Source organism: Conger conger, chromosome 3 (assembly GCF_963514075.1).
Source record: "Conger conger chromosome 3, fConCon1.1, whole genome shotgun sequence".
NCBI classification, from domain to species: Eukaryota; Metazoa; Chordata; class Actinopteri; order Anguilliformes; family Congridae; genus Conger; species Conger conger.
Window position 1 is genome coordinate 27,663,750 of NC_083762.1, and position 144,179 is coordinate 27,807,928.

The window sequence follows — 144,179 nt, forward strand, 5'->3', positions numbered from 1 at the left end:
ATGTATTTGAGAATGATTCATAAGAAAGTCATTAATGTCTGATTTAGCATTTCAGAGCAGGCCAAACAGTTGCTGAGATGACCAGGGGAGTCCACTTGGACTCTCATGGAAACTAATGAACACAGGATAATAGGTACTGTGGATTGCTGGCAGATAAATTATGAAGTCTGCTGTGAGTACAAACATCCCTTGCTGGCATTCTTATTGTCAACAGAATAAGCCCTGTGCGTGACAGATTAAAACAGGCAGGTAGCATTTACATAGTCTGTGCTGCCAGGAGTCACTAGTGACTGAACATTTATAAAATATTCAGCCTTGTATTAAAGTAACCATTCAAAAAGTACATTCCATGTCAGCATTTAAGCATGCACACTGGCTTTGATGATAACCGAACAGTTCATTTGATAGACAAAAAATATTGCCTCAGAGTTAATTTTGTTCTTCATTTTTGTTTAGCTCACTGAACTATACATTTAAAGCTATACCATTAACAAGATCAAATTCAAGCTTAGGTGACAGATACCTGAAAGACCTAAAAATATAACACAAAATAAACAACAGGATATGAGTTCACTACACCCTCAGGCAATACGTTTCTATATCCACTTTTTCATTTAACTGCAAAAAATGACAAGTCTGACAATCTCTTCCCACAAGCACCATAGGGTAACATTTCTAACTATGATGTCCTGACAGAATAAAACAAGCTAGGTCTGAATCGCATGTCTGCAGTTAATCAAAAGGATACCGCATTTGGGAAAATGATTGGAGCTAGAGGTTACTTCCCTTTGGAGAGGATGTGGAACTGGCAAAATTCCTTGGTGTGACTTGGTCCAGATTTTGCAATGGTTATGTTTGTGTTTTCTTCAGGGTGGCCATGCTAATGGAAATGGGTTGTGTTTATCACACATGCTCAGCTAAGCTGCCACTACACCAGGGGTGCACAGCAAGAGCCGAACCATTTCTGGATTTTGTGGCAACTTCTGCTATGAATTATTTCATTAGCTCAATCATACTGCATCTTGGTCATTTGTGTAAGCACCAGCTACAGTCACAGGCTGCAGGTGCATCCTAAAGATTTCACTGTGATCCAGTGGAGTGAACCAGTGTAATCTATAGAGCTGTCACAAAACTGAAATGAAAGTAATTGGTTGGAACAAAAACCAGCACGCAGAACGGCCCTCCAGGAACGGAGTTGTGCACCCCTGCACTACATGGTCTTGTGGCCCAAACAAGAAGTGTTGCACATAATCCTCATCTCTGGTATATATCTGGCAGATATTTTACATATTCTGATTAAATATCCCAAATTCCCAACTAATAAATGTCTGTACATGAGATAGATTTCTGAGATGCAACTATGACTCCAACTGCTGTGACAGGGTTTTCATCTGATAAAATGCAATGGAAGTGAATGAGTGAATGAGAACAAAAAAATATCCAAAAGGCACCTGCAGAGTATTCATAGAAAAAGTAAAAAAATAGTTACAAAAATCACCATACAAATAAAGTTCCAGCATTTAAAGTACATTGTCACAAGAGCAGGTTACAGGCTAAAAAAACTGTTCTTTCACCCTTGTTCAAAAACAATTTCTTAATAAATAAATAGCAGACCATATACAATTTATATGGGTGAAATGTCAATGATAACCATGCATCTGACAACAGATACTGAATTTGTAAACAGATTTGATCAAATTATTTGTTAAATAATACTGAATTTACAGTTCCATTGCGCATCTGCTTTTCAGGGTAGCAACACATTTCCATTCAAATCTACTTCTGCCCCCTTTCTGAACTGTCTCAGGTGTGTCTCTGGAGTGTCACATCTACATCCCTTGTGTTCCCATTAAAAGTTTTCTGGCCTTCAAATGCCTGACTGCCTCCAGACTAGTGATCTTGGTGCTCTCCTCATCTTCAGTTAGTTTGAGTATGCTCTCAGGAAAAATGGTTCCAAAAAGAAACCTTTGATTCCGTAGAAAATACTATCGAGTTCAAGGGTTCTTTGTCAGGCAAAATGGTTCTTTGAGCCTTCACACTTCACACCGATGATAGAGGCTTCCATAATGAACTGAAAAGGGTTCCTTTATGGAGACATGCCAAAGAACCTTTTAGAACAAGGGTTTAAAATAAGGCTGGCTTTGATATGTCAGTCTTCAGTCGCACTGGTTTGACCTCCATCTCAGTCCGTTGTGAGATGGAGCATTTTATAAAATTGATCACATCCCCTTTATTATTTTCCAAGCCTGAAACCTGGTATCAAAGCACAAACATTCACATCTGGCATTTAGTCAATAGGATACTTTTTTAGGTTGTGACAATATAAGAGGCTCGAAAACAGGAAACGCAAGTGAGATTTGATGTCAATTTGCTGATTCCGACAGTATGGTGCAAAAGCAAACTATATTTTACATTATTTAGAGGATAGCATTTTAGCATTGGAAGTCTGTCATCAGATTGGACATTGTAATCTTCAAATCTTGCCTTTTATTTTCTTGGAACATCAGATATAAACCAGTAAAAAATAAGTTGTTCAATATGAACAATAAACTGCTGAGAAATGGGTAGATGGCACCTTTGGCAACTCAATACAATACTTACAAAATTCAGGTCCTATGATAGGTGAAATATAGTCTGTCAGGTCTGTCAATGTATAATATCTAGGAAACAATAACAATAATGGAAGTTGCAAATGGAATGTGCCAAAGCAATAAAGAAGACAACCTTCTGCTCACCTTAACACAGTTACTGACAGTGCAGGAGAAGACAGAGTATGTACACTTCCACAGTTGCCTGTCTTCTCCGGACATTACAGGATAGAGAACGCTTTGCAATATGATCCACATATTGCAATGGGCTTACTGAAAAACCATCCCAGCAGCTGTGCCGTCGTCATTTTCCCCATTCCAGCTTTCTACTGTGCAGACATGTGGTCTCTGAACAGCTTCACAATCAATACTTAATACACATTACAAACTGCTGTACACTAAACAGCTTGAAGGGACTCCGAGGCACTTGATGACTACATTGAGCAACAGTGAATCTTATTTACCTGTGCAATAAATGTTCTTGCATAAGCACTTTGGCTAATAGCCTTGCCTTTCCTCTCCTTAATTTACAGCCTGATAAAAGGAGAATGTGCATGTGTCGTTCTCAATAAGTGTAAATGGTAAATCTGATTTTATTGTCTTATCAGATTTCAGTATATTCTGCAGAACTTAGCAGTTTGAGAATCAAGTTTGGAGCACATGAATTATACAGAGTTGAGTGAGATTAGTAAACAACAGTATTCCTCCCTGCTCTGAGTGAGGCTTGCATTCCCATTACTGATTAAAACCCTCCTCCGCATCATGTTCGTTGATAGCGCCTCACAGATGACTCGTTGTTGCTCAAATGTCACACTCTCTCAGGGCTCACATTCTCATTCCATGGCAGAAAAACATTTTCCTCTAAAATGAGCAAAAGTCCGGCTGGGCGTATACGGATCCCCGTCATCATCAATGCTGAAGGCATTCTGGAGTAGCGTTGAGTAGTTATTCCAGTACATATGGCAGTACCATTCAAAGAGCTATGACAACCATTATGCTTATAACTCTGGAAATGGCGCTGCAATCTGCACCACAGCATGATCCTGGTCCTGCTTCTCATGGGCTCTGCCGCCAGTCTGGTGAACAAGCAACAACCACACAGGAAAATACACAGATGCTGGAAACAAAACAATCATCATCAAAGGAGCTTAGTGTGTGCTGGCCCAGTTCCACTGGAATTGTTGTGTACCTGACTGTATTTTCGACATTTTGATGTTTTTGGTAAAAGTTTACCAAGTAGCATTCCATAGCTCTCACCTAAATCCCAACATAAATACAGTAACTGTTCCTTTTGGGGATACAATACATTTACACATTCCACAGAAAAGCAATTTTCAAAGATATAGGTAAGTAATACGTATGTGGAAGTAATTACTTAATCTAAGGCTGGGAATAATTTAAAGTCCAAGAAGTGGACTACAAATTAGTTACAAATTCGAATTATATTCAGGTCAGGAAAGTAAACACAAAACACACAAATTGTTTTGAATAGGGGCAGGGGGGGCCTCAATTTTAAGTGGTTTGTGCCATCGATTTTCCCATGCTTAATGAAATAGGCTGGCCAAGAAAACAAACAATTACCAAGCCAATTAGATGGCAATTATCTGATCGTGCGGGGTTACCATGGTAGCTGCCAAATACAAGGCCAACGTACAGAATTTATTTTCAAGGTTAGTGCATGCTTCAGGTAGACCAGGGCACTTTACTGGAGCTGGTAGTCTTCAGCTAGATCTTATAGCAACAATGATTGCTGCCTGTAAGTGCAGCTGTCACAAAAACTTGCAGTTGATTATGGGTTTATTAGCCTATATCCTTCCTAGCTCTATAACTGCTGCTGTCAAATACAGCCAGGTCCATAATTACTGGCATCCTTTATAAATATGCACAAAAATACAGTCTGCTAAAAATAATACCATTATTGACATACATTTTATTTTCCAAAAAAATAGTGTAAAGTGTGAAGTAGTGTGCTTTATTAATGATTAGTGGGCAGTCTTACATTTAAAAAGAAAAACAAATATTTCAGAATTCTCGGCACCCCTGGTTTCATACGTTTTCAGCTTGTTAATATCCTTGGGTTTGCGCTTCCGGAGACAGTGTGCATTGAAATAAAATTATATACACTCACTGAGCACTTTATTAGGAACCCAGTTACCGGATCTAAATCCAATAGAACACCTTTGGGATGTGGCAGAACAGGAGATTCGCAGCATGAATGTGCAGCTGACAAATCTGCAGAAATTGTGTGATGCAATCTTGTCAACATGGAACAGAAGGTCAAAGGAATGTTTCTTGTGGAATCCATGCCACAAAGAAGGGCGCCAATAATTCTGGAGCTGTTTATTTATAATATACCACTCTTTATATATCACTCTAGCCTTGTGGTTTTTCTGATATCTGATATCCATTTCACAAACAGGAAAATATTTTTCTCCACTAGCCAGTTGCATAAGGAGCAATAAGAACCATCAAGGGTGACCATTTTCTGAATCATCGTAGGCAGATTGTATTTTAAATATGCATTTGCTTAAAAGCCTGTCATGTCATCTCTAAAACCCTTTCACCTTTTGCCAAACGTCCTCCTACGCACCAATCTGTCTACAGGAGGAGAGAAATATTGTGGCTGCAAAGTTTCCAGGAAGCACATCTGTATTTGTGGGAAACAGACTACAGACTGCTGCGTTTATCTCTCAGAACTCACTGGAGCACTGAGAGAGAGAACGATACAGAGCGAGAGATACAGAGCGAGAGAGAGGGAGCGAGAGAGAGAAGGAGAGAGACAGAGAGAGAAAGGGAGAGACAGAGAGACAGAGAGAGAGATAGATACAGAGAGAGAAAGGGAGAGACAGAGAGAGAGGGAGAGAGAGAGACAGAGAGAGATAGAGAGAGGGCGAGAGAGAGGGAGAGAGAGATACAGAGCGAGAGAGAAGGAGAGACAGAGAGAGAGAGAGAGAGAGACTGAGAGAGAGAGAGAGAGAGAGAGAGAGAAAAGATTACAGGCCCACTTTTATGAGGTGAAGGTAAGCTTCAAGAATTTCAGCCACATTGCAGTGGTGGGCACTTCCTAAAATGACTGGGTCCGTGCTTTAGCGTTGTTACTGCTTTGCTTTTAGGCACTGCTACGTTTGCAGCGCTGAGTAATGTCGAGGCATGCTGTGTGACACTGAACACTGAACCAGCTTCCCGAGGGAGTCAGATGTCACTCTACATTTCACATCTGACGAACCCCGCGTTGAACCGGTATCTCATTCTCTCTTTGTGGCTGCTATTCCTCTCATGTGTCTGCCTAGCCGTGAGAACCTAACATGGCTGGCAGGCAAACATCGCCTCCACTACTCTGCACTCGACTACATCTGTCACGGAAAGAACAAACACGGGAAACAAAACAGCCGAGCACCCGCAGTCTTCACTGAAGCAAGCTCGCTGTCTGTGCAGACTCAATTAAAATGAATGTGATAGTGACAGAACTAAATGCAATATAATATGTGACTATTATCACTTTTATTCTTCACTCTACAATTTTTCACTGGAAATTAAAGCTAGTCAAGCTTGGATTTACATTGACAGAAAATTTAATGTGCATTACATATAATGGGGCTTGGGCATTTATGATTTGTAGATCAAGTAATGCAGTTAATATAAAACCCATTCACTAAAATCCATGCTAAACAAAGTGGTGCTACAATCCATAGAGCAATGATGACAGTGAATGATAATCCTACTGAATACAGCATTATGATAAATGGAGAGTGATGAAAATATTAGATTACATGCTAAACCACACTGATATATGAATGCAACTTGAGCTGTAGGTGTATCTCATTCAAATAATCTGCATATTACCTGAAATTTGAAAAAAATATCCTTTACAATACACACGACTACAGTTACAATGCATAAAAAGACATAGTTTTGTTGCAATGTGCTCCCAAAAACAAAGCTTGCATGCAGCAATTTTACTATTAGGATAAATAACATTTTTTTAGAGTATATGTATGTGTTCAGTGACAACTGGGAGAGTGTAAGGTCCACACTGCCATGTATTGAAATTTTAATAATTTATCAAAATAGGAGAAAAACTATTTACTGCAAGGTAAATATTTATCTGTAAAACCAAGCTTCCTGTCAGGATCTAATGGACCTTTCACTTTGGCCTGCAGAGAGGTATTTGTCATTTGTATTAAAATATTCCCAAACAGTATTTACAGGTGTAAATATGAATTTGTTAAAATTTTATAGGCCTATCCATGTCGGCTAAATCATATTTTTTCCCACGGCCATATTGCGCGAATGAAGGAACAGTCTATTAATTGTATTACATTATACATTCATTATATGTTCATATTTTTTTGTTAAGGCACAGTTCTAGTGTGTGGATGGGCCCCATGTTCTGACTATGCCAGTGCCAAATGTTGGCAGTCCTGCTGGGTGCTGCGGGGAAGGAAGGCTGTCAGCTTCACTCGGTCAAGATTACATTGTCTCACTGCTCATAAGCATATGTTTGTATGTTTTCCTGGGGGGTGGGGGCTGATTTATTCATTCTAAGCAGGCGTGAACCTTTATATCATGACCCTATGCTGTCATGCACATCTTCCCACTGCGGAGTTACCTTGAGGCTCAAATTCCAAGGACAGCAACGCAGCCCTCCCTGACACCCGGTAAATAAATAATAAATAGATCCTACAGGAGGAGATAAAGATCCGGAACGAGTGATGTTTCATTAAGAGTTCAGCACAAAGGCTTACAGGCTTATTTACTTTCTCAAAAGGCAATTCCAGGGGATGTAATGGATAAGAGCCCTGCGATGAAGGAGAACGCAGATATCGTTGAAGATAATGAGTGGCTGACAACTCATAAGTTATATCAAGAAAAGTGTGCAAGAAAAATGCGCTTCATCAAACACAAAACCGAGGATCCACGCACAAGCACACACTCACTCAAATAATAAAACCCGTAGGATTCCACTGAGGCATCTTTAAGGTTGACCTCAATGACGCTAAGCATTTACCGCACGATGAGTCATAGGCCTTCTGCCATTAAATCATGCTAAGCCAACATGGAGTGCTGGAATCAAGTGATAAAAGCAACATGCCATAAATCACTTTGCATGCTTCCACATAATAACTGCAATGATAAGGACCATTTGCAACGTGGTCGTGTCAAAGGAGAGGAGGGAGAACAGAAGAGGGGGGAAGGGGCAAGGAACAGACTCACTTGCAGACTTCTTAGAGAGCACTAAACAGGAACAGGCCTGGTGTTGCAGAACCAGAGCAGGAGTTTGGAGACAGAGGAGCAGCCGCTGGATCAGAGGCAGCAGGAAACAGCAGAGATTCAGAGAGATGGATCGGAAGAGAAGGAAGGGACAGGGAAAGGAACAAGGGAACAGAAATACATTAACATTAATCCAAACACTCAGGACTCGCAAAGCAGGCAACAAACAAGTAACAACTGGAGTTCTTTAACCAGACATATTGCAGTCTGAGATTTATTTTCAACAGCACTGTGTTATTTATTATGAACTAAATCTTCAATTCAACACCATGAAGGTGAAGGTAAAGGTGTTTATACATTAAGTAAATGTCAAAAGGAAGCAAGAGCTGAAGGTTGTGGTCCTTCACTAATATTTTCTGTAGAAAAAATGCCGGTCATTGTTTAGCAGGAACACAGAAATCCACATTTGTGGCATACGTATACTGTAGGTATGGGATATTAGCGGTAGCTAAAGTAATGTGAGTATATCCCAGTGATCACTTACTCCCACACTTGGTTTTGTGTTTGTCTTCCATTAACACTGTGATAAAAACACAAAGCGACCATTCAAGACCCATTGCATCAGAACAAAAGGTGACAGTAAACAGATAGTATCAATGGCGTACATGTGGAATATACTGTAGATTAAAAGGGGACAGAAATAAGCAGTTACTATAAAGAGGCTTTGGCAATGTCTTGGCTCTGAAGAGAGGTATTAAATACGAGAGAATAAACGGTATGAGTCACTTGGTCCCTGTGTATAATCACAGTATTTACCACTCTTTGGCAGCTGCTAAATGTATGAAACTACATAGCCAGCACATATACCCCTCAATTCCTTGTTGTAGACTGCAGAGCCAGGCTTGGAAGGCTGTATGTAATCCACACTGGACAAGATGTAGCTAACTTTCCTCTTCATACACGTAATACAGTGAGCTTCATCAAAGACAGGCCTCATGCGCTGAATAAGCCATCACTGCACACATCATTCACTGTCACGTCTGTGCCCTTTTTTCCTCGTTCCCCATGTTCTGTGTGTTTTTCAGTGTTCCCACTCTGTTCTCATTGTTTTCCCTATTATGTGTCTTTGCCTTCCACTCCTTATATGGACTTCCTTCCTGTCATTTGTCATACCTGTGTCTTGTTATCTCTTCCCCAGCACACCTGTTCATCGTTTAGTTCATTTATCAGTATATATATATCTGTCTGTTTGTTCTGTTATTTGCAAGTTCGTCTGACTTTGTTCCTGCTTTTGCCTGTTCCCTGTTTCTGTTCTGCTTCCCTGTTCCGTTTAGCTGTCAGTTTCTATTCTGTTTGTTTTTTGGAATTCCTGTTTTCAACCTCTGCATGGCTAATGTGGATTCTGATTCCTGGATTGTTGTTTTTGGACTGACTACCCGTTTTCGACTTTTGCCTGCCATATGATTTCACACCTGATATTCCCTGTTAGACCTGTTTGCATTACTTCAACCACTGCCTGACTTTATCAGCCTGTCTTCATTAAAGCTTGCCATTTTTCTATTCATCCCTGAGTCTGTGTATGGTCTTCTGTCCGCATACCTGACAATTTACATCAACTTTATAGAGTGACAACAAGCCATTTTGAATAGCTAAGTACAATTAGTTAAGAACATGCAGTAATGCTATGCCAGACTCTCAGAACAAATGGTTCCCAAAGGCTACTCTGTATCTCCACAGAGGAACCCTAAAGTATCTACTGTAGTTCAAGGTTCTTTGATTGGAAAAAAGAGCTTTCACAATTTTCACACCTACCACAGAGTGTTCCGCAAAGGACTAAAAAAGGTTAAAGAACAATAACAATCCTTTCAAAATAAATGGAATGCATTTTCAAATATATGGAAAATATGCATGTCACATATGTGTGGACATGCACTTATGCACACCTACACACAGATACATATGCCAGTCCTTTTTACTGTAATTACAGCTGGAAAAAGTTATTTACAATTTAGCCCCCACATTATTGCACTAGCTTTAGGGCTTAATATAATAATATAATACAAAACATTTCATATTGTCTATGCAAGACAAGAGCCAGAGGAGACATAGTATACTCATTTTCTGAACACACTCATACACACACATACACATACATTATTATTATTATAGATTAATTATATTCTAGACACTATACGGCAGTGGGAGACTCAGCAGAGTAAACCCTTTTTACGTATCACTAGCTGTGAAATTGCTATTTATAAAGCACATCGATCCCCCGAACACAGGGGAATATTGAATTCTGAGTGGAAAAAAGGACAGAGAAGGAAGTAGAGAAAAGGAGGGGAAGGAGAGGAAAAGACAGCTTGACCAGCAGTGCACCAGAACTGGGAACCTTTCATATTGCTATCGAGATATATTCTCATATTGCTATCGTGGGGCTGAAACAAGATCATTAAGAAGACACTTGACAACCAACAAAAACATTCACCAACCTTCAATAAATGCAAGCCTAACCATGCTCGTCTATTCTGAAATTATTCTAAAAAACATTTTGGCATATTCTTTGTCTAAAAAATAGAAAGTTTAGCTGACAAGGAGCAAAACTGAACATTCAGACACAAGAACACAGCGATGCATGTTGGAAATCCAATAAAGGTTTGCTTAATACTGCGTATAATGCATTTATTTATTGTCCATGGAAGAATTAAGTTATACTATCTATAATACTATCTTCCGTTTACCTCACAATGTTTAGCTCCCCATAGACCCATCATGCACGATTATGTTGGAGTTTTAACCCCAGTTCCCTAACCATTAAACACGACTGCTGCAAAGTACCTCAAAATGGAACCAGCACCATCACTAGGACCACGGCAACCACATATTGCAATCCAATGCACATGTAGAATCAACTTTTATATCTGTAAACCATTTCATACCCATGAGGATGTTTATTCGTTTTGTTGGCAGCATTCCAAGTTCATCCAAAGTCCGACAAACTCACACAATCACAAGGGAAGGCACTCTGCATTTTTACACACTTGGTCGTTTTCAGGCTTTCTACCACCCTGGTACAAACATTGAGCTGCACTTTACCTACAGCATTTCCTGTTTATTTGCCTCATGTTCAGAGGGTTTATTTACCAACCAGTTGTGGGGATGAAATGGAGATTAAAAAGGCTGTGTCAAGGAGGAAAGAAAGCAGGGGCCGCGGGCTAGCCTATCACAAGAAAAGACCCGACACACATGTGCGCAGCATTGTTTCAACAGAACATTCTGGAACCAGACAAAACATTTAGCAATAAGTGAGAGAAGACAGGAATGTCATTAGGAACAGAAATGATTCATTTACATGACTGGGGAGAGTGGACCCGGGCCTGCTGGCAGGAGTGAAGGGCTGTTAAGTAATCAGAAAATAGAGGTCAAGTATCTTGGGAGAGGCACAGCTTCATATGAATTAGTGATAAACTCTATAAATATATGCATTTGCAGATAAACAACCTGATTATTGTTAGCTTTAGACTTTTCAATTTCATAAGAAATATCAGGAAATAATATAACAACATTATCTGAACCTGTTCTTACACTGTCATGAGTAATGCAAAATGTTTGGTAGCAATGGTATGGTAGAATGAATATCTCTGCTGTGATTTGATTCGCCAGGTCATTCTCAGCTGACCTACCTGGTTAAATAAAAATAAACAAAAAAATTGCTGCATCTTGGCCAGGTCACCATTGAAAAGGAGATAATTTACCTCTCTGGGTTCTACCCTAAAATTGAGGATAAACCGGCAATAAAATATAAATGAACATGGTGAAGAGTGGGAGCACATAGGCTAAAATGTTTCCTCCATATTACAGCATGGCTTTCTGTCAGTGGGTGTGACTGTATACGTTCTCACGTGTGTTATAGATTGCCTGAGGATGAGCTCGTCTTAGCTGAGCCACACCTAGGGCCCATCAATCAGAAGTCACAGTGCAGTAGAATTCAGTCTATGTGCCTTCCTTACACTCACATAGCACAGGCTCAAGTCCCCACCTCAGTAATGACAAGGGTACGCAATGCTGAGACATGCTCCATGCCCGTAATAACAGAACAGCACAGACCAGAGCTGAAAATATATCCAAATGCCCATTAAGTCTCAATACAAAATAGCCTGGGGTAAGCATATATACTAGTGCATCAGCTCAACTCAATTACAAGTGATCAAACAGTGGATGGATTTCATTGATGTCTTACATGGGAAAAATATAAGTAAATAAATCAATAATCTTCATCAGTCCCAGCGTTTCGAAAAAGGGTGTCAGGGTAACCCCATACGTTTGGTACAACCCGTGTGTGTTATTGTGAACCTAACCACTGCAGGACTGCAGTTCCACCAGCTCTTATGGACTCGCACCAGTTTGGGTAAAACAGATTGGGAAGATGCCAATCTGTTACCAACGTATCTGGAATTGAAATGAGTGTTACTGTAAATGTGGTGTGAATGCAGAACATCAGACCAACGACTTCTTCACATCTTTTTCCGGGAACCGAAACAACTGCAAAATATTAATTTCTCAGAAGACAGCCAGCATTGATTTTTTTGATTTACACAAAGAAATATGTAAAATGTAGTGTAAAGGCTTAGGAATTGTGTTAATTATGGTATATAACTTCATTTGTGGGGATAAATACATTTTTCAGTACATTTGTGTGACATCATAATGTATTAAATTAGTTAAATGCAAACTCCTGGTTCTCAAGTACAGTTTTAGGTTCAGCTGTTGCACAACTACTTTAAAAACATCTAAACATGGCTGGAGTAACCAGCTGCATTCACTCTCCAAGATAAGTCAAACATTCTGACAATAAAATGGCATCCATGAGCAGAATTTGTAACTCTGCAGAACTTGTCCAAACTCCTGAGACTGCAGATGCGGCTCATAACAGTGTCGTCATGTGACCTAAAGAGGGGTGGGGGCTAAATTCCATAAATGTGTTAGCAGATGTCAGACTTATCTCCTTCAATCATCATTTAATACATTTTGGGCTTTAAATTACCTTTTTGGAAACAAAATGACCCCAGCACAAGCAGTTTCTGAACAGTCTGACATTTCTACTACAGTGGTTTCATGTTTCATGTGGCAGTTTGTTTCTGCGGTAAGAATTTTGCCGGCCGGGAAAAAATAATTGCGAGGTTCCGACAGTAGGGGCAGCCGCGTAGCATTTTGGCCTGTAACAGGCAGAGAAGTCATTTGTAGCCAGATTGCCCATAATCCATAGTGATTTAGGGTTTGCTTTTCACTCAACCACCACCAGGAGACAAATGTTAGGGTAAAGGGTATATCACAGAACTTAACCTCGTTAGCACGGGCATCTCGTATATAACTTTGAAAGATTTAAATCGATCCTATAGTGGGACTTTTGCTCTGTATGGATGCTAAAAAATGGTAAAAAAGTAGAAAAAGTATGTTCTCTGTGAGAAAAGTATTGTTGAGTTCACATGCATACAAGGTGGTCTACATTCTAAAGCTCCATTTTGCCCTCCCTACATGAAGTTAACAAACTTTATAATATATAGCTTGTAACATTACATCCATGTCCGGCTTTAGAAGCGAATGTTAACAACATCCACGTTTCTATAACACTATATAGATTCATTCATTCACGGTGGTTGTGTGAACAACAAGTAATTACTGTAGAAAAAACTAAAAATTTGCAGCTGCCCAGCAGATCTCCAGAGGCAAAAGTGTCAATGAAACAAAAAACGACTGTATATACATTACCTGTCAGCAGATTGATAGATAATTGATAGCAGATTGGTAATTCTTATGAAAGTACAGAAGCAGGTCCAGTTGTCAACGAAGCCATTTAATTAAGTGATTAAAAACCTGAAATAGACTGAATGCATAAACTCCAGCAGGGACTAGAGATGCCCAATGGTGTATCAAGTCTTTGGAAGCGCTATCGTCATCTTTGTCTAACTACATAACTGATGAAATACGAAAAAGGGAAATATGTGCAAGCATTGACACCCCCTACTGCTGCTTCAGACTACATTAACACCTCATTATTACCAAAAATGCATACCATTTCACAGCAAGGAAGGGAGGTAGAAACAGTCCTGCTGCTGAAAATGAATGGTTGATTTTTCGTTGATATCGCAAATAATCATTGCAGCCACACTCATAGCTGCACCTGAGGCTAATGAAAAGCCCCATACACGGAACTGATGCTAGGCTTTGGCTGATTTCTTAAGTATGTGGGCAGACAGGCTCCCAACCGCCATGTCTTCAACATGGGGTAAATGAATTGGTTACTCAGCATATAGAAGAATGCAACTGCTCCTGGTCGAAGCCTCATCATAAAGAACTTGATTCCCTTGAGACTTTCCCTGTTCAAATTGAAAGTGCTCCAATTCTAGCGTTTCCCACTAAATTCATCTAGGCAGAACTAGAGTTAATTAAATTTAATACAACACATAAGTTCTCACAACAGTGACAACAAAGTAAGTGAAAAAGGCCTCCTTAAATCACCCTACATTTCAAAGGTAGTTAAATGCAGTATTTCCCACAGGGAAAGAAAAAGAACATCACCTATCACCCGCTTTAATTTCTCTGAAATATCCTTGTGATGATTATCCTAATGTGTTCATGCAATGCCCAAAAATGGCACTCCAACACAAAACAATTTAAAAAAAGGTTTTTGAAATGTGTTGAAGGAAAGGAAGAAGAAAGAAAGTATATCAGTAGCCAAAAGTCATAAATGATTGAGCTTCCACATTTATGCAAAACCTTAACTTACAAAAGCATAGTATGACAGGAATCATGTGCCCGGACCAACACAAACACCGCTCTCTGCTGGTTCAGACATTACGTTCAACCCAAAGCCTTCCCTGCTTCACTCTGCACAGGCCTGAAATGTGGCTCCCAGGAGATGAGCCCACATGTTTGTCTTACATTATGTGATAAAAATATGAGCCGACAGGTGACAGGGTACTCAAACAGAGGCCTAATATTCTAAGAATAGAATGGTATAAATCATACTTAAGAAGAAATGTAAGTTATACACTCAGTGCTCACTTCATTAGGTAGACCCGTACCAGACCTGTACCTGCACCAGCTTGTTAATGGAAATATTTAGTCAGCCATGTGGCAGCAATTAAATGTATACAAGCCTGCAGACGTGGTCAAGAGGTTCAGCTGTTGTTCAGACCAAATGTCAAAATGGAGAAGAAATGTGATGTAAGTGACCGTGGAATAATTGTTGGTGCCAGACAGGGTGGTTTGAGTATCTCAGAAACGACTAATCTCCTGTGATTTTCACACACAACAGTCTCTATAGTTTACAGAGAATGGTATGAAAAAAAAACATCTAGTGAGCAGAAGTTCTGTGGACAGAAAAACCTTGTTAATGAGAGAGGCCAGAGGAGAAGGGCCAGACTGGCCGAAGGTGAGAGTAAGGCAAAAAACTACACATTACAACAGTGGTATGGACAAGATCTCTGAACACAAAATGCATCAATCCTCTAAGAGGACAGCAGTAGAAGACTTAATACATCAAAAAAATAAGTCTTGATGAATACCTAATATAGTGCTCACTGAGTGTATATTTAAACTGTAATTAAACAGAGTAATACAGCATTCCAACATATACAGTACATTGGGCTATATTTTCCCAAAACTGGTTTCAGCACATGCTCATGACGAATAAAGGTGGCTACAATGAAACCACCACTGGCCACTATCAAATATTAGACTTTCAAATGCTATACTAGCAACAGTGTCAACAAATTTAGGAAACTCATAAATATTCATACAATAAAAGTGTAAATATGTTTAAATAATTAAACCTGTGAAGTTCCGGACACTGGATGGAATTACAAAGTTCAATAATGGATTTGTTACAATGAAGTCACACATGGACAATGGGGTGAAATCTGTACAGGCCACTGAGTGAAATCCAATACCTTCAGTCACAGAAACGTAATCAAATCCACGACAATTGAACCATCCTTTCCAAACATATAAAAAGATAATTGTGTGGTTCCTGAGTATGTCCTTGAATAGATTTTAAAAAGGTTTTTCTCACACTGTGAACATGAAAAGGATAATTGAGGAGTGTAATCCACGGGAAAATGGAAAATGTGAGACTGAGATGAAGTTATTAAATTATAATGATTAATCCCATGGTCAAAAATGGCTACAGGCATCCAGAGACTGCCAACCGTAATAAAAAAAAAAGAGATTCATCAAAAATAAAATACTGGGCCTTATTATGGATGATGCACTCCACCAGAAAACATGGCTATAATGAGGAGGATTACAAGACCTAGAAGAAAATTGTTTGTTTAGTCAAGTGTATACAATGCATTATAGGTTATGTACTGTTGGTTATAACCTTTTGCACCTTTTGCAGTCATTTCCTGCTTTCTGGGGCAATAAAAAGCCTTCAATCAATACTTCAATTTTGTTGTTGTTTTTACTTTTATTTTTCAATGAAGTGCCTGTTCATTAGCTATGTGTGTGTGAATGATACACACACTGAGCACTTTATTCGGTAGACTTGTACATGCAAATATTTAATCAGCCAATCATGTGGCAGCAACTAAATGCATACAAGCATGGAGACATGGTCAAGAGGTTCAGCTGTTTTTCAGATTAAATGTCAGAATGGGGAAGAAATGTGATCTAAGTGACTTTGACCGTGGAATGATTGTTGGTGAATATAATGCATCAGGGTTTATAACATCTTTTTCAAATCAAATGTCAAATGCATAACACTAAAAGAGAAAGAGCTCTATGTTGAACTTTTGCTGAACTACAAAAAGCTACGCTTGGGACACGCTCAGTGGTTAATATTGCATTTTATAGCAACCCGGTTGTCAACAACTCAGATGTTAGGACATCTCCATTCCCCTTCTCCATTCTTCAAGCCCCGTGAGATTAAAAAGATGAATGGATGAAGAAAGATGACTGCCCTCACATGGGCACAGCGGACAAGTGGGATGAACGTCAGGCAGTCAACCAATTTTTACCAGTATCCCAGTCCACACATTACATTTTTTACCAGTATCCCAATCCACACATTTCTACCACATTTCCGCATGTCAGCAAATTTAAGAGAATGTTTAATGGTAGTTTGGGGATCTTTGCCCAAAAGTTGTCAGCTGTTTAGTGCGAAGGACTCTTGCCTGAACTATAATGAAGAAACAAATAAGGCATTTTGTTACAGGCTTGGCGCCAGATGTCTATACCCTACCTGCTGTGCAAGGTAAATAATGCAAATTCTTAACAACCCAGACAGGCTTGATAAGATGGCTCCCGACTGATGAAAGATAGTGTTTTCTCAATATTACATGCTGAGCTCATCATTACAACCTAAAAAGAGCAACATACCTACCCCAGCTCTGTCGGTGCGCATTATTCCAACCGTACCTACAGCCGCTCCCTGTCCGCATGGTATAACATTGAAATTCAAAACAACTGCAGTGTCCTTTCTGCCTTCTGTCATCTGTCTCTCCCTGCCTGTGTCATGGAGTGGTCAGAGGGAAAGGAGAGCGCTTCCCTTGGATATGAGATGAGAAAAAGAAAAACCTGAAAAAGTTATGAAAGCATGCACGACCATCCATGTGTGCATAATTAAGACCCAGCTTCTCTTACCGATGTAAACAAGCTACTTCTGATAAAATTGATAAAATCGTGGCACATGCTCACACTATCCAATCTTTTCCCTTCTTGGGCAAACCACAAAAATGCATTCAACAGAGTGCATGAGTGCATCAGAGCCTGGCATCTGCATGTGTTTGTTAACTCTCAAACCTTCACCTTAACTGTCAAATTACCACCCCAGGCCCACATTTTCTTCCCTTCTTTAAAGCATAAGCAAGCACCGGTTATTCACATAAGAGCCAGGCTGGGACTGAAAATCTGGTGGTTGTGAATGTGCGCTCTCTGTAGGGCCATACGCACACCTTGCCCTGTGACCCTGCCAGTGGGGTACCTGCTCCGGCCAGATGTTTGTTGATACCCCAGCCCATCTGTGTGGCAGTGTACACTCCAGAATGCAGGCGCAGGTGAAACCTGGGCGGGAGTCTGGCACGGAAAGAAACCCTGAGAGCCACCGTGCTGCCAGAAGCTCACCACAGTGGTGGAATCAGGGAGAGACAGGAATGTTTACTCAAGAGGTGCAGGGAAGAGTAATGTCCAAAGAGGCCTATAAATCCACAGAAGGCTCAGGCCTGGCACAGCGCTAATAAACGAACCTCATTTCCAAGAGCAAAGGACAAGGCACCTGGTAACCCTCCAGAAAATACAAAACTTGCAAAAGCAGAACATTGCCATGGACCCATTTTTCTTTTCTGTGTTTGTCCTAAAGGATTTATACTCCATAGCGCTCCTTTTAAAGGTTTTAAACTGCATAATATTCATTTCCAAAGCCTCAAACTTAATGACAGCTTTGAGGAAATGACTATATCATCGGCTCACAGTTTTATCACTTAGTCTCACAAAGCCTTGCGTGTGCATCACATTTTCAACCATTCAACTGCAACTGTGAACACGGGCTGCTATTGTTGTAAGAATGGTGTCTTTACCTTCAGCCTGGTAATTGGCCTTACTACAGTCGTGGTGCAACTTGGGAGCAAACTGGATCAATTTGTACAAGTTGCGCCACAATGTTTATTGTCCTTATCTCTACAATCAGGCCTCAGAAAGGTACAGTAAGCCAATATCTCACCCACCACATCATTCAGTTCAAGCAATGAATGAGACTTCCGGATTATTATCCATCTTCTGCTAGTAGTATGGATAAGACAGCAATTTGGGGTTTAATGGCAACAGTTCCAAACACTGATGAAAATACGCTTTGCTGTACAGCCTTCTTCAAAACTGGCAGCTTGGCCTGCCAAGGCGAATCAATGACTTGTATGCACAGTGGCAGATTAACGGCATGTTACTGCAATCCGGCCAATATCCCCCCGAGACCCAACAGAAAAAAGTATGAAAAACTTTTTGATATAATTCAAGTGTCTTGCCAAAAACACGTTGCAGTGGAAATATTTATTTTCTTTTTCACTGAAAGTCGCTTGCAGTATAGATTTCAGCATAGAAGAGTATATGACTGTTGATATTAACACCAAAGACATGTCCCCAATGTGATCCTGGTATTATCTCACCAGCTATCGCCTCATTAGCAGATTCCTCCTTCATGTGAACCATGTGTCACATCTCTCAACACTGAAGAAAGCATGAAGATGAAATGTTTGTTCTAGCTCTGTCTTGCACTTTTAAATTTGTACTAACAATAAATATATTTCAGCTAAACATTCCAGTCTGCCTATTTATGCAGTGCGTGTCTAGCATTGTTCCCATCTCCCCACAATGGACAAAAATGAATTGCAGGTCTTTGGAGGATATTTGTAAACAGTGTATAATTAAGAAACAGGGAGGCGGAGCTCTGTGTAAACTGTTACAACCTTCGTCCAATCAACAGCTGCCACTCACACTCAGTCTCGCTGAAACCCCCTCTTCAGTGGGTCCCAGCATGCTTCGCGTCTGTGTTTATTAGGCAGATCAACATGCTGACAGTCATGCCATTTGGAAGCAGTTCCAGGGTTTATGTTCATGGAGAGTATTTAGGAACCACAGACACAAAGGAACTATTGGGGGGAGGACGGGGGGGACTGAGACCTTGTCATTCATACATTTCAGTCAGAACTTTTCAACAACTCTTGTTTACAGGACAGCTTCCTGTGGGAGAGACACATCCGAACACACACTAACATACAAATTCATATGCTTTAAATCAAACTATGCAGACTTGACCTTTAAAAAAAAAACCCTTATGTCGCCCTGAGCTTTCACTACCCCCAAACATCTGCCACAGCTGCTAATGACCGCATTGCTGTTCTACAATAAAAGTTAACACTCCTCTTTTAAAACTGCATCTTTATTCTCCACCTACTTCTCCTGCGCACTGGGCTGTGTCTAACAGGTTTGCAAAAGTGTTGAAGTGATGAAGTGTTTATTGCATAATTAAGTTGATAGTTCCTCTTGAGTGTGCTGAATTCTTTTCTTAATTAGTGATCCAATATCAGCAAGTCTCAATTGCCATTTATACGAGTGGTACCAAGCTGGTCCTGTGGATAGTCTTGTGAAACATCCCCTTTGGTGGGATCTTAACAGAGGAACATTTCAGGGCTCGGGTTTGCAAGGGTAGCTGAAGGTAGTCGACAAGTGTAAATTATTATTATCTATTATCAGCTATGCTACCCCTTTTTTGCCATTATTAAAGTATATTCTGGAAAAAGATAGCTGATTCAGTAGATACGCAGAGTAGATTGTTAATTGAGTAACAATACTGGAATACTGTTTATCAAGCAACAAAATGGCAATTATGGAAATAACATTAAGATCCATTTATGAATTTTAGTGCACTATTCAACAATACCCAATATTTGTATCTGCTTCCATGGAGAGGCAATAGAAACATATCAGTATCTCTACATGTTTTTTTTACCTGCTTAATAACCTGAGATTAATCTGACACATATTTTTCCACAATATCGCAGATAGATGTTTTAGACATAGATTTTATATTTAACCACTATATATCAAATTTCCCCTGGAATTATTAATTAATGGTCACACTCTCATTGAAGTACCTATTAGAAAATTGTTGGAGTACATTGTTACCCATGAATTAAACATAACTACTTTATTCAGTGATAATCAAGCGCTTTGGATGCTGTAAATGAAGAACGAATAGTCCCGGTTAGCATGTCAATTTATTTTGAAATGTAATTATTTTTTGCATGTTTTTCAACCGCTCTACTAATTGTAATAAAAATGTCTCACATTTGTAGCAGCAACACATGTATCTTTAATTTCTTTAAATGCACACTTGAGTCCAGTACCATCTATAGTGCCCAAAAGTCCAGAAGAAAAGCTTTATTGAGTATTTCACTGGATCGCACTATTGAAGTTTAAAGGTCCCAAATTGTGCTGTTTCGACTATAAAAAAGATGCTATAAAAACACAGTGAAAGTATCAGTCCCCAAAGAAATCCAAACAATCCCTATTAAGAAACTGCATTTAAATGAGCAGTGTTTGACCTTCTGTAACCTTTTGACGTCACAGCTATATGTCCGCCTTCAGCCCATAGCCCATCTTGTAGTCAGTTGAAAGATGGTGGTCATTTGGTGCAGAGCTAGCCAGTTAGTTAGTCAATCAGAGCACAGTTAATTAATACTGATGAGCCTTAAAGACACAGTCACTAAGCCTGTTCTTGGTGAAGCTAAAACTGGATAGAGATTGTTTTTGGTACTTAAAACAAGCGTCTTCTTATGGATATCAGGAGCTAAAATAAAACACTGGAAAGGTGTAAAATATGGGACGTTTAATTTTTCATTTTAATTAGTTAGATTTTTCTAACAGGAGAATGAACACATTGAAGTTGAAAGTGGCTGTTTTTTCTACCCAATAAAATTGGAGAAAACCTTTTTCAAAATAAGTGTTCCATGGTGTGAATGGGAAAGTGTCCTTCAGCTAGTTTAATTTCCATGCTCCATGAGACAGGAATAAAGTGGTCTGAACGAGCAGAATGAGGCAGCTACATCAGAAAGAAAAAATCATTTGCCCTTGCTACCCGCTCACACAATGCATCTGAGCTAATAATTTGCAAGTCATCGGGGGAAAGACGACTAAAAAGCAGAGTCATTTTTCCAAGCTGGTAATTCTTTGTAAAAAGATCAGTTTCTAAAATAGAATGCCACTGTGCCCCACTGAAATAAAATCAACATTTCAAGGTCAAGACCCCCGAGATATTAGAATTCCCACCCACTGAGAACACTGTGTGCATGTTGTGAGCTACACAAATCACCAGTAACACACAGAAACAGAGCAAATAAAGGAAGGGGGGACTCTATGTAGCACACACAAAAAAGTACTTACATTTCATTCCTTTAAAAATGTTCAGCAAACAAACATTTCTATGCTCCAATAGAAAATCATTGAGCCACTATTTACTGAAGGTATGGAGTACGGCTTGATCTGAGTACAGGAGTGAGAAAGGTCTCCATAACCCAAGTTTCTGCTGTACCTTACAACAAAAACGCTGTACACAGTCCATCCCTTCAATTACCTTAGTATTGTTTGTTGAACAAACAGGGATGATGGGACCATACATCTGGAGTTGCCAGCTAATGGGACAAAATGGTGCACTGGCAAAATGCAACCTCCGCCCTGCAAATGTTTACTGTTGGATAACAGACAAATATGTATTTTAACCAATGTCTACCTCTACTACCCTGCATTTTGCTTTGAACATATGTTCACCATGAACTGGTGCCAGATACTTTTGTCCAATGGAGGTCTGAGAACTGACTTACTGAATTTCCACGATAAACTGCCATTCCTTGTTCAAATTAAGCTACCTTGCACTGTGACATTTGTTCTGTTTGTTCTTACAACCCTAGTATTAGTGCAAACATAAGCATGCCATAAAAGCCTTGAGCAACGTGCTGGGTCATATGAATAAGAATAGAAAGAAAGTCTCAGATAACCATAATGCTTCAAAAACAAATAATGATAGTTCATGCACAATGCAAGCAGTTGATATTTTGACCACAAGTCTTCATTCAAGCCCTGGTTGCTATTCAAACAGATCAATAAAACCGGGCACCCTACAGCCCATAGCTCCATGAGATGCGCTCCTCCCACACAAACTTCCCACACAAATGCAAATTCCACACCTAAAATCAACTCTAGACATTTTGGTAGCTTACTTGTGGATAAACCTGTGCATATTATTATGCAAAGATGCACAGCTGGCCAAGAAACAGGTGAGCAGCCAACTGTCCAATTACTGTTTCTCCCCTAAAATTAAAGGACTATGCATAAACAGGGTGTACTTCCTACATGGACTGTCTGAAATGGATGTAATCACTCTCAAAATATAGCTAACAGTCAGCACTTTAACCTCACATTCCTGTTTTATTTGAAATCCAATTTACTGGAGGCAAATCAACAGAAATGTTGTCACTGTCCAAGTACTTTTGCATTTAAGCATATCCCAAGTCAGCATTGCAGGCAATTATTCATTTTCACAGACATTTTCACAGACAGATTCATTTTCTCTGGGGTTCATATTCCCCAACTGTAATGTCCATCGTCATGACAACACATATCAGTGCATGGCAGACTGAGCTCCAGTAATAACTGACAAGTAAGCTGTCTCTGTTCTCCATAGGTTATGCCAAGCCCAGTTGCCATATTTTATAGCACAAATTATACTGAACTGTCCAGCACAACGCATAGTAAATATTCAAATGAGCCCATCCAACAATAAAATAAAGCATATGATATAAGCTTGTAACAGTATAATGCATAATTGTATATGTTTGGCATAATAAATTGCGTACAGGGTAATTTGTCTTGTGCTCAGCATTAACACAGTCAAGGGTATCCAGGAATAAACTATACACTCTCAGCCAGTCTGCATGCAAAGAGAACATGGCAGGATCCTAACACACTTCTTGGGGTTGGAAAAGGGTCACTCAAAAAAAAAAAAAAAAAAAAAAACACAAAACAAACTACAACTTGGAATTAAAGACCTCATGAAAGGTTTTATGCATTACATATAATCACAGGCTGATAGTAGAAGAGGTGTAAGTCTGATTTATTTTGATTTGAACTCATCTAAATGATGTACGTTCCTCATTTAAAAGGGAACACCACAAAATGTCACCAGCAAGCCATGCATAAACACACATGCTTATACAAAACTCCATCGGATTCTAGTGAATAATTTAGAAAATAAATTCCTCATTTATTAAAAATGAATGAGCTTTTTCCTCCGCAAATAAATACAATAATACAATTCATAAGACTTGCTAATGATGCGTGATTAATTTTTTATTCATGAACACTGTTTACCTCATGCATCAAGGCAAGCAGGATGTCAGCTTACATTTCCTCCAATATATTACACGATTCTTATACATTGTCTGTTCAGGTATTATGAAATGACATTTGCATACTCCCTCATGACAATTGTTTCCTGTGTTTCTCTAGGAAGAACAACACCAACATGCACACACCACATGATGCCTTCTGTACTTTGAGCACTGATGAGGTCTCAACAAGTTACATGGGCTATACAAGCATGCATGCATCACAAGCCAATATGATGGAGCAAGCTGATGCCATATAATGACAATTATTGCAAGCTCCATAAAAGCTTTGAAATTTGAGAACTCAATATTTCACTCAAGCAGCAAATAGTGTTCTGTTCTAAAAACTAAGGCCTGATTACATTATATGGGGCAACATTGGCTTAGGCAGTAAGAGCAGTTGTCTGGCAGTCGGAGGGTTGCTGGTTAGATCCCACCCTGGGTGTGTTGAAGTGTCCCTGAGCAAGACACCTAACCCCCAAATGCTCCTGACGAGCTGTTTGGTGCCCTGCATGGCAGCCAATCGCCGTTGGTGTGTGAGCATGTTTAGGAATGGGTGAATGAGAAGCATCAATTGTACAGTGCTTTGGAAAAAGGTGCTATATAAATACCAGTCTATATTACTTTATTGCCCTGGCTGTTGAGCACCTTGTAGTCCGAGGATAGTTAACTGGATTGAAGCATGTTGGGGCTCTCCGTTATTGCACCAATCACTTTATATTGCATATAACATATTGAGGAGGTGTCAAACCTCAATAATATAAACCTGTATCACAGACATTCATGACATTAAGTTCAATATGTGTTTTCCTCTGTGATTTTTGGTTTATTTGATCTATTTCATTGTATACTGTGCTTGATGTAAGCAGATAAGAGGAATGCGGCAAATTAAAATGCCTATCATTCAAAATGGCAAATGTAAAACAGCTACAATTAGCACAGCACCACAGAGACAAAAATTGTAACTGCCAGTCAAAAAACATCCTCAGAAATAACTTATCATTAATGCTAAGATTAATCACGAAAAAATTAAAACTGTCATGTTATTTCAGATAAATAAAACTACTGATGCTTTAATATGCTTGTTCCCATTTGAGACTCAGTTCAAGGGTGAGTTTACTCAAATCCCATTTTAAGCTCTATCAGAAATAGCATGCTGATCTGCACTATGGACTAATGGCATCTAATGGCCTTGGGAAAAGGAAGCAATAACAAGGGTAGGAACATCCTTCGTCACTGAGTAAGTATGTCTACTCCGTGGCATCTGAGATAAGCCTATGATATTAAAGTTATGCAACAGCAGGTGAAGGGTCAGTCTGTAATAAATATATAGAAAAATGAGTCTGATATGAAGCTAGAAATGGCATACATGTAAGGTATATTCCTCTTAGTAGTCATGCAGTATGTAGTATTCAGAAATTTTATAAGATTTAAAACAACTTCTTTCTGATTACTGCCATTTCCAAAATAGCAAAGCAAAGATTGGTGACACGTCAAAGGTAGTATATAATCAAAATGAGATGCTCAGAAAATGAGCTCAGGAATAACTATAGAAAACACAAAAACAGTACATCGGAGGCATACACATATGGCTGCAGTATATTACACAAACAAAAAACACTTAGCTCCTCCTGAACTGTGTTATCTCTCTCTGAGTCAATCTATTAATCTGATTTAAGGCTGGGGTAGGCGATATTTGGGCACAAGCAGAATCTGGACAGTGTACACTGAAAACCCCACCCCCTCTTCTCCAGTGAGCCTCTCAGGGATGCGCGCCACAATTTTGATAGACAGGTAAGCCCGCCTCCTGGCTGAGAGCTGCCCTCATTGGATGTTAGCCACCAGGAGCAATGAAAAATGGAAGTCCCTGAATATCTGTCCAGTCTGATTTTTTCCCCCCCAGAGGAGTTGGTTTATTGCTAGCTGTTGGAATGTGAAGAGAATCACCAAATATTACCAAAAAAACAACAACAAATTGACAACCTTTAAGAATTGCAATGGAAACACTTTGCACCCTGCTGGCTGTGTCAACAAAGTGAATTTGAATATGAATGCCAAAGACAGGTCTACTTTGTGCAAATACAATACATGCGAGCAGGTCTCTGTGTTGTGAGATGTCAGCTTTTTTATCAGAGCAGATGCTGACACAGAGGATGAATTTCAGTGCTTGTGGAGACAGCAGCTCTCAATTGAAACCAGACAGGTGCAGCTGCTGCCTCTGTAATAGAAGGGCATGAAAAGGTCCTTCTCCCCCAATGCCCCTCATTACTGCAAAGATACCCCAGGGTTCAATCAAAAGTACTTTGCCAGTTCAAAGGCAATTTAACCAAGCCTGATTTCATTTTACATGAATGTGAAAATACAACATGTATTGTCTCTGCTAAATGTTAAATTAATTGTAAGTTACTGAACACAAAATACATTAATATAAATACAACTTTCCCACCTGTAATGGCAGTGATGGTTGAATCAAGTAGGCAGGGTGAGATTTGCAGTTGCATTTGCAGTATAGCTGCACACTGCAGTGATCACAATGATATTGTCTCGCTAGGTATCAGTCACTATCTGTCTCTACTGTTTACATTAGCAGTTGTCCCCTACCCGATTAAATCATTTTAAGCCACTCTGGGAAGGCATAAGCTGTAAAAACTGCTAGGTAGGCAGCTTTTTTAGCTGTTGACCTTTTCGGAACAGTGTTGTGCAATTTTGTCTTACTACTTCAAGTTAATCTGCTGTTTATCCATTAAAAGTTTAACTTAACTGTATTCGTATTACCAATGACCTACACGGTCTCATGGGATATACTGTATGTACCTATTTTCAGAAGCACACTTCTGCTCTCACAGGTACTGCTGCAGTTTTTAAATCAAAAGTCCACTGGGGGTGCTAAAGGGAAGTTCAGACTTGAAATTAATGGAAATGAGGCAGATTTGCTCCGGAGACCTGTCTACACCACAGGGTTTATTATAGCGGTTTAGTCTGGGGGTTAGAACATGAGCTTCTCCCATTTGTGATGTGGATTCACAAACTGCATTTACACAATAATATACCAGACTGCTTGGCATAAATCCAATGAACTGTATTAAATTGAAATTAATCAAGGAGGAGGGTACGGTGGGAATCTTCATTTCTATTTTTCTAATTATTCTTCATGAATTTTCTTCATTAATCTTACGTTCTGTTGTTAAATTCACACAGCCACCACATGACGCTAGTCTACCTAATACGAAAAAAACAGGAAGTGCTAATGTTAATGTGGACACAGTCAGTGAGGAACAAATTGAGGAGCTGTAAATGGAACTAATTGAACTCAGTCTGATTCACAGCTCCAAAACAAGTTCAGAGCTCTTCCCTTACTGAACTTCTGCAGATGTGTTCCAGCAGACAGGTATGCAAAGATCCACAAACACGCGCAGCTAATGCTGTTCCTCTTTGGAAGTACCTACCTTTGTGAGCAGGCTTTCAGTCTGACGAAGCGAAACAAGTGTAAGCTGAGAAACTCACTGTCTGACTCTCACCTCCATGACATCCGCACTCTGTCACTAAGCCAGCTGGAGCCTAATGCTGAAAGACTTTTGAAAAACAAAGACAAGCTTCATGTGGGAGCACTGCTACTGCAAGTGATGAATGACTCTACAAGGCACTGAAGAATGTAATACAAGGTCTGTAATATGAGGGCATTTTGTGATGATGTGTAACTTAAACGTTGCTCAATGTAAACTTAATATCCAATATCGATTCGTTATTCAGTGTTGTCACTATGATGTTTGACTTTATATTTTTGTCAATTTTTCAAGCTGAAGTCAAATTCCCACTCTTGATTACAAAGGTGGACAATACAGCTGTTTCAACTTAATTTTCTAAAGCACCTTGAGTTGCAAGCACTTTCTGTCAGAAATGTGTCTTTCCTTTTAATTACTGTATGGTTATGCTCCCAAAAAAGAAGCAAATGGGTGTGTTATGTTTTTCACAATCATCTCTGCAAATTAATACAATTACTGTTAAGCAGAGTTAAGAGTAGAGTTTTTATTATTTCAAAAAAAAATTTATTTTAGATTTAGAATGTTAATTTTCTATCAAATATAATACTGTAATGTAATTTCGCAAAGCATCAATATTTATTTTTGGCCTGGGCCCTCCATCCAGATTCATTTTTGGCCCTGCATAAGAAAGAATAAGGGCTCCTCTGCTCTATGGAGACAAGCCAAATAACCAGTGTATGATGACTCAGAAACTGATTAGTTTTTTCACATTATTTGCTTTTTTGAGCTGGGAGTCACTCATGCTGTTTCTCTGTATTTCGCCTCTTGCAGCCTGGAGAATGATCTTTTTAAATCAACCTCCCTATGAGTCCTGTATAAATCCAATAAAAATATAAACATTTATAAAATATAAACATTTCTCTTTATAGCTGATCAATAAATCACATTCCTAGGTGTCAATCACAAGACAAAAAAACATATTTTCACTGGCTAGAACCTTTTACTACCTTAAGCAGAGCAGAGTTATTATGGCACCTACGTACGTACATTACATCACTTTCATAGACCCTCTTATCCAGAACAAAATGTAAACAGTCCAAGTGTGTTTGATTAAATTCCTCTTTCTTTTTGCTACCTTAACAAAGGAAATCCACTTTGGTCAAACACGAGAGAACCAGAGGCAACAAATCATGCCAAAGCACAGCACAGTTTTATCCAATCACAGACACAGTACTACAGACATTTCCTGGACCCTGACGTACCACCTGACGCACATAGGATTTTATCTGTCATGCTGAATCATGGGATAACGATGACTCAAAAGAAAACAAACCATATGCCAGAGTTTTATTGCACCCATCGTAAACCCTCAGTCAGAACTGTCATGCTACGTTGGGCTATTGTAAAGATCACAAAGCCTTTCTTTGTGAAAACTCCACAGTCAGAGTGACCATCGTGGCATTTGTTGATAGCTCATCACAGGGTTCTAGGCTAAGAAAATATATTTTGCTTTTTGTTAACCAGACTTCACTTCTCTGTGAAACTGAAACAGACTGGAGAAAACAGCATAAAGTAATAAGGAAAAGTAAAATTCCTCCTCCAGCAGGTAAGCTGTATCATCTGACATTACAAACATTGCAAACAGACACGATTCTGACACCACAGATAGGTAGATATATTGAATGCGCATTACACAATCTACCCATAGACTGTTCGCCCCGTTATTCTGGTGCCATGGAGAATCAGTATCAAACTTTACAATTCCATGGCGATCTGTTATCATTAGGCAGAAAAACTCACACTGCACAGAAGGTTCTAGCTCTGCAGCATCACACAAGCTTACACTATGGAGACTTACTGTACAAAAGCATCTGAAAGAAAATAACTGAACATTTTGCCTGCAATAAAATCTCTGCAGCGGAGCATATAAAGATATGAGTGAAGTAATCATGAAAGCAATAACCTGTATGCACTATGCCGTGAGCAGTAGGCAAACACAAAGGCAGAGCATTCTGTGAAACACCTACAATGCTTTGCACATAAAATATCCAAGACATATGATATCCAACAAAATAAAAGTATTCATAGCTTAAGCCTGATATCATTTCCCATCCAAATTGCTCATCGGTGTCAGTCATGCCTGCATTAATTGTATACTGTACTGTATTATTTGTATTGTTTTTAGCATAATTTTGCGGCAATTAAATTATCAGCATGCAGAAGAGAATGATCGACTTCTCTAAAATGACCACAAACCTATTATATTATATTATATACTCTGTTAAATAACCCTTAACATTTCACAGCTGTGGACAGCAGCAGTTGTGGGTTTGGTGAGCTGAAAAAACCCGAACCGCACCCGATTATTCTAACCGCACCTGCACTCCCCAGTGCGAAGCCGACCAGGCGCAAGGGCACCTACTTGAGCACGTGCGTGGAGCCGTTGATCTGCGTGGCGGTGCACGGGGCCCCGGGGCCCAGGATGGAGGGCCTTCGGTAGCGCTTGTCGCCGCAGCAGAGGATGATGAGGAAAGCACGGCGGAAGGACTTGTTGAGGAAGGCGTAGAGGATGGGGTTGAGCATGGAGTTGATGTAGCCCAGCCACAGGCAGGCAGTCCACAGCTTGTCGGGCACCGTGTAGTCAATGAAGGGGTCCACCACGTTGGTGATGAAGAAGGGGGCCCAGCACAGGCAGAAGCAGCCCATGATGATGCACAGCGTCTTGGCCGCCTTGGTCTCGGTGCGCATGCGGTGGTTGCGCTGGTGGTCAGCGCTGTCGGAGCTGGAGGCCCCAGCCCGCTGCAGGACGCTGATCTGGCGGGCGTGTTCGCGCGCCGTCACGTAGATGCGCTGGTAGGCCAGCACCATCAGGCCCAGCGGGATGTAGAAGGCCACCACCGAGCAGGTCAGGGCGTAGGGCTTGTTGACCATGAAGACGCACTGCGTCACGTTGGGCTCGCCGCTGAACTTCCTCTGCTCTATCTGCCGGGGAATCACACGCGTCCACATGTCACAGATGCACAGGGCACGCGTACAAACACACACACGCGTATACACACACGCGCGCACACACAAATATACACACACACGCATCACATATGCACAGAGCACGTGTACATACACACACACACCCATACACCCACACACACACACAAATATACACACACACGCACGCATACACACACGCATGCATACACACACACGCGCGCACGCATACACACACACACGTCACAGATGCACAGTGCACGCATACAAACACATGCACACACACATACACGTACACACACAAAAATACACACACACACATGCACACACGCACACACACACAAATATATACACACGCATATACACACACAAGCACACACACGCATACACATACACACACAAAAGCATACACACACACATCACAGATGCACACACACACATACATACACACACATATACCCACACACATGCATGCACACACACACACACAGGCCCATACACACACACACACACACACACACACACACACATACATTATTTAATAACACAGGTTCACTGAAATAGCAAGAAAAGATGTAGAAGTTGTGCTCAGAGCTTTGTGCATTCAATCACGGAGACTGACACTTAGTATGTTGCTCGTTGCTATGGTTATAAATAGTCTAAGCAAATGCTTTATGGAATGATTGCTTCCAACATAAAAGCCTAAAACCCTTATAGAGACCGTGGGTCACAGCCATGGTGAGATGGAAGCTGACCTCATTAATTAAAGCCAACTTAAGTTCATATAACAGCGTAAAAGACCTGCGTTCATTTGTAATTATCATCGATCTTCTTTATAGCTCTCAGAAGCCACAGCAGCGCATTCATAAGCCTTCCCGCGGGTTGTGAGCAGTAAAATATGCTATTACCTCGCTGAGTATATATTCATATATTCATATTAGTTATTTCTGTGGAGTCTTTCTTTCTCAGGTTGAATGAAATGAAGGTTGACGCTCTATTGGCAGCTCACCGTCTAGCAGCGCATCACATATCCTGTCAGTCTCTCTCTCTCTCTCTCGCTTGCCCTCTCTCCCACTCTCTCTCTTCCCTTCTCTCATACTCTCTCTCTTCCCTTCTCTCTCACACTCTTTCTCTCTCCTTCTCTCTCTCTCGCCCTCTATCCCACTGTCTCTTCCCTTCTCTCTTTCTCTCTCTCTCTCTGCTGTTTAACTTCGTTTCTTCTTTTCCAATCACACCACACTGCCTGTGTCTGGAAGGCACAATGGTTTGCAAACTGTAATATTTACTCAACAAAATAAACTCCCTCCCAGCACGGGGAAGATAATTGGTTTTATTTTTTTCTATCATGTTATTTGTTTTTTTTATATAGCAATGTAAATACTTATGCATGACTTGGGCATACTTTTTCTTTTCTTAATTGGTTAGTGTTGGCAGATTACCATACAGAGATAATGGCTTGTTTTGGCAACTATCACCCTCTCCAAATAAGCCCCCTTGGATAGGTCTGCCCCATGCAATTAAATATAAGGCAGTGTGTCTCAACTTCAGACTAAAATATTAATATTCATTTTAACAATTTAGAAGGTGGTCCACCAGTCTCAGGCCCTACTGGTGCATGGTGCAGTAAAGATCCTGACTGAACATTTAAACACAGCCAATCTTTTTGTTTCATTGAGCTTTTTTCTTTTAAGTAAAATTGCTTTACATGTCTGTGACAGCATAATTATGATTAATTTATGGAGAATACATTCAATATATATGTCACCCGTTCTATCATAATCAGTCATAATCAGTAAATCAATGTTTATGTGAAATTGTTTATTTTTGGCTTTCATCTTTATTTTGTATAACAATATATTGGCTTTCATAATCTGCATGTCTTAATGCCAAATTCAGGGTACAAACATTTTTAAGTTTTTAAGCTGTTAAACACAAGATATAAAAGTGAAAGTAACACCGGAGTTGTGCGTTTGGAGGCTAGCCAACTTGTCACTGTTCACCAGTCACAAACAACCACATCAGCTGCGTTCGTGGCTACATGTTAAACATTTGCTTTCATGGTCTGCATGTCTTAATGTTAAGACGAAATGTTCAGAGTAAAAATATAAAGGGTTTATACATAAGATGACAAGTTTTGTTCGCCCAATGTCAGTAATCTCCCAGCCTCACCTAACTCTTGCGACAAAACTTTGACCAAAACATGGTTTGGTGGCACTCAAAACAAAACAGGACTTTGATATCTTAGAATTTTGGTTTCATTAGAAAGCTTACATTCTCATCTCTGAAATAGTTTCTAAAACTCAGGGGTTTCGGGGTCAATACGCAAGTCACATATATCAATATATTTTCCATCCATCCATCCATTATCTGAACGCGCTTATCCTGAACAGGGTCGCAGGGGGGCTGGAGCCCATCCCAGCACCCATTGGGCGAAAGGCAGGAATACACCCTGGACAGGTCGCCAGTCCATTGCAGGGCACACACACCACTCACCCACACACTTATACCTACAGGCAATTTAGACTCTCCAATCAACCTAACCTGCATGTCTTTGGACTGTGGGAGGAAACCGGAGTACCCGGAGGAAACCCACGCAAACACGGGGAGAACATGCAAACTCCGCACAGAGAGACCCTGGCCGACGGGGATTTGAACCCAGGACCTCCTTGCTGTGAGGCGGCAGTGCTACCCACTGCACCATCCGTGCTGCCTCAATATATTTTCACTTTGCAAAAATGAAAAAAGTTACCATGTCCCCCCGTTCCATCTTCCTGCCATAAAATGATGGCGTGTCTGTTTCTAAAAAGCTCAAACATTTTTGTACCCTTTTGTTCTTCTGTCCAAAGGATAATCACAATAATCAACTTCCATTTTGTAAGAAGTTTTTAACTGGGATCAACAAAGCATCTGTAATGTAATGTAATCTAATATCACCATTGCCAGTATTATAAAGCTAATTAGCTCCTTTGAGGAGGCCAGTCAGAAAATATGGCCCCTTGCCTGATGCCTCTCACCATCAAATGTGTTGTTTATTTGGCAGTCTGAAATAGAAATTAATTTGCATAATGAGCCTGTGTGCTTTGGATGAAGCATGGCGGAGACAGTTTTAAAGACTTGACCTCTATCTCATCGACCATTATGTGCTGCTTTATAGACTCCCACGTCATCCAGTTCCTTCATGAATTTCAAGTGTATTTCAAGTCGTAGCTGACTGAGCCCTGTTTTACTGAAAACACAAGGTACAGCTAAGAAGTGAACTACACATCTGGTGTGAAGCAGTGCAAAATGGTGTTTTGGTGTTGATTTTTGGGCCAGTTTCCATCATAACAGCGCACTACTTAGCAATCACATGCAGTAAGAGCATATACGCCATTTTAATGAGGATAACAGCCCATACAGATGACCCCTAAAGACTAACAATGAAATACAAATGTGGCAATAAGACAACTTTGAATAATGAAAAAACTAAAAGGATTAATATTATTGTTCAATTACAGTATAGTAGGCCTACAGTATAAAAGGTAAATGATAAATGGCTGGTATTTATATAGCGCCTTTATCCAAAGCGCTGTACAATTAATGCTTCTCATTCACCCATTCATTCATACACACACACACACACACACCAACGGCGATCGGCTGCCACGCAAGGCACCAACCAGCTCGTATAAGGCAGTGTTTCTCAACCCTGGCCCCACTGTGCATGCTGCTTTTTGTCAAAGCCAATCTCTTTATCAATTAAGGTTGTTGAAAATGTGCACTGCCATAGTCAGGCAGTTAAACTTACTTTAACACAATGCAGGTTTGGCTTGTTGTCATTAGCCTTCAGTCAACTGCATTTACACAGATGGCTTCGGCTTTCCATACCCTGAGCAAAGGGGAACCGAGGATTTCACCTGTCAGCTTGTAATCGAATCAATGAAAAATGGAACATCTTTCATAAAGTACACGCAGCACAGTAAATGAAAAAAAGAAAAAGAGTTGGTCTGACCCATTGAAATTCTTGCGGTGTGAATATGGGACATTAATTTGTAAGGGTTATAACTCTGGCTTTAAGAGGTTCACTTATATGTCCTTCAACAGATATAAAAAGTCTAATTAAGAACAATTAGTGTCTAATAAGAACAATTAGCGGCTCATTACAATACAGAGCTTCTTACTGTGCTTGGAACAAAGACCAGCATACAGAGTGGTTGAGAAAACACTGGTATAATGGTTAGCTAATGAATGACTCAAAGGCTGTGGATTTGATTCCTAGTTGTGGGAGCGACCATTGTGTGACTATTTAAATGCAGCAATATATATGCTTTCAGACTCTCTGGATAAGGATGTTTGCTAAATTCTGTAATGCAATGTAGAAATGTATGATCTTGAAAAATCAATTCTCAATGCTCAAAGATGTTATTAAAGATGTTATTAAAGATCTCTAAAATTATATTAAATTCACAAGTTGTTAACCTGGTCGTAAAAAGTAAAACAAACTAATTTAGTTTTAAGTACTATATAGGGTAGCATAACATCCATCCATTATCTTAACCCGCTTATCCTGAACAGGGTCGCAGGGGGGCTGGAGCCTATCCCAGCATACATTGGGCAAAAGGCAGGAATACACCCTTGACAGGTCACCAGTCCATCACAAAGCGCACACACCATTCACTCACACACTCACACCCACGGGCAATTTAGACTCTCCAATCAGCCTGCATGTCTTTGGACTGTGGGAGGAAACCCATGCAAACACGGGGAGAACATGCAAACTCCAAGCAAAATAAACCCAGGACCTCCTTGCTGTGAGGTGGCAGTGCTACACCACTACACCATCCATGCCGCCATGGTAGCATAACAGTAAGAACAAAATAATTTCATTTGTGCAAATTAACTTCCACTTAAAAATCTATTCTGCTGTAAATTAATATGCCTTTAATCAAATAAAGCATGCACTAAAACATACAATAAAAATTAAACAAATGATACTTTTAAAAAACATCCACAACACTTCAAAAAATTCAAATACTCAACATTTTTTTTTTTTGGAGGATAATTAAAAGACAAAAGTGTGCTCATGGCCAGTAACATTCAGAAACCTTAATCTAAAAAAATGTGGTTGAAAATGGTCTTATACAGTACGTTCAGAAACATGTTACTTAGTGTCTAACCCAAATGACTAGCACTCCTTTTTACTTGCAGGAAGTCATTGGATCAGTCACCTATCCAAAGCATGTATTTGTCTCAAACAAAGTAATGGACTAATATTTCACCATTCATTTTGGCAGTTTAATTCCAACAAGGTCATGATTGCTTGACAGTTCATGAAGGGTATACTTAGAAATCAGTTATACTGATTGAGAGTAACAAAAGTCTATTTGATGTGATTGTGTACTGATAACATCAGAATATATGTACTTATTATGTAAAGCACACAGTTGTAAAAGCAAAACCTCAAGGATTACATGAAAGGGTCTGTTATGGAGAGATGCAATTTACAGAAGAAAGGCTAACAAATTGTATAATCTTTGAAACATAGCCTACCTATACTTTCTTGACATTGCTTTTGATGGATTTATTTGTTTATTGAAGAAAAGGAAGAGGGGGAATGTATTGAGTCAACACAGGCATGTTCAACTCACCAGATGGTTTATTCCAATACTGTTCCAGCCTTGCATTATGGGTAGGAAGGATATGAATGTTGGTATTACCCAGCACCCTCCTAACATGAGAGCCACCCTCATGGGTGTCATCTTATTCCTGTAGACCAGGGGCTGGCAGCAGATGGCATAGTACCTGAGAAGAGAAAGCAGGTGGTGTTATGACAGAAAGGTGCGAGGACTTTTTTAGGTTTTGACATTTTTCTTGTTATTGGACTCTCGCTCTCGTTTCTCAAAACCTTTCTGGTGCTTTTTGAGTCATCATTGTAGATTTAATATTCAATGGTTCACTACTAACCACTAACCATCATGTGTGAATCTATAGATCTTTTTCACTAAGCTCTACCAACCCGGAAGCTTATAAACAGTACAAGTTCTGCCAGCTGTTAACAATGATTGACAAAAATGAATCAAAGCTTCTAGTTTGTGTAGTGAACTGCTATGTTCTACTAGAAAATGAAAAGTCATATTTGACATCAGATAAGTGACAAAATTATTGACATTATACTTAACACAGGGAAACATAGCCAAAACTAGCTGGCCTGTTCTGATAATTATGAACAGTGACAAAACTATTATCATCACGTGAGGCAGAAGAAAGTCATTACCTGGCTAGGCTTTTTTTGCCAATTACAGACATTAAAATATAAATTATTCCTCAATTTTTAAAAACAAACTTCATGCAAACAAATAGTGAAAGAAGGAGGAACCTCAGTCATGTGCTGTTTGTTGCAAATGTGCAAGAGACAAACTTATTAACATCATGTTTATCGGAAGGAAAATGTGTTAAAAAAGGTGTGAAATCTCCATGTACGGCTGTTTTAATTTGCTCGCTGAGCAAACGGGTATACAACAAAAACTGGAGGCTTTACTTTGTGCTGTTATTGTCACTCATTATTAACAGCTGGCTGAAGTGTTGCTTCACTACTTTTTGTAAACTTCAGAGTTAGCAGCACTTAACGCTTAACGATCCTAGAAATTTGGGGGGGGGGCATATCTGGCACGTGGACCTGTAGAGTTTGACACGTGATGTATAGGATTATCTTCACGTTACACCTGCAGAATTCAAGCATGCGTAAATATGTCAGTTGAAAATAAAAATGTTTGGTCTTTGAAATATCCTTTTATTTAAATGATTATGGCCAAGCGCTGTGACCTCCAGCCCTTTGAAGGGAAGAGGCCTTATTATCACGCTAGGTCCTCCACACAACATATGACACGGGAATGATGTCTGTCGTTATCTACCCACAGTCTCCTTTGAATGCAGTTCAATCACTGCTGATATATGTCATCGTCACACCTGTGGTCTTGTTAAACACCCCCCTGCTGGCATCCCTCAGGCTCTCGCTACAGAACATTGTCTTTTAACACTTATTCTTAAGATCTTAAACCCGTAATAAATTCTCTCTGATTCATAGTCATACATTAACCTCACCCACATAACCCATACCGCCTATGAAGAAATTGGCTAGGAACACCGTGCACGATTTTTCCAATGCAAATGCCATCAATTAAATTTGGCGTCCAACTGTTAGGCTGGATCTGCCTAGTCTGCACAGTTTTGGCTGTTTATCAAAATGTCTTCTGTATGTCTGTTCGGGGGAATCAAGGTCTTCTGCCTTGTCCAATCAAACTAAGCATCTGAACTGGATTATGGTTTGCCTGCCTCTTATCTACACAGGACACTTCAGAGTTCAGTGAAGCGGGGACTGTTATTCAAGCCAGTAATCCGTAACTGCCATATATGATCCAGCCTCAGCAGTGTATTCTGTTCAGCTCATCAGTGCAAAGGTTCACATTGTCGCTGAGAGAGACTATTTCCCTGAGCACTCAATGTAAAATATACGGGCAAGAATGGGAGATGGTGTTGCCAGACAACATATAAAAGAGTTGTAATGCTCTCAATTTTCCAAAATAGAGAATATCCACACCGCATGAAATTTTAAGAGATTGGCTGTGGTCCTTGTTGTTTTTCACACCAAATGTAATGAATGTAATCTGTTGGATTTTTTTTTTTTAAATTATCAAAAGAAACAAAACATATTACTGAGATTATTCTACTGATTGACTAGCTACAATTTCTGCCTATCGTCTTCTATGCACACATGGGGAACATCTGTTTGGGATTTTCCAGAGTATAAACGGCATATTATTATCACATTATATATAATACAGTAAAAGATTTTTGTTAGCTCTTGGATTTATATGAGAGGATTAAAACAATATTTGCTCTCAGTGTCAATCCAATGCTCAGATTGAAACCAAACACTGTAAATCAGATACCCTGGTATGTCCAAGAAATATACTCATTTTGAATGAGTTATATCTACCTTTATTAATATAAACACCTTTGGAAAAAATGGTAGCTTCAGGCAGCCTTAATTTACCGTGCCCTTAAATAAGCCCAGACCAGTTACCAAATAAGGCCAAATGGCTACGCTAAACAAGCCAGGTGAAAATTCTAATGCTACACATACTTGCTAATACTTCAAGATCTAGAAACAGAGATGTCTCATTTGCCTGTTAAATACTGGGCCTGATTTTCACAAGCCCATATTGTGTAAACTGAAGGGTCTCTGTGGATTTCAATGACCTAAAATCATGGGTTCATACAGAAAAAAAATAAATAAATAGCACTTATACGCCTTTTGGAATGTCAGTAAGAGTGGCAATGGATTGATCACAACCTGGTGGTATTTTATTAAAACTGTTTAGTACAGACAGTATTTTTTATTCTGTATTCCCAATAACCGATAAGTTCCCTATAAACACCCCAATAAAACCATGGTTGTGGCCAGACTGAAAATCAGAGAATACCTTTATTCAACATGATACTGCTAATGTACCACTTTAACTGAAATAAAACATGCACACCCTGCATTATCCAATGCAAGTTTGAATATAATTAGCTAAGCATCCTGCTTAAATCACACATATACACACACACACACACACACACACCCACACACGCACACACACACACATACACACACAGGCTGCAACTGCTCATTTAATGATACGCTAATATCTCTCAAAATGTGTGTTAAAATAACAGTATCATTGAATAAATTGACAACTACAGTAAGTACTCTTGATGTACAGCATACAGTATATTTTGTACCGACAATTTATGTGGCTGATGGCACGGCACAGATGTGTGATAGAAAGACAAGTACATTCTCATACAATGTCTATTTTAGCCCAGCTTTATAAAACCAGAGCCAAAAGCAACAACAAATGTATTATTATCAATGCTTAACCACATACACAGTTGAGCCAGGCATTCAGTGTGGAAGAAGCCATAACTGCAGACCCCATCAGTTGAAAGGTCTGGCACAATGTCAGGAAAAGCATTTGGCTTCTTCACATTCTTCATTAAGCCTGCTGAGAGCAGCTTCCAGTAGACAGTAATCCATGCCCTTAAGAATGCTTTCCATCTTTAAATTTGTTCAGCTTAAACAGCTTTAATTATTTTTAGTTTTAGACCACCACTCATGTGTCCATGTGTGTGTTGAGAGGTGTGACGTGTATAGAAGTGTATAGACAAATAATTGTCATTTCATCTGTGGTAATGGTTGGTTTTTATATCATTCATAGAAATTTCATGGAGAAAGATGTGCCAGCAGCGTTTGTAGTTACTCGGGCTGTAACATGGACTGGCCCTATGGATTGACAAAAATTTACAATTTTTCAAAACCTAGTGTGCTGGCCTGTCCCACACTTCAACAAAAAATGATGCACTTATGCTGTAACTAGTATGCATCAATGTTATTCAGAATTCCACTTCATTTTGTATTTCTTGTTTGCAGTAAAACCTGGGGGCATGGCCTCATTGTTCTCCTACAAGTCTCCAAATATCTCTGGGGACTTTACGTTTCTATGGCAATGTGACTAAGACAACCAGGCAGAGATGGTATTTCATAATGTATTATATAATATTTATCATTATATTTGTGTTGCCATGTTTCTTCAAATACAATTTTGACATCGCAGTTATGAATGATATTTCTTTCATCTTTAATGACTCCACTGTTGTTGCGATCATCCAACCACACAGGTATTAAACTATGTCCAGTCGTGTTGTCACACCATGCATATACTGCAATATTGGATTTTCAGCTGTCAGAAATTCCTCTTGGTACAGTATATCAGGAACAAGGCAAATACAGAAGCAGAAACACCTTTTCTTAAATTCATGCCGGAACACCTCTTTCGAAAAGTCATACAGAAACACATTTATCATACAGTCATCTGAATGGATATCTTGTGAAACTATGCTTTGTTTCAGACACGCTGAACAGGAAGTGGAGGCTAAGGTTTCCTTTTTCCTTTTTCTGTGTAATTTTAATGGGAACCAAACCAAACCAGTCCATCCTGTTCTCTTCTTCCCTTTTCTAAAAATCAAAGCATGCCTACATGTACTGACCCGTTACACTCCCTGTGCCTCATTTATCAAACGTGAGCCAAACAAATTTGACCATAAATCATTGGAAATGCATTTACACAAATATGTTTTCGGGTGCTAGTTTTTATTTTAGTATGATCCGAACGGACTTCACGAGTGCTCTCAGCTGTTCGTATTGCGTGCAGAAATAAAAACGCATGGTGTTTTGTGCTTTAATTACTAAATTCATTCATATTTTGATTTTGATTTAGATATAGCAAAATTATTTTAATAAGCCAACTGAATATTTGAATTATTCATACCATAGAAAAAGGCAACTGGATTCAACATTAAAATGGGTGATGGATTATTGCTTAATAAGAATATAAATTCCATAAAACACGCTATGAATAGGGAGTACAAGTCATAGCTTAGACCTCCTTTGCTAAGGCTGACCTCTCTTTACATTACATTTACATTTATTGCTTTATTTGAATATTTGGCACGTGCCGTACTTGGGGAGAGCGCATCTTCAAAGACCAAGCAGATTTCTTTGATGAGGCTCACAAGTCTGTCCCGACCGTATAAAAATGGTTCTGACTGCCCAGACACCTCCTTCTGAGTTCAACACACTGGAACCAGAACTTAAAAGACTACTTGCCCTTCCCGTCTAATTCCAGACCATGTTCAGGTGCTTTCCGTCCTCATATTCTTGGGGACTGGCACAGGACACATCCTGGCTAATTCCAGACAGCAATGTCTCTTCTATAATTTTATAACTTTGCCTCAAGTTTAATGTAATTTGTTGTTTCACCAGTTCCATAGCACGTGGAGCTGGAGAACCAGGACAATGTGGAACCGGGCTTTAGTCTTTTTACACATCTTACACCTGCTCTGTTCATTTTTATTCCAGTCCTATGTGGCGCATGCATAGTATATGTAGCCTATATAAACAAAAGTAGGATATTTAGCAACAACCAATCTTTAGATATCAGTTCCGCACATCGGCTACTTATCAGAAGCTCCAGCAGTGATGAATATTAGAATATTTTCAATGTTGTCTTGATATGGTTGGCATTTTAGATTATATAGCCGTTTCTGTGGGTCATAGCTTTAGTTCTTTATGTTATGAACAGAATAGACAATTAACAACAATGGCAAAAAATTATTAACACAAAAATATCCATCCATCCATTATCTTAACCCACTTATCCTGGACGGGGTCACAGGGGGGCTGGAGGCTATCCCAGCATACATTGGGCGAAAGGCAGGAATACACCCTGGACAATCGCAGGGCACACACACCATTCACTCACACACTCATACCTACGGGCAATTTAGACTCTCCAATAAGCCTAACCTGCATGTCTTTGGACTGTGGGAGGAAACCGGAGTACCCGGAGGAAACCCAGGACCTACCCACTGCACCATACGTGCCACCCACACCAAAATATGCTTTAATATAATTTTATTCTTTGCAAAGACAAGATGTTACAAAGTAGCTGTAACACACACAATCATATAATGATCATTTGTAGGCTACACAGTATTTTAAAGTAATCTTTTCTCAGCCATCTCTTTAAAATGCCTGAAATTGAATCCCATGGTCCTTATAAGGTATTTTAGGAGTGTTCATTTATGCTAATCATAAGCTCTGTGCACACGCTTTTTGTTTGTGATTGATTGTAAAAACTTACAATTTACACACGCATTCACAAAAATATTCATGAATGAGGCTGTGTTTAAACTGCTGAACCCTCAGGATGTGTGCCACCAATGACAATTGTCTTTATAACACACTTATCTTTCTGCTATGCTTATTTTTTATTTAAAATGATATCAGGCCTATATAGTTCATTAACGCCTAACCTTTGCCGTTTACAGTATAAGTGTCTTTCAGTTCTGCTATCCATTGTAAAAGTACTCGGTTGATGCACCATTTTAGATTACATACAGTATAGAGGTTTGAAAGCTTGAGGGGTAAACATACGAATGCCCTGGTTTTGCCAGTTAGTGCTATGGACACTATTGTTCTGGAGAAACAAGCTGCTAACCGCTCACCCCTACTGTCAGTCTTACCAGACAGAGAGGACTCCATTTTGAACTGACCCAGATCTGTCACACGTGTGTGCCCTGCCACAGCTAATGTTTATCCACACCGCTATAGCCACTCTGTGCGATATTCTGGGCATGCTTTTATCTCCCCGCAGCTCACAGCGACTGGACACTATAGCTGTAACACTATACATTGATTTTACAGTGCCTCCTGTGTTGCTAAAGTGTAGAGTCATCTTTCAATCCATTGATTTGGTTTACAGGCTAATCGCACATCTGTTTGCACCTATGAGGGTGTGGCTGAGAATCAGCTTGCTTAATGCTGCTGTGCTTGTCATAACTGGCTTCAACCATTTGTCTAATTTCACTCACACTTCAACGAAAACGTCTATAATCAGGAAAAAAGGTGCTTTGCTCGTATCTTGGGAGTAAAAACTGCTTGAACAGAAAATATAAACCACACTTTTCAGGTGCCTGTTCCCACTGAACTCTGGAATTGCAAGTTGTTTTCTTATGTTTTTGTGAATAATTATATTTTTTTGTTAGAAGCCATCAGGAGTTGCATCTCCCGGCAGAGCTAAAAGAGCAGCACTGCATCACTCACAGCCTGTAGCGGTCTGAGTCTGTGTGAGCTTTTCATTTTTAAATGTAACCTTTAGGGTAGGTTGACTGAGCACACATGCTCCTTTACAGCACTGCCCTGTCAATTCAACCCCCCTCCTGCCAATGTGCATGTCTTTGGATTGTGGGAACCGGAATAACCAGAGAAGCCCCACACAGGCACGAGGAGAACATGCAAACTCCACACAGAAAGCCCCCAGTCAGGAACCACCACCTCTTGCTGTGAGGCCATTGCACCACTGTGCCCATCATATACAGCATGTAGCCTAGTGGCTAAGGTGCATGACTGGGACCCGGAAGGTTGGTAGTCCAAGCCCCTCTGTAGCCACAATAAGATTAGTGCAGCTGTTGGGCCCTTGAGCAAGGCCCTTCACCCCTGCTTAGTCTAATGCAGGTCTGCTGAGGTTACATTACATTAATGTGGTGAGAGGAGAGGGCTCATCTCTCTGTCTGTTGACCTGGTTGCTATCGGCAAACCATGAGGCTGATTACTCTCAGGCAGATGCATGGTAAGTGGTCCCTTCTTAGTCTAATCAACTACAAGTGTCTTTGGATACAAAGTTGCAGGTAAATAACTGTAATGTAACATAATGCTGCATGCAAGGGAAGTGTTTCAGTGGACAACAGGTGAGTGCTTTCAATACAGTAAAATATGAAATTATGGGTTTAAAAAAAAAAATAATTTTAGCTTCCTGTATGTGCTCCGCAAATTGACTCTTAACAATTAGTTTACTCATCTGGCTGCCACAGTATAAATGTTCTAGTTAATTGCCGTGATCTCTGCATATGCCTGAGACAATATAAACAGCAGGACGATATTGACAGACAAACACAGGATATGGCAGGAATTAGCAACTCAACTCACAGTGCTCAAGTACCGAGAACTGCTGGTTTTCCACCCTCCCGTTACCTGGGAGTCAGGTGTGAACACATTCTGACCAATCAGTTGCACTAATTACCTGGGAGAATGGAAAACCAGGGCCAGAGCCTACGATCCCTGCTACATGGCATGCTATTTGCAAAAGAGCACATTCATTACTTGCATTCCTCTATTCTGGTCTTCTTCCAGAGCTGTGACAAACATTAGATTGTGATTATGTGAATCCCCCACACCCCACCCCCTTCTCCCACACCTCCAGCCCCCATTTCCACCCACCCCTGCGCACTGCATAAACACAGCGATTAACCAAGCAGCTTCTCCTCAGCCCTGTGTAATTCTGCCAGGATACAGGCTGCCTGGAATTAGCCCGTCTTCACTAAAACCAACTGAAAACGTTACCGCCGGTCAGGCCTGCTATTTTTGGCCCTTTTACTTTCATTCTCTCAACGTCTACGAGTGAGTGAATGGCCCATATCCTCGAGCTTTTAAGCTTCCAGTTCCTGTCAAGGCCCGCACTTTGGCCATCATCTGCATCGCTCAAGCAGGAGCCATCAGGATTTGAGTCACAAAGAGTCCGGACCGGCGCCATAAAACATGCCTATAAAAACCGCCACGACGGACCTCTAGGGGGTAAAAGAACACTCAAAGTCTGACTGAATGGGAAAGGCATCTGTCTGCTACAGAGACCCTGAAAATAGGAGCTTTATGCTGGCGGACCGATGCATCACCGTGAACGTGACAAACAAACCCTTCGTCCGAGGTAAATCTCTCCGGCTTGCGTGAGGAGAACCGACGTGCTGAACCACCACAGCGTTGTTAAAGTACCCGGATCCGCTTTCCCCAGGAAACGTAAAGCATCTATATCTAAAGTAATGCACTGCGCAGGTGAGCCCAAGGCTAGCATTCATCTCCTCCTCCGCCTTTAAGGAGCTCAGAGTGCAGACAAGCGCTAAATCATTCGACTTCACAAATTTGATTCCTGCCTTTTTTTCGAGATGCTGTTTCGGGCTGACCAGGGCCAGTCGCTGCGATAGATGACCTTTACATTTCTGATAGCGGGGACCCTTATCGCGACCCGCAGGCCCTGTCTGCGATTCGGCACCGGATAAGACGCGGGCCGGCCCTGACACGGCATGCGCCGATCACACTTGTGATAACACACAAAAGATATTTACTGAAATCAGGTCACTGAAAAGTCCATTTACTTATGGGGGGGGGGGCTTAGAGAAAAGGACCGGCTGAAATCAATGAGGCTCTGAGTAAATTGCTGTTGCTTTGGCCCTTGCTATCAATCACCCCGCAATCGGACTACGTGGCTGAATGCTGTGGGGATCACTCTAAAGCATTCCTCTCAGACGGGGTCAGGAACACAAGGTACGATCCATAATGCGGGATGACAGACTCGCTCTGCGCGGGGGGGGGCTGTGGATGAGAGACAAACTCCATGTGTATTTATGATTGCCCACTGAGAGGCACTTGTTATGCAAAAGACTGATGATTCCATTAGGCCACATGGTGCCTAGAGGGATTAATGGAGACTTGTGTTCTTTTTATTCTGCTGAGTACCCTCACTGCTCTCTGCCTCTACATTTAGAATTATACTGCAGCAGAGTGTCGTGAGGCAGCTTTTTTATAGTATATCTCCTTAAAAGAAACTTGCTGCTTCATAACAAATATCCGGTCACAGAATGATGAAACTTTTCTTTAACCATTGTCTCAGTCTGTTCCTTATATTGTTCGACTATATTGTCATTGTCATATTTGGCGAAGCCGAACAACTTTTAGAGGGGCACTTCATCTTCTCCCAATCTGGAAAAAGACTCCGTCAAGATTTACGAGGCTCAAAAATAACTTGGTAGATGATCGAGATCCCAAGCAATCTGTGAGAAAGGACAACCTGGCATGGAAAAATAGGCAGCCCTCCAAATAAAAGCCCTGTCCTACAGATGCGATTTGAGTATTCAGAGCCTGGAGGAAACCTAGGAGCAGAGAGCTGCTCAGAGACAGGGCCCCTGATGTTTCACACACTTTAAAATGAAATGACACTGCTAATATTGGCTTATAAGTGACAGCCAGCAGAGCTTCCCCCAGCCAGGGTGGCTTGTTCTGCGCTAACCTCCCTCATTGTTAAGCCTCACGGTGACAAATAGGTTGTGAAATAACACAAAAAACATTTGATTGTAAAAGCTGTCTGCCAGGCTGTCAGGAACCCCCATTTACTAGAATACCAACACTAGCCAGCATTAACCTCACAGACCTAATTGTGTAATTTTCAACAGCTGACCGGGGACAGGACAAGGAATTACATGTGCACAGAACAGATTAGAGGGAATATCACACCAATCAATGAAACCAAGTCAGCCCTGTGCAGTAAATAAAACGTTCTTTTATGCCTGTCAAGAGAAGTGAGATGGGTGTGAAAACCACAGTTTTGTTGCCATATAACTGACGAGCTAACCCTGACTGCCGGTAAAATAATGTTGGAAATGCCTCTATTGCTGTTCTCCCACTTCTGACCTTTTGACCCCTGCCACTCCCAGTGAAAGTTTGCCTGATTGGCTACAGGGACCTGGAAGCTTATGTAAACCAGAAAGCAGCTCTGTGCACAGAGGCTCATCTGACGGAAGGCAACCTCCACTGCTGACAGGATCCTGTCCTGCTAATCACAACACACTGAGAACAGATGAATGTACTGTATGAAATGCAGTTAGGTTCTTTAGTGTGGGGCGTTATTGAATTAGTCATTGCTGTGTGACTGTATAATATTTGGCAATACCGTGGCAACTCATCAGCTCCCTTGAAATCAACACTAATCAAAGAGTGATCAGTTCTAGTACCTTTTCCCAATGGTTTTTAAAAGCTGAACCCACTTACACGACACAAATTTCTCTCAAATTAAAGAAAGTAGCAGCTAATAGTTGATCGGTGATTTTCCTTGATCACAGACATTTGGAGACAGCCTCCGAACGCTATTAGGCGGTCTGTGAAAGTTAAACAATGTGGGTTGTGTTCCTTGTGATGCATAATACAAAAATAACAAGAAATGTATTGCTCAATCCCCATGTCTCAACAGTAAATGGTTATAAATTGGTGGTAATGCGTGTACCCTGTGCTCCCTGGCTGGATAATTGAATGAAACTATAATTTCCACTCCTGCAGACAGTCACGACTCATGTTCCGGGGTGGGCTGGAACACCGCCAGCCTTCCCATGTACACACCAATCAAAGTGGGCCAGGGGCCCCATTACAGCTCAGTCTCATGGCATATACATACATCTTAGCACTTATTTACAGAACCACCAGCTCCGTCCGTTACGTTCTCACAGGTACACTTTACTGCAGTTCTAAAAACAAAATGTCCAGTCGGGGTGATAATTTAAGTAATGTAACATTTCAAACATTCCAAACTCGGTCCTGGGGCCCCCCTGTGTATCCAACCACAATTGCAATCTCAGAATTTGAACAAGCAGTTGATTTGGCTTAATTAGGTGCTTCATGTTTCGAGGGATTGCGTAAGCCACATCATGTCAGAAATAGCTATGCGTGCCATGAAGTATAACATTCCCAAGTTCCCGAGAATTTAACAACAGAACATAAGATTAATGACGAAAATCTTTCTGTCTGTAAAAAAGTGCTCAGGGGTATGTATTTGCCCTGAGACTGGGTAGCTCATTACACAACATTACAGGCAAAAACAGTGGGAGCTGAGGGAGAGACACCTGGCTTAGTGCACTGCACTGATAAAACCACAGACTGCCCCACCTGTCCAGGGATATGCAGCACAGGTGTAAGATGGATGCCGTGGTTAGCAGCACATCCAGGGAGGTCCGGACCAGGCAGAAGGTCTCCCCGTATATCCAGTTCTGGTGGATGAGCTCGATGGCGCCAAAGGGCATGACCAGCACTGACACCAGCAGGTCTGCGAACGCCAGCGACACTATGAAGTAGTTGGTCTTGATTTTCCTGCAGAGGGCAGAGGGACATATGGTTGAATCACTTCTTCAGGAATGTACACCATTTTCTCAAATAAAATACATGAATGATAATTACACAACTTACGGAATCATTAGGTTAGTACAGAGCTCAGCAAATATTCAGTTTGTGTAAGTGAGGAGCAATTCAATTTTAAGTGAGTAATAATTAATAGGCATTTTCAGATTCCTCTTTAAAAAAACAGAAATTATAATTATACGGTATGACTTCGAGAATTATTAGGTTAATATAGATTTATGCAAAGATTCAGTTTTTGAAAGTAAAGACAATTAATTTGTAAGGAAGTAACAATTAATGAGGCATTTTCATGGAAAGTTATTGATCTGTTCACAAAACGGAAATCTATTCATGCTCAATTAAACAAATGTCTTGGGTTGGAAGAAACAAATTGGATTTAATCTAATATAACTGACTGGGTTATATTATATATGACTTTACACCAGGGGAACAGCGTAAAATGTCTATTCTGGCACCTGCCTTTTACTTCACACTTTGGATACATCACAACAATCTGACATACACCATTGGGAACAAGTCACAGAACTGGCTGACAGCAATCCAAGGCATGTATTTGGCATTTTACTTGAACTATACACCATAAGACCTTTAAGACGTCACACGTATGACATACGGTGGGCTCCAGAATCACTGGTACCCTTAATAAAAATAAAGAAAAAAGGCTGCAAATAATCAACATCATGGATAATGATCTCTATGTTACGTATGTTCAAACATATAGAAAACTATCTACTTTCACTTTAATACATTTACTCTTGTGTTTAATTTATTAATCACCTTTTTTTCTGAAAACCACAGGAGGAAAAATGATGGTACTTCCATACCAACAAACAAAGACAAAACAAAACTAAGTATCTGGAGTATGCCAAACCTCATTGGAATTAGGAGAGAGTTATGGTCAGATGAAACCAAAATTGAATGTTTTGGCCATAAACACAATCAACATGTTTGGCAGCAAAAGAAGAATGCATATATGAAATATGGAGGTGGGTCATTGATGTTTTGGAGATGCTTTTGCTGCCAGTGGTCCAGGATCACTATTTAAGATCAATGGCACAATGAATTAAACAAAGTACCAAGTAATCTTGGCAGAAAATCTGGTTGCCTCTGCTAGGAAGTTGAGACTTGGTTGTTGATTTTCCAGTAGGACAATGACTCCAAACATACATCAAAATCCACACATAAATGTCTCCAAACTTAAATCCCATGAAAAACATGTGGTCTGAACTGAAGAGCAAAACCAAGTAAATCAATGATTCTGAAAGTTTCTGCATGGAGAAATGGTCAAATATCCCTCCAAATGTGTTCTCTAAACAGAAAAATCTGAGCCCATTGTATTATCTCACACATTCAGTAATGAAGGTGTATTGCAGTTTACGACAAATCAATTAATGCTGCTATGACGTATGCAGTAGTTATATAAAAAACATTTGTTTAGCATAACACAGACACATCTTACAGCTCGTGATAAATATAATAACACTTTCACAATTAATTTGCTAATTAAAAAAACTGATTACAAAGCATTTTGTACACAAGTTGGCAAATACAGAACTTCAAAAGACTGCACATTTTTACCTGCTGCAGTAATAAAGAAAAATAGCATGGTATTGTTGTCTTCAAAGCGATAAAAAAAATAAAATAAAATAAAAACTATATATGACTGAACAAAAGTGACCAAAACAAGAAAGTGTGAAACTGTGACATGGGCAGGGATTTACCGATGTGTGAAAGCACTGTCCCCTGCATCTTGCATCAGCTGCTAATTCATATTCTCGTCTTAAAACCCCAACTTTACCATTCCTTTGTCTTATCGGCATCAGCAACTTATTGAATTTACCTAGTCTTTTATTTTTAATTCCCTCTTGCAAGTTTTCTAATTTTTCATTTTAATTGGACTGCTTGGCTAACCCTTGAATGTGTTTTCTAATCTCAGCTAGCCATCACTGTGGGTTACTGCAGGCCTACGTTGAAACCAGAATCAGGGAATGGATTTTTCAGCTTCTGAACACAGTAAATCCTTGCCAAACATAAGCTGCAATTGTAGAGTACGCTTTATTGCCTATTTGTGTTCACAGGAAATTCTGTAGTCTACTGTACCCTCAACAAAAGAGCCTGATGTGATTTGAATATGGCAGTGAACGCGAAGCTGCTGCCAAAGTGGATTAAATTACCCCCCAGGGAAAGAGAGATATGCAAGAGGCCATTGTTCAACCTGATACCGAGTTTGAGATGTTTTCCTGATAAATTAGCCCGTAATAATTACAGAAGCACTAATCTGGGGAAGGTATTCTGCAGATAACCTGGTTCTGTTGCCATCCACAGAAGGTGGCTTGATGAGTTACAGAGTCTGGCTCTGATGGAAGATTTCTGTCAGAACTGGGCGCTGGCAGTAAACCTAAAAAAAGACAAAGTAATGATCTTCCAAAAAAACACATGATGTCAAGGCTCCAGTTTTTTCTAGGTAACACCACCCTAGAACCCTAAATTAAACTGACAATCACAGCTTCAGGGAGCTTTACCAAAGCAGCGAGTGTATTAAAAGAAAAGCTTGAAAAGCAATCGCCCATAAACATCACATTTCATAAAATTGATATGCCAATTTTAAATTAGTTTATTTATGTTCTGTGTTATCCAACCCATTTAATTGTATCCAAAAAGTATCCAATAGAGACCGTGGTTGTAGAATTTTGTAGAAACATCCCATTACTGCAGAGAAACAGATATCCCCAAATAATGTAGGGCAAAACCAATATGCAAAAAAGCATTACAATTCTGGATACACTTCAAATCCTGCCTCAAATTTAAGACAATGAAAGCCCAGACTCAATCAGTGGTCCTGATGCTGACTGACCCATTAACACCACTAACACACTACAACATGACCAACCCATTAACACCACTAACACAGCAGTAAAAAAGAAGAGCTTGTGGTCACTGTGAGACAGGAGAGGTAGAGACAGAAACACTTTCTCCTTCATTATGATTACAATGTTCCCAAATAATAAAGAACTTCTCTTCCCAGAAAAAGAATGAAAAACTGCAAATTCAGGAAGGAGAAGGACCGACAGCACCAACTGAGGCAAAATACATATCAGCCGGGCATAACCTGAGGGACATATCATTATTATTATTTATTATTTATTTAACTGTCATTGAAATTGGACACACACAGAGATAAAGTGAGAGAAAGAGGCAGACAGTCTGTAAGACAGAAAAGAAAAAAAGTGAGACATTGTTTAAACAGAAAGAATGAAAATGGATTTGAAATGGACAAATTCAGAGAAAGTGAGATAGAAAGAAAGAAAGAAAGAAAGAGAGAAAGAAAGAAAGAAAGAAAGAAAGAGAGAAAGCACGACAGAAGGATACGTGATGCACTGCTCGAGGGTGAGATGCCAATGGGGAGTCCACCCCCATCTCAGTCAACCTGAGAAAGACCTGAGCCCTAGGCACTCCATTAATGACTAATGCAATGCAGGGAGAGCTACCTGGCTGTGAAAAGCACTTTAAAAAAACAATCCTATATATAGCACACAGGGAAAACTTTGAGCCAAGCTAGAACTGCGCTGTCATTTAACTAGAAGATGTGTTACTGCAGTAGGCCCTTAGAAGCAGAGCTGGTTCTGGGCGTAGGCGACATAGGCAGTCGCCTAGGGCTCCATCAGTCTGGAAGGGGGTGGGGGGGTTGGCCAAACAGGTCCTCAGTCACTACTTCCAGCACAAACCCCAATCTACAATCTCGCCTACGGCAGCGAACAACCTGCATGCTTTGCACGACTGCCTTAAGGCTTTCCACTAACATTAAAACATTTTTAAATAGAAAAGAGACATAATTGCATTTCAGACTGGTGTAATTTTCAAATTATGGCAAACTAACGGATGTGCAAATAGCTGTGTAAATAAACTTTGATATGTATGAACGATTAAATTTGTCAAGAAAAGTTATTCCACCACAATGTTTCCCCTGTAAGACAAAACACTTAACCGCAGTTAATGTCGCAATATGTGCAGAAACCAAAGTATTCAACCAGACAGAACATGGGTAGCAAAATATGACGGAGTGTGTGCAACTAATTGAGTGCACAGAAATGTTCATTATGACAAAGGATCACATTGTTCAGAACAATGGGCTTAACCCATAATCCAAGACACAGACTGATAAAACAACAGCAGAATAAGTGATTTCATTCCTCTGGCTTTGAGTAGGAGAACATTTGAAGTCGAACTATTGCAATCTGAATGGATAAACGCTGTTCTAGAAACAGTTTCATCCACACTGTACAGAACAATCCCACAGTCTACTCTGCTGCTCAGCCTGTGAAGTTAAGTGATCCCTTGATGTGATTTCAAAGCTATTCCTCTCGGGGATCCTATCTTTAGCAATCACAGTTTTCACTCTCTATCTCTGCCTGTCGAGAGCAATAAGTATTCACCTAGAGCTGACTGAGTGGGGAGATAAGTGGATTGTAAATATATGCCAGATAGTTGACCGCCATACACATACAGACTACAGAGGCTCACAGTAAGGACAGCGTGAACTGTTAGGCTGGCAATTAAATCACATACCGCAATGAACTCACCATCCTTCCGGGGCCACGAATAGATCATTAAATAGGTTTAATATATGAACATTGATATTGAATGAGTGTGTGGCTTCTTCCCGCATGCTTAGTGCTGTTTAGCATCTAATTGACATGCAGTACTTTTCCTCCTGTGGGATAGGAATAATTATGATATTAGGTTAATTAATGTTGTAAAGTGCATGGTTGAATTCAGACAACATGGCAGACAGGCACAACGCAAATCCCTCTCTCTGTGGCTTTGCTGTGACGGTGCCGTCTACGGGGCAGTCTTGCTTTAAATGCAGAACCATGGCTGGCGGTACTGATACTTGAGGATCATGGAGGGCCGTAGGCGCCCTTTAATCTGACAATCACTTCAGAACACCCTCGAAGTAGGACAAGGCGGCGCAAAATGGCGGCAGAAAGTGCTAACGTGCTAACGCCCGATCCCCTAAAGCCATGCTGGTTCAGAATGTTGGCTTGGCTCTTGTCAGGGCATTACCCAGCATGCTCAGCTGTGCATTAAAACGGCTGGACTGACCTCAGCTGGCGGTCCTTGCAGACAGCCACCATGACCAGGAGGTTCCCCAGGACGCTCATGAGCATGACCAGGGAGAGGAAGGCCATGAGGGCGATCCTTTCGGGCATGCTGAAGCTGTGGAGGCCATGGGCCACTGGGATACTGTGAGAGAAGGAACACACACACACAAGCCTTCAATCATGTGGCAGCAACTAAATGCATAAAAGCATGCAGACATGGTTAAGAGATTCAGCTGTTTTTCAGACCAAATGCCACAATGGGGAAGAAATGGGACTTTGACTGTGGAATGATTATTGATGACAGACAGGGTGGTTTGACAGCGGTCTCCAGAGTTTGCAGAGAATGATACAAAAACCAAAAAACGTGAGCAGCAGTGCCATTTTGCGTGCCAAAATGCCTTGTTCATAAGAGAGGTCAGGGGAGACTGGTCAAAGCTGACAGAAAAGTGACCTGGAGTGGATAGGCTACAGAAGCAGAAGATCAATAAATAAATAAATAAGTCTAATAAATACCTAATAAAGTGCTCAGTGAGTGCATATTAACTGTAGCTCATACCTTCACTTTAGCTACAAAATATAATGAGGCAAGCAGATACAATCGATAGCACAGTTACGGGTTAAATAATTCCTTATCTCAACACAGCTAACCATGCTTTTAATGAGGTCAAGGTCACTGGTAGATAAGAATGGTTCATTAATTTACAGGGCCAAGAGGAACAGGTTACATTTTGTTTTGGCAGACAAACAAAACAGAGCAAGCAAGCCACTATCTCTTATAAAATCTCTTAAAAAATAAATGCACTTCTGAAATGTTAATTCTCAGTGAAGCTCTAACATGAATTATTATTAGGCTGTGACTACACTTTTTTCATATTCAGGAACCTTGCTCCTCACAAGAAAGTGAACGGCCGCTTGGTGAGACGACCTTCTCTGTACACTGCTATCATTTTGACCATTTACAAAATTATTACTTTCTAGATACAAAACTTGAATTCGAGGCAAATCCCATTAAGGCCTTCCTAGTGTTCTAAAACAGCCCCATCATCTCCTCCATTGGGCACTGCACTCAGTGTGGCACTTTCATTAAACATTTTGGTCTGGTCTGAGGCACAACTGCATTCCTTTTCTAAGTGCATTGCTTTCTGCATGACGTGTTTCAGATAGAACACACCGCTCATCATTTGCAGGTATGCTTCAGAAGTGCTTTTGAAATACAGCTTCTCTTTAAGAAAACAGCAACATGATCATGGTATTGTTATAAAAGCAACTCTGAAAAGCGCTCAGAACTTTTGCTTTGTAAAACTATCACTTTCAGAAAAGTATTTTGAGTAGCCTACCCTCTGGAATAATTTGGAGGCCCATCCAGAGATACTAGTTTGCAGTGACAGTGAAACACAGCATTTAGTCATTCAAATCACGTGTACAGACACACAACACATTCCCATTGTGTGTTCAACATTTTTCCAGATGAGATGAATAGCATTCTATCTGTCATGGGGTTTAAAGCAATGACATTTCTAATATATTGCTATTTTTGTAGAATGACGCACAAGAGCTTTTATAAGCAGCTTTAATTTGGCTAAGACACAACATAGCTGCACAATTAACAGTATATTATACTGTTAACTTTTATTAACTTTTTAATTTATTAAGTTACAGCACAGAAGTCAATATGTTTGGAAGCATACCGATAATATGTTTAATTCACTCATTTCACATGACCATGCATACTAATGGATAATGCACCCAATATATTTTTTCTGTAAATGGCACATTATCATCAAGTTGTCAGTTAAAATAGAACAATATGGAATTGCCTGATGGAAAGCTGATTATTAATATTTTGCTGTTTGGTATACTTGTATGACGACCTACAATAGTCCAGCTCTGAGAATCACTTGACGTGTGTAGCAAGTTTCAGACAGTTATTTAATTCTTATTTTTATGTCACACAGAAGGAAACTAGTTTGATCTCCATTTTTATATCGCGCAATTCATTGTACCCAGATTTTCACAATGGCTGAATATTCTCCTGCATTTTGGGGACAATAACAATTTTCTTTGTTCCATAAAACAAAGGTTTTTAAAAACAATAAATGCAAGCAAGCATATTCTCTCTATTACCAATACCAGCTTAGCCACTGGCACTGTCCCTGCCTGCTTTAAACACGCAGTAGATCAGCTCCTTCTTAAAAAGCCAAACCAATTTAGCAACTTCCGTCCCATCTCTAAATTGTCTTTTCTGTCCAAGATTTTAGAAACAGTAGTTATTTCCAAGTTGTTCACCCTTCCTGACCAAATATGCCATTCTTGAACTGTTTCAGTTTCACGTTTCAGTGATCTTCATAGCACAGAGTCTGCCCTCCTGAAAGTATAAATGACTTGCTCCTTGCTGTTGATGCTGGTGATTATGGTATTTTAATCCTCGTAGATCTGAGTGCCGGTTTCAACACTGTTGACCACAAAATACTCATTCAGCATCTAGAGCACAAGCTTGGGCTTCAGGGTACAGTGTTAGATTGGTTTATCTGCGACCTCAGGCACAGGACTTATTCAGTAAATCTTGGTAATCAGTTCTCCTCCACTACCTCCATCACATGTGAGGTCCCGCAAGGGTCCATTATTGAGCCTATCCTTTTCTCCATCTACAGTGGGGTGCAAAAATTTGGGCCCCTCTGGTTTAAATGTCTATTACAATTAATCAGTACCTGATAGAAAGCAAACCTGAACTCAAAATGGTACATGGAGTTAAACATGAGGACTGTCTGAATTTTTCTTTTACCAATATAAATCATATTTAAAGGGGAAAGGGCCCTGTTTGGGAACCCTTTTGGATTATTCTTTGTTACTATTTAAAAAGATGATTACCAAGGCCCAGACACGGGTGATTTACTCGTTAGGGCTTCAATGAGTCAGGTGAGTATAATTCCAGGGCTGAACTTTATTATGAATTAACATGTCTTCGAAAGTACCCAACTGCAGTGGCTGTTCTCTCTGGTGTTAACAATGATGGGTTCCTCTATGCAGTTGTCCAAGGATGTCAGAATGAAGACTGTTCATTTCCAAGAAGGAGAAGGCTACAAAAACTCTCTCAATGTTTGTCAGACACATTATTAGAAAATAGAAGATACATGAAACAGTTGAAGTCAAAGTTAAACAACAAAGACCTACATGGAGTTGCCAGAAAGAACGACCTTGACACAAAAGCGTCTGAAGTATTCAAAAGAAAACATTGAGAAGCCTTTTCGAACAAAGTGCTTTGGACTGATGAAACCAAAATTGAACTTTTTTCTATTTTTTTCATCACCACCAAAGACGGTATACTTTGAGAAATGTGTCATGTTTAACTTTGCACCATTTAGAGGTCAGGTTTGCCTCTCTTCTCTTAGATATTCATTATAAAAGGCTTTTTGACCAGGGGTGCCCAAATTGTTGCACACCACTGTACATGGACCCCCTGGGACATATTATCCAGAAGTATTATATCTCTTTCCCGTATTATGCGGATGATACCCAACTGACCTCCCCCTGAAACTAGAAATGATCCACATCCCCTGAAGAACCTTAATGATTTCTGGACAGAGATTAAGTGTTGGACGGCCAACAACTTCTTAAATCTATTAACAGCATCCAGGAAAATGTTGGTAAACGCTGCCTATTTGTTAAATCCCATGGCAGGAACCTAGGTCTTTCGTCAGACTCAGAGCTCCAATTTAACAGGCAGGTAAACATGGTTATAAAAGGGAGCTTCTTCCAATTAAGAAGGATAGCCAAACTAAAATCATTACTCTCTTTTAATGATCTAGAAAATATAATACATGCTTTAGTCAATTCTCGTTGCAGCCCACTGCAATTCCCTTTGTGGCGGGGTCAATCAGTCACTCCTCTCATGCTTACAGTTAGTTCAAAATGCTGCTCCGAAACTTCTCACTGATATTAAGAAGAGCGATCACATCACCCCTATCTTAGCCTCCTTACATAGGCTTCCAGGCCATTTTAGAATCAATTTTAAGGTTTTACTTTCTGTTTTTAAAGCACTTAATGGGCTGGCTACCTTGTACACTACCGACCTACGTGACTTTGAGGCCTCCGAGGCCCTCTGATCTACTACTCTTAGCTGTTCCACAGTCCTGGTTGAAGGTAAATGGTGACCAGGCTTTTTCGGTGTCTGCCCCGAGGCTGTGGAAGGGTTTACCATTGCATATTTGGTCTGCCCCATCCATCTCCATTTTTACATTTAAACTGGAACTCACCTCTTTCGCCTAGCGTTTTTTTAAATGCACTGTATAGTATTTTATTGTTTGTCCTGTGTTTTTCATGTTTTTGTATGTATATTTTGCATGTACATATTTTGTATAGCTTGGTGACTTACATACTTGCTAATCTCCATTGACAATAAAAACCCTACTTTTTGAAGTAGTGTAGACGAGACAGGACTATAATATGTGGTTATAACAAAGCCAGGGCTGGAGCATTTATACTGTCCACGTTTGATACTTAATAAAAGTATATATAAGGTTCTTCTTTATTGGGGTTTCATCTTGATGGAAATGGGAAAGGATGAATTAACCTACAATACTGTAAAATTACTAATGTCCTTTTCATGAAATGTGATGCCCATTTTATGCAAATATTGATATGAAATCCTTATCCATTGCCATAATGCCAGCAATTCAATTAAAGTGACCACAATCAAACAGAAGAAAATTGTACCATCTGTTTCTTTGTACTGGCAAAAAGAGAAATTACACAATTACAATTTAGCCATTCAAGCATGGTGTAAAACTAAACTGCACCCTGATTCTGTTCATGAGCTCATGGGCTTCCCAAGTTAACTTCATGCTTCAGCTCTTTCCTTAACTGCATCGTAACTGTTTTGGAGCTTTTCAATGTTCTTCCTTTTCTATGTCTAACCATGCAGGATTTCCAGTTCGCCAAACATTGTTCTCTCGATGACCAGTTTCTGCTAGTTGCAGGACAGAGAAAAGCTTTCAGAAGGGGTCACGAAGCTATTATATCTCGTCTATCAATCCTTCTACAGTTTTATTTAATGTTGCAAAATATGTGCACTATCACAATTATTTGTATTTAGTGGGTCTGCCTGCACGTTGACATGTCTCAAAGTAGTTCAGAAAACACACACATATTATGAAGAGGGCGCCTGCAATTTTGACATTTCACATTATAGATTTTTTTTGGTAAATGTAAAATTAAAGATTGCTCATAGATCATTTCAGTTCAGCAATAAAACGTCATAAAATGCATTACTATTTGTATCTTAATGCACTTACTGTACTGTTATGGCAGCAAATGTTACAGCCACAAAACATTTTTCCTAATTTACTTGCGCATAATTCCAGTTATTAATTTAGCAAAAAATCTGAAGATGGTACCTAAGCATTAATTTAAAAAGAAATCCAATAATACAGATGATGTAGCATATCATTTACAGAGCTCTGCAACAAAATTGGACTTTTGGGATGTAGGGTGACTCACAATGTTATATCGTATATTAGTATATCCAGTAAACTGAGTTGGCTCTCCCACCAATTACAACGGGCTTACAAACTTTAGCAATTAAGATTTGTAACTTCTCTGGTTCTCCCCCTTTACATCTAATGAGAGGCCAGACATATTCTCCCCGCAAGCAAAGACTATAGCAAACACCAATTATGACCACTTTTCCACTCTGTTAAGTTCCACATGTCGTGGTTTCTGAAAAGACTGCAAACAGTGACTTTACATCAGAGATGTATTTAGGTCAGTGAGCTTTTGGCCTCATACTGCTTTGCAGTGCAGCAAGCGGAGATGGTATGAAAGAAGAAAACCCCTAGCAGGCTGTTCTCATGGAGAGGTACACACTGCCCTGTATAGTATTGCCACTGTAGTCTATAATATCCTGGATGAACTAGCCCACTGGACTCTGTCTCTTATTAAGCTGGCCCGAATCCAATGATGTGATAAAACTCCAACTCAATGATGGTCCTGACAAAATAAGCAGCTTTCATTTCTGATGAGGAAAACCCACCAGATCCACTCAAACTCTTGTGTGAGGTGGGTTTACTCATATACGCTCACTTTATTACTTACTTATTAGAGCTATTTTTTTAGACTACTCCTGCTGTAGCTTATCAACTTAAGAGTTATGATGCATTGTGTGTTCAGAGACGCTCTTCCTCATACCACTATTATAATGTGTGGTTACTTGCGTTACTGTCACCTTCCTGTCAGCTTTGACCAGTCTGGCCATTCTCCTCTGACGTCTCTCATTAACAAGGCATTTCTGTCTGTGAAACTGCAGCTCACTCTTTGCTAACTCTAGAGACTAGTGTGCATGAAAATCCAAGGACATCAGCAGTTTCTGAGATACTCAAACCACCCTGTCTGCCACAAATAATCATTCTACGGTCAAAGTCGCTTAGATCAAATTTTTTCCCAATTCTGTTGGTTGATGTGAACATTAACTGAAGCTCCTGACCCGTATCTTGTTTGCTTGATTGTATGCATTGCACTGCTGCCACACAATTGGCTGATTAGATAATCATATGATTAATTAGGTTTAATAAAGTAAAAATGTTCCTAATAAAATGCCCGGTGAGTGTTCTGTGGAAGTGCTGTGGGACCTGAGACTTTAAGAACACTTTCAGAATGTTAAGTTACATGCTTAAGAATCCTTTAGGAAAGACTATCAATCTGGTTCAAGACAAAAATGTGCTGTTGCAATGTGACACAGCACACAGTGCATCATTAGTATGCAGCATGCAGAATGCACTAACTGTGCCGAACCATCCCTTAAATACAAGTGAAGCAAGTGATGCGAGGGAGGAATATAAAATCGATACAGGATGTCAAAGTTAAAAAATTTTACCAACTTGAGAGAGAACTTTTCCTCATTAGCACATGTCCTCAGGCAGGTCATAATTCAAACGCGAATAATCCGCATGTGAATGCTCTCAGCTCTAGCGTACATGTGAAGGAAGTTGCCGATGGAGTGATGTCAAAGGTCAATTGATTCTAACTTTGCCAGACATGCGCGCAGTATTACAGTGGAATCACAGCGATTAATCCATTTCCTTGTAATTGCATGACATTTGTTTTCCTCATCATGTTTTGTAACTTTTAATTAGCGGAAATCTGATATGTAGGAAATTACATACACCTGGAGAGGGAGATGATTGCACCACATGTCAGTCTAGATTCTTCAGAGAAAACCGAGATATTTGATGGTCTTGACAAAGCAGGAAGAGTATTTTAGGGAGAGACTGCATTGTGAATGAGGTATTATAATTGCAGGTAATAATGCAATTTTACCATTTTCACTCTTAGGCTTTCCAAAATTATTATCTGGCATATAGTAAATACTGTTTTCAGCTTAGTATATTTATTTTGTGTTGGACCTGTGAAATTTTGTAGGCAAACAATCTATTTCTACACAAACTTCCCCAGGTATAGTACACAGCCGAGATCTCTCATATTTCTGTATAACATGATTATATTTATTCCATAACAAAATTGTGCAGCCATTATGGAACAGTTGATTTGAACTGATTAATGTACTTGTTGTTCACCATGCCTCCATCGAAGGAATATAACACAGAAGAAAGCATCACATTTCTTAAGTTTGCATGCTATATTTTAGTGCACACTATTCTCAAAATTGACACAATAGGTTCAGAGGTTTAACTCGTTGAAATGATTGAACTGATTTTAATTATTTGAACTCTGTATACTGCAGTGATGGGGCTCCAGACTCGACTTGGACCAAATGGTATCGTGAAAATGATAAAGTGAATAATGTCACAGCCAATTATTATTTTTCAATTATTTATATGAAATAAATTCCTTAGTTAAAAAACACCCAGCGTCGTTTTACACGCCACACCGTGCGCCTTTTAGTTGCAACTATAGCAACACCCTACGCTGTATTTCTTGCATAGCTCGCTAAGGTTACAGTTCCGTCTTTGTGTTTTAATAATTCAGGCTCATCGAGCCAAACAAAATGATTGCAACTAGCAAAATGTGGATAATTAAAATAAAAGATGCTGGAGCAACCACGTCAAATTTCAACAGACATTTAAAAACTCATACGGAAAGGTAAGTCTTCCAGCCCCGGAGCTGATCCCACCGCTGTTCAGTGTTGATTTAACGTAACTTTGATAAACTGTTGTGTTGGCCAAATGACACGTTTCAGACTCAGTATAATGCTCGGGTCACTGTTTAATCAGCGTAACAGAAGCACATTATTTTGTTGACTGCCAAGTTGCAGCGACGTTGGCTTGCAATTCAAATGGTTGATCTTGAAAAGCTATGCTAGCTAGAGAACCACAAGCGTAAGGTACAGTAACGTTAAAACAAACTTCTTCAGGTTGGCTTGAAAAGCCCCGTACATTTTCATTGTCCACGTAGTTCACACAAGCAGCGGCGTTTTCAGTGAAACGGCCATGTAATGGGATTTTGATCTCGAGCCTGATCAAGGCCTTTAATCTGATCATGGTCTTTAAGATCGATATGCAAGCAGGACAGCGAGTGATTTTGAATGTCTTGTTAGGTGACGTTATGTACTAGTTGCATGGACATTGTTTGGTATTCCACTGTCATACAAATATGAACTGTATTTTCGAAAGAGCTTGTTTGTAATTGACGTTAACATTAAAACCTACCGTAGAATCCGAGTTTGCCATGTACTGTAGTTGCAGGCGGTTTTGAAATGATTTATAATTTCACTATGCAAAATGAATGGCATTCCTTAGGATAACCCCCGATTTCTTGCATAAACAATATCTAGCCTCATTAGATTTTTTAAAAATGATTAAAGTAAATGCTTAACAGGTACCTTTCATTTTAAAATGAAAAACTATATAAACCAATACTGCAACGTGATTGAAATTTCAACACTTTGTAAATTCGTTAACAAATGAAGTTATAATTATTATTATTGATTCACAGATACAGATTAAGCCTAGTCCTAGACTAAATTTAATTGGAGATTATCCATACAAAACTGCATTTAGTCCAGGATTAAGCTTAATCTGTAATGTAACTGGCCCCTATTCTGTTATTGACCATCATCTTATATTACAGCCCATGGTAATGCTTACATTATGTCACATGAGTCACACAGAGTTCTTAAAAAATAGAATGGATATTTATTTTATCTTATTTATTGATAGATCAATTACCTACCACACCAGACCTGAGGTTTTGGCAAACCTTTCTCTAGCCATCTTGAGAAAGGCTTTGCCAAAACGTTGGCTCAGGCATGGTAGTTCATTGATATATGAATAAATAAATGAAATAACCACTATCTTTTTTGTGCCTCTGTTACTACTGCTTCTTCAGTTATCAGGCTGCACAGTTCTGGAGACTTGAGACTTGACTTGGGCTCTAGCTCAGAGACTTGAGACTTGACTCGGACTTGCATTTGATGACTTGTGAACATCTCTGGTATACTGTATAGACTTGACCCTCTGAAACAAGAATATAAGGGGAATCTATCAAGTGAGGCAAAAATAGAAGCATTGCCCAACTTGGCAGTGGTGATTATTCAGACAATTGCTAATGTAAATTGTCACAAATTGCTCATTGTTACTTGTTAATGATGTTACTCAAGCTTTGGGACTAGCGATGAGTCTAAACGTATGCAGTTACAGTCATTTTATCTCTTAGTGTTTAGGACACAATTCAAGATGATAATCAGAGTTAATATTGATAATCCTTTGCTCTTGATAAAAAATGCACTGGCAATACAGGTTGCCTAGCAACAATCTATGTTTGATAATGTAAGTGATCATTCACATGCACCCTAGCACAAAAAAAAGGGGGGAGGGCAGGGGTACTCGCTCATCAAACAAGGAGCTTGAGAGACAGATTTTCGGATGTATTTACTGGCATTTTATTCCTAACAAAAGGAAAGCAGGAAGCAGAAACATGTTCACTTTGTTAGAGAATTCAAGCAGAAAAAGGCTGGTTGCCGACCTCCGTGTTTAATTGGAGTATGGGTCTGTGCTTCCTATTGTTCTGAAAATAATGTCACAAAGGCATTTGGCTTAGCACCAAGCAATCAGTTCAGCATACACTCGAGTGGCCGCGTGTGAGAAATCAGCTACTGATTAAAGGGTCTTTCACACACAAGACTCTTCCTTATAGGGAATGCTGCATGTTTTAAGATGACCGCAGTCGTGTGACAGCTCTCCCTTCTGCAAGAACTGCCGATGTGGCAAAATGGATGACCCCACACTTATGTTCTCACAGCCTCTTCCCCTCCCCCACCTCCAAAAACCACCCAAACACTGTCCTTTGCCTCTCCTCCGACTGCAGTTGGCAGGAGCTCAGTTTTCGGGGTCAGACTAGGGGTTACAGCAACATTCTAACTGACCCAATGTCTCAGGTGAGAAGTCATTTAAGGACAATGCAGAAAAGCCATATTCTGTCTCCTGAGATTCTCATCACGTTGGGTTCCAAGCACAAACTGGGAAGAGCTGGAGGTCCCATATCCTCACACAGAAGTGTCCAGGAGTCCAAATATGATACAGCTGGCCTGCCATTTTCCCAGCCACTGAACAGGAAGCCGATGAGACTAGACAAAGCTTAGAAAGCTCTGGCACTTTTGAATAGAAAAGCAGGTACAAATCTATAAACACCCACTACTAAGATCTCAAATCACTCTGACCTACATGTAAAACTGTCAGATGAACGCAAGCTTTTGTCATGGCGCCAGACAGCCCCTTAACCGCGCAAGTTTTTTGGTACGCCATGCTAGGCACAATGGCCACCCTGCTGTCATATTGATGCGCAGTGACAACAAAATTAATGTCAGCGAGAGCACCGTTTACAGGCAGGCGTAAAACATTGCCATTATTTCATAGGAGCGAGCGCTAGTACTTGTCTGAACCTTGAGAGCTAAAGAGCGATGTGAAAATGGAAAAACCCAAGTGCTGTCCTCGCCTTCTAGTTTGCGACTTAGTGCAAAGTGTCAGAAGAACACAGTGCTCACAGAGGATATATATTTATACAAAAAAACCCCTCTAAAATCTCAACTGCAAATATAGTGGGCAATAAAACCAACCCATCCACATACAGTAAATGTTTTTCAGTTCCAAACGATTTCACCAGAGCCTTGTCTATCCTTAATTAGGCCTATATGCATGCACATGCCAGTGATTCGTGCAACTACTATCTCATTAGCTACAAAAAAAATAATATTTTCTGATTATCCAATAATGATAAGTGTTCACTGCATGGAGTCCTGATTGATGCACTTCAGCCGCCAGGCCAATTTTCTCCTGGAAGCCCCCCTCCCACAGCAGGAGCGAATGGAAAGGCAAGGATTTCCTGACAGATTAAGTCTGCCATTATCTGTCATTTCTGTCAGACGGCTGCTCCGGGGGAGACGTGTCAGACGGACGCCGGACGTTTCCGTCGGCATCGCGAGCGGCCTGTCCTTAATTGCACCTGCTCTTTTCCAGCCATTATTCCAGGCCCGGCTCCACGTTCCCACGCCCGGCAGACGGGTGGGAGGGAGGGGAGGACCGGGCGGGAGGCTGACTGGGAATGCTGCCCCATTGTCCCGCTCCTCCGCCGGGAAGCTTCGTCTCTCCGGGGGTCTGTTTACGTAAAGCGTTTGCCTCGCGAGTCTGACCCCGCCGCTCGGAGTAACCTCCTCCGACACCGCCACGGCGGAGGAGAAGGCTAGCCTGGCAGTCTGCGTGACCCCAGGAATGCTGGCCAACTGCTCTATCCATCTCCCGGGGCTCCACTGGAGAGGGATGTGTGGGGCAACAGGACAGAAGGTCTCTGCATCCTGTCACTCTCTCGCTGTCTTACTCTCTCTCTCTCTCTCTCTCTCTTTTTCTGTCTCTTTTTTTTTCGCTTACTTGCTATCTGTCCCTCTGCCTTTTTTCTTTCGCTCTCTCCCTCTCCGTGGCCCTCTCGTCCGTTCACAGCTCATCAAACTTTGGCTGAAGTGAGCTGGTCTCTCTCTCTCCCTCCTCAGGTAATCTCTCCAGCATGGGAAGAGACCTGTGAAGAACGTCACACTTCAGCGGCGACAGTTCAGGCATCAAGGACAATTACCGCTCCCGGAACTCCCTCAAAACACCTCCTGTCCCTCAAAATCTCCCAGTCCTTTTAATTAGTCCCTGGAGGGGCTGTTTTTTGGAGGGCATTGTGCCGGTTGTTTTAATAAGGGTCCAGACAGAGGGGAGCTGGTTCCCCCTCACATACTGTTACTGTCACACTAATTTCTCTGGTTCAGCGCTTTTATTGGGTGGCTCACTGCTCCAAAAAAGCAGTGTGAGCCAAGGCAGCCAGCATGTGCCCATGCTGTCAGTGCCATTCCATACCCTTCCTAGGTGCCATTCCATACTCTTCATCAATGCCATGCCATACTCTACATACTCTTCTTCAGTGCCATGCCATACCCTTCCTCAGCACAATTCCAAACTCTTCCTCAGTGCCATGCCACACTCTTCCTCACTGCCATTTCATACTCTTCCTCAGTGCCATGCCATACCCTTTCTGAGTGCTGTGCCATACTCTTCCACAGTGCCATGGTATGAAAGGGAAATGCATAAAAATCACTGGCTCACAGAGGAGTGACCATGCTTCAGCTGCTGTGTTCAATGATTGTCACAGCAGTAAATTGAGAGGTACTCCTGGTACATCCAAATTGTTGAACTGGAGGGGGCATATGAATAAACCAAAGGAAAAAGCTTTCTGGCAATGAACTTATGGATCCTTTACAGATGAAGGCTCTTGAGCCATGACTGCTTCATTGGTTGAAAATGCAGGTCAAACTGAAATTGAGCAACTGTATAATCTATCAACCACTAAGTCACACCTATAGAAACTCTCGCTTTCTCTCGCTCTCTCTCCACACACACACACACACACACACACACACTCTCTCTCTCTCTCTACCTAACACATGGGAGAGCAAAGTCCCTCAACACTCCTACCTGTACAATCCCTCTTCTTGGCACTTGTTTTTACAGCATTTCCCATAGCTCTGATGTAATCACTGGCAGACTTGGACACAACCCTGGCAGCACACAGGAGAGTAGCACTTCTCGTGCCTCATTTCCACATGTTTGAGAGACTATTCAGAAGCAGTACAACCACTAGACAGCCACTGTCCGACGGCATAATCAGAAATATGCATGGCAGCAGTCATCTGAATTTCCATTGCCCACCTCAACAAGAAATGGTTCCATCACATCCAAAATTCTAAATATGCTGGAACAACATACACTGTGAGCACTTTATTAGGTATTTATTAGACTTATTTTTTAGACTCATTGGTCTGTTGTGGCCTATCCACTTAGAGGTTTGATGCATTTTGTGTTCACATATGCTCTTCTGCAAACCACTGTTGTAATGCGTGGTTGTTTGCATTACTGTCACCTTCCTGTCAGCTTCAACCAGTCTTGCCCTTATCCTCTGACCTCTCTCAGTGTCAACACATTTCTACCCACAGAACTGCTGCTCGCTGGATGTTTTTTGTTGTTTGTACCATTCTCTACAAACTCTAGAGACTGTTGTGCATGAAAATCCCAGGAGATCAACTGTTTCTGAGACTCAAACCACCCTGTCTGGCACCAACAATCATTCCACGGTCAAAGTCACTTAGATCACATGTCTTCCTTATTCTGACATTTGGTCTGAAAAACAGCTGAACCTCTTGACCATGTCTGCATGATTTTATGAATTTGGTTGCTGCAAAATCATTGGCTGATTAAATATTTGCATTAACAAGCTGGTTTACAGGTTTACCTAATAAAGTGGTCAGTGAGTGGAAATATTTGTAAAAATAAGTAAGTATTATTAAGTAATTGGCAGTTTTATCATAATTAGATTTGTTTCCTTATGTTAAAAAATATCATTAATAAATAAACAGAAGAAATTGTGTTTCAAAGCAAGCCAGTAATTTCCTCATGGTAAATCTTTGCAGAACAACTTCTGGAACAGCGGACAAATACAGGGGCTTACTCCATTATTAAGCGAGGGAAGTGAATTTGGGGAGATGAATGACAGAGTGTGAAAAACAGACTCTGGGCTTCTGGGCTCTTGCTCAGTGTGATAATGCTCTGCCAGGATTGGGAGGGCTGTGCTGAATCAGTGGAGGATTTTAACTGCTTTGTTGGATTGTGGTAGATCTCCATTTTGCCATCAACACATGGAGAGTTGCCCACACAATTTTTGTATTTATTTATTTATTTGTATTTTCTACAATAAGTATTAGTAGAGGGACCCCCTTGTCAAAATGGCAGAAATATGTGAATTAATTCATTTTAAAATAGGCACTGAAGATTTGGATCCTCTTTTGAAAGTGATGTCTGCATGAAGGCAGAGAAGAGTAGTCTCAAAAACACTCTGTGACAGTTTCTGACAGCTAACTCATTGACAAATTTGAGGAGCTGATTTTTGTCTGGCAGGCTATGAGTTGATCTCTCCCTCCCTGCCTCGGCTTGAATAAGCCTGGACAGATATGGAATGCTCAAGAATGGGGAAGACGTGGCATGAAGGCTTTCAAAGAGCTTTCGAACATTTGATTTCAGAAGCGATATGAATTTTAGGTATATCCCTGCTGAACAAAACAAGTTTTGAAACAGCTGGTAGCTGGTTGACCAGTTAGACCAGCTCCATACTCAACATGGTTTGACCAGCTGAAGCAATGTTTTGAAACAGCTGGTAGCTGGTTGACCAGTTAGACCAGCTCCATACTCAACATGGTTTGACCAGCTGTAGCAATGTTTTGAAACAGCTGGGAGCTGGTCATTCCGAGCTGGTCATAGCTGGATTTTACACCAGGGATGATGAATGTTCTTCTGACATGCAGTGCACCATTATCAAAATAATAGTAGTTTGCTTCCTAATTAGGATGATTCCTGGTGCAACTCAAGAGGAAATTATGTGGACATCCATTTTATAACCTAGCTAGTTCATATGAAGATCAAAATATGTATTTGCCTTACCTGCAACCCATTAAATTATTATTCCATCAGTAAGTTATTACTGATGAATTACAATCAAATATGGGACACTGTTTATATTGCATAAAAGTCAAAGTACCAAACAAAATTAGTTTGCTACAAAACAAAAGAAAAGACAAGATCCTGAGGTCAGATAAGGTATCCAGGCAGCCCTCTTGTCACTAATAGCCTTTGCCTAAGGTTAAGTTCTTTTAGTTGTAGCCTACAAATAAGAGCACCCCCCAACATCATATCCCTTGACTACGGCATTACATCTTTTCAGTATTTCATTTTTTGTATAAATAGACTAAAAACGACTCAAAGTGTTCTGGTGGCCATTTCAAGCTTGTTTGCCTGTGCAGGGCAGTTTGCACGGCCAATCAGGAAGGAGTGTGACACAAGATACTAGATGAGGTTTCTTGCTATAGGGTAAGAAGATAGAGGGCAGTGAAAGCTGACTCTGGCAGAGGAAGGACATCTTTCCTGGGCCTGACCACACGTTATCTTATTCCAGACCTAACCACATATGTTATCTTATCCTGGGGCGAACCATACATGCTATTTTATTCTGGGGCTAACCATGCATGATATCTTATCCTGAGGCTAGCCACACATGCTAACCTTTCCTGGGACCTCAGCATCCCCTTACATTTCCCTAAGCTCCTTCTCGGCCCTCTCCTGTTTAAGGCCTGGAGCCTTCTCTCATTGCCCGCTCGCTGGTCTACTCTAGTATTATGCACTCTCTTATATGTACTTCTCAGATGAGTAAGCCTCCCATTGCAGAGGCAATTGAAAAATCATGAGCAAAGGAAAGGTGCTGCAGGTCACCCATCTGTGGATTAAACTCTCCCGACCATGCTTTGTATCCAGGAAACCAAACCTCATTGCTCACAATGCTCTCTAATTTACCTTAGTCCTGGTGAGATTTTACCTTCAGTAGTGTGCAAAAAATGTGGGCACTCCTGACCTCTAAATGGTACAACATTAAACATGACACATTTCTTCTCATTTTAAAGCAAGAATACTTTTTATTTACATTTTGTACAGTTTCAAAATAATAAGAAAAAGGCCCCGTGCAATGGTTTGGTAACCCTGTCAGTTAGTACTTTGTACTAACAGCTTGTAAACGCTTCCTGTAGCCAGCTTCCAAGTTACTAAAGACTAAGAGTCTTTCAATTCGCGCTTTTGGAATTTCTACCCATTCTTGCTGGCAGAACACCTCTAGCTCAGAAATATTCTTTGGCCGCCTTGCATGTATGCCGTGTTCGAGATCTCTCCACAGATTTTCACTAATAGTCATTGCTTTATATTATATTGATGGTATTTGGCAGACGCTCCTGTCCAGAGTGACGTACAGTTGATTAGACTACACAGGAAACAATCCCCCTCTGGAGCAATGCAGGGTTAAGGGCCTTGCTCAAGGGCCCAACGGCTGTGTGGATCTTATTGTGGCTAGACCGGGGATCGAGAAACCGACCTTGTGGGTCCCAGTCATGTACCTTAACCACTACGTTACAGGCCACCCTGGGGACTCAAGTCTGGGGACTGTGTTCCCATCAGTCTTTCCTAGAGGTACTTCATGGTTGATTTCAAGGTATGCTTTGGATCATCGCCTTGCTGGAATACCCAACCTCTCTTCAACTTCAATGTCTGACCTCTAGCCTCTAGAATGTATAGATTTTTGGTGGAATCCATTCTCCCTTCCACTTGCACAATATTTCCTGTGCCCCCAGCTGCAACAAAACCCCAAAGCATAATGGATCCATAATGGATTTGGTGGTGGCTGAAAAGTTGAAATGATGATTTCATCAGCCCAAAGCACATTGTTCTTCTCAATGTTTTATTTTGCATACTTCAGACACGTAATTTTGTGTTGAGGTCATTCTTTCTGGCAACTCAGCCATGTAGGTCTTTGTTGTTTACAGTACATTGTATTGTTGTCCTGTGAACAGCTAGACCTATGTCTGCTCCTCTTTCTTGCAGCTCATTTGCAGTGATGTGTGGGTTCCACTGAGCATGTCTCATCAGGTCTCGGGCCATTCTATCTGAAATCTTTCTTGGTCTTCCAGACCTTGCCTTGACTTCAACTGTTCCTTTTATCTTAAATTTTCTAATAATGTTTCTGACAGTGGCAATAGGTTTGAGGCATTGAGAGAGTTTTTGTAGCCTTCTCCTTCTTGGTAGAAATGAACCACATTCATTCTGAAATCCTTGGACAACTGTTTAGAGGAACACATGGCTGTTAACACCGGACAGAACAGCCACTGCAGTTGGATAATTTTGAAGGCATGGAGTTACTTCAGAATAAAAATTTCAGTCCTGGAATTATACTTACCTGAATCATTGAAACCATAGCAAGTAAATCACCTGGGTCTGGGCCTTAGTAATTATCTTTTTAAAAAGTAACAAAGAATAATCCAAAAGGGTTCCCAACCTTTGCACAGGGCCGGTTTCCTTTTTTAAACATTAAAAAATGTCTTGTGTTTAACGTGTTTAAAACCAGAGGTTCCCAAAGCTTTGCACCCCACTGTATATATTCCTGAAATGTCTGATCATACTTCATTTGATTAGGTCATACTTAATTTGAACTGAACCCTGAATGTAACGCCACAAAACACATAACAGTTATGAACCTTTTAAGGAATTTCAAGCACACAATAAAAAACTACTTCTAAATGCAAACCCCCACTACAAACCCATATTTAACCAAATAAGGAGCAGTCTTTCACTGAAAACGTGAGATTCCATTCATAGAGGGCAGTACCCAAAAGACAGGCTTCAATCACTGTTACATAACTTATTTTTTCTTACCTCTTATTGGCATCGTCCATCACAGGCATCTGGCCCCACTGTCTCAGATTCATGTGCCCATAGATATGCAGGCTCCCTGTCAGCCAAGCAGAGGGAAAAGGTTACTGAGAGGGGGGGATTTACTGGATACCGCATATCCTGGCCCATAAACCATGCCGAGTGACTCGTTTTCATCTTAGTATTGCTAAAATCACTCTCAAAGCATCCAGGCCTGCAATTTCAAATCACCAACAGGACTGAAAATGATTTCACATAATGATTTAACTGTTCTATGGGGCACATTAGCCTGATGTAAAACAGTTCGCTGATGCACACAGCTCCCTGTTCTCCCTTGGTAGACACGGACAGCCACTGAGCTTGAACAGGTACCATCAATTATTTACAAAAAAACAATCTGCTGTTTGCAAGGGCAAATACCATTATTCCTGGAAAATGTAGGCTTTTATCATAAATAACACTAAATAAGCGTATGTAATAGCTAAGGAGCACGCATTTTGATGTGAACAGCAACCAAATGTCCATGGACCAGAAACTGCCGTATTTAACCACTTCGTCAAATCTCACGAGCAGCTTCTGGGGACGGCGTGAATTATATATGTTGGCCCTGCTGTTAAATGTCAGCATGGTGTCGTGCCGCCCTTCGCAGCTGGACAGCGACCTTACAGACACGCTTTGTGGTTTGTATTTTTTTTATTTAAAGCGCAGGGCGGCCAACAGCACAAGGGGACAGACGTGCAGATTCAGCTGGGGTCAGGTCAGGTCAGAAAACTCCTGACTGAAAGACCTGAATTATCAGCAAGAGTTCAGTCCAGCTTACAGCGTTACTCCTTGGATATTGGCACCAGGCTGTGGTTTCTGCTGATAAACAGGTCACAATAAGAGGGCACACAACACCAGGGCAGTGTAGCCTGCTGATTGTGCCACACTAGGTTGGTAGCCCAGCCTGTCCCTGCTGCCATGATCTATCAGCACTGAATATATGAAGCAAGATCTCAGAACTACATTAGACAAGTCATGGGTACTGCAGTTCAATTCACATCCCCCCCTAATAATCCCCCCCCCCCAATTTTTTTATTATTATTTTTTTATAATAATAATTTGCACTTATGATGACTGTATGGGGCTGCACGGATGGTGCAGTGGGTAGCACTGCCGCCTCACAGCAAGGAGGTCCTGGGTTCGAATCCCCGTCGGCCGGGCCTCTCTGTGTGGAGTTTGCATGTTCTCCCCGTGTCTGCGTGGGTTTCCTCCGGGTACTCCGGTTTCCTCCCACAGTCCAAAGACATGCAGGTTAGGCCGATTGGAGAGTCTAAATTGCCCGTAGGCATGAGTGTGTGAGTGAATGGTGCGTGTGCCCTGCGATGGACTGGCGACCTGTCCAGGGTGTATTCCTGCCTTTCGCCCAATGTATGCTGGGATAGGCTCCAGCCCCCCTGCGACCCTGATCAGGATAAGCGGGTTCAGATAATGGATGGATGGATGGATGACTGTATGTTTAGAACAGCACTTTGTGTGTATTTTACTAGTTATGGATGTGATGCTTTAACTTGTGGAAGAACCTATGCACTTGTAAGTCGCTTTGGATTAAAAGTGTTTGCCAAATGACTAAAAGGTAAATGTAAATATCAAATGCCAAAGAGTACTATTGACTAATGTATTAGTTGACAAATTGATCATAAGCCTTTCATCAATTTGCTGCAAACAATTTGTTGAGAGTTTAATCACGTTTCGCCAGTATGAATGTGGTAGCTATCAGTAGGTGTAGAATCTCACAGACCTTCATCTGGATCCCTGTTGGCAAGCCAATGAGCTGCTTGTGCCTGAAATGTTTTATGAGTGCATAAGTCTTAAAGCACACTTGAAAATCCTCCCTCTGGTTGCTAAGACATTTAGAGACTTGTAGAATCTTCCACACTCATGGGATCAAACATCAAATCAGTCAAAGGGGAAATTAACTTATCCAATCTGTTTTCATGTCATCTTTCAGAAGGAAGCACAACTTCATTTATAAACAACCTTACTTTTGTTTGTTTGTTTGGCTCTGCACACAACACAGAATTTGGAGCATGGAACTAGCTATATTTGGCAACTTGTTTGGCAACTGAAGAAGTATTAAGCTAATTAGATTATTCTCTGACAACATTCTGTTCCTCTTCATGAAAATTTGGACTGTACCTTACACAATCCATTGCAAACAATTATCAATAAATCATTGACAATATGGTTAAATAATCCTGTATCCTGTACAGGATTTTGTTTTATTGACTAATCCATTTTTCTCTAATTATATGGGTCAAAAAGGCACTCTTAAAAATCAAACAATAGCCAATCTGAAAATAAAATATACTTATTTAAGTGAATATCAGTCTTAGGGAACTGTCCATGGCTTTCAAACATTTTCTGTTGCAATGGGGTATAAAAATGACGTAACTCGCATGTGAAATTTCCTTCTCAATCCATCACCATGGGGAAAGCCAAAGAACGGTCAAATTAAAGGAGATAGATGTATGATGACCTACTTAAATCAGGCAATGAGTACAAAAATATATAAATGCTTAGACAACGCTAAGCACTGTTTGGGCAATCATCCAAAAAATATAACACATCTAACAAACTGGCCAGGAAGATGACGCGAGTGCATGTTGTATATTGAGAGAGATGGTGAGGGAGACAATAATCACAGTTTAAGAACTTCAGAGGTTACCATGTCTCAAAATGAACAACGAGTGCTCCAACCATATTGAGCGTTACAGGAAAAGGCTTAGAGCTGTTTCATGGTTTCTACTCTCTTTATCGTGCATCTTTATCAAGGTCTCTAATAATTGTTGACTGGACTGTTTATGGGAGTAACTTTTCAGTTTTTCTGGTTAAATAGTTAACAAGCCAGATGTTGATGCTGATGAGACATTTCAGTGGCAATCTGAAATACATCCTGAGAACATCATTTCATGTTTTTCCAAAGAAAACTCGAAGAATAAGACTAAGAATGAGAGTTAAATTATTTATTTGTCCAAATCCAAATACAATGCACACAACACTGTTATTTAAGTTAATATATGGCTACATTTTCACAAGTGTGCGTAGGAGATTTTTCCGGTGGGGAATTCCCTGCCATGGCAAGCACCTGCTCACTTTGGTCAGGAGTCCAAACTGCACACTCAATTTCTGCTCATTTTTCAACAGAAAGTTTTGTATTTATAGATGAAGAACAGTTAAACTTTCAGAAAACATGAAACTGAAATGACCTGAAAAATAAAAGCATCGAGCTGTATTGTATTGTCGCCAAGTAAAGAACTAGAAAGGAAGTAGTTTGCCCTTAAACCCATGAATGAGTTCCTGCAACCAATGCCTTGCATGAAAAGACGTGCTTTCTCTGTGCGCCAGTGGGGATACTTCTCAGTCACATACTGAATTCTAGGCTTTGATGTGGTCAATGTCAACAATGTGAATTTAAGTGAATGTAAATTGAAAGTGAAACATACAGGACATACTTAGGAAACACATGATGAAAATGGATCCTGAAATGTGTTGACACTTCAGCACAAAAATGAAACGTGTATGGTCCTGTACCTTTATATTAAGCTCTAAATTAATTGGATATATTTATATTACATTATTGAGAATGAAATCGAAAAGTAGAGATAGAAATGCAAAAGTAAGTATCACTTAGTGTACCATTTATAGTTTGATGGAAATGGAATTAACGATTTACCTCTTGTGACAATAAGACATATTAATTCAAGTGAACATTATTTTAGAAAAATACTTTCTTTAGATTGAAAAATATGGAGTACAGTGTTACATATTAATTCTCTCATATCTTCATTCTGTTTGAATGTTAATTAAAACAACGCTAGTTTCTGTATTGTTTGTCACACATGCCCCTTGTTTACATGCTAGGGAAGGTAAACTAGCATATATTACTTTTCTACCATAATTTACATATTTTTCTCAATTTTGTAATGCTTTCTTGCAAAAATATTGTTCAGTTAGTACTAATTATATTATGTATGTGTTTGGGTCCAATGTTGTGGTTGAAAGTTCTCCCATACATTTTGCAACCCTTATGGTTCCAAGCCCTCAATTACAACCATGTGATCTCCTGCTCTACCTACTGTGTAAACCAGGGGCGTCCTTTTGAAGTTTTTACTGCTCTGAAGTTGTTCCTATAATTGTGCTTTGTAGTTGCGCTAAAAGCCAGAAGCAAGCTAAGAACAAGCTAAAATGTTTCTGTGTTTACCAGTCATGTTCTCATTCAGATGTCTATATGGAGAACCTTTATTTACCTTTATTAGCATACTTAAAATTAGATCAGCTGATCATCCATCCCCCCTCTCTTTAGAAATCATGATACTATCATCCTACTGAATAATGAACAAATTCACTGCTCACTGTCTCATTGAATATTTTGATATATATTTTTAAACCAGAATGAAACACATATGAACTCACACATATGGACACACCATGAACTCATGCCTCAAATGCAAAAAAGAACAAAATGGGATCTTCTGTTACTACTTATGCCTGCTGTAGCAATGTTTTTCAGATTAGATATACTCTAAATGAATGGTGGTCAAACTGGATCTGTGATGACTGTTCCCAGTAATTGCCACTACATGTGCTAGATGACAATGTGTACACTCTCTGACAGAGTCCCCAGTAATAAGTCTGATTCTTTTGATCAGATGATTTTCAACCCATTTGAACCCATTCTAAATGATCTTGCATCAAATTTAAAACATTAGTGTTAGCATACCAGGCAGTAAAGGGACAGCCCCAGCATACATCCAAATGCTAATCACCCTATACACCTGCCCGACCTCTCCGTTCTGCTACCTCTGGACACCTGGCAGCTCCCCCTCGTTGCACCTGCACTTCTCGGTCACGACTGCTGTCTGTTCTGGCCCCACGGTGGTGGAATGACCTTCCTGTGGATGTCAGAGTCCACTTTCAAGCGCAGACTGAAAACTCACCTCTCCAGGCTGCACCTTTCCCTGCCTACCTCACTGCTATAATTAGCCATGTAAGCTATGTGTATGCTATAGGTTATAACTGCACTATCTAAACGAGAGTCAATTCGATAAATTCATTAGTGGCTTATCCTAGGAAACAAACTTGTTTTCCTCTTTTCATCTTAATGTACGGAGTCTCTCCAAAGACTATTACATCTTCTCCATTATTTGTCATCTCTTAATCATGACTTCTCTGTTATTGCCCTCTCAGAAACATGGCTTACTGAAGAAAATTCTATGCCATATGATATTTGTTCCACAAAGCCCGAGAGGGCCTGCACACCTTGGTAGAGTTTTTATCCCACAATATAATGCTATATGATATCCCACAATATAATGCTGTTAATTTTCACAAAGTGATAGATCTGGTGGAGGTGTTTCTATTTATGTTTATACAAACTTTAAATAGATTGAATGAAATGACCTGTATATTCAGAGATCAGATCAATGTTTTCCCCCTTCATATTTCCTCTTGTTCTTTCAAATGGTAAAACTGTCATTATTGTTTTACCATTTGAAGTGAAATGTCTGCTTCTTCCGCTGCTGTAGCCTATCCACTTCGAGGTTTTACGTGTTGTGTGTTCAGAGATATTCTTCTGCATACCACAGTTGTAATGCATGGTTATTTGCATTACTGTCACTTTCCTGTCAGCTTTAACCAGTGTGGCCCTTTTCCCCCTCTCATTAACAGTGCGTTCTTTGCCAGCAGAACTGCTGCTTACTGGATGTCTTATGCATTTAGTTTCTGCCACATGATTGGCTGATTAAATACTTGCATTAGCTAGTTTACCTAATAAATTGCTCACTGACTGTACATAACAAAGAACAATATGTTATGTTGAATGGATGTACATCAACCAAAAACATTTTTACTTATTGAGTTCCCCAGGGTTCTGTCCTCGGACCGTTACTATTTCTCATTTATATAAATGATCTGGCCAATGTTTAAGATACATTCATTTACTTTTTACCGCACATGATAACTTTGAAACACAAATTAGCAAAGCAAATACTAGTCTACTCTGCTGGGTTTTTCAAGGTGGTTCCAAATTTATAAACTATCACTAAATGTAACTTTTTTATTAATGGTATTATTTTTCAATTTATGTATTGGTTTTTGTTTTGTGTTGAACTTTCTTTTTTTGTATTTTTTTTTGTATGTCATTTATGTATTTATTTTATGTATCACGTCTTTCTATTTAGTCTTCGGATGTATCCTTCACTTAAAATTATGTATATATACTTTTTTAGGTGAGGTTCTAGCATGTTCTAGCTTGTTCGGGGTGCAGACACTATCACCTTTTTAGTCTGTCCTATAGTTGAGGACCAGGAGTGGGTGGCCGGCATAAGCTGTAGAGTCTCTGGTGGACTTACTGGTCAGTGCTGTCACTGGATCATACCTCATCTCAGCTTGGACTTAATTCATTTGGATTGGACTTTTTTGTACTACAATTCATCTGTTACAACCATTTTTATAACAAACAACAGGTAGATGGCTTCCTCCACTGAGTCAGGTTCTGCTCAAGGTTCTTCCTATTAGCCGGGGAGTTTTTCCTTCCCAATGTTGCCCTAGGCATACTCTTGGGGGCCAGTTCTCTGTAAATCTGCTTTGTGACAGCTTTGCAATGCTATACAAATAAAAATTGATTGATTGATTGATTAAACGGTCATTCAAGGGATGTCATGCCCCCATCATGCCCTTCTCTTCTAAACCCCACCACACTCTAAAACTTCAAAACAAGTTGGCTGATATGATTTGAAACTGAAAATTAAAAAAATTGTAAGTGAAAGGTGTTGATTTGAAGCAGATAAGATATTTGTTCAAACAAAATTCAAATGCAAATTGCGTAACATCTCCCCCTACATTGCAAGGTCATTATTGACCAAAGCTGGAATCTACAGTTTTCCTTGGGGCGAAGTACAGAACTCTGACATTTATCTCAGTCACAGTGATACAGGGATCACTTCAGAACTGCCTCAAAACAGACCTCTCTGCATGCTGTGCCCTGATAATTCAAACCGCTCCATCAGATACTTCCTTTCTTTACTGTAAAGACACATTTCTCAGTGTGAATACTCCCCTCAATTCAGTCAATTCAGGCATCCGTTTGTTAACTGAGCTCATGGAGTGAACAAGAGTCTCCCTTTCAGGTGTTAGCAAGAGAACATTTATTAAGTGTTTGTGTTTAGTGGTGATTGTGATTCAGTATCTACAGCGAGGTTCTTCAGAATGAGGTGTCTAGAAGCCATTGGAAGTGTGAGGGTGGTCTGGCTGATTGATTTTCACAGGTTTTCTTGCTTCAGCTAGAGGATATGTGGTCTGTATGAGAACGGACAGTGGAAGAAAAAAGCAGTGCATATAAATGAGGGTATATTGTCCAGAATTCAATATTTACAGTTGAAGGTCATTTTCTCAGGTAAGGTTACCCTTAACTTTCATTTAAGTATAATTTAGAACATTTTTAGCATTCTCTCAAATTAAAATTTTCCACATTTTCTGCTGGTAACTGACATCCTTTCCTGTCAACAGGGCTTCTGTATTTGGGTCACAGTTTGTCCTTGTGCCAAGGAAACGTCTGGTACGATGCAATACACTCATTAAAATGCACAGTACCGCACCAAATTTGCCACCCTGTTAATTTCAAAATGTGTTTTTAATTCAAATAAATAAATGGGTTCTCTTCTGCTTTGTAAGCTTCACAATACCCATACGGGCACAAGCCCGGAGCTTTGGAATGATACTGAATAGTGCAACAATGGTGCGGTTTGATGCCCTGCTGTAACCTGGGGAATGAGCCACGGCAGGCTGGGCAGAGGGTCACAGGCGGTTTCCCAGCGCCCGGAGCAGACAGACGGAGTGCACCGTGGCCCCAGAGCGCCGAGCGAGCCCTGTTCATTCACAGCCGCTGCTGCGGGTCAAAGGTGGAGCCTGGTTTATGGCGCACCACTCCCCGTCCCTGGTACACAGTCCAAGCCGCTCTGCCCTTAAAAGCGGTCATAAATTCCAACATGGACAGCGTAGAGTACGTAGTGACAATGCTTTTTCCTGGCTAACCGCCTTCTGAAGGGAGTGCTCGTCCAGGGGTCAGGCAGTGTGAGATGTTTTAAGATGGTCCTGGCGTTTTATTTTTTTATTCCACACGGCAAATGGTAATGATTAGAAGCTGAGGTCCAAAGAGAGCGAGTGAGATGAGGAGTGGGGCTCAGTGATATTTTGCCTCCTCTGGCTTTCACGTAATGCGTGACACAGGGCTCAGTTTAGAAGGGCAATCTACGGCCTTTTAGAAGACAAAACACGACCATGGAGAGATCAGCGTCTGTCTGACACAAATCACTTTGAAATGCCATCACCAGCTAAAATTGCTTTTGCAATTTAAAGGACAGGTCCATTTTTCAGTCCGCAGGGCAGTTCACAAACCTCTACTTTACTTAAGTGTCCTGGGATTCTGGGGAAAGTGGAGGGTGTCTGGAGAATTCTGCATTGAATTACAGCAAAAAGGAAGGGCAGCTGGATTGTAAATTATGTAAAGAAAGTCCCACAGGCTTTTTTCACCATTCATTTCATGCGCAAATACTTGAGCGGCTCCAAAAAGTACTCGCAGATTCATTTCACTTTTGCGTCATCCCAAGTCATTTTTCTTTTCTACATTTAATCTCAGCCGATGTTGTACTATTCGAAGATTCCCTCTCAGTGAAAGTCGTTCAACAGAAGTGCTTTCCATATCATTGAGTAATTTCAGCACTTTCGCAGTTACATAACGTGTAATTAAGTGTTTGACCTTTGATCTGTGGAACAATAAATATATGTACAGGCAGTAAGCATGCTGATTGGAGCTATAAATATGAGCTGGGGCAAGAGAAATGCCGGAATGCAGTAGCCACAACGTTTTCCTTATGGGGAAATTCCTTATGGGCAAAAAAAAATGCATAGCCATCATAGCTGCTGGAGCACTAAAATCGCTCCCCTTTTGGGGCCGAGCAATCAAGACATGATGGTGGAAAGGTACACACCGGCTGTCATTATTCTGACATTGTGTCCATTTTTCTGGGAGGGCGAGTGAGGCTGGATTATGGGAGAGATTTGACTGCTGCAAGCCGATACAGGAAGTGGGAGTAACGTTTCACATTCTTCCACACTATGGCTACAGTTATCTGGGGGGTGGCTACAGGACTATACATCCGGGCGCCATGGGGGATCACCCAGTCACATGATCACTCTGTGGATTGGCGTTTGCTAATCCCAGAATGTAATCAGGACCTTCGCGGAGAGAGAAACTCTCTGGCAGACCCATGCCCGACCATTATTTTCCACATCATCGTCCTGAATGCGACAGAAATTCATTGGGGCAGAATCAGGTGTCCTTATAGTTCTGAACTAGGCTGGGGTTAAATCACCCAGTGACCCTCAGTGCTTCCAGCAATTAACTCATGTTTTCATTCCTCTCTCTGTTGGCAATTCAACTCTTTGCCCACTAATTGGAAGCAAGGCTTTTCACAGCATTAATAGTGCTTATAGTCAAAATGGCCCTTATTTTCCCCAAGGCCAATCTCCTTACACATCACCACATCTCCTTATTCGTTAAACCTAATTTAAATTGAGAAAGCATTTCATTTGAATTAAAGGGGCAGTTCACCCAAAAATGACTCCTGCCTGCCTCATCTACTGTAGGAATTCAGATTTTGTTCAAAGAAGGAGACTTCATTTTCCACAGAAATTACAGAGCACTGAACCCACTGCATCCCAACAATGAAACCAGCCTGGATTTTTTGAGTTGCAGATGTTCCATGCATAGAAATGCATGTACTAAATTCTGCCAAACATGGTACAGTAGGGCCAAGTCCACATGCAGCCCTCGAGGTTGTGTATCAGAATAGCAATCACAATGGAAAACAGTAGTTCAGGGTAAAATGCATAGTTTCAGGAAGTAAGCCCAATGCATTAAAATGTAATTGAACAGGTGCCATGTATTTTCACAGACAACAGCTGCTAGCTCCACATCCAATCATTTTGCTCCAATAATCAGGTTTCAAAGCCACACCAACAGGACAATGCTCTGGACATGCTTGTAATTACTCTTTTACAATGACCTACCTGAAATACCACATGCTAGTGCAGACCAATAAAATGGCATTCTTTAGCCGAGTGCCTCCAGAGGGATAAAGTCAGTCGCAGTACTTTGAATTAGACCCTTTCAAACTCTCGAGCTCCCAGATATATAAATGTCAGTCTGCACTTGCAGCACATCTAGCAACAGGAAGGATGAATTGGGATAGTTGTGTTGAGTGCACCGTTGGTATGAATTCAACATTTGTCAAGCTTGTCTGAGTGCATTGGCACAGTATCACATTTTGGCCTTAAATGGCAACTGAGCCATTTTGAGAGAAAATGCTTGCATGGCACTCCACAATCACACAATTTCTGGCTATTCAGAAAATCTGTTTAACAGGAACCATGGCAATCTGCAATTTGGATTCATTTAAAATAATTTCATGACCGAATCAGTGTAGGGCGCTAATACCTTAATGCTGGAAGTGTTTTGTTTTTTGTTCGTTTCGTTTTTTAACACAAAACTTTATTTCAGTCCGCAGGGCAGAAACTTTAAAAATGATCTAGACCTATGCATGCTAAAGCACACAATACCTGCCAACCAATGTTTATTTCTCTTTATTTTAGAGAAAAGTAAAATTAGGATGATTTTCATTTTCAGAATTTACCAGGGATTATCAAAGTGGGCAGAGAATGCAGCCATGATTACACTGTCTGATCTACAGTGTTGACTTAGTTTTGTTAGACCTCCATTTATCTCATCCAAATGCAGATGTGCACCACACATATTTAAATAAAAAAATGAAAGAAAATAGTCAAATATTTGAGATCTTACAGCTTAACTTTGTGGATTTTGATTGTGGCCTGGTCCTAACCCTTCAATTTAAATTAAAATACAAATAAGAGAAAAAACTTGCAACCTAGAAGAGTAAGCCGGTTGTCAATCTAGTGTGATTGACACTAATTCCTTGAACATTAGCTTAGAGCTGCATAAAGGCAAATAATCATCTGTGCTCAGTGAGGAGCTCACAGCTAAGCATAACAATGAGCAAGCTGTGAGAAATCCGTCAAAATCCATCAAGTTTAAACCTGATAAACCGCACAGTATCCACTGACGTGGAGTTGACTCGTGCTTTCAGTAAAACCATAATGAGGAGGAATTCCCAGAGTAGGTGCATTTTCCACATGTAAAAGGTGGAGGGGGGGGTGGGTCTTTGTCGATAATGAAAAGCAGATTTATGATTTGAAGGCTACTACCATGGGAGGTAACATGTCTTGTCAATGTATTCAGATTTCTCCAAAGAACAATTCTGCCTCTCATGTGTAGTGTCTAATTGACCCAGTGATGTATTATTAAAATGTCATACCCCCAACAATTTTATAATCCATTATCCACTGACTTTGTTTCTGAATTCCAACTCTTCAGGAAGAAGCCAATGACTTCCAGCATTTACTTTTATTTTATATTTGTGGGCTGACAGATACATGTTGGAGAGATGGCACACTGCAGTTTTGTAGATCCGTCAAGCTGAGATTGAAATTCAGTCTATGGGGTAGCCTGTAGCCAAGTGGCCTAAGGTAACAGGGCAAGGCCCTTAACCACGCCTTGCTGCAGGCCTACAGGGCAACAGGGCAATCATCTGAATATTGGCATAATATAGGACTGGCAGCCCCAAAAACAACTTTTTTGTATAAAATGTTTCAGTGTCAGTCTATATTAAACACAACTAACAACACTCAAGTAATCAATAGTCTGAATGCAAATCCCCTGACCTGAGATTAGAGGTAGTGATTTATTTAACTGCCGCTGTGACTCATGGCATCTTAAACGTGTGTTTGTTCAAGGTTTATGGAGAATGCTCCTGTCCTCAAAAGCACGTACCCACAGGAATTTCAGAAAAAGAATAGCACTTGTTTTTTTCCCCATTATCCAGCTGAGCTTCTTAGCACACCGGACAGATGGGACAGATCTTCAATTCCATTCCAGTGCGTCTGCAGTGCAGAAGGTAAAGGTCATGCACCAAACCCATCCTGGATGAAGAACTCTGCTCACTTTGCAACTGCCTGATTTCTTCAGAAAAATCTGACATTAATGAGTCATTGACCATTATGAAGATGAAAAGTATAACCATATAAATACTGTATGTCACGTTCACTCCAACAGTGGCTGAAAACAGCGGCAATAACAACTCCTCACAAATAAAGAAATAAATAAAGACAAATTCATTAATAAAGCCAATCTCCAGATACAGTCAGAAAATATACCTTATAAAACCCAGCTATGGCAGCTTGATCAGCTTGAAAATTGAGCTGTTCAAGCTGGTCATAAAGCTGGGCTAGCTGTGTCAACCAGTACAGTAGCTACCAGCAGTTTCAAAACATAGCTTGTGTTAGTCAAACCATGTCAAGCTGGGAGCTGGTCTGAACTGAGCTCACCCAGCTCCCATGTGTTCAGCAAAAAATATAGATGTTATTTATGTTATAAAAGCCTTTACCATAGCATATTGGTCAGGGGTGAGGCCAAAAGCTACAACTCTTAAGAAGTCTATTTTGTAACTACGCATAGGTGGCACATAGAGTAGCTTGAATTTGATTGGCATATGTTCTTGAATGTAGTCTTTAAAGTTATTCTACAATATTCATTGCCCAGTCTAATAAAGGCTTTCTAAACATACACCTCTTTTGGGAGTGTCATGGAACTCTGCCCACAGGGGTGACCACAGTAATTAAAAACAAACATGAAATGTTTTATTACTTATAGTGCATAAAGTATGTACCAACATAACTCGGTGAAGGGTAGAGAGTCTAACAGTGACATGAAATTGATCAATAGTTTAAACCAGAGCTGAACCAGAAACAGCTGGACAGAACTTGCTTGATGAGCTTTTACCCAGAGAGTTTCTCTGGCATAGGCAGTCAGTAAGATCCTCCAAAGGGGTTCCTGGTGTCTAAGGGGAACTTGCTTGTTTGAGAGCTAAGAAGTTCCAAGCTAAACCAACATCAGGGGTAAGCCTCATACTTCTCAAATCAAAATTGAATGTATCATGAGGAAATGTTTGTTCATTGCATGTACAGTGGGCTCCAGAATTATTGACACCCTTAATAAGAATGGAGAAAAAATGCTGCATATAATGAACGACATGGATAGTGATCAATATTTATATTCAAACATAGACGAAAACTATATACTTTCATTTTAATACATTTATTCTCATGTTTCAATGTTTTTTATTTAGTAATCTGAGAACCACAGATGCCAAAAATGTTTGGCTTCCCTAACAATTATTGTGAATTAAATCAAACAAAGGGAAATTAGCAATACAGTTTTACTTTCATTTTGGTAATCCCAGTCTAAATGAACGTTATTGTGTAATTCCATCACTTCCTGTTTCACTAGAGAATAAAAAGAAAATAACAAGCATGCAAAATCCCATTGTCAGCTATCAGCATGGGAAAAGCCAAAGAATTGTCAATGAAGACACTGATGGTAATTGATCATCACAAGCTGGGTAATGGGTACAAAAACATACATAAACGGTTAAACATATCACTCAGCACTGTAAGTGCAATAATAAAAAGGCGTAAAAAACATATGGAATGGTTGCAAACTTGCCAGGAAGAGGAAGTGCATATTATCCCCACAGACCAAACTTGCAAATCACAATCATGAATCAGCCACTGGTACGGTATTTTACTGCCTTCCTTAAGCATCCTGGCAACAGTCACTAGCAGTCTAATAACCAGGTGTCACCCTATAGGCTCTCCAAAATGAAAAGAGCTGGCAGAAAAACCCAACCACTTTAAAGTTGCATCTGACCCATGCCAAGGACATGTTCACATCATCCAAATCTAGTATCTGACAGAAGAAAACACAAGACACCACTGCCTGGTTTTGTTGTTGTTTCTGTTTTTGTGATTTTTTCTAATTCTGCACACTCCACTGTTCCGCTTAGGCCCAGTGTGCTAATGAGCACACGATGTTGTTATTTGACTCCCTATGCCACGGCTCCAGAGTTCCATTCCAGACACTGTACTGGACAGTTGCTTTGGAGAAAAACAGAGTGATCTTAGATCCTGGGTCTAGTTTTTGCACTTATTAGAAAATGCCTTATTAAGAAGTAAAAGTGAAACACAGTAAAGTTCTGTGCCTGCAGTAACTTTAAATTGCTACATCAAACTAGTTCCTCCAAAGACACGCTTTGACTTTGATGAACAGGTGGATGAGATATACATGTGGCAGACAGAAAATTATCACCCGCTTTAAACCATTTTTGTACAAAACACTCAGACGTTTCTGATAAAATATCTCAATCACTTCAAATTTAAGAAGATTTATAAATCAGATCCCAGCCTCAACACTCCAAAAGGAGATTGTATTATTGTTAAGTATCTTGAAACAAGCAACATTCTCTAATATATTAAAAAATAATACTTATAAATTCACATACTTTCATGTTTCTTCAATATCCAGCTGAGTTAGATTTCCAAGAAATACAAACTGAAGGAATTTCCAAAAAAGGCACACATGTCAACTTCTATGAAGATGGCTATAGCCCGCCGAAAGGTAAACAGAGGATATGTCACTTCATGCTGACTGAATTTTTAAACTCACAAACTTGAAAGTGTTCAATTTGCTATTTTTGTCCTATTTATACATTACATGATGAATTGGGCAGTTGATTTGGGCATATGTTATCTTCAAGGAATAGTAGATAATTGCAAAACTGCAGATGCTACTTAGAGAGGAAGAAAAATACAACCTGGGGTAGCAGATGTTAAGAAATCGTGGAATGTTTATTTTTAATATGGTGAAGAGCTCAGAGATCACCAGGGGTAGACAGGGTGCCATCTCACACAGAGGTAAGGAAGTGCTCGCTAGCCACTGCCAGCACATATTATGATGATTTCTCACTTGCCTTGCTTTAGAGTAAATAGTTCACAGTTTGCTGTCTGGGTTTCATAGACTCTTATGTCTATGTGTTATATTTTGGTCTTTGGCTTTTGCAAGGTCAAAGAATTCTGACTCTGCACCTCCTGCCCTTAACTTACTCAAAGCTTCTAGCCAAGCAGAAAGGAGAAGAGAAGACCATGATGGATTAGACCAGCCTCTGCTGGACTTCATGCATGTAATCCGGTCACTTCCTCGCAGACCAAATAAGTTAAGGTTTGTGGGAAAGCAAATACAGGCAAGATTCATCTCTCCATCACTCTGTTCTAATTCATCATATCAAATCTGCTCTACAAGTGCCCTAAAGCAGCACAGTGGCCACTGCAACCACAGCGCAGCCTTTACAGTGTGTTGACATCCATGTCACTGGCCACAGCCTGATGACATTATACTGTTTTATTTAGATTTTAGTCATTTATCATTTCACAGAGAAGGTGAACAGAGCGAGACGAAGTGAGAAGGGAAGTGAGTGGCAGGCCTAAACCCTGTTTGTTCTGGAAATTACCCAGTCAGGCTGGTTATTGGCTTACACTGCTACCACTTCAGATTACTGCAGTAAAAAGCAGGAGCTGTACAAACAAAGGTAATTCAGGGGAGGGATGGGGGGAGGCAATGAAGGGTACAACGGAAAGTTGATAAGGGCCAGAAGAGCCACTCCTTGGCTCAACTCTTGTTTGCCATAGTAGCTTGCTGATCAACTCTCCTGACACTCTTTCCTTGGTGTATTTCAAATTTACGTATACTTCGTTTTGGAGCCCAGTTAAAAAATCAACATGCTTCATCCGTCCTTCATCAGTCTTATGAATGACAGGTATGGAACAGATCTCGAGGGGTGAAGTCAACCAAGTTTACAGAAGGCAGAGTAAGAGCACAAGCACAGTGAATGGGTGTTATATGGTAGCAAGAACCTGGCTTCCAGAGTACTTATGTAACACAAATGTTAAATGAACCTCCTGCACTTTCCAAATAATCAATATTGTCTACAGATTTCACACTATTGTTTACCATCAAGCCTCGTTGGCAGTAAGTTGTAAAACTCAACAAGACAGCTCTTCTCAAACAACGAGCGATAAATAATGCCCCTGGCAGCCGCTGAGAAATCCATTCCCTGGCACAATCTGCAATTATCTCAAATATTGCTGTTTCCGCATTTCTACATTCTCACATTCTTAGTCTCTCTGGATGAAAGAGCATAGTAATTCTTTCGTCAAACTGGTCTGCCAGTGGGTGATGAATTCCAAGCGAACTTCAATTAGCATCAATTCACCACCTCTGTGGGACTATGAGTAAACCTGTCTCCATTAGATTCCAGATTTTTAATAAAATGAAACACTAGTGCTGGTATATGGACTCTGCATTTTCCATGAGGCTCAGCGAGGGTTACATCTCACAGTAAAGTCTCGGAGAGAGCATTCACTTAATGCCTCCCTCCACTCCATGCCCTGTCTTTATTGCTGCCATGGCCAGAACACCACGCAGTGCTCTCCCAGGGTCGCTGTGATGCAGAAGAAATACAATAAAGATAATGCAGGAGATGTTGCATTGTAGTACCTAAATTGAATTCAGTCAATCTGGGCTTGCTGCCACTCACTGCAAATTGCGTGGAAGGGCCTTTTCTCAGCTCCCCTCAAAGAGATTGGTATCTGTTTTGTGGAGTCATGTACTGTTCCACAGCCATTCATTTACATACTGTGCTCTACATACAGGGAATAAGAGCTCAGGCGGTAAGAGCAGTCGTCTGGTAGTCGGAGGGCTGCCGGGTCGATCCTGCCCTGGGTGTGTCAAAGTGTCCCTGAGCTAGACACCTAACCACCATATGCTCCTAACGAGCAGGTGGGTGCTTTGCGATCACTGTTGGTGTGTAAGTGTGTGTATGAATGGGTGAATGAGAAGTGTCAATTGTACAGTGCTTTGGATAAAGGCGCGAAATAAATGCCAACAGTCTACCATTTAAATATGTTTAATGTACAGTACAAGCCAGGGAAAATTGAGCGGCTATGACTTTCTAAAAGAGCGTCTGAGAACTTGCTTACTGCATGTTATGAAACCGAAAGTGCTCTACATACATGTCTGAAAAAGAAAGTAAATGGTATTTTTCATATAAACACTAAGTGACCACTTTATTTGGTATTATTAGGACTTATTTTTTGGACTTATTTGTCTTCTGGGGCTGTATCCAATCCACTTAAAGGTTTTATGTGTTGTGTATTCACAGATGCTCTTCTGGATAACATCTGTTGTAATGCAGAGTTACTGTCGCCTTCCTGTCAGCTTGAACCAGTCTGGCGATTCTCCTCTTTCATTAACCCACAGTTCTGTTTCACCCACAAAACTGCCGCTCACTGGATGTTTTTCGCACAGTTCTCTGTAAACTCTAGAGACTGTTGTGCGTGAAAATCCTTGGAGATCAGCAGTTTCCGAGATACTCAAACAACCCCATCTGGCATTCCAACAATCATTCCATGGTCAAAGTCACTTACAGTAGATCACATTTCTCCCACATTCTTATGATTGGTTTGAGCAACAACTGAACCTCTTGGCCATTTTTGCATTTAATACATTGAGTTGCTGCCACATGGTCGGCATTAACAAGCTGGTGCACAGGTTTACCTAATAAAGTGGTCACTGAGAGTAAATGCTACGTATACAGTAGGCATATTACACCAGGGGTGTCAATCTCCAGTCCTGGAGGGCAACAGTGTTTGCTGGTTTTTGGTGTGTTTCAGCACAAATAATGAATTTAAGTCATTGGCTAAAGAGTCCACACACCTTAGTCTGAAGGCCTTATTTGGCTGCTGACCATAAGAAAGCCACAAATACCTGCAGATACCGTGGCCCTCTAGGACAGGAGTTTGACACCCCTTATATTACTCTTCACTTCCACACCAAGGTGGGAATTAATTTCAGATAGACAAATCTATTAAATTCAGTTCAGAAAAACAAATCGATATAACACTCAAACAAACCAAAACACACATCTCTGGTTTGATGCCAAATATACCAATGCTGTATCTGAAGATGTTCGCATCTGACCACAGCACCTTTGTTCAATCATACATTAAATTACCAAATGAGACCAAAATGGAAAGTTTTGGTCAGATACAGCATTGGCATGTTTGCCATTTAAACAGAGATGCATAAAAGGAGATGAGTGTCATACCCACGGTGATATATGTTGGCGGGGCAGTGATTTTTTGTGGCAGTTTCCAGAGGTCCAGGGGCACAGGTAAAATCAATGTTATAGTGGATTCCACTAAGTGCCAGGCTATTCTTGCTGACAATTTGGTTGCCTCTACCACCAAGGCTGAGACTTGGCTGTAGGTGGACTCTCCAATAACCCAAAATACACACAAAAAATGGTTTGGTGAGAACAAAATCTATGTTCTGCAGTGGCCATCTCAGGCACCAGGTCTCATTCCAATCAAAAACCTGTGGGCTGAAATGAGGAGGGCAGTTGAAAAATTCAAACCCAAGAATGTCAATGATCTTGCAAGGATCTGCATAGAGGAATGGTCCAAAATCCCACCAAATGTGTTCCTTAACATTTTCAAGCATGCTGGTAAAGACTCCATGCTGTTATCCTTGCCAGAGGTGGATGCACCAAGTAATAACCAGGGGTGACAATAATTATGGAACCTTGATTTTGGTGAAATCTATTTTTTTAAATGTTTTTGGTAGTATTTTTCACATGTTCAGCATTTTTAGTTTATCTCAGTAATCATATTGTTTATTTTTTAAAGTATTTCTGTGCATTGCCAGTCAGGGTTCCAACAATTCTGGAGCCCACTGTGAGTGTAACACATTTCTAAAAATAAATTCAGAAATATATGGTTCGGAAAATATATGCTGTAACATGCTTATGCTTTGTATAAATGGAAGTATTCATAGTAAGCAGCAGAAAATATGCATTCAAAACATTGCATTTGAAATCATCATGCAGGTTGTAATCTGTAAACACCTTGATATTCCAGCATATTAAATCATTTTTCATAACTGAAACAATATAGGCTTATACCCACAACACATTTGGAATATACATGAGATGGAATGATAGCATACTGAATGTGAAAGAATACATTGAGCGGAATATTCTGTGAATAATCCATTTAAATGTAAAAATGTAAACCGAATAGTCTGTCCATTTGGAGTGAATTAGCACTGTGTGTGTATGTGTGTGTCTTTGGTGTGTCTGTGTGTACATTTTTTATTGTGCAACAGGCGAAGAAACATAATGGGTTAAACTTTTCAAAAGTCACTTCAAATTTCTAGAGACAAAAACATCAAAATAAGATGTTTAGACCTACTGATGACAGAAATGTATGACAGAAATGTATGCCTTACATCTTCTGTCAATCTGTGTTTTATTCTTTGTTATTGATGTTCAAATGGAAATCATATGTGCTTCAGTCCACAATCACATTTGGAACAGTTGCCTTCCTTGTAAACATGGTGAACAGGAAAGAATCTAAGAGGTCATTATGTGGGGGGTAAGGTGTCTTGTATGTTTGCGGAAAAACATGACAAACTTACGACTGGAAAAAACAGCTCTGATCCTTCTGAAAATAAAATGGCCTTCAGAAAAAAAAAAACTGAATTCTAGACACTGCTAAATGCCTTGTGGCAGAAATTAATTGGACACTTAGCCACCTCTCAGCAGTGTCTGGATTAGAGCTGACAGGGCAAAGAGGAGAAATCTGGTCTCCTCACATGAAAGCAAGCAAGGCAAAGGTTCGCAGAAGCCGAGAGGCCACTGACAAGCTGAAAGAAGCCTTGGCTGCCTATGGAATTACAAAAAGTATTCATTAGTGCTGCCATCTCTAATGACCACACCGGTAAAAAATAATCTTAATCTTCCTGTTACTTTTGGGCATTGCTGTAGTTTAAAATTTCCATATGCAACTTAACTTTACGGTTATCTATCTGATGCTTTTATTGAAAGTGACTCGCAGTTGATTAGACTAAGCAGGGGACAATCCCCCCCAGGATCAACATGGGGTTATGGGCCTATCATCATATCACATTGTGGCCACACCAAGGCTTAAACGACCAACCATCAGGGTCCCAGTCATGAACCTTAGCCACGACACTACAGGCTGCCCTGGTGGCCTAGGTACATACAGCGCATGACTGGGCACAAACTGCAGATAGGAATAGCTAATTATAGGTCTCAGCTCTTAAGGATAAGCATTTCGTTGCAAAACAAAATAAAGTGAACTGTGCCCTCTGTCTAATAAAATATCTAAAGATAGCATGTGAAAAGTGTCTGGAAAAAAAATTTCCTTTACTAGACTAAAACATGCCCTTGCTCCTCATATGAAACCCTTACCTTTGCTGTATCTATTAATCATGAACTATTAAATTTCGCAAAGACTGGCTTTCATAACATTATTACTGAGTGCCCTTTCCAAACAAAAAAAGGTAACTGGTAAATTTGAACATCGTTCTGGCTGGCCAATGTGCCTTTTTTACTGTACAGTAACATCATTGGAAGTTAAAATAGAGAAATGAACTACTAGAGGCTGAATGTGGGCGATCAATTCACTGCAACCTAGTAACCATAAAATTAATCTGCAGTGGTGTGTGCATATTTAATTCAATATCCTGCAGGTCAGGTGTTCAAGCTCCCTGGTGATCAGTAGTACTGTACCTCATCATGATCAAGAGCATGCAGGCAATGTTTGTATTTCTAACACAGTTCCGAATTCACTGCTTCGTCGAGTGGTTTCAAGCACTTACTATAAACTAAGTATAAACCAGTATGAACCAGTATAAACCAGTCAAAAGACTAGGTGTCCATACTGTAAGAAAACACCTGCTGTAATCATTCTCGTTTAAAAGGTCTGCCCCCACACTGATAAACAAGCTTCTCAGTGATATTTTCACAACTTCAAATCACAAATAATGCTAAACTGGAGATATCTCAAGGATATTATATTGTCACTTCATACATTAATCATTACAAAGGCAGTTCAGATTAGAATTTTGAATATATGAGCATAATTTACACTTCAATCTCCTAATGCAGTTCACGAAAATGGTTCTGCAGAGAATTAAAAATCAAGTTAACTTTACTTTTCTGTTATAATATTACATGTTAACCATTGTGAAATGCAACTCTGTGTGATTACTTCCTTTTAATAACCTTTGATGTTAGAGATCGCGCAACAGATTATGGTTCCAACTGAAGAAAATGTATTATTGACTGCTAGACAAATCATTACTAATAGACACATAAAAAATTATATAGTGTTTGTTTATTCTCCATTATTCCTCCCAACTCTTAACACAGCGTGTGTTATATCTGTCTGAATTGACAGTGCTTGAGCCATAGCTGTGCCACAATGAAAAACGAGTTCCTGAAGACCGGTGAAAGTAATATTTCTCACAATAATCAATTCAGTCGGCCTGAGATTCGTCCTCCAGTATTTCAACATGGCTGTCATACCACACAGCCGCCGTGCAGTGTAATTACGGAAGGTTTTATAAATTTACAGTCCGCTGTCCTATCAGGAGATGAAAGAACACATGTTCCATTCAACTCAACCTTGACCCAGGCGAAGCGAGTTGCTCAAAGTGCAATGAAATGGAAAAGTAAAGGAGCACAGCTGTGCATAGGTTTGATTTTACAAGCAGTTTTTCATATCACATTTGATATTGATATTACAAGTTGGGGGGGAGAGTCTTTTCAAGAGCTTCATTCTCTGAGATCTGGAGGACAAAACAAGCAGAGGTCTCTTTTAGACTATGACAGGAACTGCTCTAATCATCACTTGGTAAATGGTCTGTATTTATATTTCGCCTTTATCCAAAGCGCTTTACAATTGATGTGTCTCATTCACCCATTCGCACACCAACCAGGTTGTCAGGAGCGTTTGGAGGTTAGGTGTCTTGCTCAGGGACACTTCCACACAGCCAGGGCCCGCCGACTGCCAGACAACTGCTCTTACCGCCTGAGCCAATGTCACTTCTTACACATTAAGTAGGCTACCTACTACAAACTGTACACTGATGCACGTATATTTTTAAAAACCTTAGAAGAGAACTTCAGAAAATGTTTGGTGCACTTGTACTGTAACAGTGAAAGGAAAACAAAAAATGCCAGCAGCAATCTATAATTAATTACGAATGCTAATTACGGATCAGGTTGTTATTTACTTTGTGAATCTACCTCTAGGGATTTTATTCTAAGATTTAATTTTAATACTATGACCACAGGTCTTTGGTGAAAAAATAAAGCAACTGCTTCAACCATAATTTACAGCGCCTTCCACAGAATGCATTTGTTGAGACCATCGCAGAATTATTGACACAAAACATCAGAGGGGAAAGACTTTCTCAGCATTTCCAGATATCTCAGACATCTGGTTTTCTGGAGTGTGTTTAATTTGTGAACACGCCACTGCGGACTGTTTCAGGATCTGTGTTTAATTTGTGAACACGCAACTTCACACAGTTTTATGATGTGTGTTGCTTTTTTGCCTTTCCAGACCCGATTAACCTGCATTGCACCATTAAACCCAAAATACTAAATGGCCAGTTTAGAAACAGGTTTGCTTTGTTTCTGGATGCATGCATTTCCATGCGCTATACCAAACAAAAAAAGTTGTGTTAAATTGGTCGGATGCAGAAAATCAATTCATGGAACTGGTGCTTGCATTCTGTGAGTTTTTGTGCAAAACTTTTGTTCTTTGGTGTTTGCTCAGTTCAGACTCCTAATGCTATCTGAAACAGGCTCTATCGATCGGTCCTGTGGAAGCCATGCTACGCCACGCCGCTCCACCCAACAAAAGCATACATCCCAGCTATACCCAGCGCTACAGTATCGAGTGCATCACCATTGCATAAGCTCTCCAACTCAGGCCAGGCCTCACGCAGAAGAGCAGTCACGAATTCTCCAGCTAATTCATCAGCTTAGTGCCTTTCCCCAGCCATTCTGCTGAGATATTGATTAAACAGCACATGTGGTTTGTAAATCCAATGCCTGCCAGCTACCCACGGGTCAAATAGCCTGCTGACAATCACTGATTAACACCTTGTCCAGGTAGACCAAAATTTCTCATTAGTCACGGCAAAAGGTTCTCTCCAGTGAAGACCATTACATTTGACATACCTTCCTGCTCTTGAAAAAAGTATAAGTAAATGCCTCAAATGCATAAATTAATGATTTATTTAGAGAATCATTCTAAAATGTATTTAGCATAGCATCGTTTACAATCAGAGAGCCACTTTGTGATTCAGAGTCAATCTTTCCCAGAGAGAATAGAAATATCCAATATGAAGAAGCAAAGAAAACACATTGATACAAATAAATTAAGTAAACATGTTGCAGCATTAAATAAGCCATAGTACATCTTCACTTCAGTGAACTCCACAGCTTTGATTTTGGTTCATGTACAACAAAAGAGTTATACCCATTTATAATGGATGTATAACCATTCAAACCTGACAGTACCTACAATTTAGTAGGTAGTTAAGTCTGTACTTATTCTTAATTCGGATTTATAATGATATCTATTAAAGAAGTAAACTATTTTTGGAATTGCACTCCATAAAACAATAACTGTTCATGCTCTTGATACATGAACATTATAATATCAACAGTTCAGTGTAACCATGCAACTCCATACAGATGGCAATCATCACTGGTGTACTGCAAACACTTTAAGTTAGTACTAATGTGTTTACAGTACACCGGTGATGAATACAGAATAATGCAGAACATTACTGGAACACCTCTCAATGAATCCAGCTATTCTTAAATGTTCAATTGAACACAGGCATGGATAGTATCTTGGACTGTACTAAACATGTACAATGCTAAAGTTGTTACCATGCATGGGCCATTTCCATAACTTGTATAATTGTGCCATATAGTTGCTTGGCAACTGCTTGGCAGTATGAAATGGCAATATATTGATTAATATAATCATTAAAAAATGATTGCTTTATATAACCTGTTGATACTGCTATTATACTATTACTTCACAAGCAAGTAGAAACTTTTGGAATGCACTCAACCAGTAATAATATTTAACTTAAAAACTGTTTGGTAAACAGAATTCGGCCAACATAGATGCTACATTATTTAATATAGCCTATAAGTTTTATCATATTTCAGGTGGAGACAAAATTATTACAGCTAAAATGTGTGACAGCAACATACTTTTCTAAATAAATCAGAACACTGGTATAAAACAATAATTATATAGTGCTTCACGGTATATTGCCACTGGTAAGTGAACGTTCCTGTCATAAAACATAAAAGCGCACTTGAAATAGGCATTGCATTGGATTTCATTGCAATTCGATCAGTCCATCAGTTCAACTGCATCAGTGGAATTATTTCAAATAGTCACCGACAAAGCTCGTTGACTGTGTTTTGTTTAACAACGTTTTTGTTTTGTTCGCATAAGCTGAAATGAAGTTTCTTAGACAGGTGATATAGCAAATCACTGACTTCTTACTTCTGTGGTGAGCTGCTTTAAAATTAACTTATCAGAATAAACGTGCGGCTATTTAGTGCATGTACAGTCAAAGCCAGTTCTTACCATTTCGTTGTGGAGACCCCAGGTTTGAATACCATTGTATGGTTCTAAATTCCGTATTGGAGAAATCACATCTTCGCGTTCAAAAATAATGCGACTCGGCAAACAGAAAATGTTTAGTCCCGGTGTTAATTTAGTGAATGTGCGTTGCCTTGAAGCTTTGCAAAGAGGAAGCGCTTTCTACGAGATACCCGTGCGCAGCCAGACGGGAAGCCTGTGCGCAAAAGAGGGCTCCGATGTAACCTTTGAGCGCGTGGAACACACTGAAGTAGACATAGACCGTCCGCTTCAGATAACCCCATCAAGCTGCACCTTCCAAGTCCCTCCTCCTTTCTCTGACTCAAGTGTTGTTGTGGGCAGCTGCACAGCTAGTTATCCCCGGCATGCGGAAAAAGCGCCCATTCCTCTAACATGCATTCAAAGTATATAGCAAGTTAAAGGAAATAGCCGGTAAAAAAATTAAGTCACCTTTAGCTGCCATGGAAGCAAAACGCAAACACTCCACTAACCCTTCACGATAAGGGTGTGCATTAGGATAAGAGTACAGTTTCTCCGTTGCATGGAGGCATATTTGTTTTATATGGCTTTTGTTTCTCGTGTGTTCTTTATACTGTACCAGCAGTCCCCATGGTAATGCAATGCCGAATACACATACACAGTCTAACTTTGACATGTTTTCAACCATATTATACAGGGTGGCATGGTTCGAAATGTAGACTATACCTGGAACATTTAGTTGAATGTCTCATGAATATTGCTGACATCCCATTACAAGAGAAATGATAAAAACAAAGAACAAATTGTATTTATTTTCCCAGATCATTGACAATACTACTACTACGTTGATTACAGTAAATACATCCTGGAAACAATACATCCTAATTTTACAGAAGGTAGCCTATTATTATTATTATTATTATTATTATTATTATTATTTATTGGAAAATCCTGTGTTCTGTGTAACATTTCTGCTTCATCTTCATCCTCAAATTTAGTATGATGGCACTGGAGTACAATGGTTAGTGAGCCAGGCTTGCAACATAAAGGTTATAACCTGAAGAATGGTGCTTAAGCTGAGTTGCTACTGTATATATCCAGCTGTACATATTGGGTAGTGACCGAAAGAACGAGATCGCGTATACAAGCGGCCGAAATGAGCTTCCTCCGTAGGGTGGCCGGGCTCAGCCTTAGAGATAGGGTGAGGAGCTCGGACATCCGGAGGGAGCTCGGAGTAGAGCCGCTGCTCCTTCGCATCGAAAAAAGCCAATTGAGGTGGTTCGGGCATCTCATCAGGATGCCTCCCGGGCGCCTCCCTTTGGAGGTTTTCCGGGCTCGTCCAACTGGGCGGAGACCCCGAGGGAGACCCAGAGCCCGCTGGAGAGATTATATATCTCTCCTGGCCAGGGAACGCCTCGGGATCCCCCAGGAGGAGCTAGAATGCGTTGCTGGGGAGAGGGACGCCTGGAATACCCGGCTTTGCCTACTGCCCCCGCGACCCGACTCCGGATAAGCGGGTGACGATGGATGGATGGATGGATGGATGTACATATTGACACTATGTGAAAAAGCCAAATACTTGTGCACTGTAAGTCACTCTGTGTGATAGTATTGGCTGGAAAATTCCCATAATGTAATGGTTCCACTTGGCTTCCTCTACTGAGAACTTATTAATGCTCTGACAGGGCTTGAAGTTAAGGATTTGTCATAATGTCAAGAGCTGAGAAAACCTGCAGCATGACCTTTTGGAAATGACTAGTGGGTGAGCTCTATTATCTGCAAAAAATCAAGGTGCTCACGTGTCTTTTTGGGATTACTAGGTCATTCCAGTAAATATACACAAGATGCATATTTATGGCTGGACTGAGTTATTTTACTAGGTCATACCTGAATGGCATGGCTCACTATTAATATGTCATTATTTGGTTGTCTCATTTCATTGATTTGATTTGATTTTGGAAAGGTGTATTGCTCTAACCTAGCGTTAAAAATTATGCAAGAGGGAAAAAGAGAGAGAAAGAAAGAGGGAGGGAGAGAGAGCAAGGACAATATGAACTGAATTTACATTTTATCATGATAATGGATGGAATATTTTGATTAATTCAGTTCTATTGTTACCATGCTTTCTCTGAATAATAAAGACTGCACTTCAAGATAATGGCAAAGCTTTTTGAAACATTCTCTTCATGAATTCATTCAAATTCAATAATGCATTACAAGAATCATTCTGACAGCTAAAATGCTATCCTTATCAGAAACCAGTTTCCATAATAATGGACAAATCACCCATTCTCTGCAATTTAAGATGGGAAAACAATGCAATTTTAATAAAAAATTTTGTTTGTTTGTTTTTAAGAAAGCTTTGATGAAAGACATTGTTAAGATATGAGCACTCAAAAATCCAAAGGTGATTCTGGCCTTATTTCCAACCAGAGTCTAATGCTGCCAAATTCTGAAGAAAACTGAGAGAAAAACTTAGAAAGCACTTAAAACAGTTAGGTGTGAATGGGATTTCATTTCACAGTTCTTGAAAGGCTCGTTTTTAAGGCACCTCCTCACTGGTTAATATAAGGCGCTCCAAAACGTGCAGTGAAAATGCTCTTCCTTTTCCAGCTACTCCCCTTGGGGAATACTGGTGGAGCAAATTACATTTTTAAAGAACTAGATGATACCCAGTTCAACTACTTGTATGGTTATCCATCTTTTTGAAAATGGGAAACTATGCAACCAGCTTATGATTTTGTATGTAATTCTCTTGGAATTTAGTCGCAATGCTCTACAAAGTCTCTTCCAAGTGTTGTAAAGCATTTCATTTTTACAATTATTTTTCATTTTGTGAGATTCACACACTAACAGAAAATATTTGAGTTTAAACCCAAATTTCAATGAGGACGCCCATCTGCTCTAAGTTTATCCTCCAGTTTGACCCCACTACTGGCGTTCACACAAAAACAAATACATAATCTCCTTCGCAGGAACTCTGATATTCGTTGCAGAACTCTTTCTAAGAACCAACAATCAGAGTTCAAGATTTTGCCAGAGTGCATGTCTATTCCAGGTTGAGGCAGTTGTGTAAGTTGGAAGAGCGTTCTAGCTAAGAACAAAAAACAAGGAGGGCTGGAACAGCTAAGACTGATATTTTTTTACACTAGAGTCAACTAATTTCACATTTGCTGTGACTCTAAGGTGATTAGAGGGAACCGGATAATGTGGCTCTTGAGTGTATTCACTTTCCCTCTGCATTGACTGCAGCCTGGCTTGTATTTATCACCAATCCTTAAATGTAACTCTCAGCCAAATGTAAGCAATTCTTCCTCAAATACTGTGTTTGCTGAGTTCAAAGATCACCAAAATCAATGGAAAGAAATTGTGTTTGGATTAATAACCAATTTAAAGTTCCATGTAACTGACCCCTGTTTCTTCATCTCTTTCTTACATCACATGAACAGATTTCAGTGACTCTTCACAGCAGTCCATTGGAAGAGAAGTGCTTCAGAGCCACTTATTCTTTTGTCCTGCTAGATTCACGCCCACTCCACCCACAGTGGTGACAGAGGTGAAAAATAATCACCATAATTTTTTTCTTCAATTTGGTATTTACCATTGCTTCTCTAGAATAGTACCTGTACGTTATACAAGGACCATTACAACTGAAGCACATATTGTCATCCAATGCACTCACCTAAAAGCTAGACCACTATGGCTGGCACAGTGGTTTGTACTGCTCCCTCAAAAGAAGGAGGTTCTGAAATATCTGCGTAGAGTTTACACATTCTCCCTATGTTTACATGGGATTCCTCCCACACTGAAAGACATGTCAAGTAAGGCATACTACTGCAATAGCCCTTGAGCAACGGCAGTTGGTCCCTGGGCACTGCACTGTATCTGCCCTACTGCTCCTAAATATCTAGATGAATGCAGAGGAAAAATTACCCCTCAGGGTTCAATAAAGTATATCTTTATCAACTATACTTGTACCTCATGTAGACGTCTTGGGAGAGACCTAATGTAGCATGAAACTGTACAAACATGAACAAATTCTGAAGCAAATTCTGTCCTAGACATAACCAATAAATTAAATAGCCCAAGCTTGAAGTTAGGGCATTGAGGAGCCAGCCATCCTTTCCGATGAGCATACTGTAGGCGTGGATTTACGGGGGACAGGATGGCCTCTCTTTTTGGTGGTGACTGCCGGCTACTGACCAAGCTGGGGAGCAATGGTTATCTCCCTGGAGACTGGAGCTATACCTCATCAGCTCCATGAACAAGCACTGGGGTCTTGTACCATCACCAGGATTCTCCTCCAACTAAGATCATGTCCTCAAATCAGTTGATGCAGCAAGAAAGCTGGAAACACTTAAAATCAATCCAGACACAGACACTATATTCCCAGAGTGGCGACCCAGGCACTTCCTCGGGTAATCAGGTATAATAGATGTGAAATATCACAAAAATGTTTATCATCTCATGGGGGAATGGACCTCCATGACATTACCATTAACAAATATTTGGATTATTTTGATTACATTACATTACATGTTTGTATTAAAGTGTATCTCTGTGTGTATTATTAAACATAGCCTCCTATAATGATGTGCATGTTTGATTTTAGTGCACTGCGAATCAAACCTGTCACTAATTTTTAACCTTGTGGATCAGCCACGTCAATTATTTTTAATCCCTTCTAAATCAGTCACACATAACTTATTTACTCTGAGAGTCTCTAATTATTCTGCACCAAAATTAATAAATTAGTCTGCAGTATATAACAAATTAATCTCATAACATTTACAGATGAAGGGAGTTTTCAAGGAAGAAGATACCACTTATGACACATTTCCAGTGCAACCAGAGAACTTAGACTATCATTATAAGTACTGCCATGTAATGTTTAATTACTCTTACTCCAGTTTAGTATTGGTGCATTCATTAAATGTACTAATATGAGTAACCTTCATGTGTTAATGTGTACAGTATATGGGTTGAGTTTTATGTTGTATTATGGTTTTGCTATACAGACTATGCCAACCCTGTGTGCAATTGTGTTGTTTTTTTTGTTTTTTTGTGTGTTTATATAAATGTATTGTGTTACCAAGAGAGGGAGGGCTCCATTCAATCTTCTGGTCAGTCAGTCAGGGTGCTGTATACAGTAAAGTTGTTTTTGCTTATTTGCTTTGCAGAACTCATTTCAGTTTGCTTTTCATTATATTCCTGAATACTGTGATGTGATTAATCATGATCTTTCACAGGATTTTGTGTGGTTAATTGCAATTAAATATTGAATTGTTTGACAGCCCTAGTTTTTCGTCAGCTGGAGTGCATTTTGTAGTATATATTATGTAAATTAATATAGTATCTTATAATAACATGTAACATCATAAACTGTATCATTTTTCCAACTAACCAGCTAAAAAATCCTCTGGCACTTTATGTGTTCTAATTTATGTGCATTACTTTCCATATTTTTAGCATTTAATCCATTTATAAAGTCACACATATGTGGAATTAATTTAGTTCATTGCTACTCTAGGCCCAGAGTATCCCCAGGACATTAAAATGTGACCTTTTCATATCAAGTTCCCTAGCCATTGTGTTAATACTGTCCATGGGGTCTAAACTAGATTACAAATTTCAAAATGGTTGGCATTTCAGAACATCTCTGCATTAAACAATTTAAAACAAGATTATCACTCAGGTGACTGTATAGGCTATGTATGGTTCTTATTATTTCATGATATATCTATTTTCTATATGACCTTTGTCTCATTCTATGATATGACATGGAGAATTGCATGCAGAGGTGCCAATCCCATTTCTTGGAGTGCCACTGTACATACAGTACAGTATTCTGGCTTTTGTTCCAACCAATTATTTTGTCTTGAATGTGTAAACAGCATGCAACAGTAAAAAGTGTTCACCGAACATGCATGTGTGGTCTGCATCTGAACCTTATGATTTTATAATAAACGTCAGGTCAAATGAACAATTGGGTTGATTACATAGTTGTTTTGAAATCCCCTAAAGGACTGTCCCTCATTGTGCACCGCTGGCTTATCGTATTAAATTACAATGAGAGCCACACTAAATTCATTTGGGTGCCGGATGCTTTTCTATACTGTAGCTCTCACTCACTGCAAATAGTAATGCCACAGTGAAAAAAAAAACTTTCACAGCATATTTGAAAAATTGTGCAGCCTACTGTAAGTTGATGTAAATGTAAATGGATTTTGAAGAAACACGAAGACCAATCTTGTGCCCTGCTAGCCTCCGGTCATAAATAGTCTGGAGGTCTGATGCATTGGCCCTAGCTATCATAGCATCCTGTTTGGGAATCGCTGTGTGTTTCTCTCCATCATCTTGTCTACGTATGTACAGTATATACAGAGTATGTATATACAGTGGGCTCAAGACATACAGGAAACCTTTTATTTCAATACATTCAATACTCTCATGTTACAATGTTTTTTTCTTCAGTAATCTTTTTCTGAAAATCACAGGTGCCAAAATGGTTGGCACCCCTAACCTAACAAAGTGAAATTGGCAATACAATTTTCCCTTAATTTAGTTAATCTCAGTCTAAAGGACCTATATTGTGTCATTCCATTGCTTCCTGTTTCACTAGAGTATAGAAAAGAAGGTAACAAGCAAACAAAATCCCTTTGTCAACCATCAGCATGGGAAAAGCTAAAGAACTGTCAATTCAGAAGACACAGGTGACAATTTGTCATCAAAGGTTGGGTAATGGGTACAAAAACATACCTAAATGGTTAAACTTAGCACTGTAAGGGCAATAATAAAAAGGCTTACAACATATGGAATGGTTGCAAACTTGCCAGGAAGAAGATGCAAGCAGTAAGGAAGATGGGGAGGGAGATCATATGTATATGAATATGAATGATGAACAGATATTGATATGTGTGTCATAATAATAACAATTATAACAATAACCATCATCATCATCATCATGTGGTGTCTTGGTTTAGCCCCCTTGAACCAATATGCCCCCTTTAAGAGCCAGTTTTCTGCAGAAATGACAGTTCATACAGAAAAAGGACAACAGTTCCCATCGGCAACTGAGCCTGAGCAGTCATGCAGTGGTAGCCAGGTGGACTTCATTAATAACTGGCTGGCAGTTGATTGTTGTTGTCAGTCAGAGACTGGGGACTTTTATAAGGGTGAGTCATCTTTACAAGCCACCTATGAAGTGGGTCCACCAGAAGCTTAAATGGATTTGCTCGGAGCATCTGCTAAATGGCTAAAATCTTAAATGAAAATTTGTTGGCAAAGGTATGCTTCTGATGAACAACAGTAGATATTATATTAAGCTTTGTTTCTTTGCTGTATTTCCTTTTGATTTAATTAGTTCTTGAATATTAAACCTTGTATTGAGTCAGAATCACAATGTCATATTTTAGGAATCAGTAAAACAAACAAGAACATCTTTCCAGATAAATGCACTACTGAGTCACAATCAGACTTTTTTCTGAACCGCAGAGCGAAGAAGCAGGTCTTGTGGCCATCAATCTGTCTGCAGCATGCTTCAGCATTGGGCATGAAGCAGTAAATATTTCTACACCTTTGAACTGAGAAAGGGTTGTTTGGGTTGGCACCTTATTGGCTACTAAAACAAGCTGTTGTTACCATAGAGACAGAAGATCTTTTCAATCTGTGGACACCATTATTGCAATTTAAAGCATTGTTGGTCTGTTCTTAAAAATGAAATTATAGCCTACCATATTATTATGCTCTAATGTAAAGATATGTAACACAGTGCACAGTCACAAATGCATTACAATAACAGCAATAGGCTTTGCATATCTGCTTGAGATTGTGTTGACTGCTGCAATACTATCCCAGTACAGACAGTATGATTACAAAGGAGATAAACAAAACCTTTCAGTCGACACCATCTGTAGAGAATATAATATGAAAGCATAGCACAGCTCTGAGGCATGTTATGGATCCAAAGATAAAGCACTAATGAGCTCTATGGCTACAAGTGCAATAAGATCTTAATCATACAAACCGTAAAGGATAACCAAAGGACGACCAAGCAGGTATGGCAAGTCAGACTTGCCTTACTAATGCCATTATTACCACCAATAGAAAAATGCAATAATGAAATGAAAAGGAGTAACCTATTGCATTTGTAGCGGGTACAAATATGTGCTGCGGCTTTAAGGCTCACATAAACGCGCAGGAGAATTAAAAAAAGGAAAAGAGATGGTATGAGCAGTGTGGACGGAGCGGCAACAGTGTTTGAGCTCCACTGCTGTGCTAAATTTAACAGTTTTCATGTGTAGTTATTATCGAGTCGTCATATAAAGTGGCACGGTTGAAATCAGTAACGCGGCTACGTTTGTGTTTTCGTTTTCTTTGATAGTGCGAGCGCCGAAGTCGGGCTACATTAAACTAAAGTTAACTTTTGCTATTAGCTGGGGCTACATGGCGATACACAGATAGGCTACACAGATGAAGACGGCTGGAAGAGCATTCAAGTGTGAGCCTAGTGCAGTTATTTAGATCGTCTAGGTCGCTAAGAGCGATACCTTAACTTTTCTCTCAAAGATTTTGTTTTGGAAGAGCAAGCCTGAACGTCGTCAATATCGGGAGGTGTAAAGTGTTAGCTAAAAGTTATGCTCACCCCTTCCCCACTCCGTATGTGAACGGTGAGGGAAAAGGAGCTAGCCTATTCATTGTTGCAAGGGAAAAGGAGCTAGCCTATTCATTTTTACTGTTTGCTGTTCGCTACCCTGCGCAGAAGAGAAACGTGCGGCGTGAGTGCAACGAGTTTCTTTGGAAGTTTACCCGGCCAGCCATCGGACATCCTGGACGTGCGATCTCGGCTGTTGTATGGGTAGTCACTGCACCACACTGTGATCCACCAATACACAGGCGTCGTGCGCAGCCGAACCGAACTGTCTGTGAACTGAACGAACTAGCTAACGCTGCATTGTGCGCCCATACACACTCAAACGTTAACAGCACCCACTGAACTGAACTGTACAGCAACGGTAACACACATACACTGGAGTGAAACGGTCTGCTCATCCAGACTGACAGAGCAGATGCTGAGTAACTGTTTAATGGGAAAGTAAGGAGGGTACTGGAATTTCTGCTGAATGTAATTCGTTTAGGGAAACCCTGTTTTTTTGTTACAATTCTATGGAATGTGAAATGCCTGTTTTGAGGTAATCTGTATTTTCAGTTAGGTTTCCGGCCTGGTTAAAGGGAGACATTTCAGTCGTTATAAGAGCGCATTCAATGATAATGTTACATGTATAAGGGTAAGGGTATGGTTCATTAAGCGTCACTTCAAGCATCCAAGGTTTGATGGTGAGTTAACACAGATTTATGTATCTTGATATGTCATTCATGGGATTTGTTGCTAATGACTAGTGTGTCACCGGAATCTTACCATCTTGAATTTCTTGACCCAAGAGGATGTTAACCATTTTGTATTTGAATAATTTTCTGTAAGCTCTGTGTTTATTCTTGAGTAAACATTAGAGGGAACAACAGCTATAATTGTCCATTTAATTTACTTACCTGGGGGTAGGGGCGCCTCACCTGTTTAGCTAGACCTGGGGAAAGTAGGGGTGGTGTCAGGTCAGTTTAGCACTTACCTCGCACACACTGCACACACCCTTCAGACGATCATCTACTGAAGCCCACTTTACCCCGTCTAAGAAGCTGCCGTTAGCCCAAGCTGCTAAACAGTAAACAACTTGCTCACTCACCTGAACATTGAGGCTATAGGTATTGGGTGTGGGGGACCTAGATCCTATCCCACTCAGTCCTCCCCAGACTAAGGACTGTGTAACCCCTACAAGGCGGCGGTAATAATTCCGACCGTTACACATTGTTATAATATTTGACATAATATCAAGATGACTTGCTTAGCGCTATTGCAAAAGAATACATTGTGGGAGAGAAGAAGGAATCAGAAAGAAGTGAGAGGAGAGAATCAAGCTATTTGCATGAGAGACCACAGACAACATAAAGAATGTTCTATGAGATCGAGACTGCTGCTGCTTTTATTGCTAGTTCATTTACACTAAGAATTATAGATAATAGTGATAGTAGCCCATTTAACCCATGTGTTGCCACTATGTTTAACAGCAGAGGAAAATCCCCTAAATTATCTTTTTTCAACTTGAAATTTGGATGACAAAGTTTGTGATGAGTGACACGTTGTTTCTTCTAAATAGATTTGAAATAAATTAAGCTGCTTTATTTTAGGGGTTTAGTGAAAGCAGGTGATTTTAGACTATACCAAATGTTGAGACTACACAACGGTTAAAATATATATAAGGGTACCACAATGTAAAGGGTTCAAATAATTAAGATGTATTTCTGTGTTATATTTGAAGTTCCAAACATAGTTCTGAATATCTTTGCCTAGGTTCTACTATGGTAATGTTGAAGAGTTTTGTGTTTTGAATCAGCAGTTACAGTATTGACCTCCCTGTTTCATGTCTGCTGTAGTGATGAATGGTGAGGCTGCTGTGTGCTCTCGTGTCTTTTATGCACACACAAATAGCATCTACAGCTTGTCTATGCCAGTGATCATGAAAATGTAATTGTGCCAGATTAACACCACACGAAGTTAACCAATGTACCAATTACAGCCTGTGCCTGCACCTTACTGTATTATAGCGTGCATGTTCAGCTCAAAAACAAACTCATGAGTCTGCACCTTCACCCCTCCTTTGAAAAGAGTCCAGCGAAGTGTACTATGAGCAGAAGTAGATCAATTTCACTCGCAAATGCTATACAGTATGTAGCTTGCAGATTGAATTTTATATTTCTGTTGGGAACTACAACTTGGCAAGGCGCCGATATGGAACAGAGATGCAGCAAAACCTAAAATGGCACAAAATTCTCGTTTCACTCTCTGATGATCCTGGGGTGGCAATAATTTAATAAATTGCCACTAGAGCACATGTTACACCAGTTATTACTTGTGCTATGGCTGGCTGGCTCTCACCAGCAATTTGCCACCTACTTAATTTTGAAAGGATTCGCTTGGCACAGAAAGCCAAAACAGCAGACCTCTGCCTCCACGGATAGAGGACGACAGCGCGCAAATCCGCTGCCTTGTAAATGATCCTCCAGAAGTTGACATTAGCACTTTATGCTGTCTCTATAAAAACAATGTAATTAATCCTTGGGAGAAGACTGGGCAGATGTTCAAATGTACAGTGAGATCTATTAGCATAGGAAGGAGCCACCCTCTATATTTCCTGACAGCAGCTATCACTGGAGCTGCAATTGTCCCTTGTATTTTCTCAATGAGTTAGTGTTTTAAACGGTTGGCTCTTAAATAACTGTGTAACACTTTGTAGTTTTTAAGCATCCTATTGACATCCTGTGTTAGCATTTATTTAGCAGCAGGGTTGTGGCTAGCTTGCGTTTTCTTTTTTTTAATGCTTGTTTATTGTCACACATAGACCTTGGCTAGTTAATTCCAAATTTAAAAGATGTGTTTTGTGTAACTTTTTTGGGGGACTATGTAACATTAACGTTATTTACATTACAGTATACTGTCTCGCATTGTGTTTACATTACGTTTCAACCCCAGGAGCACCACAAAACATTATTAGCGTAGAAATACATTCTGTATATCGACATGTTTTCTCCTGCAGAGTGAAAAGAAGTGGCAGTTGGCAGTACATGATTCAGAGGATACTCGTGATAATATGTGCCCTTCTGAATCAACATCACAGTGACAAGACCGCACTGCAATTATGACTAAGCTTCCTAAATTGGGAGTATAAATAAGGGGATACAATTTGGTTAAAAAAGTAATCTATAATCACAGAGGGATTTAAACTGCAATGCTGAAAATTTAAATACAGAGCTGTAACAGTCTCATGTATGCAATGTGAAAACAATATACAAAGGTGAATTTCAATCACAAAAGCCATCTTTGTCACCATGTGTAGGGACAACATGCACTTGCATCCTCTTCCGAGCAAGTTTGCAACCATTCCATGTTTTACATTTTATTATTCTTTTTAGTATAAGTGGTATGTTTATAGTGCTAAGTGGCATGTTTCATCATTTACCCATTACCAGACTTGTGACATTAATTTGCCACCTGCCTCTTTTGAATTTAAAGTTCTTTGGCTTTTCCCATGCTGATGGATGAAAAGGGAATTTGCATGCTTGTTATCTCATTTTTATATATACTTTTACACATTTTTATGGGAAGTGATGACACAAATTAAGTAAAAATCTATTGCCAATTCAACTTCATTCAATTTTATTTACACTAATTGTTAGAGGTGCCAATAATTTTGATACCTAAGTGAGATTACTGAATAAAAAACATTGAAACATGAAACATATGCCTTTTTTTCTTAATTTGTAGCAAGGGTACCAATAATTCTGGAGCTGACTGTGTTTCCTCCAAAATCTGAAGTGACACACACTCTTCACCCCCAAAAGACCAGGAATGTTTCAGATGAAGCTGGCCAGGCCAAGGAGCAGGCTACTGCACTGCATAGTGTGTTGTTACCTAATATTAGCCCAGCTAGATATGTAATGTACAGTTATATCACAGGCGGCACGGATGGTGCAGTGGGTAGCACTGCTGCCTCACAGCAAGGAGGTCCTGGGTTCGATTCCCCGTCGGCCGGGGCCTCTCTGTGCGGAGTTTGCATGTTCTCCCCGTGTTTGCGTGGGTTTCCTCCGGGTACTCCAGTTTCCTCCCACAGTCCAAAGACATGCAGGTTAGGCTGATTGGAGAGTCTAAATTGCCCATAGGTATGAGTGTGTGAGTGTGTGAGTGAATGATGTGTGTGCCCTGCGATGGACTGGCGACCTGTCCAGGGTGTATTCCTGCCTTTTGGCCAATGTATGCTGGGATAGGCCCCAGCCCCCCTGCGACCCTGTTCAGGATAAGCGGGTTAGGATAATGAATGAATGAATGAGTTATATCATACTGTGAAACTGAATATAGTTTCAATTATGATGCTTTTTTTGACACAATTGGGAATTTCCAAACCATTTTCAGTCCTGTTGATTGTTAACAATTGGAGATCTCTTTCATGCTTGAATTAATGTATTAAAGCAGTTGAGTACTGCATACAATTTTTATTTAATTAAATTCACTTCACTTTAAGTACTGTAGATCAAAAGTCATGCCAATTATTTCCTTGAGTGCAGCAGTCTTATGTTGTCTCTGTCATTGGCAATAGTTCCAATTGAAAATAAGGTTAAATAAACCTTAAATATAAATAAAACCAACAACAAGCATGTAACATACACACATACTGCCTCTGTAGGCATAATGTCACTGCACAAGTTGTTTTGAAGTGTATTTCCCTACTTTTGAATCATGAAGCCCCAGGTACCCTGATACCTTAACTGCCACTGCAAACCTGTAAAACTTCAATTTGAAAAATATGTAAAATATTTTTTAATCATACTGTTTTTGTCATCTGCATCTTGAGGATTAAGAACCTCAGAGAGACAAATGACAAGCTGCCTTACACAGATAATAGCTTCACTGATTTGTATCTGTACAATCTGGACTATTAGATTTGTCTCATAGCCTGTGCCACCAAGTTCAGCTGCTGAATTTGTGCAGAACATACCAAAATACTCCAAAACATCCATTGGCTACTGGCAATATCTCCCATTTGCTTCAAAACTCTGATGTTGGTCAGTACTGGGGCATCATCGAGGATACAACAACAATGGTCCCAGGATGTTACCAAACCCTGCACCCACGTGTGACCTCTTTGGTCAGCAGATATGAGCCACTAGTCCATCGGTTCATTCCCTTAAGAGACAGACATCCCCTATCTCTGTTTGTGCCCTCCAGTGGTGGAGTCGACTAAGTACATTTGGCAGAATGACCAACCAGATTCTGATGCAGGCTGAGAACCGAGTTTTAGAAATTGGATATTGATACCATAAATGTAAGTTCTGGTAACCTACACTCCTTTCCCCTTTAGCATAAGCTAGGGATTATTGGGCTTCAGTTCTGATTACAGGTGCACTATTTGCATGGTATGTGGGTGCAATTGTGTTCTAGTTGTGCTACAAGCAAGCTCAAGATAATACATAATGTCATAAAAAAAGTTTTATGCTAGAACTAGTTTTATCCACATCAACAATAAGCATGTTGTAGATAGGTCAGCAGATAGGTCAGTGCATTGCTCAGTTTTTTGGGAAACTTCCAGAAAGTATGTCCATGGGTCACTTGGGTCAAATGGTGGAATAATTCAATTCTTTTATCAATCACACCTTTTGAAATGCTTGTTGTGCTGTTTATTTCAAATCACCTGTGTATCCAGTTGGCTGCATTACATGATAGCATTTTCTATCATGATAGCTTTTGAATCAGTTTGAATCACAGCCCATTATAAAAGTATGTGTCATTAAGTAAACTGAGCTAAGGTGAGTCCAGTTAGTCCATTAGTCTGGTGATTTGATTTTTTTTGGTTTTGTTATAGTATTCATGTGTATTCAGGTGTTAAAATGGTTTTATTCTGAAGCATAGTGTCATTTAAAACATTTACCAGAGAGAAGTACTGTAAATTTTGTATCTTATGAAATATTCTTTATGCAGCTGAAACAGCATAAACATAAATAATAGGTTTTCATACATTGTTGAATTGACCTTATATCTGATAAATTATTTTAGGCCTGTTCTATTTTTCAGTTTCTCTATCTATTTTTCAAGCATGCGGAAAATGTGACAGAAGTCACAGTTAATTCAATAGAAAATTCTATTATTTATGCATCTTCTCCCGCAGAAACATATCTCTGGGGATTTTTTAGTGCAGAGGTTAACTCCATCAGAATTGTAATTAAAGACATGTTTTATGAAAGGACACACCACTACGTTCAGTATCCTTATCTATTCTTAATCACTAGATATGTAAAAGCAAATCAACTACAAATGCATTGGTTAAGTTCACAGCAGAGGCCTATTCTCAACCGATTTAACCAGAACGACCTGTTTCTCCGCCATATTTGAAAAAGCTCATAACTCTAACCCTCATACCACTGCAGCAACATCTAACACATATAAAACACATACTTCATTACGGCAGCCGCCCTCACATCTGCTGAAATGCATGCAGTTATCCAGGACTTGATCTGGACTGTCAGGTCATGGGTGTGCTAAGTGCCTCAGATGGATTATTGCACTCACACAAAATTAATCCAAGTACTGTATCTGCAGAGAAAATGAATAATAATTATAAAATTAAAACTTCACTGAGTGCTGAGGGGACATTTTAAACTCGCTTTATTAAAACCTTGCACCCTGCAGCTTTCCAGTATCTTCCATCTCAAAGTTACACATAGTCAGTGCAGTGCTAACACCAGAAGGATTTTGAAGGGGAAGCAGCTTCATAACTGAAATTCGAATCACAATACAGCGCTTGATTCAAACATCAAATCGGTGCTATTTACTGAATACCATAACCATGTCCTATATCATGGAGTAAAAATAACCATTCAATTCAATTCAACTGTACTTGTATAGGACTCTTCACAGAAGACTGTCGCGCAAGACATTTACGGAGTAAAAGATGAGGGGAAAATGGAAAACACCAGCCATGAGCCCTCAGAGAGCAAGCGCATGAAAAAACTCCCTAGTGGGGAGAAAAAATGATAGCGAGAAAAAACTCCCGATGGGAAGAAATCTTCAAACTTAAAGGCATACTATGCAGGATTTCTGCTTACACTAAAAATACATCTCTGCCTCCCTTCTCAACCCCGCCAACACCCCCAAGATGACAAAGCTCACCCCCCAATAAAACAACTGTATATTTTGTTCTGATTCATGTCAGTTGCTTTGTCAGGTCATACTGCAGCCTACCGGAGTGATGTTTTTCAAAAGTACAGTAAAAGCTGCATTCGTACCCATCAGGCGTATGCAATAGCGAAAACCCTAAAAGTTACGGGTAGGTAGCATTAGCAAAACGTTAGTGGTGATGGAATGGACTGATGCTAGCCGCTGCCATTGCAGCACCATAACAATCCCTACCTGAAGTCCTAGGCCACTGGACTTCATCTGCTTATACATCAGTCCATGGCTTTATCTTTGCTGATACCATTCCCCCACATACCGTATACATTGATGGTGGTGAGCATGTATGTGGTACACTATTTGAATTAATATGGTGGTGTTAAAGGCATAAAGATGGCATCAGTTAGGGTTTCCTTCTACCTCACATCCACTAGCAGTGGCTCATATCCGTTTTCTGAAAAATGGCATCACGCATTGCCAGGCTGGAATGCCTTCAAAAATGCTTCAAAAATGTCTACCTCACGTCCGCTAGCAGTGGCTCACGACCATTTTGGCTAAATGGCCTCACAGTGCTTGGCAAGCATCATGGTTACACTGCCAAGCTCGGGGGTTGCTTCTTGCAATCAATATGGTATCTCGTCATTTTGATTCAAATTTATGTTTGTGTTTAATTCCAAGTTAGTACATCCATCGATGACTCCGCCAAGTCCCCCTGCTTCTAAGGTCTCAATTTCTTTTGGGGATGGCTCATCGCCACTGCATGCCCCGAAGGCAGATTTTCACATTTTGTTATTACATCTTTCAAACTTTAATTCTGGAGTCGCTGTGATTGAAATGGGAGTTTAACCAAAGTTAAACATAGCACCAGCAGCCAATCACCAGAGTTTACATGGTATTTAAATGCTCCTTCTCTGCTTCTATCAGTGTTTCAGAGCATTCCATCACCCACCACCTCCCCACCACCAGCTTTTGGCTCCATCCTGGGTCGGCTCCTTGAACTTGCCATTCATCCACCGACCTGATCGCCCCTCCATGAAGGGGGCAGGCTCATCGCAGACAGATGCCGGAGGAGCCATTTAAAGAGAGTGAGTCATCGCCAACACTTTTCTATTGTATAACACATTTTGTTGTTGAAACTCTCAAACTTTAATTATTGAGGCTCTGTGATTGAACTGCTTGTTTTCCACCCTCCCTTTACCTGGGAGTCAGGTGTGAAGTCTGGCCAATCAGAAGCAATAGCTTTTTGGTTTATTACCCAGGAGAAAAGAAAACCAGGCCTGGATTTGGATTGGTACAGGTACAGATTTAATGATCCTAGCCTTAAACCATTAAATTTTTTTTTACATTTGGTGAAAAATAACTGCTTAAGTGATATAGTATGTTCTTAGAGTCTAAATTTAATAGAGTAGGCATTTTAAGTTCAACACATTACACTTTAGCAAATACTACTCAAAATCTTTAGTTCACATAATTTATTTTCTACAAGCTGCCACACCACTGGGACACTACCCTGTCCATTGAAGCAATGCCTCCAGTTTTGACAGCAATGTAACAGCTGTGATCTGGCAAGGCTCGAACCCAGGACCCCAGGGAGAGAGGCAGCTGCACTGACCACTGGCTTACAGATGATCTCACCTTTAGTGGAGCAGCTATGCTGCCGAATGGGTGGGCCGCAATGCTACAATATTCTTTCCAAAATGGAAACATCCACAAAAATTGGTCATTAGTTCCACCTTCATCTGGCAATGGTCAGCAAAAACAAACAGAAAATAATCTGTTGAAGTTAGTGCAAGTCCATTGTTGTGCTAATGAAATATCACTATATTTTGTATTACATTAGAGGATGATTGCTGAAATATTTAATCAGCCATAAAAATAAAAAAAAACACACAAAACACACAAAAAAAGAAGAGGTACTGTTCATAATATAATACTACTGCTAACAAAATAAATGAAATTCCTTATAGTGAATTTTATTAATCTTAACAACTATTTTCATGAAGTTTATTGCATACAATTAACCAACCTCAGGTTCTGGTAGTTCAATCAGAAGCACTTAGTGTTGTTAGGCAGAATATTGCCTCTGCTGGAACTCACTACAGTATATCAAGTAATTTCTGCATAACATTACTACACAGAATATTTAACCTGTATATTACAAGCCACCTCATTTGATGTAATAATATATAAAACGTAAAATATAAAATAATAACCAATGACCAAAATCAAGGTTTACGGTGTGTAAAACAATGAAATGAAAGCGAATGAGCCACATTGTAAATTCATTTCAATTAATGAATTCATAAAAATGTAATTATACAGTATGTCAAATTCCTGTTTCCTGGTAATGGAGCAGCCTGGAGCCAAATTTTGATATCATGTGATGTCAGATGCCCTCTATTTTTAGGAGTGTTTATGGGAGCCTATGCTACTGGACCAAACGCTTGGCTTTGATCATCTTTCCTTAAAGTTCACATCCCTCTCTCTGCCTTTCTGTGCACCACACACAGGCAAACAAGGCACTTAAAAGCAGGCTGCAGACAACATCAAGGGCACCTCAGGAAGCAATGTCTGCCTTCGCACAAATTGGCTTTGTGCTATTGTCCACACTCCCGCAAAGTCACTCCAGCTCTCATCGTTTCATCCTACACATAAAATTGGAAATAGTTTACTGTTGCAGCATAGAGGAAACTTGAAAGACATCTCACAAAAGAGACTATTTGTTAAATTTCTCCTTGATGTCATTTTCTCATTCACTTGTGATCACAAATTAAGAGGTTTATTGTTCATTGGACATTGACAAGATAAATGTGATGTTAGCCTTTACAGATTTTAACAGCCCTTACAGGTTGTTAAAATTGAATGATGCTTTGCATGGTATGGAGGAATAACGTTAAAACGGCCCTAGTCATTGATGTTTAATAGGCAAATCTTTTTTCCCCACAAGTAATAAATACATAATGTGTTGACCATAGAACATGAACATGTTCACCATTGAACAGTACATGCAACAATGAGCATTTCAGTACTTTAAATGCTTGTTTAAATGCTCATACCATTATTTCATAAACAGCTGGTGTTTTGAGTTGGTTCCCCAAAATAGTATAATTCCCTGTAGGGAATCTGTCCAAAAGTTAATCTTTCAGCAGATGTGTTTGCTTGTTCACATGCTCTCGAATGAATAGCACAAAACAAAAACAAAAAATCCAGTGAGCAGCAATTCTGTGGGCAAAAACCTTGTTAATGATAGAGATCAGAATGGCCACACTGAATGGCCACACTAGTTAAAGCTGACAGGTTATTTGACAGTTACTCAAATGACCACACATTTAAATGAAATGTGAAAATCCCAGGAGCTATTTCCGAGATACTCGAACCATTCCGTCTGCCTCCAACATTTCTTCCCCATTCTGAAGTTTGGTCTGAACAACAACTAAAACTACTGTCCTTGTCTTTTATGCATGAGTTGCTGCCACATGATTGGCTAATTAGAGATTTGATATATGGTCATTGAGTGTATGCCATACATGAATATTTATTTTCACACACTATTCCAGGCATTGCATTACGAAACTGTACTTTATGTAACAACTGAGGTCACAATAATAAATGTAGCAACAGTAGTTCAATAAATGAAGCCAATAAATGAATTAAATATTTGTCAAAATTCAAATAAGCATGTGAATAAACAGAGGGCAAATGCTTGGAGTTGCAAAATGGGTCCTGTGGAATGGAAAAGTTCAAACTTAAATTACTTTGTAATGCCAATGTGTTTGTGTTTGTGCAATGTGTTGGCAAAATCGATGGTTTTTGTGCCTTGCTGTGAGTAAGCCGTCAGTTTGGTTTTATGAATTTGCACTGAATTCCTTGGAGGGATGTTGGAGGCCATAATGTATGTGAAAATATGCCTTTCTATGCTTTTTCTTTGAATACTATGTGGGAGTAAATATTTTTAGCCTCTGGAACCAACAGGCAGTCTCCTAGCTATTGAAATCATTAATCAGAGATACACATAAGCAGTTGTTCATATTCATGTTCATTCATGTTACTCTAAATGTTTCTGCAGTAATAGGGTGGATAGTATCCTTTTATAGCATTTTAAAATTCATGAACCTTACTTTCCATGGCTTTTTGGCATTACCAAGACTAATTATGTGACTGTAACTACAGTAAGTTGTAGATTTAATTGCTATTAAGATGACGATTTATAAAATGAAAAGGCAACTACAGGAATATGTCAAAATGTTTTTTGCCAAAATATTTACAGTACCATGATTATCAGACATAAACGTGTAAATAAACCCAAGCAGTTATGAAACAGAAAATATTTTTTATCCAATGTATAAACAGACAAAAAAGCACACAAAAAACAGAAACCTATGTGATGTTAAACAGATGTTTTCAAATGTGAGTTAATCACATTCATATGTAGTACAGTGTTTGATTCTGATTCCATTCTGTTTCACAAAGTATGATTATACTCTCAGTGAGTACTTTTAGCACTATTAGGTATTTATTAGACTTCTTGTTTAGACTTATTGTTCTTCTGCTGCTGGATGTTTTTTTGTTTTTCACACCATTCTCAACTCTAGAGGATCCCAGGAGATCTGCAGCTTATGAGATATACAAACCACCCTGGTGCCAACAATCATTCCATGGTCGAAGTCACTCAGATCACATTTCTTCCCCGTTCTGATGGTTGATGTGAACATTAACTGAAGCTCCTGACCTGTATCTGCATGATTTTATGCATTGCACTGCTGCCACACAATTGTCTGATTAGATCATTGCATGAATAAGTAGGAGAACTTAGGAGTTCCTAATAAAGTGCACATTTAAGCTAGAAAGTGTTACGGGTTACAATGCATGTGACTACATCAGACTAACTGTCCATATTCATTTTGAAACTGATACAATAGTACCACCAATTAACAATTATGACATTATCTTGTCCCATGGAGGCAGGTAAGTGGACAATGCCCTTCTGTCTTTCATCAATGGCATACCCCACCCAATTGCTGTACATTGGTACTAAACAATTCTGACATGAGTAGCATCCACATGCAAGTCCTATTCAACTTGTATGGCTATGTATCCAATTTATTTCAACATCCAGATGTGGCACAAAGCTGAACAATATGGCCTTTGCTGCTTTGCGACAAAATCAGTCTGAATGTTGTCTAAACATACGTGGCTTAGAGGCTGAAATAAGTGGTAAATTATAGGGCTTAATACTGTTGGTGAGCTTTCATATTTTGAGTAACATTGCTTGCAAGCAACTTGATACTAACCTTGAAACTGAACTAATTTAGCTTTCATGGTTAAAAAATATAAGTGTATAGTTATAGTCATTGACACCCTTTCAAGATTTGATCATTTTACCAGCTAATTCTTTGGCAGTTGGTGAATCCAGGTCCTGACAAACATGTCTTACTATTGCTGTTGAGGTTGCCTAGAGGTTCAAAGGCATGTTGTTTAAATGTTAGAAACAATCTAGCATAAGCACCACTCCAGTAATCATCCAGATGATGCCTCTCTCAGTTCTTAAAAACAAGCAGGATGTAGAACTGTTCCTGCCAAATTTTATAAATAACCCCAGGGAGATTTTCAAGAAATTGCAAAACATCACTGTCAAAATACATTCCTCACACTTGTTTTTCTGGTTTTCATTTTTTGTGATTCTTTTCTTTTTTTTAGGAATTGCAACAACCATGAAGAAGCAAAATTACTCAGGCCATTGGAAGATATATAAAAGACTAAATCAGTGCCAAGTTGCTTTTGCTACGTAACCCGATGGCAATTAAATGCAGTACATCTCTGTTGCAACAGAAATGTGCAGTAATGCAGGCATTATCCTTTGATATTTGTAATTATGATGATTCACTGATAATCTGGAATTGCACAGTGTAACTAGAAATGGCTTTGGTTCCTCTCTATCAACATTTATCAATTTCTTTTATTCAGCTATTTCATTATTTCCTTATTTTCCCCTTTCTTTAGGATGTTGGTAACAAAGGTGGATACAGTAATATATTTTTACGACTGGGTCACAACCAGAACTCTCTCATTCTATATCAAACAGGTGTGAAACATAGTCAAATTTCTTCCCCAGAGATAGTGTAAGACAGTGTACTCCAAAATATTTTAGGAACAATAATATAATGCAATTAATACTTTGGTTTCCTGTGCCATGTTGACATAATTTACACTTGAAAGAATATTCTTCCTCACATTGTCTATAATCAGAATGTTTGCATGAATAACAAATAGTGTGGTAAAGTGTTCTAGTCTACTCTTAATAGGTTGCACTAAGCATGTGGTGCCTGCAGTGGCTCAAAAGAGATTAATTTCCCCAATGATGTTCTAGAGCTTTAAGTGGAAATAAATATGCATGTAGCTACAGTGAGTGCCGTAAGATTAAATTCTAAGGTAAGTTCACTCCAAAGTGATAATGAAGATTAAAGTGCTTGTATAACCTTGTGCCTGAAATAGCAATGAGCCCTGGTTTCTCCTATAATAGGATACGTCATTTTCATCAGGTCTACAGTATGCATCATTCTCTTTGAACTAGGACCCCAGAACTTCTGCTGCAAGTCTCGTGAATCTAGAGGAAGTCTTTCTAAATTTTCTTACTATCTCAGTGTGTTTTAAGTTACACCCTTTTCAAACCCGTAAATAAACATCTTGCTATGTAAACCAAACCCAATTAATATCACATTCTGATTAATATCCCAATATTAATTTCCAGTTGGTGAAGCAATGGAGACAGTAAAACAATGGAGACATTATGGGTTTTTTCTTCAATGCAGAAATAAGGATATGAGGCAATGAGAGGGTACACAGAAGCTCCTTTCACACAAGGACCCCACAACATTGCCGGATTAGGTTGTAATTTTCTCCTAGAGTACACACAAAAAAAATCCTTGTTGAGTCTGTTCACACATGACATGACTGTTCTGGACAGATTAGGCAAGGCAGAATGCCATGGATAATGTATGCAGTGGAAGATGCCTATGTTATTGTTTGTAGCAACATGGTGTGTGAAAGGGGATAGAGTTTGCTGGTGACAAATCGGCTTCCTATCGGACTGAATTCTCCTGGGTGAATTGTGGTTTGGATTCAGGCCGAACTAACTGATATCATGTGATGCAAGATGCACCCCCTACTCTCTTCACCAAAGGGGGGAGCTCAGCGGGGGCTATTCTCTATCAGTGTTTAGCTGAATGCATAATGAGTAGGGGGGAGCGAGGTTGGTTGGCACAAGGGTTTGTTGGCACATAGCGATTTTCTGGTCCTTTTAAGGTCATATACACAAAAATGTAATGTCAAATGTTCTTTTTTTTTAAACTGCACAAATCTATTAATTTTAATAATCAGAAAAATCACTGACTTTTTTGTGTGGTAAGCATTACAGTTGATAGTATCATTAAACAATTTTAGATACAGATATTAGAAACGCCTTAGTTCTAGTTAGTAGAAATAGGAATCAGTTAGTTAGTTAGAATATAGAATATTCTAACACAAAATATACCAGAAAAATACAGTAAAGAGTGTGCTAACCAACCCCAGTCTCCCCTATGGCTAATGATAAGAATATTCAGCAAAATCATAACATGGACCATGTGCAGAATTGGTTAAAGAAATGGCAAGGAAACGGAGGCAATAGAAAGTGTTTCTTTGAGATGCACAATGACAGGCATCTGCCTTAAAGAGGAACTGGGGAAAAGCTGACACGTGCTTCAGTCATTTTTACCCTCACCCACACTCAGAGCAGAGCAAAACTGGAAAACAAAAACATCTGCAACTGTACCAAAATGAATACGTCAAGCACCCTCAACAGCTTAATAGACATGAGCTGCAACTCTAGTCGACCGATTTAGAGGAAAATGGTTGCATTACAGAGTAAAAAAAGAAACGGAACAAAAAGAGCTCATTTGAGGCTCAATATGGCTCTCAATGTGTCTTCTTTCACTGGCAATTTGAATCTTTTCACTGAACATTATGAAACTCGAAGCATATAAATGAATAGAGAACATGGCGGGACACGACATTCATCTCCGATCTGCTATTATCTATGAAATTGCTTTTGTCTCCACTACCCTGGCCTGTCAGGTGATATCACTGTGCTGCATGGTGCTTGCAAGAGGGGGCAGGAGCTCCAGTAACAATGTTCAGCTACACAGAGGCTTTTTTTTTGAAGGAAACAGTTACCTTGTCATTGCTTTGCCCAGAAACAGCGGCCTGCCGGGAAGACAGTTCTAGAAGCTCATATAACCAGCTCATGGTCTGACCGCAACGATTGTCAGACTTCAGTCGTACTACCCAGGTTGTAACCAAATATATTGTCAGAGCATTGCATAGGTATATTTTTTGTAAATGGTTGGCATTTATATAGTACCTTTCTCTAAAGCGCTGTACAATTGATGCTTCTCACTCACGCATTCATACAAACACTCACACATCAACGGCAACTGATTGCAATTCAAGACACCGACCAGCTCGTCAGGAGCATTTAGGGGTCAGGTGTCTTGCCCAGGGGACACTTCAACACACCCAGGGTGGAATCCTACCGGCAACCCTCCAACTGCCAGACGACTTGAGCCAATGTTGCCCATATAACCAAATACATAGTGGATGCAAAAACGGGTATGTTGCAGGGAAAACATTTTTTATTTTTTATTTAGTTGCTAGAATTTGTAGGTAGTACAGCTCAGATCTCAAGTTTGCAGCAGCATTGGACCTCAGCTCCTCATGCTGTGGTCTGTCACTCACTCCAGGGGCAAAACAAAAAAATTTGTGTGTGGAAAGTGTGAAAAAGTGTTCCTAGCCCTTTTAATTTCCATAATTGCTTTGTATTCTTTCCATATTACTGCATTGACTTCATGAAATGGGATAGTCAGTGCACTAAAATGAAGACAAGACAGACAACCCTTTTGAAATGAAAAAAAAAACAAGAACTATTTACATGATGAACTTAAGTATTTGTTCTTATTTACAGTGAACTACATATGGAGAAATGTCCACTCAACCGTGCCATGTTTAGCATAAGCTGGAGGGACCGTAGTACATCACTGTCACTTTGTGCTTTTTACAGCTGAATGGGATCCCACTCAGGCCATACACAGATAGGGGGATCCACATTATGTCATTTTCTGTGGATGTGGATAACTGTAGAATTTTATCCAACCCTAGATAGCCACCCCAATTACGTCATTGGGTCTCACCTGCCCCATTGTAAAAGGTCTGGCTATGTCCCAGACTCGCTTACTTTCCTGCCCCACCATGTTTTTACATCACTGACTCACTCACTTTCCTGCCCCACCATGTTTTTACATCACTGACTCACTCACTTTCCTGCCCCACCATGTTTTTACATCACTGACTCACTCATTTCCTGCCCCACCATGTTTTTACATCACTGACTCACTCACTTTCCTGCCCCACCATGTTTTTACATCACTGACTCACTCACTTTCCTGCCCCACCATGTTTTTACATTACTGACTCACTCACTTTCCTGCCCCACCATGTTTTTACATCACTGACTCACTGACTTTCCTGCCCCACCATGTTTTTACATTACTGACTCACTCACTTTCCTGCCTCACCATGTTTTTACATCACTGACTCACTCACTTTCCTGCCCCACCATGTTTTTACATCACTGACTCACTCACTTTCCTGCCCCACCATGTTTTTACATCACTGACTCACTCACTTTCCTGCCCCACCATGTTTTTACATCACTGACTCACTCACTTTCCTGCCCCACCATGTTTTTACATCACTGGCTCACTCACTTTCCGGCCCCACCATTCTCAGGATTTTATCCACAAAAATATAACTGTGTGTAAATGTTCTGAGTGAGACTTTCAGGGTCACTCAGAGGAGATCCTGGCGTGTCTGTTGCTTATCTGCTTATCTTAGCAGATCACAATGCTGAACAGGGTAAAGCAATGCAAACCATACCCAAAAAGCGCTTTAAAGACCAAAAATTGTAATATATGGCTGCATACACGTGATTCTAATGGCTATTATCCTAGATTGATGTTGGTGCGAGTGAGACCAGTCTGGAGCCTTTTGAATGGAGTGGAAACAAATGCTCAGTAAAATTAATGAGTCCTTTACCCTCCCTCGTCATGCTGTATTGGATGACAGGAGCACGGGGAGAGGCAAAGGACTCTTCTTCCCATAATACAGTCTCTTGGCAGTGCTCAAATGAGAATCAATAAAAATGGCTTTTTATGTCCTCATGTTTTCCAGAAGATCAGTTTTCTATTCAAACAGTAACAATATGAAATCTCTTGTGATAGGATTGTTGAGCTGACGGATATGTGACCGACTCATTAAATTAATCAATATCTCTGAGATATCCCAAGTGAAAAACAAATCTCTGCCAATGCATACAATGAGCTCCAGAATTATTTGCACCCTTGATGAAAATGCAAAATAAAAGTGCAGCAACTAAACAATAATACAGTGATTGAAATGTGTGCAAAGCAGTGTGTTTATTAATGCTTCAACGGAATAAACCAAAGTCTTACATTTTACATATAAAAAATGTGTTTCCACCAAAAACAGGCTCCAGAATTATTGGCACCCCTGGTTTAATACTTTATGCGAACGCCCCTGGCAAAGGTGACAGCCATCTTTCGTATAATTTGTGGGATTTTGAACATTCCTCTTAAAATATGGATCATTATCCATCTTGTTTATTATATGCAGCCTTTTTTCTCCACTTTTATTAAGGGTGCCAATAATTCCGGAGCCCATACTATTTTATTATACAACTTAATGTTCATATAATTCTATTTTAATTAGCTGAAATATATACTTTTTTCACGTGGAATTTCAAGCTTAAAAATCTGACTTCAATGTCCTGAAGAACAACCCACCCAATGTGACCTGTTCCTGATACTCTCAGCGAGCTCACAAAGAGAGCATCGGGATGTCTTTTTGTGGCAGTTATTCTCGCTGGGTTCTCCTGCCCAGAGCATTTCGATGAAAAGACTAGCGATGTTTTCACTGCCTTACTTTTTTTTTACCCAAAGCATTCCGTTGCTCAGTGACCCCACTGTGACTGTGCAAATGGAAGAGACTGAACAGGTTGCTGAAAACTGTCAGGAATGTACCCATTTTCTTTATTCACTTTCTGTTTTAGAAAGGCAGATTGTGGGTGAATGGCTCCAGTGACAACCAAATCTCCCTTCTCCAATCTTATATGGGGTCTATACCAAAATGAATAATTAATGTTATGAGACTGTTATGAATGAAGTAAGACCGGGTTACCTGTGAGTGTGTTATGCTACTTATTCAACTTGTGCCTCTCTATAGAAACTGATTCTAATGGGCCTATGCTATTCCATAATGTAAGAAACAGCACAGGAATGCAGCAATTGGGAAACAAAACCTTTCAGATACGAAAGCTTCGATGTTAAGTTTCTACTGCAATTCTGATGAGTTTTATTTCAACTGCCACACTCTTTTCTTTTCTTCCCTCCATCAGTTAGATAAATATTTTTATACTTTGAAGCAATAATCTTCTCTGAATTGTCATGACACTGTTGGGAGGTGGCAAAGGAGCCGGGAGTTTGTGTTCACCCAGTGGTGAAAGATGGTTTAAATTCATGCTGGTACTATGGTTAGTGAATTGTTAACATTCGAGGAGGTTCCGGGGGCTGCCACTTGAGAAAAAATGTACTGTTCTAACAGCTGAATGCATCAATCCGGTGCACTTTCAGGTGAAACATGATTAAATTAGATCAGCATTTCTGTCAGAATTCATTAATCAAATCACGTTGGCATAGCTCTGGCTCACTCTTGCCTTCATTTGGTCTACTCATCCACACTTTTATTTTCTTTTAGTGTATAGCCTACTTTAGTGTATACCCTGAATTCTTACAATCTTATTTGTAATCTAATTTGTGCAATAATGAACACCCACATTTAACCAAAAAAGGTCAATGCAAATATCCATATGAATTTACAGTTGTATAATCATGTTTCTCCGTCAGTTGTTCGTTCCAGAAAAAAATTGTGACATCAGATTGTAAGACGTGGAAAAAAATACTGAAGAAGTTTATGTGGGAAAGGTGGGCCGTGTCTCAAATGGAAGGCAGTTGCGTTGATGCCTCGTAGCCTCGCTGCCTGATTAGTCACTGTCCTTCAACGGTGTCTTCGGAGGTGCTTAGGCTGTACCGGAACAGCACATAACGAGACGCACTTCGGCAGGAAGACGTCAGAGTCAAAGTAACGTGATTACGTGATGTGTGATTACAAGCAATTACTGTTGCTGCCTAGTTTATTCACGCTGGCGGAGGCTTAAAAATAGATATTGACCTTCAAGTGTGTTTTATTCACATATATGAGAGTATGTCTTTATAAAGCATGCCCAAGGTGTCCATAAAGCTCTCCAAAAGGATTACTCACCAACCTGCATCACATTTAAAATGGAACTTAATTAAAAAAACCAGAGCCGCATTAGCAAGTACAATTCCTGTAATTTTGCACATCTGTGTATTCTGCTACATTACATTACATTACATTACATTACAGGCATTTGGCAGACGCTCTTATCCAGAGCGACGTACAACAAAGTGCAATGTTATGCTATGTGAACACAGAAATATTCCTAAACTGTCCTTCGCCTGCATATGACACAATATACTTTGCTAAAAAAGGTAGGAAACCTTTTACAAGAAGCTACAGTGGAACATGATTTTTTGATGTAGAGAACTGGAAACAGGGTAGCACTGCCGCCTCACAGCAAGGAGGTCCTGGGTTCGAATCTCTGTGCAGAGTTTGCATGTTCTCCTCGTGTCTGCATGGGTTTCCTCCGGGTACTCTGGTTTCCTCCCACAGTCCAAAGACATGCAGGTTAGGCTGATTGGAGAGTCTAAATTGCCCATAGGTATGATTGTGTGAGTGAATGGTGTGTGTGCCCTGCGATGGACTGGCGACCTGCCTTTCACCCAATGTATGCTGGGATAGGCTCCAGCCCCCCTGCGACCCTGTTCAGGATAAGCAGGTTAGGATAATGAATGAATGAATTAATGAGAAATGGAAACAAGGATTGTTAGAATATGCCTTTTATTACTTTTGAGTCTGTGGTGAGGCGAGGGTGTAAACCATGAGCGTATTTTTTTATTATATATATAAAGGGGGCAAAGTTGATAGGGTTAATTTAACAGAAGAAAGAAGCATGAGGTTAGTCGCAAAGACTTATCCTACCCGACTAAGGATACATTCATGCTGCCTTCAAAATCTTCCAAATAAAGACACCTTAGAAGCAAACTTTCAAATGGGATGGCAGTCGAAGAAGGGGGAATTTCTGTGGTTTGTCACGCAGCCACTGTCTCGTGGCTTAGTAGGCTACTGGCATTAAGCAGCTTTATTGAGTAGTAACACTGTACTGTGACTTAATTGTGAGAGCTTTTGGTTGTAAGGTTTTGTAACAGCCTGCAGGTGAGCTTGTAAATTGAATTGAAAAATGGTACTATACTGTACTGTACTGTAAATGTAACATGATCCTTTCAATTAAAAACTGATTGTCTCAGCCTAGCAAAGTAGATTTTTTTTGCCAGGAAATCGCTCGGTGGTACGGCGTACCAGCAAGTACCAGCTTACTATAACCTCAGTGTTTACCTGATATACATTGTGAATTGGATTGAACAACATAAAGCAATTTCCTTAGAACATTGAGTCTGATATACATGTATCAACAAGTCGGCTAATTTCCGCTTCTACTTATCTGAACACCTTTTCTTCATGACCTTTTTTCTTTATGTGTAATGTAGGAGGTTGATTTAAAAACAATATAAATAGCAGTATTGTATGATTAACTAATGTTTTCTTTTTCCCTTTTGACAAGGTAACATTCAGATTAAAACGCATGACTCATTTTCGTCATACATGGGAACTTCTGTAGTTCTGATCTGTAGAAGTTTTCAAACACTTAGCTGTTCCTTAGTTACTAGCCCTAGATCACAGTAATAGCATGTATTTGTTATATCTCCTGGTATTGGTAGCTATCTTGACAATCATAACCTTTATAAAGGCATACATGTTTTGTGAGTGAGGGAGCCTTATTAGTTTATCCTTATTCGGGGTGAGGTAATCTGCTTGCATTGCCCTTCTGCCCCACTTACTGTGAGCAACTGGGTTTTCACATGGGTATTTCAGGCAAATTGCTTTGCCCGAGGGCTGCCAGCAGTGAACCCGTTATCCTTTGACCACAGTTCATTTGCTGACCCACTCCTCCACATATCTGTGGCCTCGCTGACCCAAAAATCGAATACATCATCTCCAGGCACCGGTATTCATAGCTCATATGCTTCTTAATATCTCCGGCGCACCCACGGATGATCGTCGACCAGTGGAGTGTGTAATCCCCTTTCACTGTAAATAAAATGCACAGGCGAAGCATGTGATGCTGGTGAAAATTTTGCAGATTTAACATGTATGGTTGCTTCCCCATGACCGAGGGAGCATAAGGGTGGGGACATGTTTACGGCTGGTCTTATCAAACCCGGTCAGCTTTTTGCATTGAGGTTCATGCGCAGTATTCAGTCAGCGGTGACGGCTTAGTCAGCTTGCTTCAAATGTTAACGCCGCTCACTTATCGTTTCCACCTACAGCCCCCACCTCCCCCCACCAAAGAAAAAAGAAACGTATAAAAACACACATGGGTTTCAGCGGGTGTCTGCGAGAGGAGACGACCTAAATGTCAAGTGCCACTCACCGAAGCCGCACTCACCATGAGATCCATCTCACAATACTTGTGACAGATAAGATGGATAATTGTGACAGCTTTCATTAGTCAAGATAAGTGGCAAGGGTGGCGAATGAATCAGTATGCACACACGTACAGATAGACTGAAGTACGGTACACACACACCCACACACGGCACACACACACACACACACACACAAACACACGCAAACAAACAATATTTATCCTTTATTCTCGAATAAGCTTAGTAAAATAATACAATGCAAAGTGTGATGAACCATGATTTTGAATAGAGCTCTCATGAATTTCAATGGCAACCCACAGTGCAATTGAAAGGAGCACTTAATTTGATTGCTGGAGGAACAATACAGCAGAGCTGGTATACGGGTGCAGGGGGCAGCTTAGCAGGGGTGTCCCTGTCACGCACAACGCCACAGCGCCACAGCGCCAGAAATAGACACGTTGCTAAACAGATTGGGAAAAAACTTATTGAAAGTTGTTGTTTTTTTTCATCAGACGCTAAATATTTATACTTCTGTCGCTTTTCAATGCTATTCTGTTAACTAGAGATGTATGTATTTACCATGCCTCCTGTATCACCCAAACCTCAGTGCTATTGTGTCCATCATTTTTTATGCCCATCTAACCATTCAACTGATGCTATTTTGACGTATCTATTGCATTTCCTTCCTTGTGTTGAGCATGCCGATACCCTTCTTTTTCAATTCTAACACCATAATGGCTCCCCAGAGAATTAACCAGCACCATGATGAAAATGAGCATGCAAATCATAAAAAGGGGGGAAGGACATGACTACTTGGAGGATGGCATCACGTTTGTTGTACTCCAGGCTGGCCTGAAAGCCTGAAATGAGGTTGAATCTCAAATCAGTGACTGATTGGCACATTCATGCCTTGGCAGGCACAAGACCATGCTATATGACACCGTAGCAGTGGGGTTTGACAGTTGAGGATGCTTAATAATTATGCATTGATGTGATGACAGCCTGCATGATACTGGGACAACTTTGCGTGAAGAAAAAAGCAAGAAACTTTGGGAAGAATTTGAGAAATTCTGATTAACACGAGCTAATGCCTTTCCTCACTTCCACAGAGATACACTCTACCATAATTACTATGCATGTAATTCCTGACGTTGTCAGGGAAAAGGATAGAATGGAAAACAGCTGATTTTGTAAGTCATACACTGCTATTAATGCTTCAGTTGCTCTGAGACATGTTTATCTTTCACATGCCCACACGTATCTATTGTTGGGAGAGAAGGTATAGGTTGCGGGCTCAAATAATTATGTGGTAATTCGCCAGCAAGTACAAGGTTTGCATGTGTATACACATAGGCTGTACGTGTGCCTGCATGTACGTGGATATTTGTGGCTGTGTATGCATGTTTCTATAAGTGCGCATGAAATAAATCAGGAGTAAAAATATGTGACAAGCACGAGAACTCACTCACCCATCAAGTTCAGAGTGATTAGCTTGATGCTTATCTCTCCCCACAGGCTCATGTAGCTTTTCCTTTAACACATCACTTACATGTGTGGTAATAAACATGGCTCTTTGGAGATCAGTAATAATTTGTAGTGCTGTTTAGAATGTAAAAGCACATCAAGGAGGTTGTTAAACAAAGGGACTGTTTAAACAAAGCAATGACCTGAGCTTTTTGATGAATGTCAACCATATTTAAAAGAAGCTACTCTGGGATTTAACAGTTCAGGTTAGAGCTATGGAAGAACAAAGCAAATATTTATCAAGTTGCCTTAATTTAAACTCCATGTTACCTGGTGTAAGTAGTTGGTATTATTATTTTTTCAAACTGAGGAAAAACATTGAAATTGTATGTCATTTTGGATAATTTGCTTAAAAATCTGATAATTTGCCAAAATGTATTTATATTTTTGTATTATTTATGTTCTTTAGTCAGCCAACTAATAACGTAAAAGGCCACCATGGCTTCATGCACAAAAAAGGATATATTTTTCTGTGAAAGTTACTGAACAGGAAGTATTACCCAACCCATCACTCTTGTTTTATGTATGTTCAAAGGTGAAAGGTCACCTGTGATCGAGACCCACACACAGATGTCAGTTGTATATGGCCACAAAAGCCCAGTGACGGCCCATTACGTATGGAGGTTAATGACTCAAATCTGGTGGAGCCAGGAAGCAAACAAATTCATGCATCATGTCATCGTATTCCAGTAAGGCCAGACCAACGTAGCCACTTAGAAACTATGCTTTTATTTACATGTTGCCAATACAGTAAGTGGACCATGTAATCTGCTGCACTATGGTCCACATCTACCTCACTGACATTACACATATGCTGTAATTCCTGCACTTTTCCGGAAAGCTCATTTTCCTATGAGAGAAAACAAGAGTTTTGGAGGAGCAACAAGACATAAATCATCTTCTCAATGGGAAACATTGCATTCTCCTACCATTGGGGAATTGATACAGGCTAGTGATACACAATGATGCAGCAGCTATATTAGTGTAAAGGGACACGTTGTGGTTATGATGATGCAGACCATTAACTCTAAGAAATGTGTAACACCCATCTCGATGGGACTCTGACACAACAGAGAAAAGAATACATTTTAGCTAGTATTAAATTGAATTCTTGCCCAGATAGCAAACCAAGAAAGCGACATCCAAGCTGTACTCCATTTATTACTCTTATGTGGGGAACTGGGCCAGCAATGTAGTTGGAGAAGTAAGTTGTTAGCTAGCTACTCCTCATTGGAAATGAAACCTGGTTATAGCAAACATAATCATTAACATAACATAAACGCAGTTGGTTAAGTCAAGAAAACCTCGTAAACCTAAACAATGTACAAAATGAAATATATTATTTTTAAATGCCTGTTGGTGTGCTTATCATTGGAGCTCAGTGGCCAGTGAACTCATGAATTTAACAGAGAATTTTTGGAAAGTGAGGTTTTCTGTGGGTAAAAATGCTCAGTCCAGCTGCGAACTTGCCCGCTGTTCTGTAAGTGCACTCTTACCAGTCTCTTCTCCAATTCTTTCACAAAAATTTTTTATAACAATGTATAAGTCCAATACAACATTTAGAAAGAAAAAAAAACAAGAAGAGAAAAGATAGAACCTTGCAGAACTTCTCTCTTCCTGAGCGGGTTACATCATTGCAGTCTGCCTATGTAAATCAGCATTATAAAGCATGTCACCCTTTAAAAAATTTTGAACAGAGGGCAATGTATCAAACGTATCTAAATATGGCCTTACTTCTCAAGCTCATAATCTTAAAATAAATTTAGTCTGACTAGGTTGACACTGCCACCTGTATGTAGGATAAGGCCAATCACTACTTCCAGGGATGTGCTTTTCTACTGAACCAATGGGTCATCAGACATGGCAGAAATAGAGGTTTGAGTGTTTTATGTTTTTACATATAACAAGTGTATTGGATGACAAATACATGTTGCAGTGAAAATTTCAAAAATATTATTTATTTTATTTATATTGAATGTCTCTTGTAGTGTTGATTTCAGAATAGTAGAATATAGTTATTGAGATTAAGACCAGAGACTAATGTCCTGTCCAAGACAAAAATACATTTCCGGGTCTAAGGATTATTGAACCCAACCCAAAATCAACTATAGATGTTTACCAGATAACAAATAAGTACCATTATACTCATCAACCAATTCCATTTTCTTTTTCATTCAGTCCGATTGGCAGCTATACAAATTATCTGATTGGCAGGTATTTGCCATTATTTGCTGTTCAGTAAAATCTATTCAATCAACACACCCTTAATGCCCCCGAGTGGCAATGAATTGTGCAGCATAGTTAGAAACCACAGCATATAATTATGAAAAATCATGAACAAATGGCATAGAAACACATTCACACAATAGAATACATTTTAACTCAAACAGACAACCACATATCACTCACATTATAAGCACAATGTGGAACAAAACGAAAAGAAACATAAAATAACGTTAATCATGTTAATGTTTTTTTTCAAGCATTTAATATACAGAAGATTACTTTTAAAATATATGACTGCAAATGACAGATACAAACCAACAACAAGTTGACAAAGTTGTTATATTTATCCCTTAACACCTCTATTAAACTCCTGCAGTTGAATCTGATGTACTTGTAGTATTATTTTCCAAAAATGTAACAGTATGTTTCCATAATATGCATTAAAATACTTTTCTCAAATGACACATTTTGACGGACCTTGCTTCACAAGGTTTCCCATTTCAGTCCTAGATAGTGTGTAAAATTAATATCACACAATTATTTTTAGTTTAATGGAACGGAGCCAACATGAGGTAGATTTAACATGCCTTATGAGGCTTGAATATATGCAAAGAGTATTAAGTATTGAAATTGAGTTTTAATGGTATAGTGCTATATAAATGTCGTCCATTTACGTAAATCTACTAATTTCACGTTTCAAGCCGTCACTCTAACAGTGCTATCAATATTATGCTTTCAATCCTCTTATACATGACCACATTGTAAATAAGGACCTTTCCAATGAATACTGAGCAAATTATTATAGGACAATTACAATGTCACTATGGCGCAGTGGTGTGGTTGTTGATGGTTGAAAAATCTAATATTATTAGTATGATTATTAGTATAATTATGATATTTAGATATGATGTTATTATTTAGAAGAAGAAGACATGTAGGACATTAGGTTTCCATAGCTTCCAGTCCATTTAAAAAAGGTTACATAAAACATAAAACGAGAAAAAAAGGTTCTTTAAAATTGTCAAGTAAAGCCGAATGTGATGCATATTTTGATTTGCAAATGGGATTGGCGAATGGAATGCTGCCTAATCGCGTGAGTGGTGGATACCCATGGGGCCTCGTGCGTCTCCGTCTTCAGCCTGTTCAATGAGGGTATGTTAACTCGCAGTAATTCTTAAAGCAACATCAACCAGACGCATCTCAGGGCATTCCCTGTGGGCGCATTGATTGAGCTCGTGCAGCTGAAATCTCGCTCGCAGAAACGTGCAGGTTTCAGTTTGGCTGTGATAAGTGCATTCAGTTGACTAAAATAAAGAAAACGACACAAGGAAAGGGAATCTCTCTAAAGGCGGTCTGGCATGAAAATATGTATGGTATCGACAGCCATCTTGCAATTACCGATGAATCCATGGCAACCGTAGTGACTTTGAATCTCTCACATTGTTTGGGAAGCAACAGGATTGCTAAACATAATTGGTGACTTGCCCCCGTGTTCAGCAGTCCAGCCCAGTCAGGGATTATATGCAGCAATATTTTGTAAGACAATGACAGGCCTGATTTCCAGAGAGGATTGTTTTCATTTAACAATGTGTGAATTCAGAATAAACAGCGTTTTATATTTAAAATTCTTAAAATGTAATAAAAATTTGGATCCATAACTGACTCATTTTATGCAGCACAGGCTAAGCAGTCGTATCTAAAGCAATGACTGCATTTTTTACTTTCTTACCACTGAGGTTTGTGCCTATGTAGTATTTCTTTAACAATGCAAAAGTCAATTACATATTTTAGTAAATGTACACCAATTCAAGTACACTGCTGCCTTAGTGTACCTCTGCAATCAGCTCTGTGTTAACACATGAGTGCCATTCTCTGGTTGAAGATATATGGAAACAGCAAAGACAAATAAATAGACACGTGACCGCAGTCTATAAGGACACCCTGCTCTGGAGGAGAATATATCCCAGGAGGAAATGCATAGTAATTCCCATAAATATATTCAGATGTCCCCTTTTTCTCTTTCCCCTGCATGTATTCAGCCAGCGCCGATATTAAACACACTAATCACTCTGACAAGGACAACATTTCCTAGGTATTGGATTTGGGCAGCAGTTGTTTTTCTACTTTAATGCTTGATGCATACAGGATTGATCAGGGTTAAGAAATACGCAAGTCATTTCTAACGTAAAACATTCAAATCAATAGAAGAGGAATGTGCCCTTTTCACTCGTCTTTCGGAATTACTTAATCTTCTTTCTCACTCATCCCTCAACAACCCAGCCCATTTTTTTAGGATGTTCACCTCATTACTGTGATTAGTGGAGGGGAAGATGTGGTGGGGAGAATCTCAGATCTAATTAATTATCTCCATCAGTCTTGCACTTCCTCAAGGCCTGCAATACACTGAGCTGTAATGCATTTCAGCCTGGTCGCTTAAATTAACAAGCAAATTATGGAGTAGTACAGCAGGAAACACATGCTAAACAACAGATCCCTGACTACTGAACAGGAAAAGAGAAATCATTCTTTACACGTGATACATGATACTCTATTTTATTTATTGATTTGTGTAGCATATTACAGCATATAGTCTAAGTTTTTGTAAAAAATACTGAGGACATGCCCTCATTTATTGTCAGTACTGATGTGTTTATTACACCTCTACATAAACAAAAAAGATGTTGGCTACATGTGTAGCCAATAGGTGTTAACAATGTGTTAGCATGTATTATTTTATCTCTTATATGAAAGCAATACATTTTCGGTTTCTTCTCTCATACGAAGCAATGAGGACAGCAGTATTGTGAATGAGTAGCTTTTTCACATTACTACTGAATTAGCTGGTTAGCGTCATCCTGTGTGGTCTCCTTGGTAATTCCGCTGGGGCAGTCTTGTCATCACTGCTGTCCTCTGCAAAGTCTGCTGTAATCAGCGCATATCTTTTCCCAGAAGGGTGGCCCGGAATGATGTCTGCCCTTGGCAGCGTGCCTGCAGAAGTCCTTTCCCCTCTCTCCCAGACAGCACTCATGGGAAATCCATGTCTGTTTAGTGAGTTCTGAGTCAGGACGCCTTTCGACTGAGGTAGCTATTGCCACATACCTGTTCCCGTGACGCCCAGTCCAATGGACTAGACACAGTTTGCATTATGCCTCCGCATAAGCAGCAGATACAGTGTGATTGAATATACACTTGTTTTTGTTATGATTTCCCCTGTGAAAAAACAGTATCCTAAGCATAATTTATATACACTTGAATTATACTTCAGGTAAACTTAAGTATAAAATAGTATACTTCAGGTAAACTTTAACATGTTATTTCTGTATACAGCATTCAGTTCTTCCACTATATACTCGGGTGTTCTGGCAAAGCAGACTTTTGTTACAGTCAGACTATTTTTTAATTTTCTTTCTGGTAACCGTGGTAACATGGGTCCCATGTTTCTCCATACTGTAATCCAAGGATCCTCAAATCTGGCTCCCAGAACAACAGTACTGCTGAGTTTCATTCTTCTGTTAAGAATAAGACAAAAAAAATGTGCAAACCAAAAAGGTTCATGTTGGGTTATAGGAACAATTGACTGTCTGAAAAGGGGAGGGCGCACACTTCATGCACCTATAGGATACTTATATGGTGCAAGGTTTCAATTGACCTGTTGTAAGAGTAAGTATTGTTCTGATGAAGACCATTGAGGTTGGAACATTAGCCATTTTCATGGCTCAATAAATTATTTTATTTGTGTTTTGGAGCATCAAGTGAATCTTATCTTTGCAGACGTTCATTCTTCCCTACGAGTCAGGGACAGGTGAGACCTGGGACCGCAGGTAAGTGAAATATCTACCAATAACTGACATCAATGAATTAACAATCCATCCACACTGTTATTGGAATTATATAATTTGCAATATGTCAGTGCTGCTCAATAGCATCCATACTGGGAGCCTATGTTTGAGTTTGTCATAATAGTTTCTCACAGAAAGATGAGATGGTTTCTTTGGCGCTTGCCTTTAGGAGTTTTAACAGGGCAACAATGAGGCTGCATTTTACATTGGTGAGAATGATTGCTGATGATTACCTAACACCAATTTTCATGTGTAGTGCTGAGAGACAGAGAAGTGGTGATCACGTTTCTGTCAGGTTTTTTGATTTCACTGGAGTCATTGTTCTTCCTGCAATAATATTTCTGAGTTTAGGGAAGTGGTTATAGACCAAATAAAGTTTGAAAAGCATACTATGAAACCTTTTAAAGAGCAACTGTTTTATAGTGAGCGTGGCAGCTATATGTTGGCATTGGTTGGCACTTCCATTCAAAATCTTTAGACTCAATATCTCACCCGTTTCAAATGCCAATCTCAATGCCATTTCGCAGGTCTACTACAATGGCAACGGGCTCGCCAACTACAGATTTTTGGTCTTGCTAGATTGCGCCATTTCGATTTCTGCCAAAAATAAGGTCTGTACTTAACAGAAGGTTTCAGGTTTTGTTCTACGAGTTAAAGTAACTTGTTAGCAACATACTTTTTTAAAGCACATTACAGCTTCACAGTTCATGGTTGAGATATTAAGAGATGTAATTTTACATGTAATACAAAATTGTTTAAACAAAGCGTTGCTAATAAAGGCTATGTAAAGCCTTTATAAATATGATATAACATCATACTTAATAAAGCAAGATTTTCTTATGCAACAGGTTATATCAAATGTGACATATCACCTGCCGAAATGGAGATCTTCATCAGCATAATAGCATGAGTCAAATGGGACTAATTTCCCTTGAGTTGATTCAGATAGTTTCACAACATCAATACTGGCTCATTGTTGCCCTGTTATAACTCCCAAAAGCAACCACCTAGAAATCATATCATTTTTATGTTAGCGTAGCATCCTATGTAAGCATATTTGTACTGTACGGAATCCATCCATCCATCCATTATCCTAACCCGCTTATCCTGAACAGGGTCGCAGGGGGGCTGGAGCCTATCCCAGCATACATTGGGCGAAAGGCAGGAATAAACCCTGGACAGGTCGCCAGTTCATTGCAGGGCACACACACCATTCACTCACACACTCATACCTATGGGCAATTTAGACTCTCCAATCAGCCTAGCCTGCATGTCTTTGGACTGTGGGAGGAAACCAGAGTACCCACGCAAACACGGGGAGAACAAGCAAACTCAGGACCTCCTTGCTGTGAGGCGGCAGTGCTACCCACTGCACCATCCGTGCCGCCCCACTGTACGGAATGTCACCCTTTAAAACATTTAGCCTTTAGTCAGGTGACATTCTTTATGTCACATTTGGTATCAATTGTTGTATAATTGCTGTTTGCTCCCCTGACATGTACAGAAATGTGTTAGCTAGTGTGTACTAGTCAGAGGAATAGTTACAACAACAGCCGGTGATGCTACCATAGGACACGATACGAAATGAAGTTGCTTTTTGCATAATTGCAATACTGACAGTATTATAGTTCTTAGGCTATTCATCACTTTTGTGTTAGCAAATTGTACTGTAGCCTACTGATGAACTTTTTAGTCTCAGATATTTGTTGTTTTCTTTTTCAATTGTGCTGTTCCTTGTTTGGAAAATTAAAAGTGGATAAAAATTCTCGAAACTCAGCAGGATCTATGATAATACAGCTGGAAATGAAGAGTACAGTAAATCCGGTGGTGCCTGGAAGCTTGGTAAGTGTGGTGGCGGTGGCAAATATCCCACAGCATGACGAATGAAGGGCAGCTGAGGGCTCTGACCTGCCCGTTCTGGAAGAATGTTGCTGTGAGGCCCCAGCGTCTTGTTGCATCAACAGTATCTATCTGCGGAAGGAGCCAGCCTCTGACAGTGGCAGATCTTCTTTCCACAGGGACGGGGAAAAGGTCATCATCCACTCTACCGTCTGGTTCAGTACGCGCCATGCGCATCTCTAAAAAACAACTTCCCCTCCAGGCTCACCCCAAGCCTCTTGCACTATCCACCAACACCCATATGACTCAATACAATGGTAAATACGGACACGGAACTGCTCTCAATTAAGCGCAGACATGACATTTTTCTCCCTGTGACTCATTCGCGATCCCTGGCAGTAGAGCCCTGAGATCATGGGGCTTATGGCATAGCAGTGTTCAGTGTGATTGCTTCTTTTATTCCCACAGCTGGTTTCCTACAAGACAAGGACACGTGGTGTACCGCAGGAAAAAAGGTTGACATTTGGTCATAACTGTGAAATAGTTGTCACGTCGAACATATTGAATGTTATGCTTCTGATCTGCCTTCTTTTTACTAGTGAGAATCGGGGTGATAAATTCTATCATAACCTGGGAGCTTGGCCATTTTTAATTCAAGGTACAGCCTGGTCCAAGACTGACTTATGTTTGAAGGATTTTGCAATACATGCTTCAGTTAAAATGTATTACCCGGTATTTATATTACATATTTATGACTGCTCGATTCAGGTCATTCAGCATCTGCTGAATGAATACTAGCTCAGTAGTCCTCAGTCCTGGCCCTGGAGAGCCACAGGGTGTGCTGGATTTCATTGTTACTCAGCGCTTAATTGATCATCTCTCCAGGACCAGGTGTGAGAAGCACTGCATTAGCTCATATTTTTGTTCATAAGTTGAACATTAGCAACCTGGCATTCTTGCCCTCATATACCCTTTTCAAGGGCTTACAGAAAAGGACAGGTGTGAACATTTGTCATCAGCAAATTAGTTTTCAAAGAAAAAATAATAAACAAGAAAGCAGAACAGTGGTAAGTGGAGATAATGATGATGAATAATTCTACAGAAAGAACAATTCTATAGTCCAATTAGTTAACTTAGGCTACTAAACTAAGATAGCTAGCCAACCAGCTAGTACCTGGTGAGGTAACTAGCTATCTTATCTAGCTGACAGCGTGAATGCATATTGCACATTAAGTTACATACAGTCTGTATGGATCGTCACCGATAATATCAAATATATCTGAAATCGTAAGAATTTCACAAACGAGTCACCAACTAACTGCACGCGGTTGCACCTGACATTATGCAATATAGGTGCCTACATATTGCTTCCAATGTAAGAATTTTGTGAAAATTTGTCTGCGATTACAAATCAGCTAATTAGCCTGATGTTACACCTGGCTTTACAAGCTATATTACCTAAGAAAAGTGGTTATGAGCTGGTATTGTCTAAACCATGTACTTAAAAGGAATGAAGTGTTGCTACCAATAAAATGTACTGTTACTATACCCATTTGTTTTTTTGTCTTGCCTCAAAGCGTCATAATGAACTGTGTTCTGATTCAAAACGGGTCTAAAACTATGTACCAAAATGGGAAGATATACTATTGCTGTGGACAGAATTTACTGTGCTTTGTTTTTATCTTCTTGTCTTGTTCCAGAGCATTATTCCTTTCAGAAATCAAGCTCTGCTGAAAAAACAACTGAAGTAGGGTTTTGCAACAGCTGGTAGCTGGTTGCCCAGATCAGACCAAGTCGCCAGTCGATACGAAATCGTCCCCAGTGATACCCATATTTTCACTCAAAAAGCCTATTTCCCCATTGGACATCCATTCATGTTTGACAGCAAATTACAAATATTTCCGCTCATGTACGTTCACTGAGCACTTTATTTTGGTGTTCGGCTGCTGTAGCCTATCCACTTGGATGTTAATATATGTAAAATGTAAATATATGGATACTGATCATACATGTGACAAGGGTTGAGTCAGTTTTAAGAGTAATCTTTCAGTGAAGTCCACATACTGTACCAGCACTATGCAATGATTTCAGTTAAAAAGGAAGGGAAAGACTAAAACTCCTACTGCAGAAACTGCTGCAATTTGAAACTTTTCGATAAGAAATATAACGATTACATTCATGAAATTAAACACATTCATTTAAAAGCTATATCATAGCACCCGGTATAACTATCACATCATTAACAATCATCTTTCACCTCTGAAAATTAATTTTGTTATTTTTATTTTACATCCTTAGCAGCTGATAATAACACATTTTTAGGTTAGACATCATTTTGCACCTATTTTGTACTGCATATAATTATAGTTTTACTGTTCTTTCCCGTGGAGTCTAGGGTCTCACTCTATTCATTCACAGCTGGTTGTCAGCTGCCATTAGACCACAGAAGAAGAAGAAAAAGAAGAAGAACAAAAAGATTCATTCATTATCTGGAAAAGATATATGATTGGAAGATGTATCACCTCTATAAAGACAGACTGTTCTTTGAATTTCAGATAGATACAATCTAACAAAAGTTTCAGAAAGCATTACATTTAAGCTGAACCTCTTTTCGATGAATCCAGCCATATTATAGGACGGAATTGTTTTTATTTCTGCCAAGCAATAGCAGTTGAACCTGGTTGATCAATGCACTTACCCACACAGACTATTTTCCACCCATGCACTTCATCCAACTTGTTTCCTATTTTTCTCACATAAATAAAGGGGTTTTTTTTCTCCCAGAACCAGAATTGTCAGATGGAACTAAAATGGAATGCTGGGTGTAGTGATATCCTGTCTTGCATTGCCATGGGGTGTCATCAATCATGGGTTTGCACTCTTTGCCCTGTGCCATTAGGAACACACAGAAAACTGAATCCGTTGAGACAAGGCACTAAAGGCAGCCACTTGTGTAGGTTTTTCTATATAAACCACATAGGCATTTATTACTCAAGACAAACAAAATGTTCAGTTTATTTTAGATACCCTACAAGTGAAAAAAAATCATTTTTACTCATTTCTCCATTGAAGATGTAAAAGTAAGTTGACAATCTGTTAAAAATAAATAATAATAAATAAATGAAACACAACATACATATTTCTAGAAGCAGCATAAAAAAAACAGAAATGGAGGAAACAGAGTAGTTCGTTTTGTAGCATGATTATTAACTTCTTAATATCAGAAGCTTCCTGCCCATATTTGCACAGAGGCAGGGTGTGCTTTGTTAAGTATAGCTGTTGTTTTATATAGTTTTAAAGCTGAGTTTAGTCATTCATATTAGCAATGCAATTTTACATACAGTATTGTGTTTTTATTGTTAACAATTCAACGTCTATAAATATGACATTGCATATACATTGAGGATTTGAATTACAGTAAACAAGGCATTGTGGTCACCACCACAAGCAAGCTTTATTTTAGAATGGTATATAGTGTCTGAGCCCCCCCCCTGCTTGGGCACCGGATAGTCACTTCCACTATTCCCCCACAGGGGCATCCCTGGGAATGGGTTTTTCATATATGTGAACTCATTTTTATCTTTATGGATTCCTGAAGCAGCAAGCAATATGACGTTGATAGTGGTCTGAAAGTCAACTGAAATATTATTAATCTATTAAAGGTCAGATCCCAGATGAATGAATCAACATCTGCAATACTGCAGAGTGTAGCTGTTCCAGAAACGAGTCTGTGCTGAATGTAGGTTAGGCTACTTGGGGGGGGGGGGGGGGGGGCATTAACAGGGCGTTGCTGCAAATGAGCATGCGTGCTCAGTGAAACTTACCCTGTATAAATAAAGGTTAATAATAATAGTAATTATTATCATAATAATGTCACTTGTGTGAGAGCTTATTGTTGCTAATCATGCAAACAGTGAGGTTGGAACGGGGCGGAGAGCCAGACGCAACTGAGGGAAATAACCCTCCTAAGCAAACACGCAAACGTGTTTGCCACTAAATCCTGGGAGGAAACAGACAGAGCTACCCAGAATAAAAATAATAAGGTCTTCTCCCGGAACAGAGGGAGGAGCTAACCCAAATGCGATTTTTAAACACAAATAGAAATGAAGCCCAAAACGGCTGGAGAAAATAAAACAACCCTTCGAAAATCAGGGCGAATAACCCAACCAAAAACAAGTGCTAAATACTTTGCACTCACGGTCGCAGACCGATGAAGAAAATAAAGTACAACCTAGCATGACAAGGCTAGGCATGAAAATAAACCATGAGGCGCAGCTCAGGACAAAAATTCAAACCAAAATACATACCAGGGACAACGTCCCCAATCCCCGACTCACACGAGTCCAAAAGAAAAGAAAAACCAGAACCCTAGATGAAGGCCTGAATGAACACAACACAACCAGCTGCACGCTTTCCTTACCTTTAAACTTTTCTTTTAACTGATTAGCGAAATCAATACCAGCACCGTACCTGACTCGGAGATTCACAGAGTCTACCTGGTGCATTACCGGCTTAGTGCAAATGCAAGTTTGACACCAAAGCGTGGGTAGACTATCAGCACAGCCTTTAAATACCCTGAGCCAGCACCTAGTAATTAACGAGGCACAGGTGCAGCCAATGAGGCCCCTGCCCTCTGGCGGCCTCAATCAGCAATTACCTCCTAACCATGACAACAGTGGGTTTCAATGACCACAAGATATCAAACAAAGGTAAAAGTGAACATAATTAGCAAGCTATTGTCAAAAGGGAAAGGTAAGATTACATATGGTATATGGCTTCATTAAACAGCTATTTTACAAAACATTCATTTTGTGAACTACAATGTTTCCCACCCAACCATCCTCACCTACTGCTGGCAATATCTCATGTACCTATCTTCCACGGGTCAACATTGCATTTCTGCCTGCTGGCGGGACTCACACACAATGATGAGTCCTCCTATAGAAACCAGGTTGCACAGCTGGTCTATTGGTGCAGACTGAACAATCTGAAAAGAACTGCTGGTGCATTTCAGGAGAGTTAAGGGATACACCTACCTCTATGGATCAGTGGCAGACTAATTGTGGATTGAGAACTTTAAGCTCCAGGGCTCCACCATATCCAGCACCCTTAAGTGGGAGGCCAACATCATTGTGAAGGAGGTTCACCAAATGTTGTTCTTTCTACAACAACTGTATAAGGAAGTTTGGTGTATCACCAAAAGCCATGACACAGTTGTACAGAGTGGTGATTGAAAGTGTCTTGACTTTTTCTATTACAGTATGGTATGGCAACACCTCCGCCTCAAGACAAGAAGCCAATATTAATCCTCCACTGTTTCCTCGGGGGCATGAGAAAGTTAGCCTCACTTCTGCACACACTAAGCCCTGAGAAATGGCAATGGAAATGTGAGTGGGCTATTAGCCAGGGGTGGAAAACCCAGGTTCAGAAAGTAAACGTCCTCCAGTGTATTTTGTTTCAGCGGATTTAGTAAGGGGTAATGACAGTGCATTATGCAGTTTGAATGCCTGACACAGAGGCAGTAAATTGCCCAAGGCGAAGCTGAAGCCACAAAGGGCATTCAAACCGCATATTGCACAGCTACGAGGCCATTATCCCACTCGTACAACAGCTCACCAATGAAAAGCATAATTCTAATCAAAACATTTGTTTCTAAAGATCCGATTCTACTGGAATGGAAACATTACTTAACTCTTTGAGCGCTACGGTGATTTTGAATTTTTTCCACAATCCTGATCTGTTTTTTTACAGATCAAATAGGTGTATGTAATAGATCTATGTTCATTACACTTGTCCCTACCAGGAAATGTCGGGCCAAAAGTGGCAGTTAAGCTATAGTATATCATCTTGCGTTACAAGAATAGGTTGTATGAAGTAACGATATCAGAGCCATTGCATTATGATGTATAAGCAGAGCACCTGTCAGAAATGTGGTCAGAGAACTGAAATGGTAAAATTAAACTGCTTTATTTTGACAATAAAAAATAACTATGTTTAACAATAATAAATTATGAAATGAAAATACATTTGCAGTATATGTATAACTATATGATAAAAACAACAAATAACTTCATAAATAGATCAAATTATTCATAATCTATTACTAATTTTTATTTTTGCCATATACTGAATGATTAGGCCACAGGTTATTGAATCAGGTGGCAGACATACTACAAAATTGAAACAAATCACAATGTAACAAATACAGTTTAATAATAACTGTCGGTTTTCTATTGCCTAAAAAACAATGGTTACATTCCAATTGTTATAATAATAAATACTATATAGTGGTAGAATATATGACCTAAACAATCAATTTTTGTGTCTTATTTCACAAACATAAACAGTACATAACCGATGAGAATAGCAGTATTCATGTCGGATTGACATTGAAATAGTTTTTCTGTGTTATACCACTCAGACATGGAAATAGTTACCATTTTTTGTCATTTTCAATTTAAGATTATATGGAATGTTGCCATGCATTTGCCACCATTATTACATATGGTCTTTTTCACAACCCTTGTATTTTACATGGTAGGAATGCACCTCATGCACTGATGGGATACAGAGGGTGCCAGGTTTAAATTGACCTGCTGATAGAGTAACTAATGTTCCGACAAAGACGGGTGAGGTCGAAACCGTTTTAATGGCTCAATAAATTACATGATTTGTTTTTTGGAGCATCTAGTCAGTGTGCAAGTCTTTTATTTTCAGACATGGAAATACCAATTCTCATCCCCAGAAAGTGCACTTACACTTTCACCTCCTGAACTCCAGCCTCTCCAAATTATCATGTTTTTGAAGGCATTTTTCTGAGGTATTACACTCTGCACAGTATCTTTTTGGTGCTTGTATTTTCAGCAGGTATCCTACTAGCCAAAACAGACAGAAATTTAACTAAATGCAAGCAGGGTTTTCAAATCCAACTCTAGTTTTACTGTTGCTAGATTAGACATTTGAGAGTCGCAAGTCTCCGCTCTTACAAAAAAGGAAAATGTTCCTTTGTTCATAAATAAGAGAATCATTCAACAAAGGTTAACCCCAGATGATGCTGTGGGCTACGTTACTTTGACCCCAACCCAAATATGCATTGTTAGGACGAGAGTCGTGTGTGATACTCCAAGGAGACAAGTGTCAGCGCTACTTCAAGCACCTATGACCCGACGCCAGTCTTGTCTCTCTCCCCACTTCTGCCCACCTCTTCCCAGCCCACAGTGATCAATCAATGTGAGCCCATTCACACTCAGTTCAGCCTGCCTGAAATATCACTGTAACAGCAGGTCCTTTGAGAGATACCCTGTTTGCTTTGCACAGATACATTTCCTCTATGATCTCCATGGAGTTTTAAGATATGCCCCTTTGTACCTAGTGTTCAATCATCAAGGAGTGACCCTGGCCTGTTTTTACATGACATTGTGAGTCGAATTCCTGCCACTGCAACATCCTTGGGTAACCTTGAGCAGGTTATGGACAAGTTTAAATATTGTAGGAACCGTTTTCAGTGCAATATAAACTTGATTTCAGCATTTAAATTTGAAACCACTTCACATCCATCTCTGAATCAACTGGTCCATCGTTTGACAAGCAAAATTAATTTGACTGGATTTCCCTCTGAGCTTTGGTATGATTGGTTGGCCTGCTAATGTGTTACAGTGCAGTAGGGAGCCTGGGTTTTCTGCCCTCTCTCCAAATGACAAATGTGTTCACTTTTAGTGTGAGAGAGCATGTCTTTCAGCCAGGGCCAGGACCCTTTAAATGCTCATGCTCTCGTCCTCATTTGTTCTTATTTTGAATGATTGAAATTGAAAGGAGCTTTTCCACAGCTCCAATCCACCCCTCGCCACAATAAGACTGCCTTTGATGGAGAAATAAATTACCAGTTCCACAAAGACCATGTTTTCTCCTGATGGAACGAGGTGGCAGATAGCACTGGCTTGGAGAGGGAGGGCTTTTTGCGTCATACCATTTTTGGGTAGCAAGGAGTTCAAGCTGTTTCCATGGATACTAAGACTTCTTGTGTAAAGGAAGCTGGCAGGGAGAAAGCTCCTCTGTAAGCAGAAAGATAAGATCGACTCAGGTATTCAGTGAGCATGCAGAGTAATTCTGCCCTTTCATGGATCAGAGAAAACCTTTAGGATTTTAAACTTCCTTCCCTTCAGGAGTTGGCACTCTATAGTGTATACGCACTGTTTCGTGCGTGTGAAATTATCTCAATGTGCACTTGAGCACTGTGTCGCGCAGAAGCGCTGATGCGGCCTGTTGGCTAGGCTGTTTGGCGGAGATGATGGCCACACCTCCAGAGCTGACCACGCCAGGTTCCTCAGTAAATGCTGGCCAATTTGTTGTCAGCCACCATTGGACTTCAGCCCTTCCTGAAGATGACAAAGTGACTTGCAAACAGGCCGGACCACCACAGCCAACATTTAGATCTGTGTTTCCTCAGGAGTGCAGTGCAAAGTGAGTGCTGCTGGTCCCGGGTCACTGAACCAAAGCCGTTCAGCAAAAGTCAGTGGCCAACCATTACCATTGAAGGAAATGTTTTTTTGTGAACAAAAAAATGTTTTATTGTACAATATACACATACAATGTGTACAAAGCGCACTTGTGTGTGTTAATTTAATCACACAGTTAGTCTCTAATTTTTCTTGTAGGGCTTGATGGCTATGCATATTTGGGGAAGGGCCAATTCTTTTTCTGGCAAAATCCTTGCCAGTAAAATGCTCAAATCAACAGGGGATACTAGAGGCACAATTTTAAATGCATCCAATTTAGCCCGATAAATTCAATCTGTGTCTGTCTGGTGGTTAAGACTGCCAAATGCCAAAACACTAAAAGGTTAATTATATTAAATGGTTCACTTTAAAATGTACTGAATATGCACTCACTGTGCACTTTATTAGGTACACCTACTTATTCATGCAGTTATCTGATCAGCCAATCATGTGACAGCAGTGCAATGCATAAACTCATGCAGATACCGGTCAATAGCTTCAGTTACTGTTCATAT

General features: G+C 39.9%; 1 protein-coding gene across 1 annotated transcript; it reads right to left on the reverse strand.

Moving 5' to 3' along the window:
* Positions 1-29,634: 29,634 nt before the first annotated feature.
* htr4 (5-hydroxytryptamine receptor 4) lies at positions 29,635-104,150 on the reverse strand. The gene is made up of 6 exons (XM_061237027.1): positions 104,040-104,150; positions 70,680-70,755; positions 52,901-53,041; positions 47,549-47,749; positions 35,829-35,982; positions 29,635-30,198 (listed from the first exon to the last, which is right to left on the reverse strand). Exons 1-6 carry the CDS (start codon positions 104,056-104,058, stop codon positions 29,635-29,637), a joined length of 1,155 nt encoding a protein of 384 aa, XP_061093011.1. The 5' UTR covers positions 104,059-104,150.
* Between the last annotated feature and the right edge of the window lie 40,029 nt (positions 104,151-144,179).

Coding starts and splice junctions, on each gene's coding strand:
- htr4 (XM_061237027.1), bottom strand. Junction 35,983..47,548: donor TGCTGCATATCCCTGGACAG/GTGGGGCAGTCT, acceptor TTCTCTTCTCAG/GTACTATGCCATCTGCTGCC. Junction 30,199..35,828: donor GTATTGGAATAAACCATCTG/GTGAGTTGAACA, acceptor ATTCCCCGGCAG/ATAGAGCAGAGGAAGTTCAG.